Source organism: Sorghum bicolor, chromosome 4, assembly GCF_000003195.3.
Source record: "Sorghum bicolor cultivar BTx623 chromosome 4, Sorghum_bicolor_NCBIv3, whole genome shotgun sequence".
Lineage (NCBI taxonomy): Eukaryota > Viridiplantae > Streptophyta > Magnoliopsida > Poales > Poaceae > Sorghum > Sorghum bicolor.
In genome coordinates this window covers 6,607,868-6,748,700 of record NC_012873.2, presented here as the reverse complement: position 1 = coordinate 6,748,700, position 140,833 = coordinate 6,607,868, and the positions used below count along the sequence as shown (strand labels likewise).

Below are 140,833 nucleotides of genomic sequence, written 5' to 3'. Positions count from 1 at the left end.
AAAAATGCTTGGTAAAAATACTTTCTTACGGATGTTTAAAAACAATGAAATATCTAAAATACCCTTTCATTTCTTCTGCCTTATTTCTCTTTAGCCCTCCTCTCTTCACCTTATCATTTGCACATACAACTAGGCAACTTCGCACGAGCCTCGCTCCGTCCCATAGTGCCACGCGCAGTTATTGCCTGACCTCAACCTCTCCTCGCATTGCCACGCCAGCCTTGCCCACACCACACCATCGTCTCTTCACCTCGCGTCGTTGTCACCCAGCCTCAACTCCTTCCTGCGTCACGCCGCAGTGCCACCGAGGCAAATCAGACCATGGCCCATGTCGAGACCACGGGAGCAAGAGGGAGCCGAGGAAGCCTTTTTAGCTCCTACTCTACCTCTATTCTCTACGCTCCTCTCTTCATGTTTTCTAGAGCATCATCCACAAAGCGATTTGATAGAGCATTTGGTCAATGGAGTCGCGGAGGCGGAGGTGTACCAAACATGGTCTAAGAATGACATTACTATAATAGGAATTGAAGAGGTCTCATACTGGGCTTGCCTCAACCATTATTGAATGAACTTCTTCCCAGCTAAAGCTAATTCATTTGCTACTTGATTACACTCTCCTTTAAGCGTGATGATCCAATCAGCTGTGGGTCAGACCATTCCCTTCGTCAATGACAAAGCATTAGAATTATTATTAGTTTCTAAAGAGTTTTATACCATCCATTAATTATGTTTTTTGTTTGAACAATATTTTTTAATCTCAAATCATGTGCGGTGCTGACACGATGGCTATGGTGTTCCACATAGGACAAGGGACGAAGTTGAATTGAAAATAAAAATTCAAAGGCTGAAATACATTTTGATAGTTCATAGATGAAATTGAGTCCAAAATATAAAGTTTGAAGATCGAACAGTCACTTTAATTTGATTCTTCTATGATGAAAAGTAAGCTAAAATCTAAACTTTGAGAATTGAAGTCATTTTGAAAGTTTAGGGACGATTGAGCCTCACGATAGAGTTAGAGGATCTGAAAATGACCATTCCAAAAATTATATTAAGACAAACAAATATACCAGTCAAATAAATATGACTTTCAAACATAAAAATAACTTGTTTCATTCCTATTTTGTTTGTTAATACTCACCACAGTTTTAGTTGGTTGGTAAGACAATAGCTTACCAAGCAGATATATTATTAATTTTAATAACTCAAATTAGCCATTAACTTTAGTCATGGAACAACGTTTTTCTTTCACAATAAACCAACATCAGCACCAGCTGGGGCAAAGAAAAAGGTATATACGTAGAAAATAATGGAAGCGGGCTGGTTCTTTCTCACAATCCGGGCTCCTCGTATACTTAGGCCCGCTGCTTCCCCACTGGGCCTACATGGGCTGGCCGATCACCTGCTAGGAGTCGGTCTAACAGACCTGCCTCTCCGGCTCTCCCGTTCCCCTCCCACTGCCAGTCCACCTCGCTCTCTCGTCTCGTGGCTTCCTGGCGGCGGCTGGGCGAGCGGCGGCGCCCTCGTTGGGCTCTTCACCGGCGACGAGCATCCATCTGGTAAGCCCTTCGCTTCAAGTCCCTTTCCGCCCCGCTGTGCGAAACCGAATACCCCAAACCCTAAACCGTACGCTGTGTATCCGGATCTGACCCAGCTACATGCATTTGCATATGTTTTTGTGCATTAGTATTTTTCGGGTGCACATATTTCCACCGTTGTCCTGTACTGGATCCGCCCCTGCCCTTGAATCGATGACCTTGAGCAGGCTGCTCTCGCTTGAGCTATTAGCCGAATCTGCCAGCCATTAAATCAGGCAATAATACTTTCTGCTAGCCAAACGAACAAGGCCAGATGGGAAAATTTTCATATGAAAGATAGACATTTCTGGCACAAGTTATTATGCTTTGTATTGGTGTGAATGGAATGCCACCCAGCAGACCAGCAGTACTGGCTTTGTAAACTATCTGTAGTTGATCCCATTTAATATCATGTTTATACATGCTTGTATATATGTGTGCTTCAAGATGTTTGTTTATGGATTCAGAATCCACACTGAAAATTTTTCTTCGAGTCTCATTTAGTATTGGTTCTTGTTTGTTGTGGTGCAGGCGGAGAATATTGCACTCACATAACTGATCTTAGGATGAGTCTCTGTACAATAGCTCGACGACTATGTCTTTCGAAACCATCCTCTGGCAGACGTCTTTCAGTAGTTTGGGGTCATCTATACAGCACCGAGGTTGCTTCTGAGAAAGTTGTGGATCTAGCTGACCGCATCGCTGCTCTCCCTCCTGAGGAGATCAAACAGATTGCTCCAGCCCTTCTCTTCAGACTGAACCGAGAACCGCCACAGGTGATATCTGGCCAGGGTTTCAGTTTTGGTGCTCAGGGTGGTTCTGGGGCTGGTGCTGGGAAGGCTGAGGAGAAGAAAGCTGAGAAGACAGTCTTCGATGTCAAGTTGGAGAAGTTCGATGCTGCTGCAAAGATCAAGATTATCAAGGAGATCAGGACATTTACGGATTTGGGGCTGAAGGAGGCAAAGGAGCTAGTGGAGAAGGCACCTGTCATTCTGAAGCAATCCCTCACAAAGGAGGAAGCAGAAGCAATCATAGGGAAGATAAAGGCAGCTGGTGGTGTTGCTGTGATGGAGTGAACGAAGGGTTCTCATCTAGACACAAAACACCTGTGTTTTTATTTCCTATTTTTGTTGCTATGATCATGCATTTGAGATTGCATATTGCAGCGCCTTTATGTCGATGGAGGAAATAGTTTACAGCTACGGTGGTAACCAGGGTGAGGTGGAAACTAGAGATTTAGTTGCTGTGATGATAGTCATGACTTGTTCTAGAATAAGCAGTTCTTTGGGCTCTACACAATTTTTCTGGTGAAGTGGATGAATGTGGCCATCAGAGCCAATGCCATGAATTTGATGCTCTTGTTGTATCTGCTATGACTTAAAAACACTTTGCAGTTTCGCAGTTGCTTAGATACCCTGATATCTTCTCTATGTCAGTTACATTGCAGTGTAAAAAAAGTTATATTGTTGTATTACATCTGGTGTGCTTGGATTGAATTACCAGCGACAGAAACTTCGATTCACTTGGAGTGTTCCTCGTTACAAATTTGTAGAGCTGGATAAGCTTTCAGTGTCATTCATATCAACAGATCAGTGGCGCAAGGACAAGATGATTGCCTTTCCCTTCAAATTTCACCCCCATCCAATGTGTCACCGCCTGAGCTTCATTCCGTCCTCCATGCCTGATGGAAGAAACAGAAGTCAGTCCCTTCACCCTGAGCCTCATTACCACCACCCACACAATGAAGGCCCCCTTGAGCCCCTCCATTTTTGTAGTAGGAAGACGAAGAGGTAGTCGAAAGAAAATAAAGAAAGAAAAAGGGAGAAGAAGAAAGGAGAGGAAGAAGCAAGCATCCCCTGCTGACCAGTGACCAGGAGCGAAAGGGAGGAGTGAAGCTTCTTTTTTTAGCTTTGCTCTATCTCTACGCTCGTCTCAGCATGTTTTCTAGAGCATCATCCACATAACGGTTTGACGGGGAGCGTTTGGTCAATGGAGTCGCGGAGCTTGCAAGCACGGTCTAAGGCATTGAAGATGTCCCGTACTATGCTTGCCTTAAGCCCCCAACCATTGAATGAACCTTTTCCTAGCTAAAGCTAATTCATCTGCTACTTGATTACACTCTCCTTTAGGCTGGATGACCTTTCCCCTCGGCAGTGGCAAAGATTAGAATTATTAATAGTTTCTAAAGAGTTTTTAGACCAACCATTAATGATGTTTTTTATTTGAATATTTTTTTTTAATCTCTGGTCATGTGCGGTGTTGGAGTTGATCAGACATGATGGTTGTGGTGTTGTACGTAAGACAAGAGATGAAGATGAACCAAAAATAAAAGTTTGAAGACTGAAATATACTTTGATAATTTATGGATGAAATCGAGTCTAAAATATAAAGTTGAAAACCAAAACAGTCACCTTGATAGACTTATGATGAAACTAAGCCAAACAAAATAAACTTTGAGAAATAAAGTCATTTTGAAAGTTAAGGGACGATTGGATAAATCTTCCGAGACACAAATCATCTAGGTAACTTCACAACAAACTATCACAATTTTAATTGTTATATATAAAAAATTAAACATAGGTATAATATTGACTCGAATAATCTGGTATTTATCCATAGCAACACACAGACACATTTCCTAGTTTTATTAATAACTCAAACTAGCCACCAAGATTTACAAGAAAAAGGAGAGTATATAGCAAAAAATAAAAAAATAAAAAAAGGAAGGGGGGCTGGTTCTTTGCCACGAGCTGGGCTCTTCCCCGCTGGGCCTACATGGGCTGGCCGAGCTCCTGCTAGACCTACCTCTCCGGCTCTCCCGTTCGCCTCCCACTGCCCGTCCACCTCGCTCTCTCGTCTCGTGGCTTCCTGGCGGCGGCTGGGCGAGCGGCGGCGCCCTCGTTAGGCCCTTCACCGGCGACGAGCATCCATCTGGTATGCCCTTCGCTTCCCGTCCCTTCCCTCTGTGCGAAACCGAGTACCCCCAAACCCTAAACCGTAAGCTGTGTATCGGGATCTGACCCAGATACATGCATTTGCATATGTTTTATATACACAAACAGAAACTTACTTTTTCTGCAAAAATATCGGGTGCAAATATTTCCACTGATGTCCTGTACGGGATCCGCCCCTGCCCTTGAATCGATGACCTTGAGCAGTTTGGCTGTTGTTGCCTCTCCCTGCATATCGGTGTGCTCCCGTTCAGAGTACAGAAACTGGGAGTTTGGGACAAGAATGGGAAAATTTTCAAATGAAAGATAGACATTTCTGGCACAAGTTATTGTGCTTTGTATTGGTGTAAATGGAATGCCACCCAGCAGGCCAGCAGTACTGGCTTTGTAAACTATCTGTAGTTGATCCCATTTAATATCATGTTTATCTCTGTGTGCTTCAAGATGTTTGTTTATGGATTCAGAGTCCACGCTGAGAATTTTTCTTGAGTCCTATTTAGTATTGATTCTTGTTTGTTGTGGTGCAGGCGGAGAATTTTGCACTCACATAACTGATATTAGGATGAGTCTCTGTACAATAGCTCGACGACTATGTCTTTCGAAACCATCCTCTGGCAGCCGTCTTTCAGTAGTTTGGGGTCATCTATACAGCACCGAGGTTGCTTCAGAGAAAGTTGTGGATCTAGCTGACCGCATCGCTGCTCTCCCTCCTGAGGAGATCAAACAGATTGCTCCAGCCCTTCTCTTCAGACTGAACCGAGAACCGCCACAGGTGATATCTGGCCAGGGTTTCAGTTTTGGTGCTCAGGGTGGTTCTGGGGCTGGTGCTGGGAAGGCTGAGGAGAAGAAAGCTGAGAAGACAGTCTTCGATGTCAAGTTGGAGAAGTTCGATGCTGCTGCAAAGATCAAGATTATCAAGGAGATCAGGACATTTACGGATTTGGGGCTGAAGGAGGCAAAGGAGATAGTGGAGAAGGCACCTGTCATTCTGAAGCAATCCCTCACAAAGGAGGAAGCAGAAGCAATCATCGGGAAGATAAAGGCAGCTGGCGGTGTTGCTGTGATGGAGTGAACGAAGGATGCTCTTCTAGACACAACTCACCTGTTTTTTTTTTTTATTTCCTATTTTTGTTGCCATGGTCATGCATTTGTGATTGCACATTGCAGCGCCTTTATGTCGATGGAGGAAATAGTTTACAGCTACGGTGGTAACCAGGGTGAGATGATAGTCATGACTTGTTCTAGAATAAGCAGTTCTTTGGGCTCTACACAACCTTTCTGGTGAAGTGGATGAATGTGGCCATCAGAGCCAATGCCATGAGCCCATGAATTTGATGCTCTTCTTGTATCTGCTATGACCAAAAAACACTTTGCAGTTGCTTAGATACCCTGATATCTTCTCTATGTCAGTTACATTGCAGTGTAAAAAAAGTTCTATTGAATTTCCAGTGACAGAAACTTCGATTCACTTGAAGTGTTCCTCGTTACAAATTTGTAAAGCTGGATAAGCTTTCAATGTCATCCATATCAACAGATCAGTGACGCAAGGACATGATGATTGCCTTACCCTTCAAATTTCACCCCTATCCTATATGTCACCGCCTCATTCCGTCCTCCATGCCTGAAGGAAGAAACAGAAGTCAGTCCCTTCACCCTGGATGCCATTCCCTCCGCTGTCCTCTTGGATCTCCGGCGGTGCGCCGGGCTTGAAGACGAAGACCGCCTGCGTGCCTGGTCCGGCGAAGAGCCAGTCGTGCACGTCCCAGATGACCTGCACCGGCGCCTGGTCGACGAGCAGCGTCTCGTTGCCCCTGAACTTCCACTGCAGGCTCTTGACGTGCAGCAGCACGAAGCCGTCCACCGTGATCCACATCTCGGGATCCTTGCTGGAGCCCGCGGCGGCGAGCGCGTACTCGATGACGATCTCGTGCTCCTTGCTCCTCCTGGCGTCGAGCCTCGCGCGCGCCGCGAAGCTGCGGCGGCCGAACACGCTCTCCCGGCGGCACACCAGCACGGCGTCCTCCAGCGACGGCCGGGCCTTGGTCCGCTTGTACGCGTCCTTCTTGCAGTCGCCGAGGAGAAGGACGACCTCGTCGTTGCTGACCAGCGCGACGTAGTAGCCGCCGGCGGGCTCCGGGCTGGTCCCCCCCGCCGCGAACTTGGCGGAGCGCAGGTCCCAGAACATGTCGACGCGGTCGCCGCCGCCCACGTCCATCGCCTTGCCGCCCTTCTTGCTCCAGAACGGCCACGGCTTCAGCTCCACCTTGTGGGTGACCGGTCCGTCGCCGTCGCCGCCGCCGCCGCCGCCGCCGCCGGGCCCGGGCCGGTCGATGGAGATGGTGAAGGACTGGTTGATGAGGCTCTTGCTCCAGACGGCGGTGACGAGGCGCGCGACGCCGTTGATCTTGGCGAGGAACACCGACACCGTGGAGCACTGCGCCGCGGCGGCCGCCGAGGACGGCGCCCTGCCGGTGGCGGAGTCGTCGCAGGACGTCGCGGCATTGCTGGTGCACCCGATACGCTCCTCCATCTTGCTGTACGGCTCGCAGGATTTGGATCGCTTGTGCATGATCAAGAAAATCAACCGCCCGAATCGCGACGTATTATTGATAATCGGAATGAGATCAACCGCATTGGCATGCGGCGTTCGACCAACGTTCGTCGTCGTCGCGTTCGTCAAGCATGTTGGGAGATAGGATCAAGAACTAGGCTCCTCCATGCTCGCTCGTCATGGGCTGCATGCGTCGGCACGAACGGCATCAATTGAATGGGCAAATAATAATAATGAGAAAAGGCAAGAAAACAACAAATCAAACGAAGAACATGAAATGAATCTAGTCTAGAATTCAAGTTCAAGAAAAGAAAAATGGCTGGACAATTCGACGTGATGAACATACATTCATGTCCTTTTGCGATCGATCGATGGTGGTGGAGAGTGTCTTAATTTTTTAGAACGAGAAAATTCCTGTTTGGGCGCGAGAAAGAAGGTTGACGGAAATGAAGAAATGACCCAGCCGGAAGACAGAACAAGATGGGCACCTCAAATTAGCTGCAATTTTTTTTCTTGATATATTTCTACATTATACAGGTGGGACGATCATGCCCACTGGACTAGCTCCAAATTACGTGCTGCCTTGTTAGTCGGTTGCTACTATTTATAGCCAGCAGCATGCAGTTTGTAGAGATTTTGAGTTTTGAGGCTCATGGGGCGAATCTAGCAAAACAAGACATCGGGGTTACCACCAAATAAGCTAGTGTGATATGATGTTCTATTGAGAATCATGACTAAACAAGAGCTTAATATATAGAGGATTAGCTAAAATAGTCGGGGTTGGCAGATCCTGATCGATGAACATACATACATGTCATGGTAGCCACGTTAGCATATAATCCCTCCAGTCATAGATTGATAGATAAGCGTGAACGACAATGGCAATCGTGGTGCTCCCGCTCCATGGTCGCTAGGGTGTTATTTGTTGGGTGGATTCAGCTTAATTTGGCTTGTGAGATACTGATTCGAGATGTTTGATTGGTTGAGGAAGGGTTTGGGTCTCGTTTGGGAGATGTAGGACGCGTCTGTTGGCCTGACTCTAGAGAAATGAGGTTGAAATACATTTCTTCGTGGTACAACAGACATGGTGCGGAATGAGAGAGCAGGGACGTGCAGTCAAGTTCTTCCGTATCCATCAAGCACGGATGGTTGATGGTTCTAGCCATGCTGGTTTGGAACACGAAGCCAATCATGCCCTAGATCGTGCTATATGGCATATATGCAGCTTTCTCGGTAGTGATCGAATGGTGTCATGTGGACAGAGGTGGAAATTAAGGGGTTGTTCCATCAACAAACCTAAGAGTAGGGCAGTGAAATGGGTGAGGAAGGTGGTGGTGATGTCATGCAATGTATTAGGGTTCAGGCTACGGGGGAAATGTTAGGAGAGGAGAGACCTAGGCGGTGAGGATTGAAATAGAAGTTTAGGGTTTTGGAATTGTGGAGCGAGGACATATTTATATGGTCAACCATGCTAACATTAGTTATTGCTAACATACTGAAAGGTCCTTGTTTGGTTTTGGTAATTGAGTGATAATTTAGGTGGATTAATAGTGTTTATGTGAGATACACAAGAGATCAGTTCACAGGTGATTATGTGATGATGGAGGAGCTCATTGCATATGAGACATGACATGGAGTCATGTGACCAAGGTGGAGAAGATTAAGATGAGGCTTGGCTTGATGGACCAGTTGCAAGTGTGAAGGGCAAGTCAGAGGCTTTGAAGCGAGGGACCGCGTGTGACGGTGAAGCTTGAGCAAGACTTGACGCCGATGGATCGAGGCGACGGTGAAGAGCAAGTAGTGAGGTCAAGATCAATGAACGAATACGATCTGTGATGATATGAAGTGGATCATATTATATGATGATTGGTTGGTGCATATGTTGCATCAACATTGGAGGGGATGGAACGGAAAGCGCAAGACAAAGGTATAATCTAGGGCATTTTCATTTCACCGGTCATAGGTGTGTAGAGAAGATTATGACTGAATTTAGGATAAATGACCGTACTATCAAGAGGGGAAAACTTGTTTGTATATCGTTCATCTAGTGCCACTTGAGCGATCTAACTTTGCTGATGTCAGTTGAGAGGCTAACTCCTTTGGAAAAATGTTTGTGAAAATGCTACACACTTGCACTTTGGTGGTGAACATTTGGTGGTGTTAGCACATTTGCAAAGGAGATGTAATTTCTAAGGTAGAGAGGGGTTTGAGTTCCTCTCTCCCTCCCGCCAAGCTTGTAAGGCTAGATTCAGGCGTTTTCGTTTCAGAGAAGTTGTGCGAGAGCGAGAAACACTCGTCGAACGCTAATGTCAACAATGTCGGACGCTGAACCTACATCTGACGCATTGTGGCTGCTCTGCTCTGTGCGTTGGACACTTGCACTTTAATTTATTTTTTGATAAATATATTTATACACATATATTGAAGAAATAATGTTATATATTTTGTATATATATTTAGTTAGTTATTAAGTATTTATTAAGAAACATTTTATTTTGGTGAGTTACTCCCTCTTTTAGATGTCGTTTTGGACAATATTTGGGTTAAACATTGGGAATATAAATCATCAGTAACTTTAAAATTGTTGAGTTTGCAAATGTGAAAATTATATGAATAGATTTGTCTTGAAAAATACTTTCATAAAAGTATACATATATCATTTTTTTCTAAATATTTCTATAAAAATTAAGAAGTTAAAGTTATGTTTTAAAGACTGTATCGTTGTTCTAAACGACATCTAAATCCTATACGGAGTGAGTATCTATCTAGATGTGTTATGGCCTTGTTTAGTTCAAAAAAAAATGCAAAAAAAATTTCAGATTTCCTGTCACATTGAATATTACGGCGCATACATCAAGCATTAAATATAGATAAAAAATAATAAGTAATTGCACAGTTTGCCTGTAATTTGCAAGACGAATCTTTTGAGCTTAGTTAGTCTATAATTAGACAATATTTATCAAATACAAACGGAAATGCTATAATGTCTATTTTGCAAAAAAAATTAGAACTAAACAAGGCTCAAATTTAAATGGCCACTTGCACAATTTTGTTCTACGCATTAAAACTATTGATCAAGCAAGTAGGTATCTGAACTTGAATCCGAATTCAAATATCTGTTTTGCGTTCACATCGAATAACATTCGTATTCATATTAAATCTCAAATTAAAACTCTGTAAATAGTGTGCTACAATGAATTCCATACCTAGCCATTCCATCTAAATCCACCCCTACCGTCTGTGTCTTCTGTGTGCGAGGGGGCTGTGGACCGTTGTGCACTTGTCGTGATCGCGAGGCGACTAGCGGCGCACCAACATTCTCTCCTGCTCGTGCCGATATTCTCGACGGATGCCGGCGGCGGCGTGCGGCGCGACAGCAGCGCATGCAGGCTTCATTCCACCTCGGATCAGGTTCAGAGAACTTCAGATGATTGGATTTGGTCAGCTGTTGGACAAGTGTTTTGTCGCCTGCGCTTTAACTCTGCGTGGGCACACACGCACGCACGGCACCATTTTTTTTTTGAACGAAGCACGGCACCAGTTATTATTGCATTATTAGGCCTTGTTTAGATTCAAAAAGATTTTGTATTTTGACATTGTAGTATTTTTGTTTTTATTTGACAAACGTTGTCCAATCATAGAGTAATTAGGCTTAAAAGATTCGTCCCGCGATTTACATACAACTGTACAATTAGTTTTTGTTTTTAACTATATTTAATGTTCCATACATGTGCCGCAAGATTTGATGTGACAGAGAATCTTGAACAGGTTTTAGCACCCCAAAAACTAAAAACTTTTCAAAATTTCCCATCACATCGAATCTTGCGGCATATGCATAGAGCATTAAATATAGATGAGAATAAAAATTAATTACACGGTTTGTCTGTAAATCGTGAGACGAATCTTTTAAACCTAGTTACTCCATGATTGGACAATATTTGTCAAATAAAAACGAAAGTACTACAGTGTTGTTTTTTCAAAAAATTTTGGAACTAAACAAGGCGGAATAAGGGAGGGAGACCCGTCTTGTAGCTACTCCGTACTACTCTCTCCATTCCAAATTGTAAGTCATTCCAATATCTTTGAGAGTCAATTTTTTCTAAGTTTGACCAAATTTATATGATAAAATAATTATTATTATGATACCAACTAAATATCATTAGATTCTTCCTTAATTATATTTTTATAGTATACTCACTTTACGTTACAAATCTTAGTATTTCTTTCTATAATTTTGGTCAAACGTGAAAATGCTTTGACTTTCTAAAATTCTTGGAATGACTTGTAATTTGGAATGGAGAGAATACTATGGAAGAGCGGAGTGAGGGAGACCAGCAGCCTAATGCCGGCGGCCGCACGTACCGCCGCAGTCGTCGCGGTCGAGATAGCTTTTGGCCATTTGGCGTACTACGTGCTTTGAAAGGGACCAAGGAGACGAAGAAGATTACCGCCAAATTGGTCCGGTTACGGACTTTGGATGAGTTCATCTTTTCTCAACTGCTCTCGACATTTTCGGGTCACCACCGGTGTCGCGAATGGAACGGCGCCTCTGATAATTCCCCCTCGCGCCGAACGTTTCTTTGTCTCGCGCGGCCGGTGCAGTTCCTTCCTACGCTGAGAGCGGCGGCGGCATCAATGCTCGCTTGCTTGGTCAGAGACTCAGAGAGTCACTACTCCGTATGATGGATCTACGCGTAAGTCAAAGTGTAGCGGCGGCGGCGGTGCAGATTCACGCGCCAGATCTGACTGACACCGCCGGCCGGCGCCCATGATCTATGCGCTGCTGGCATGGTACCCATGCCGAGAATGGCCCGGAAATGGAGCCGCACCATGCCACCATGCATATCACACTGGTCATCACATCCATTCGTGCGCGCTGGCAGGTTCTCCTAGTCTCATTTTACTAATGTCTTGTTTACTTGCAAAATATTTTGCAAAATGTGAATAGTACCAATTTCGTTTGTATTTGACAAATATTATTCAATTATAGACTAACTACGTTCAAAAGATTCGTCTCGTCAATTCCAACCAAACTGTGTAATTAGTTTTTATTTTCGTCTGTATTTAATACTTCATGTATACGTCTAAAGATTCGATGTAACTAGGAATCTGAAAAATTTTACAAAATTTTTTGGGAACTAAACAAGGCCTAAATAAGTATCGTTTCGATTCGTCAGAAACAACTTTCGCGAAATATATATTTTAAAAAAATAATAATATTTATTAATATAATTAGTATTGTTAGAAAAATCTTTGAATCTAGTTTTTAATAAATTTATTTAGAGACATAAATATTATATGTATTTTTTATAAATAAAGTCAAACTTGTGGCATGCACATCACGACGATAATTATTTAAAGACGGAGAAAGTAGATTAGTGTACGTTAGGCTATTTTTTTTGCAAGTGGTAGGATCTTTTTTTTGAGGCAAGCATCTTAGGGGATGTTTGGTTAGACTTTTGGATGTGGCTTTTACCCCCCAAAAACCCAAAAACTTAGCCAAAGAGCTCAAAAACAATATATGTTTTTGCCTAAAAGCAGTTTTCAGTGCAGTACAAATCTAAAAGCATCTTCACCTTTGCTTTCACTGGCTTTTAGGACAAAAACTTACCCACCTGTCAATGGTTACATACGTATTAGCGCTTGTTTAGTTTGCACCTTGAAAAGATTTTTTTTGGGTGGTACGTAGAATAGTGTAACTATAGCAATTAATGTCTAATCATGGTATAACTAGGTTTAAAAGATTCGTCTCGCAAAATGTATGCAAACTATGCAATTAGTTATTTTTTGACTATATTTGATGTTCCATGCATATGTCCAAATATTCGATGGGATGGGATGAAAAGTTGTTGGGTGGGAACTAAACAAGACCTTAGTTCGTTTTTTATCCTCCAAGCGACCTTTTCTCTTCTTCGCGAGCTCAAGTCGCATCCCAGCGCAAGCACCGGCATGGCCACAGCTCCGGCGGTGGCTCCGGTGTGAGCACTGCTCTGCCTCAACACGGGCACCCCCGACCGCCCCTACCCCGATGTTCGGTGGAGGGCGCGGGCGTGGCCTCGATGGTTGGCGGATGGAGCGAGCACGGCCCTGACGGCCCCCTGCCCCAATGCCTAGCGAAGGGCGCAGGCTCCTGCCCTGATGACGCGGTGGTGAGCGTGTCCTTCTGCCCCGACGCGTGGTGGCGGGCACAATCCCCTGCCTCGTGCCGCCCTGCCCTGCCACGGTCCTCTCCCTCTGGTGGTCCCTCTCCCTGTCTTGGATACTACTCTCTAGTCGCACAAACAAGCTTATCCAGTCACGCGGATGATGCCCCTATCAATGGCGAAGCTAGATTAAATAAGAGGGTGGTGCATTTCTCTTATAAAAACATAAACTCTAGCTATAACCATGGTGAAAAATTGATTTACTCAATTAGTTTAATTTTTTTGGGTGCATGTGCACCCACTATCTTGTATATAGCTTCGCCGCTGGCCCTATGAGCTCCTCCAATGGCGCCTTCCTCCCTCCATTTGTGGTCACGATTCGAGAGGAAGAAGAATAGGATGTGAGGATGACACGTGGGGCACTTGCAAGTGAGTGTGGTAGTAGCTTTTACAAAAAGCCACAGCTGTTCAACCAAAGGGCTTTTGACTTTTCTCACAGCCTGCATCCCACAACAGCTTTTTCAAAAGCCACAGGTCAACAAAATAGGACCTTTGTGGATTTCATGAGAGCTTTATGGGTATTTAAAAAAATGTATGTTCATATGTCATAATATTGATAAAGAGAGATGATCAAAGTTTCGCACAAGTAAAATGAATTTCATACAAAAAAATTAATCTACATTATTTTTAATGCATAGAAGTTTTGAAATCTAGGACATAAAACTTCACTAAGGTTAGCCTTAGGCCATTTATTCGCACTCAATAAGATACCACATAGATATTTTTGCTGATGTTATAATATTTTTAAGAAGAGAGAATAAGTTTGTTTCGTTTAGATGAAACCCTCTCTTGGCATGATTATTAACTCCATATGAGTCATGAAATTAAATATTTATGAAACAATAGAATGGAACTATGCATTGAGGACATATGTTTTATTTTATTTTTAAAATGATGTGATAGTCTTGAAAATATTGTTACGAAACTCTCTCTGCTGAGAATAGCTTTGAAACACTCCCAATGCGGAAAGTAAATAATTTCTATGTTCATTGAATAGGGTAATAGGCAAAACAATGATATGGCATTAGAATAAAAAAAGAGAGATGGGGCAAATAGAGCATCTCCAACCGTTATGCAATTGAAATTTGCCATTTGTTGGAATTTGCCAAGTCCCTAAACGTTTTGCCAAAGGAAAAATAAGTCCATCTCCAAGTGTTTGGCATTTTTGACTTGGCATTTCCCAAAATAGTGGACCCAACTTTTTTTGTCCGGGATCTTTTTTCGTTTGGCGCGCTTCGCGCGTGATTTTTCCTCTGCATGGGAATTTCCGTCACCGCCAGTCCACGAAGTCGCAAGTCACCGCCGTTTCTCTGAATCGCGGACTCCCGGTCCGCTAGTCCACGAAGTCGCAGTTCGCCAGAGTTCCGTCGCGCGCCAGTAGTCCACGAAGTCGCAGGTCGCAGAGTTCACGTCGCGCGCGGCCTCCAGGTCCGTCGCGGCCTTCTCCCCATCATTCCGCACCAAGCCTTCGAGGTCACTGGCCGGTCCACGTTGCTGCTTGCTCCAGGCCGGTAAGATCTGCTCCAACCTGCTGCTCGGACCCCATCTTGGAACCAGGAACCATGTGCGGGGAAAGAAAAGAGGCGGCGTGAAGAAAGGAGGCGGCGGCGCGGGGGAAAGAAGAGTTCGCGGGGGGAGGAGGAGTCCTCGCGAGAAACTACCGCAGCGCGTGGGGAGGTCGCGCACGACAAGGAGTCCAGAAAACTTGGGATATCAAAATTGTCAAGCCATTGTGCCTATGCAAAAATACCAAGTTTGATCCATCAAATGCCAAGTTTGCCAAAATGCATAAGTCAAATGCATAACTGTTGGAGAGCAATTTTTAAGGTTTTTAGCAAATTTTTAGAATGCATAGTCCAATTGCATAACTATTGGAGATGCTCCGAAGAAACTATGAACCAATATAAGTAGATGGCAGAGAGAGAAAACACATATAGTTGAATTTTTTTGAAAGAACTATACAATTAGAAATATGGTTTCTATGTATAGTGTCTAAATTATTGGCATTAGCAAAGATACTATCTCATAGTTTCAAGGAGTCAAAAGGCCAACGGGTCTAGTTATCTTTTTTTTTTCAAAAGATCCGGAAGACCGGTTTTCATTAATAAGCAAGTGGTTTAGAAAACATTTACATATGGCGTAAGAGCAACTCCAAAAGTTCACCAAAAATTACCCTCCCAAAACAATATGTTGGGGCTCTGCAAAATTTTTTTTTCCCAAAATCAACTCCTCCTACAGCAGTTCTCCAATATTTTCCGGTTCTACCACATCACAATTAGTAGGATGGAGATCAGAATAGTTGGATCGGTGGCACCTACATTTCCTTGGTTGACAACAAACTATATCATCAAGTTAGCTAGGTTTGGCCTTTGTTTTTTTTTCATGCAAATATTTAAGCCACACATAGCAAGGCCTTGTTTAGTTCACCTCGAAATCCAAAAAGTTTTCAAAATTCCCGGTCACATCGAATCTTACGGCACATGCATGAAGCATTAAATATAGAGGAAAACAAAAACTAATTACACAATTTGTCTGTAAATCGTGAGACGAATCTTTTGATCCTAGTTAGTTCATGATTGGATAATATTTGTCAAATAAAAACGAAAGTGCTACAGTAGCGAAATCCGAAATTTTTTCAGAACTAAACAAGGCCCAATTAAATTTTGGCAGCGGGTGATGTTTCCTTGTTTTTTTATTTGCATCGTCGTTGCCGGCAGCAATCACTGAGTGTCGCGTATCGCTGCCCTCACGAGAGACCCACACAGAGTAGCCAGTGAATTTGCATGCACGAGAGAGGATTGGGGGAGCTTCAGCGTGTTGCAGATATGAGGGCCGCAGGGGAGAAATTTGGGGGAGCGGTAATTTTAGGAGAAACAAAGGGGAGCTGTTGGAGCAAAATTTACACCTCAGCTTCTAAAATTTCGTTTTGGGGCTGTGGTTGGGCATCTCTTGGAGTTGCTCTAAGATGCGTCCGTCACTGTCCCCTTTTGCTCTGGTCTCAGAAATTGAGCCCCAAGCCCACCCCTAGTAGGAAGATTAAGAGATTACATATTGGAAGCCACTACAACCTCACTAACTACAGCTTGCTGGCCATGGGCGTCAAGGTCAATCGATGAAGAAAGCAACCGCTGTAAACCTTTGTTTCCTGCGTAAACCCAGGTCTTTGCTTCATCCTGAATATCGCTTAGAATTTGTGACATGGACCTGCCTACCTTCAGATTCTGCTGTTCCGCTCGCGCCATATTTCCAATAGTGTTGGTGTCTAAGCCTGGGCAACAAACTACCTGTTACCCAATACCTGAACCCGAACTACCTGAATTTGTACCCGAACCCGACCTAACTAAATACAATTTCGGACAGTGACTGCAGATACCCGAACAATCATATTATTTTGCGCTGGTAATTAGTGTCTACCAGTAAGAAATTCGAATTAACTTTTATTGTCTATTTCAGGATTTATATATTCGTGAATCCATTATGCTACAATGTAACTTTTTTAAGACGAAGGAATGGACACGACCTTAACACGGCTGCATCAACCAAACATGCTCAAAACCGATTGATTTATTAAAATATGACTTCTTTTTTTTTGAGTTTTGCTTTCTGATGCTTTTGGTGCTAGGCTACGAGCCACCTTTCTTCATACACGACTACACAGTGAGTATTCAGATGTGTATATACACAGGGCGTACTCAATACTTTCAAACACCTTGCAATTTAAAATTTTTAAGTCATACTCCATCCGTCCTAAAATAGAGAGCATTTTGCCAGTTGAGAGATGTCCTTAAATATAATACATTTGAGGAACAAGAAGATAATGTTTACTTAAATAAAAATATAGGAGATAAAAGTAATTGAGTGCTTACCATATTTTTTATAAAGAAACTTAGATTGCACCCTTGAACCATACATAATAGGATCAATTTTTAATAAATTAGAAAGTTAAGTGATGTGTACATGCGTCTATTGCCTTCTCTCTTATTTTGTCAGAAAATAGCCACAATGCATTGTATTCTAGGATGGATGGAGTATTACCTTAGTCTCTCTAGATATTTAATTATAAGCTAGACCACGTCATCAATTGTGAAGTGAGTGAGTGTACTCCTATAGCACAGGTGCTACATTTGTGGCTAACTATTCTTTCTTTCCTTTTATGCGATGAGGCTAATACTATCCTTTAATGGTAGGCAATGTCAACAAGAGATTGATGGTAGCATTGTGTGCATGCATATATTTATAAGTGGTGAGTATATGTTTCTTTTTCGTACGTGTCTGTTGGAATATAAGTGAATTATCCACCTCTCTTTATTAACTTAACTTTTTAGGTTTGAACTGGCTGGTGCATTTGTATCAAATTCAGAGGTCTCGAGCTCAAATCCTTGTATGCAAAATTAAATATAAATAAAGTATAATTGTTGCATTCTCCTATTCTGTGTCGGGTTGAATCAATCGTGCACGCAACTCAATAGTGTCCATGTCTATATTATTTTTGGTTGAACTAGTTGGTGCATGTAACTCAATAGTGTCCATATCTACCGTATTTCTGAAAAGAAAAATAAATTGCTTACCTCTCCCATCAATCTAAGCTATACTGTTTTGGGTTGAACTAGTTGGTGCGTGCAAGTCAATATTGTTCATATCTATTGTATTTCTCAAAAGAAAAATAAATTACCTCTCTCCTATCAACTTAAGCTTTTAGTTTGAACTGGTTGGTGCATGTAACTCAAGAGTGTCCATACCTATATTGTATTTTTGAAAAGAAAAATGAATTGCTCATCTCTCCCATCAACTTGAGGTATACTATTTTGGGTTGAACTAATTGGTGCATGCAGATCAATATTGTATGTCTCAAAAGAAAAATAAATTGCTCACCTTTACCTCCATCAACTTAAAAGCTTTTGGATTGAACTGGTTGGTGCGTGCAACTCATAGTGTCCATATCTATATTGTATTTCCTCTCCCCATCAAACTAAGCTATATTATTTTTGGTTGAGCTAGTTGGTGCCTACAACTACAACTCAATACTAGCTATATCTATACTATATTTCTAAAAAGAAAAAGAAACAATTCGCCACGAGACAAGCAAGTGCCTAAGTCGACCCATAATTTAATTAGTTCTGAAACGTACAATGCAAAGGCCAGTCCCGTGCAAGACCAGACTAGTAGACAGTACTGTATAATTGTTGATCCGATCCCTTCTTACCGGTTTTCAGTTGATAACAATATATGAATTGGCATTGCGAGACAAACGGGTGGATTATTGAAATGAGTCTGCGCTGGGACTGGAACTTCGAAAGGGACGGTTGAACCGCATGAGAGACACCGACGCATTCCCTGTAGTCACCGCGCCATCGATTGTTAGCTAATAATTCCATCGGAGGCGAAACAACAGGTCAGAATACTGCTCCGTGGACCTATACGATGATCAAAGATAATACATTGTTTGCTAAAAAAAGATAATACATTGTTGTTTTTTAAAAAAAAATACATTGTCCGCGTGTGTGTCACCTCTCCCATCAACTTAATCTAGATTTTAAATAAATTTATTTAAAGATATAAATGTTACATGTATTTTCTATAAATCGAGTCAGATTTATGATATATACATCAACAACGACAGTTATTTAGAAACAAATGGAGTACTCCTCCTGCCAAGGAAATGTCTAATCAGCCTTGACCATACTTTGGTCTGATCTATATCTAACCATAGTTGGGCGTTCCCAATCAAAGTGTTCCACATACATATGGTTCACTTTGGGCGTTCGGTCAGACCGAACCAAACCGAACCGGTCGGTTCCTCGATCATTTTTAAAGTTCGGTCATCAGAAAATAAGGACCGATCGGTCAATTGGAAAAATGAAGACCGAGAAATTTCAGTCTCGGTTAGTTCGGTTCGGTCTCGGTCATGACCGAACTAACCGGAGGAGCTAGGGTCAGAGGAAGCACTCATACTGCAATGCAGGGTGTGGCCGGTCGGAGCCTCGGAGGAGCCGAGGTCATCGAGGTCGGAGGAGGAGCTGGAGTCGGGGTTACCGTGGACTCGCGGCCGCGCGGAGGTCGAAGGAAGAATTGGGGCAAAGCGGAGGCGACGGAGTCGGCACGGCCGCGAACCAGTGGCAGCCGACGGGACTCGTGGACTGGACGGGGGCCGAGACTCGTGGAGTCGCGGTCGTGGACGGCGGCCGACGCACGGTCGGGGTCTCGGGTCTCGATCTCGGCCTCTCGGGGACGGGGGTCGAGCATCGGGTCTCGCTCGGCGCTCGCCGTCTCGGCCTCTCAGGGCAGCCTCCAGGCACACAGAGGCAGCGACAGCCGGCAGGGACACAGGGTGAGGATTGAGGAATATGTTATAGGGTTTAGGTATATGGGCTACTGATGGGCTTCTTTCTTGGACTTTCACAATTGCTGCTAGCCTGCTACACATAAATTCGGTTACTTCGGTTAGTTCGGTTAACCGACACCTATACCCGAACTAACCGTATAAAATTTGGTTAGTTAGAAGTAGGGACCGAACTCATGACCGAAAAGTTCGGTCTCGGTCAGTTCGGTCTTGGTCTCAGTCAGTTTGGTTCGGTCTTTAGTCTTCGGTTAATTACGCTGAAAGTGACATATGGTCAAACACTGGTTGTCTGTGGCGCCAACACGCCACCATGCATGGTCTGGATCGATGGTACCGTTGTGGCCCCTTGTGCTAGTCCCAAAGGCGTGAGCCCCTGCACCACTACAATACCCCCAAATCACCACCGGTTTCACTCTGGTGGTGACATTGGGCAGTGAGAACTGAGTTCAGTACCAGCAGTTTGCACTGCCGAAAGTCTGTCAGGAGTATCAGTGTGCAAATCCAGTTCGCCTTCCTATTGGGAGACCGGCGAGCGCTCGTTCAGGGTCTGTTGTGCCATTAGGACACTAGGGTGTGTCGTGCCATCGAGAACGGACTAGGTGTCATGAGTTAGAAAGAAAGAGAGCCACGAGAGAGTGGGTGAGGGAGAGAGACGAAGGTCAAGACAAAGAGAAAGTGGAAGGGGGCTAGGGCTAGGGTGACTTTCTTGTATATTCGTGACGATTTTTACTGTTTGTTGTGTCCTAAACCTACGGTAAAAATCGACTGGTTAGCTCGGAAGTAGAGAGAGTACATGTAGTTCTAAGATAGAGTGAGGAGAAAAGTGACCACAACTTTAGTGGTAAGGACTGAGAGGAGATAGGCGGCCAGGTGGATGTGGTGCCCACCACCACCATCCCCCTATGTATGGGGGGCAGGGAAGGAGTGCCGGAGTGAGGAGGGGTGGGTACTGGGTTATGCTCGAATATGCTCATTCAATCCATGACTTGTGCTGGTTTAATCAGACATTTAAACCGTGCTCCAGTAGCGCAGTTGAGTCTGACCTATTTGGTCCTCTAATCAACACCAAGAAATAGTTACCGTGCGTTTCTAGACCGACCATTAATACATGACTCTTGTGACGTGCGACTAAAAGCATATCGTAGCACAAGTTAAAGCTACCACAAACATTTGTGGTGGCTTATGCATACTGACGTGCACGTGTATGTGCCGCATCGTGCATGGTCAACCAAAGGGTGCTCACCAGTACACCACTCACTTCGCTGTGGCTGTGCAGCTGCATGCATGCTTTGATTGATCTATCATTCACCATCGTTCGCCGCCGTTGGTCCAATTCATATTCACAGTCACGCACACATACACACTGTATCCATTAATTCTCCGACTCCTACGTTTCGTGCTTAAAATAAAATTCGTATAAATATAGCATGGTTGTCGTCAGGACAGCTCGTCGTATCCTACGCAAACGGCCGGCCTCATGAATAACCGTATGCAAAATTGGAGTGGATGTGGATGGGATCGATTATTTCTTTCATACGCTGCTATCATATGCGGTGTCGTCATGGATTGAATGAAGATTCTGTGCGACGACTAACATGTTGCTTGGATAAGGCTACTCCTACTACGGAATAAATTGAATGGGCTCCATGCGTCAATGAATGGAAGAAGCATAATTTGACCATTAATCTTCGTTCTAAAGGGTGTGAGAGAGAGACGGAAAACCAACTGTTGTGACACTATATATATCAGTTTTAAAAAAAGACACCATATATATATCTCCCTCCATCTAAAATTAAACCATCAACTTATAGAGTGGTCCTAAGTCAAAGAGCACCACAATATTTATGACACCAAATTAGTATATCACTAGAAATATCATCGTGAAATATATTTTATAATATATTTATTTGGTGCCATGGATGTTATTACCCTTTATATAAAGTTCGACAAACTTAGGATAGTTCGACTTATTGTGATTCTAGGAATTGATTTATTTTGAGATGGATGTAGTATTAATTTGATAAAAAGAAACTGTTCATGACATTAATTTTAAGGGATCAAATCTTTTATCTTAATTTATAAGTTGATGAATGCTCAAATCTTGAGGTTGAAATATTTTAATGAATGTGATATTATCGAAAGCTTCTTCTGGTCAGCTTCTAATATTTATTTATTATTAGTTTTGTAACTATTATCATCTTGATGCCCAATCGGTATTATATTGGAACATTTCCCAGACTCTATTGTTAATCTAAATCATCTTGATGTGAAGTGAATCAACCGCCAATGAACTATTTGAACGATTTGCTATATTTTGTCCAATCATGCAAAAGGTTTACACGTCTTTATATATATTAAGGTAGAGAAAATAGTTTGATACAACACGCCTTAGCAGCGCCTTAGGGAGTCTGTTGGGTATTTTAAACGCAAACAGAAAAATTCGCAAGCGCACGGATACCGATGTAGCTTTCACCCGGGAGTATTCCAGAGTATCGATTTTCCACAGAGAACGTGAGTGTACTAATTAAGATCCAAGATCGCCCAAGGATAACTATATAATTATTTTTGGTGCGAAGAGAGGAAGTTTCCTGAGAGTTCTCTAGTTGATCTAAGAATCAAGAATTACTTCAAGATTATCTATTTCGGGACATCAGAACACTAACCACAGAAAGAGATGAGAAGGGGGCTAGGAAGCTCTGACTACGGTCCTACAAACACCAATCCGAACGAGGTGGAATACGTCGACCGTTAGGGCTGTCACTATCCTAGGGCTACCACAACAATCCACAGGATTGGGTGCAATTCCAGGTAATTGCAAGACTAAACACCACGTCTAATCTATTAATTACTACTCTAATGTTTCAAAGATTAGAGCACTTGATGCAAGCGGGAATCCAATAAATAACTTGAATGTAAATAAAAGTAATTAGAGAACTCAGAAGTTATGAATTGAAGAACCTGGAGAACGATGAAGAACGAACCAGATGCTGCAAAAGTACAATGTTGAGGAAGAACCGACAGATCCGGCTCCTCCTCCGCTCTCCTCTTCTCTCTCCCTATTTTCTAGATTACAACTAGAACTAACTAGAACTAGAACTAGAGGAACTAGAACTAGATGAACTAGAACTAGATCTAGAACTAGAAGAACTAGAGGGATCCTCTCTACTTGGATGAAGAATTCAAACTCTAGCTTTGATTCTGTAGAAGAGGTATGATCTCCAGGGGCCAGGGGGTCTGGTTTTATAGTCCCTTCAAGTGAATTTGGGCCGTCGGATCAAACCGACATTGATCGCACGGTTTTCTTTGATCCTTTAGGTCGGTGGAGCATAATCTGCGAAACTTGTCCTGATTGGGCACTGTAGCTGGGCGGGCGCCCAGGAGAGTTGGGCGGGCGCCCTGCCTCCGAGCCCGATTTCCTTCCCGTTCGTTCCCGTGGCTTCTGGAGTCTTCTAGATGGTAGAAAATTGTGCGGCACGTTAATATCTCTATGTAAACCCGACGTGTGGGCCTTTCTTTCATATTTCTTGATAACCCCCTGCAGAAATAGACAAACACCAAAACTCATGGAATTCTGTCAGATAAAACCCTAAGTCTAGGTGTTGGCTGCATATAAGTCTTTTTCCATGATTAGATGATGGTTAAATGTGAGCATTAAGGACCGTCAACAAGCTCCCCCAAGCTTAACCTTTGCTCGTCCCTGAGCAAAGATGAACTCAAGAGTTTCTGCAGTGGTTTTATGCCTTAAAAATAGACATTCATTCAAACAAGATCTGGGTTAGGGTAAATTGTTAAGATTTAAAACTTACTCATTTTACCTTTCACCATGGGATTTGTAACCGTTACTTCTATCTTGAGTAGTTAAAAGATAGAACGGTCTAGTCAAGCGCCATATCTCTTGTTCTTCGATTAACTATAGCTCTGGAGTTTTTGCAGATTTTCAAATAAAACTTAGAGATTCCTCGTATGACTCTCTCTAGTCTCTCTTTTGTGGTATTTCTGGATCCTTACCAAGGCAGTAATGGTGTATACCTCCTCTCAAAGTATGTGGTATTTTTGGTATGAGGCATAGTGGCATTGCCTTCTCTCTCACCCTACTCTAATAAGGTTTTGATATCTGGAGCTCATAGGTGGGAGACAGCTAATACATACTTACAAGATATTTATTGCATAGTCAAACCATGGATCCAGAAGAACAAGTCAATAAGTCCAATCAAGATGTGCATGTGTGGCGAATGAATGGTGATAATGGTGAAAGTAATGGTGATAACAATAGTGAAAGTCTAATTCTACTTGTGCTCTTTTGAGGGAATACATACCTTTCTTGCTCTTTTCAAACTTTTTGAGGAGAATGAGATACTCTATATTTTCTTTTTTTCTTTTCTCTCAGTGGGTATCTTGTACCCCTAATTCTACTGTTGGACACTTATCCATTTTTACCTCTCGTCTCACTTTTTCTTTTTTCTTTCGAGGTTCCGGGCACTTGCCCCTTTTTATTTCCTCATATTCTTTCTTTTTTTAGAGCACTCATCTCCTGAAATAATATAGCAAGTGGTAGTAACCAAGATAACTTGAGCATTTATTTCAAAAGGGGAAAACAGAAATGTTTTTGGCTATTCTCTCCCGGATTAGGAGTAGAATATTTTTAGGTGATTCTGGAGATGGAAATGGGTGGATATATGTGGATGCGTACTTCTAGAGTAGAAGCAGCATGTATGAGTGAACGTGCAAGTGAATCTTGATTTTAACCACATGACAAGCTCCTAAGGGTCTACACAGCTTGACCACACTCAATGCTCATAAGCAGTAAAAGGTAAATATGTGGCTCAAAGTCTAGCAAGCATGTATATATGGCTGTGGTAGGAATTTAAACTCTCATCATACAGGAACTCATCATGCAACATTTTAAAGATTTTCAGAAATAAAATTCTCCAGAATTCTAGCATCTCTAGGAACAGATAAACAACAGCTCAACCTTCCCATATCATATCCGTTAACGACTTAGACTTTAGATCAAGTACTCTTCCCACAAGTTCAGGTTCAGAGCAAATCTTAATTCATAACAGTCATGCCTAAACTTGAGAGAGATTTCAATTTTAAGAACTAGTCATGGCAGAGCAACTATTCATCATTTCCGTGTGAGAGCTTATCATGAGGGTTCATAGCAAACTTTATTTATTTATTTATTTAGCAAACTAAGCAAAGATATATGTATATAAGCACAAAATCTTTATTTGGGTTTATATGATTATGCATCTTTTTATTATTAGAGTAAAGTATAAACGTGAGTAGAATACTTAGCTGGATAAATGGGGGTGCTCTCCCCCAAGCTGGATTTTGACATAATTCCTTTTGATGTAGCTAGCAGGTGGCGGAGGTGTATTTGAATGTCGGCAGCACTCTGACAGCGATTAGGATGTCCTCCGTCTGCTAGTCTTCTTTGATCCTTGAATTCTGTGGAGCTCAAATAGACAACAAAGCTTTGTGGAACTGGTTAAGTGTTAGCATAAATATCTAGCCTTTATCATGTTGAGCCTCCTCAATAAATGTTACTCTATTTGGTAGGATCATAAATCTATTTTTATAATTTTATTTTTATAGGACAGGAATATATTTATTTTATTTTTATGCCACCACAGTGAATGTACTTATGGGTTTTATGCCATGAGCATACTCACATGGGGCTTACTTAACATTTTTATTTTCTTTTCAAGATGATATGAACCTGATTAACTAAGCAAACTATTTTAAAATAATTGAAAGGAAAAAGATAACTACCAAGTTTACCTCTTGGCAAGGCGTTCGGTGTTTTTAAGTCCTCCGAACGGGACTCTCCATATTCTCAATCATTCTGGGATTCGCTGGATGGCGTAGTCGGTGGTTCCGATGGTGCTTCCTCTTCGTGTATAACCATCTTCTCTTTCCACACCTGACTCGGTGCTACGGTCTCCTCAGGACAGTTCTGTTCAAGTTGTATGTCTTCAGACCTTACAACTTCTCCTTCATAGTCTACCCATCCGTCCTTGATGATTTGCCTCCTCTGGTTGCGGTTGCGTTGTCTTCTTCTTGTCCTGACCTGCTTAGAGTCTTCAACTATATAGTTAGGGTCAGTAAAACAGTGGCGTACCTTCTCTGAGGAGAAGTGCATGTGGACTTCTCCAGTTCCAATGTAGATGATTGCTTTAACAGTGCTGAGGAACGGTCTCTCAAGGATGATGGGTGGATCGTACTCGTCTTCTCCCATGTCAATAACCTTCAATCTTTCGGAATGTCTGATATGCCATCTGGAGCTGAATGTATGTCGGTTTTAGGGGCATGGTTCTGAATAGGAGCTGATAGGTGACTGCGGCCATTATGTTGACGCTTAACCCGGTGTCGCAAAGCGTCTTTTGAAAAGAATATCCGTTGATTGTGCACTCGATGCTTGGAACACCAGGGTCGTCCTTCTTGATCAAGAAAGGCGACTTGAGTTGACGATCTTGACCTTCTTGAGCTGCAGTGACCATCTTAGCTGACTCAGTCCACATTTGCTTGTTTCTGTTCCTCCTGTTGGTCCTCTTCCTTGGTTCATGTCGGGATTGCTCTGAGATTTGTGTAGTCTTGTTCTTGAAGGAAAACATCTCCTTCCTCCCCTTGATGTAGAAACTGATCTTGGCAGCACTAGCGTAGATGATAGCTCCCGAAGTGTTTAGGAATGGCCTCCCTAGAATGATGGGTGCCCTCTCATCTGTACCAGTCTCTATCACCATGAAGTGTGCTGCGGCTTACAAGGTACCAACTCGGACGCAGAGGTTCTTCAATATTCCCTTTGGGAAACTTAGCGTACGATATGCAAGCTACAAACACATGGTTGTTTCTAATAAAGGGCATGTAAAGAATTTTTCATAGAGTACCCTAGGCATAATGTTGACGCTGGAGCCAAAGTCGCAGAGTGCTTCTGGGAAGTTCACCATGCCGATGGAGATCGGGATGACGGGGCGTCCTGGATTGTCTCTCTTGACCGGCAGAAGGTCAGTAATTACTTCCACAACGGGTACTCCAGTAGTTACATCCTCAAGCATCTTAGGGCAGTGTTTGCATGAGTGTCCAGTATCTCCAACGTGTTTGTGCTCATATATCTAGGTTCTTCACTTGGTGGAGTCTGGGAGTTGTAAAACTCCTTCATATTTTGCTCGAAGTGTACCTACTCATAGAGACAAGGCAGAGATCAAGTGCATGGGCCCTGTTGGTGGAAAACACCAACAGAACCAAAAGTGTATTTGTTCTTCTCTAACATCAAGCATAGTGAGCAAGACAAAGTTGATGGATAATAAAATCATGATTGTAGTATTTAACATTTGTCAGATTAGATTGCTCAACCTTATGGAAAGATAATCTATCTATATATATGTTTTGTTTATATCTTCCAAAGATTGAGTGTGCAACATTTTAGCTAATATGATTAGGAGTGTGGAATCACAAAGGTGGAAGGACTAAACATGTTGAATCGATTGGGTTGGTTAATCTAGAATTGTAAATCATACATGTTTGTCTCTTTTATTCATGTGAATGCCAGAACCAAGGAGAAGCTTATAAAAGTGATAGTCAAGTACTTTAAGATGTTACCTTACTTGAAGAGTGATGGTACAGTATCACCTTGTGAAAGCTTTCCTTTCTTATCGGTTGTGCATCGTGTTTGTGGCACACTCCATGGATCATCACTTGTGAGCTATGCCTTCCTTGTGTAAATTGTTAAACTTCATGTGCCTCTCTCTTTGTCTCCAATGTGAGTTTATCTCAGGACTTCCCAGGTCGATATTGAAAGTTTTCCTGCAGGGTTAGTCCAACAAAATATCCAATATCTACTATAGCATACTATCGGCTCAAAAATCAACCTAGACACCATGTCTAATTTGATTTAGGAGGGTATTTTAACCTAAGCACCATGCTTAATCTAAAATCCCTTGGAAGTAAGATCATCATTCCTAGCTAAGTACCATGCTTAATTAAGAGATAAATGAAACTACTCAAAACCTAGACATATACTAAAGCAAATAAAGGTGGCATGAGAGCATTTATAGAGATCTACTCAAGTGGAGATGAAGTAGTGTGATTAGCATTTAACAAATTGAGCATGTCTCAAAGGTAAGGACGACCAACATAGCAACATGGCAAAGGATGTTTTTATGTAAAGTACTCCCCAAGCTTGAATTTTGCAAAATTCAAGTTTGGATGAATTTAATTCAATGTTGTATGATGATTGGTTGTACATACCTTGTGCTTGTCATTCATCCGATCTTCTTGCTCCAATCTTGGAAAGGTTAGTGACAAGAATACCCGAAGGAATATTTTTACAATTATCCTTATATGCTCAACACATAAGGTAATGTTGCAAATAATTAAAAGTTCATGTTATGATCGGATCAGTGCTTGATTTAGGACACTAAGCTTGTCCTTGGGAAACCATCAATTTATGTCGGCGAAGTGGTTTTCCCTCCAACGCTGACCTATATCAAGATCAACTCAACGAGATCTGCAATATTTATTATAGACATATGCATCGACAACCGCCCTTTTAAAGTTTTTATAAATAGAAAGGATGAGGAGGTTGGAGATCTCGAATGTGGTGATGTTGGAAAAACCAATGGATTGGAAAGATGTTGCATATGAGCATGGAGTAAATGAAGTGGCTATGAAATAAATTCCATGCTCATTTATGCTTAGAGTGAAATCCATGTGGTATGGTGAAAATGATAAGGTGAGTGTGGTAAAAAAGGAAAAGAAAAAGGATACACGGACGACTTGGTTCGAAACTAGCACAGCTACCGTTCCCCGGCAACGGCGCCAGAAAGCTTGTTGGGTATTTTAAACGCAAACAGAAAAATCCGCAAGCGCACGGATACCGATGTAGCTTTCACCCGGGAGTATTCCCGAGTATCGATTTTCCACAGAGAACGTGAGTGTACTAATTAAGATCCAAGATCGCCCAAGGATAACTATATAATTATTTTTGGTGCGAAGAGAGGAAGTTTCCTGAGAGTTCTCTAGTTGATCTAAGAATCAAGAATTACTTCAAGATTATCTATTTCGGGACATCAGAACACTAACCACAGAAAGAGATGAGAAGGGGGCTAGAAAGCTCTGACTACGGTCCTACAAACACCAATCCGAACGAGGTGGAATACGTCGACCGTTAGGGCTGTCACTATCCTAGGGCTACCACAACAATCCACAGGATTGGGTGCAATTCCAGGTAATTGCAAGACTAAACACCATGTCTAATCTATTAATTACTACTCTAATGTTTCAAAGATTAGAGCACTTGATGCAAGCGGGAATCCAATAAATAACTTGAATGTAAATAAAAGTAATTAGAGAACTCAGAAGTTATGAATTGAAGAACCTGGAGAACGATGAAGAACGAACCAGATGCTGCAAAAGTACAATGTTGAGGAAGATCCGACAGATCCGGCTCCTCCTCCGCTCTCCTCTTCTCTCTCCCTATTTTCTAGATTACAACTAGAACTAACTAGAACTAGAACTAGAGGAACTAGAACTAGAACTAGATGAACTAGAACTAGATCTAGATGAACTAGAGGTAGAACTAGAAGAACTAGAGGGATCCTCTCTACTTGGATGAAGAATTGAAACTCTAGCTTTGATTCTGTAGAAGAGGTATGATCTCCAGGGGCCAGGGGGTCTGGTTTTATAGTCCCTTCAAGTGAATCTGGGCCGTCGGATCAAACCGACATTGATCGCACGATTTTCTTTGATCCTTTAGGTCGGTGGAGCATAATCCGCGAAACGTGTCCTGATTGGGCACTGTAGCTGGGCGGGCGCCCAAGAGAGTTGGGCGGGCGCCCTGCCTCCGAGCCCGATTTCCTTCCCGTTCGTTCCCGTGGCTTCTGGAGTCTTCTAGATGGTAGAAAATTGTGCGGCACGTTAATATCTCTATGTAAACCCGACGTGTGGGCCTTTCTTTCATATTTCTTGATAACCCCCTGCAGAAATAGACAAACACCAAAACTCGTGGAATTCTGTCAGATAAAACCCTAAGTCTAGGTGTTGGCTGCATATAAGTCTTTTTCCATGATTAGTTGATGGTTAAATGTGAGCATTAAGGACCGTCAACAGAGTCAGAAGAATTTTACATGGACGCTGAGAACCTCCATAGTGCAGTGAAAGTTATATTGTTGCACCAGACACTGAGCAAACTGAATTGTGGTGGCAACTAGGAGCCCTACGCCCGAACTGTCGTTCGGCGGCGGTGCCGCTTGCGCGCATCCACGTTGTCGTCCGCTGTGTGGGAACAACTCACGAAGCGCCTGCATATTGTCGGGGTCACCGCTGAAGATTTCTTGGTATGCCTTCATGGTCGACATGGACAGAGAGGGCATCTCACTGGTTAGACTAGAAGCTTCAAGAGAAGGTGTTCACCTCGTTTGGATGCTAGATATGAGACATGCTCTGCGCTACTATCCGCCCACTCCTCTTGGGGGGTGGGTGCGATGCACGACCACTGTGACCCGCATCATCATCGGGCAGCTCCAGAAATGGCGGTTGCCTCACCTCTGTGACTCGGTCAGTGAAGTGCTCACCTCTGTGACTCGGTCAGTGAAGTGCTTGGGACGTCAGTCGGTACAGTTGTCTGAAGGGATGGAGTGTGGTTGAAGACGTTCATGGAAGCCACAACAGTCATGTGGGAGGCAGCCCCGACCAGCGTTGGGTCAGGGCGCACCCTAGTTATATTTTCTAAAATATATATACTACCCATGAGGTAATCCATTATATTTTTTAGATAAGGAATATCTTTATTGTGCTCTTTCCGTACAGTATATATTCTCTTTGTCTCTGAATAAATAGATCCCAAGAGTACATCAATATACATGTTATCACGTACTCTCTCTGTCCTGTAATATAGTGCATTTTAGAAATTTTAAAACAAATTAAGAGAGAACACAAAAGACACATGTACCCTCATTTTATTTTCTAATCAGACGCTATTGTCAACATGATTAATGATGATTGGTTGATAGAAAGTATTTAATGCAAAATTAGTGTTCTCTAGAAATTATATTTGAGGAATTGAATGTTACAGGACGAGGAGTACGTGCCTGGTTGAATGTTGTCTATACCATGCTATATATTAATAATAGTACCTCCTTTGGCCATAAATACTTGTCATTTTTTTGTAATATCCGATTAAACATATAAAGGTCTAATTGTCAATAACTCTAAAAAATTATAGTTTGCAAAATAACACACACAGATATGGGTTGCTAGGTTGGTCTTAGAATATACTTCTATGATCTCATTAAATTTATTAATACATTCTAGGACAAAACAATGTTCAAATCATGCATTTAATTTTATTAAGAAATGTCAAATATCAGATGCCAGTTGGAGTAGCAATTAACGGTGTAGACGTAGCCTTGTTAGATAAGCAAAACTTTATAAGGGCATCTTCATTAGTTCCTAAAAAATCACTTAGTAAATTAATGAGTTTTTCAAGTAGCTAAAAAAGTTGAGTGCATATTCGTTGGTTGCTCCAACAGTTTCCAAAACCTCACACTTAAAATGTAGATGACAATTTTACATCTTGAATCTTGAACTATTTTAAATTACACCAACCATTTTTTATGCTTAATTTCTCTCCTATACATTTGCATTGGAAACTCAATCTTTCTCCTTATTTGTCATTTCCATCCGCAGACTGATCGACCCATACGAGCGTATATTTCTACGTGGTTGGGTCCATTTCCCAAGTGCAGAAAGATTGGGATACACGAGTTCACATAGACAGTTGTTGGGGAGTAATTTTTTTTAATCTTGCAAAAAAGAGTGAGTTTTAGAAATTCTTGGAGATCCTCGAAGCTACACCCTCCATCCCAAATTGTAAGTCATTCCAAAAATTTTGGAGAGTCAAACTTTTTAAAGTTTGACCAAATTTATATGATAAAATAATAATTATTATGGTACCAACTAAATATCATTAGATTCTTCCTTAATTATATTTTCATAGTATACTCACTTTACGTTACAAATCTTAGTATTTCACTCTATAATTTTGGTAAAACTTAAATGCTTTGACTCTGCAAGATTCTGGAATGACTTACAATTTGGGATGGAGGGAGTACAACAAACCAAAAGAACCTACGAATACATATATAAGTTAGATTCATCGTGAAATATATACTACATAATTGGTATCACAAATATTGACCTTCTTTAGGACAAAACTATTCTTCTTCTCTGACAACCTTGTAGCTAGATATACCCCTCACACGAATCAAGAAAACAAAATACTATCCTTCAATGCGTATCTATACCCCCCTATACTATCGTGAAGATTACACGCGTCTAGCTGGAAAATATAGCACCACGTCATCTCTCTGTAATCTTGAACACTGCCACGATCATGCCCCGTATACAATTGCACAGTAAAAGTGGCCATGAATCAGGCCTTTGCAGCCAGACATGGAAGCAAGCCAAGGCATATCCACCCGCACGCGCGGTATGTAACGAACTTCCACAAGATCGGCGGACGGATCAAATCAAACCAAACCGCTTTTGCGCCATTCGCGTCGGCGTCGGCGGCGGCGACGGCCCAGAATCCACCACCCAGCGCGCCGAGTCGTCGCCCGCCAGAACAGCCTCCACCCCCGGCCTCCCCGCGCGCGTATATAAAGATCCTACTCCTCGTCCACTGCACAACCCATCCGACCCCCGTGGACATGGCCGCCGCCGCCGCCACCGCCACCGCAAGAACCATGGCGATGGCGATGGCGCCCGTCGTCGTCCTTGCTGCCCTCCTCTGCTCGCTCTCACTCGCCGCTGGTGGCGGTGGCGACGAGGTGTCGTCGTACGTGGTGTACCTCGGCCAGCACGCGCACGGCGCGGCGCTGGGCACGCACGGCGCCGAGGAGCTCCTGGCGCTGGAGCGCGGCGCCGCCGAGAAGCACTACGACCTCCTCGCCGGCGTCGCCTTCGGCGGAGAGTACGGACCGCGCCGGCGCCGCGATCGCAACAATTTTCTTTTTCATTTTCAGTTATATATATGTACTGTAAGATTGGTTGATCGATGAGATGCGCAATGCAATGCAGCAAGGAGAAGGCGCGGGAGGCGATCTTCTACTCGTACACCAAGCACATCAACGGCTTCGCCGCCAACCTCGACGCCGCCGCCGCCGCCGAGATCGCCAGTGAGCCCGCTTCCGCTTCTTCGCGGCGTCCATCCTCCGGCGACCGCTTTGTGGTAACACTGACTAATATAATTATTTTCCCTGCGAATTAATCTCTTTGTTATCCTTTGACCAGGGCAACCCGGCGTGATCTCCGTGTTCCCCAACCGTGGCCGCAAGCTGCACACGACCCGGTCATGGCAGTTCCTCGGCCTCGCCGGTCCCGGCGGCGTCCCCCGCGGCACGGTGTGGCGGAAGGCCAAGTTCGGCGCCGACACCATCATCGGCAACTTCGACACAGGTGCGCGCGCCGATCGCCATTGCCGCAGTTTGCCCCCGTCGCTTCGGTGCTCCCTCCCTCCCTCCTCGCTCTGCCGCAGCCATCGTTTTCGAAGCAGCAGTTGGCGATAAGATGCTGTACCAGCCGATTCGCCAAACAAAAACGGCTTTCTTTATTAACTTAATTAACTACTAATTTTTCCGTCAAACAGGAAGACCATCTCTCTCCTTAATCCTTCAAAAAGAAAACACACACCTTTTTTACGCCTTTCTGCTGTCAATTCTTTCCTGTTTGATTTGATCATGATATATACAGTTGAGAGTTGACTTGATTTTGACTCAAACTCAATCATCAGGAGTATGTAGTGGTAGAAAACTGGAGTGCTGCCAAAAAGAGGTTTTAATCTTTTTGTTTGCTACTAGGGGTAAACAGTTGTTTTTCTTGGGCTGGCTATTACGTACGTATTTGTGTTTTTTTGGAAACTGAACTTTACAAAATTTGAGAGCAGCATAGTCATAGGGTGGTTGAACAGCATTATATTTTGAAGGTTGCATATTAATAGAAAAAAAGTGGTTGAGAAATTGACCAAAAAATCGGAGTTAATTGTCGTCGACTGGTACGTTGAGCATACAGTTCAGCAAAGAAATAAAATTCCACCTGTCCAGTATTTCTACCAACACGTCTAGGTCAGTCTCAGTGGGTATCTAGAATATCGGCTCTTATCAGCTGTCAGAACAATGACATTGCTAGCATCTCTATCCATATGATTTAGCGCCTAAACTTTTGTGTTGATCATCTTATCATACTGAGATGCACATGTCCATTCTGAATAATTAAGAACCATGGAGCAACTCATCCACAGTGTTTTTGCTGCTGAGTTCGCCCATCAATCAAGTAGCAAATCGACAGGCCCAGTTCGTCAGTAAAAAAAGGCACAGGACCATCCGGCCGGCAGGGTGATGTGTGCATTCCTCCTAACTTTCTCTGCATGCTGTTTGCTCTGGGGTCCTTTAGGCGCTGCTTGTTAGATTCAGATGCAGCCAAGGCCTTGGTGGACATCTAATAAAGAGTGTTCTGCTGCATGCCTGTGTTCAAAATACCTGAATTCTCTCCTCACTTTGACCTGAATTACATATATATATAATGTCGTTTTTGTACCATGTGATATATCATATATCTATGTGGAATTTAGCATGCTTTTGATGTCTCACTGTGTGTGTGTGCTTTTGTGATGCAAAGGTGTGTGGCCGGAATCTGAGAGCTTTAGGGATGATGGTCTGGGGCCAGTCCCATCCCATTGGAAAGGAGCCTGCGACAAAGGCCAAGATGATAAGTTCCATTGCAACAGGTAATTATTAAGACATAGTTAGTGGTATGTATTTACTATAATTCCGCATGTTCGTGGGAAAAGGTTTACTGCTTTGACTGCGAAATAAGTACCTTTTGGATTGTTGTTTGACAAACCTTTAAAACTCTGACCATAAATGTCTTCAAAAACATATAGCAGATTGAAAGATTGATTCACTATGAAAAATATTCTACTAATTACACTTTTCATCAAAGTCTTCTACATTTATAGATATATTGTTATTCATGAAAACATTACATTGGAGACATGCAAGTCCAACTTTTTATTATCTTTCAAGAAGTCTTGAGTGTTGTGTAGAAACTCTGCTCCGATCCATACTTGGAGCACATCCCGCGTATGTGATTCCAAAAGGTTGAGTTGCTTGGTTTGGTATGGTGTAGCACTACGAGTAGTATTGATGGGGTTGATTGAGTTGAGTGTGTGTGAGACCACCACCAGTGGATGCCTTAGATCAAGCGGCACTGATCATCATGGGCATCCATCCATGCATCATGATTGAGCTTGATCCCACTCAACAGTGCTACGACGTCGATTGATGGCGTGTCTCAACTGTAGATTAAAGAGACTTTTCAAAGATTCTCAGCTTGAAAAATAAAAAGGAAACCAGTATTGTCCTGAAATAAAATGCAGTAGGCTCAATCAAAAAAAATCCAAATGTGGAAGATATCTTCATGAGCATTCTAGAAACTGAAATAAAAATAGTGAATATGTGAAAGGTAATCTAATTGCTCTGCATATACTGAGCAGGCAAAACATACATTCTTGTTGCTCAAATTTTCCCTAGATATCCCGTAGTACTTTAAAGAGAAACCTATAAGGAGGCAATGCCAGCATCGTCATCAACCACTGTACGACATACAGGGACATCATTGTGAACTTTAGAGAAGATGGGGTTGGATTTTATTCTCAGCCTTTTCTTTGCTTTTTTTCTGAACGTAGGCAGATCTGAACGTAGTAGTCAAATTTCTAGTGTCACTTTAAATGAATAGTGCGTTCTCACTTCCAGAGTGGACAGGGCATTTCAGCAAGCGTCATGTCCTGATTATTAAGTAGTTGTCTGCCATTCCCGATGCATCTTCCGCTAAACAGTCAGCCTATGAGCAGTAGCAAGACAAGATCTAACTGAAGCAAAAACGATGCCACTAGTTAAAACTTTTGTCAACCTGCAATGTTCTGCATTAATTTTACTGTAATGTAACCCCAAAAGTTTATGATTTCAAGTGTTTCATACCGCCCATAATGCTGAATTTGGATAGAAAGCTATTTTTTTTTTGCGGTAAATATGTAATGAAATCTTGTTTAGGTAGATCGAGTTCTTCATGTTCTGATCGCCGCCTTTTTTGATTCCGGCCGGCGTGCGTGTGTGTGCGTGCAGGAAGCTGATCGGCGCGCGCTACTTCAACAAGGGGTACGCGGCGGCGTCGGGCGTGCTGAACGCGTCGACGAACACTCCGCGCGACCCGGGCGGGCACGGCACGCACACGCTGTCGACGGCGGGCGGGTCGCCGGTGCCCGGCGCGTCGGTGTTCGGGTTCGGCAACGACACGGCGTCGGGCGGGTCCCCGCGCGCGCGCGTGGCGGCGTACCGCGTGTGCTACCCGCCCGTGAACGGCAGCGAGTGCTTCGACGCCGACATCCTGGCGGCGTTCGACGCGGCCATCCACGACGGCGTGCACGTGCTGTCGCTCTCCCTGGGCGGCGACCCCTCGGACTACTTCGACGACGGCATCGCCATCGGGGCCTTCCACGCCGTCCGCCGCGGCATCTCCGTCGTCTGCTCCGCGGGCAACTCCGGCCCGGCCCTCGGCACCGCCTCCAACCTCGCGCCATGGCTCTTCACCTCGGGCGCCAGCACCATGGACCGCGAGTTCCCGTCCTACATCGTCTACGACCGCACCAAAAAGGCCAAGGCATGTTCCTCTTCCTCCTCGTCAGAATCTCCTCTCAAAGATCAAGGCATGCACGCACGCACGCCGCCTCACGCTAGCTCACCAGAATCATTTCTTGCAAGTTTATAGATAGATTTCGTTGGTAGTTTTGCTTATGATATATGGAATCGATCGGCGTCCATGCAGGGGCAGAGCCTGTCGATCACGACGCTGCCGGAGAAGACGTCGTACCCGTTGATCGATTCGGTGAAGGCTGCAGCTGCCAATGCAAGCACTAAGGACGCGTACGTGACTGACAGTCTCCAAATATGATCACACCAGTGATGATGATGATAGTATTGCTGATGTTTTTTTTTATTGATGTAGTACTAATTGTGATGATTAATGGTGTGCAGGCAGCTGTGCATGATCGGGGCGCTGGACCCGGCGAAGGTGAAGGGCAAGATCGTGGTGTGCCTGCGCGGGATCAACCCACGGGTGGCCAAGGGCGAGGCGGTGAAGCAGGCCGGCGGCGTCGGGATGGTGCTCGCCAACGACGTGACCACCGGCAACGAGATCATCGCCGACGCGCACGTGCTCCCGGCCACGCAAATCAAGTACAGCGACGGCCTGCACCTCTACTCCTACCTCAACTCCACCAAGTAAGCAGCCGTCGTTTCATCCTCAAAATCAAGTTTCTTTTTTTTTTGTGAGGGAGGAGGGCATTGACACTGTTGCTGCTGTCATGTCAACCTGCCAGGAATCCGGCCGGCTTCATCACTAAGCCAGCGACTGTCCTTGGAACGAAGCCGGCGCCGTTCATGGCCGCCTTCTCGTCGCAGGGGCCCAACACCATCACTCCAGAGATCCTCAAGGTTCTTGACTGACCGAGATCCATCCTTGAACGAAGCTCGATCTCCTGCGGCGGCGGCGGCCGGCATGACCGATGTTTTTTTTCTCATGTGTTGTTGCTGCAGCCCGACATCACGGCGCCCGGAGTGAGCGTGATCGCCGCGTGGACGCGCGCCAACTCGCCCACGGACCTCGCCTTCGACCCGCGGCGCGTGGCCTTCAACTCGCAGTCCGGCACGTCCATGTCGTGCCCGCACGTCTCCGGCGTCGTCGGCCTCCTCCGCACGGTCCACCCGCAATGGAGCCCCGCCGCCATCAAGTCGGCCATCATGACCACAGGTAATTAAGCCGCCGCCACACCGCGCCGGCGCCGACCGCCGACCGCCATTTCGCCATGGACGCTGACCGCCGCGCGCCGTTTCGCATGATCACGCAGCGATTGAGATGGACAACAAGGGAGAGCTCATCCTGAACTCGTCGTCCCGGTCGTCGAGCCCCTTCGGCTACGGCGCCGGCCACATCTACCCCACCCGCGCCCTGAACCCGGGCCTCGTCTACGACCTCGGCGACAAGGACTACCTCGACTTCCTCTGCGCGCTCAAGTACAACGCCACGGTGATGGCCATGTTCAACGGCGCTCCCTACACCTGCCCGACCGGCGAGGCGCCGCACCGCATCTCGGACCTCAACTACCCGTCCATCACCGTCGTCAACGTCACCTCGGCGGGCGCCACGGCGCGGCGCAGGGTCAAGAACGTCGCCAAGCCCAGCACGTACAGGGCGTTCGTCGTCGAGCCCGCCGGCGTCTCCGTGGTGGTGAACCCGTCGGTGCTCAAGTTCAGCGCCAAGGGGGAGGAGAAGGGGTTCGAGGTGCAGTTCAAGGTGAAGGACGCCGCGCTCGCCAAGGGCTACTCGTTCGGAGCGCTCGCCTGGACCAACGGGGTTCATTTCGTGAGGAGCCCTCTTGTGGTCAAGGCGGCTTGATGAGCGCCATGGTGTAGGGTTTTAATTAGGAAGGGAAGCAGGTGTAGAGAGGATGCATTAGTTTGGTGATTTGTGAAAACTGAGGCTGGGACGAACTTGGCCTCTGATTCGATAAATTATTATATAATATATATTGAACTCTCGCTGGTTAACAAACTAGTAAAAAGCCCTTCTGGGCTCAGAAAGGGTAAACATTCAACTTAATTTGATTTTTTTTATAAGTTTCTCAGAACTTTAAACAGACAAATCAAACTTTTGACTTTAAGCTTTCCACTTTGTAAACCAACTTTTGGACTCAGAAATGGTACACATTCAACTTAATTTAATTTTTTTTATATAAGTTTCTCAGAATTTCAAACACTAAGTTGGACCCAGATCAGAAAAGGTACACACTCAACTTAACTTATTTTTTTATAAGTTCCTTGGAATTTCAAACACTAAGGGTTTGTTTAGTTTCTGGCAAAACAAAATTAGGTTTTGGCCTACCATCTGTGGAATGAAACTAAACATCATCTAGTTTTTTTGGCAAAATGGTTTCTATTTTGTATTTTAGATTTTGGCCTTGGGAGCCAAAAAAACCTAAAAAAGCAACTTTATGTATTTTGGACCCTGAAAATTTTGGCATTTTTTATAGAATAAACGCAGCCATGAAAATTTTGGTATTTTATATTTTATCATTTCAAAGTACTTAGTATTTTGTATTTTGCATTCCATGGAAAACTAAATAAACGAATCATACTTTTGACTCTGAATTTTAAGCTTTCCACTTTGTAAGCGAACTTTATTTAACTAGTTAAACTTCTCACTATCGTACACTCTCCATTCATCATTCAAAACTGATGGTCACAGTAGATGTGGTTTAAATTTGATCGGCGCAGTAGATGTGGTTTGTCTTTTTTTTCTTTTCTACTAGTTCTTTCTCACTTAAAGCCCCAAAACTGCCAGTTTAATAAGAGGAGAAATCTTCACAGCTTTGTCTTCATTCAGGTGTCTATTAGTCTATGTATCAGGTACAGAGCCAGTTTAATAAGAGGAGAAATCGTTACAGTTTTGTCTGCATTCACGTGTCTACAAAGTCTATATATCAGGTACAGAAAAGTGTTTGTTCTCAGAAACAAGAGAATATGAAGGATCTCTAAAAGTAAGCCCTTTAACTGGCCAAACAATGTCCTAGTTCTTTAATCACTTAAATATCAAATATTCAACCCTGGAAAGGGTTGAGCAAACAGAAAGCCAGAAACGGCTGCTCTCACGAGTCTAACCACCAAACAAGAATGCAGCAGCTTGCTCCTCATTCCCGTTGAACAGCTTGAGCGCTTGTATTACAGATGCCCTGTCAAAACCAAGCTCCACAAGCTTCGTGACTTTCGCTTCAAAATCCCCTCCCTGCTAAGAGTATCAGAGACAATTAGGATAAAACGTAATTCATTAGGACACAAATATGACCATCGTAAATATGATATAGAAAGGTGTTTTTTAACTTCACCTGTGGAGGGTTTGCAACTGGAGCTCCTGCGAGTAAAATGAATGATAGTGGTTTTGAAGTTAGTTCACGGTTACTGGTTTTAAATTAGCTCGCAGTTATCAGAAAATTACAAGTGCATGAGAAGCAATAATAATATAGTGAAAAAAAAGCAGTAACCTGAAGGAGGGGTTTGTTGTGGCGGATTGGGAGTACCCTCACGTGCCCTTGATGACTCCTTAATTATTCAAAGCAAATAAGGATTGGCAAATGGTAAATACCATAGTTGAAGAAAAAATAAAGTTGCATCATGCAATGGTCAAGTTTGCTTACTCCAGTTGCTTGGCCAAGAGAGGATAACTTAGACAATTTCTCTTCATCATGTATGTGTGCAGGGATGTCTTTCTCTGAAGATACAATGGTAGATTGATTGGTGAATTCATTACAAATTCAAAATGTGAATAGCCAGATCAATGTACGAAACTTAAAGAATATATATATATATCTAACATTCTAGCCTTCTCAAGAACTAACAGGTGGCCAATAATAATCCGCTGACCTTGTAAGAAGGGCACTGAAACCTCACCACCTCCCACTCTGAGAACATTGTCCTTTAGGTCAATCATGCACTGCATAGGACCATGAAAAGCATGAGGCCAAATCATGTCAGATGCATGACCTGGTCCAAAAATTACCCATGCAACTACCTGATGTTTCCGCAGCATATCAAGCCCGAATAGGAATTCCATATTCGGGGCATCCAATACAGTGAAAGAGCAATGATAGAATTGATGCCCAATCTGCCAAATCTGAGCTGTTAGTCAATGCATATATTGAACTAAATTGTATGATAATGTATCAAGAATTCATAAACATCAAGTTAAAGAATGTTTATTCCAAGGAGTTTTCACATGGCTTCTACAAAATATGGGAGTTTGTCTTTCTTCAACCATCTCAAGTAAAAAATAATAATTTATTTTTTCTTCTCGTCAGATGGATTTGGTAACAACACTCTTCAAATTGCATATATACTGCAGCCCTCAAATGAAATTTTGTAAAACCAGTGATACCTTTATTGGGGCCACATGTATTCTTCCCAGTATCTCTGATTGACCAACTCCAACAGCAACCCCTCGGAACCGCTGATCAAGAAGCCTCAGCAACCTGCACAATGCATTACAGTATTTGATGTATCTTACATACTCCAAGCTGAATATTTCAGTTTACTGTAAAGTTTGCCCACTCCTTCCACCCCAAATAAAAAAAACTTGTAGAGTTGTCCTAAGTCGAACTATTTATAGTTTGACTAAATTTATAGAAAAGTGCACCGATATTTATGACACCAAATTAGGATCACTAGATACATCATGAAATATATTTCCACAATGTACTTATTTGGTGTCACATACCCTTTCCTATGAAGTTGGTAAAACATAAGATAGTTTGGCTAAGGGCGATTCTAGGAATTGATTTACTTTGGGACAGAGGGAGTATACTTGATAAACTAAGATTGCTACCTAATATTACTGTTCTCCATGCTGAAAAAACACAAAAATCATGGTGCTGCAAATATAAAACCTAAACAGCTCAAACCAACTAAATTCTAATCATACCCGCAACGTTCAGCGCAACTTTTTGATATGATAGTTGATTGTGCCCCGCTGTCAACAAAAGCCTGCAGATGAAAGAAGAGTTAAGAAAACCTAACCAAAACAATCAGCAGGAAGCAATCAAATATTGTGTAAAGTGCGATTATTGATATATCCTAGTAATACAGGTTCGTAAAGAGAAGACCTAACAAGCAAAAGTTAATATCATGATTAACGTTTTATATAGTTGATTGACACATAATCCTATCAGTTATATGAACACCAAATTCAATAGAAGTAACCAGCAAAGTATATACTAGTTTTCTTACATTTAAAATCTCATACAAAAACAATGTTCTAAGAACAGTGGGACTCAACTGATTACAGGCAAATATATGAATGAAACAGTTTAATACCTTCAAAGGTACACCATTGACCTCCATATCCACATATAGCATTACCTGGCACAACAACAAAAAATTTCAATGATTAATAAATACTACAGATACTAAAACATTTGAGTAGGAGAATACTCTTTCAGGAGAATTAACACAATAAGAGGAAGATCCTGAGAGTAGAACACACCACTCGGGCAAATGATTCAGGATTATGCTCTAATGCAGCCTCCCAATTTTCATCTATGCCTTTCTGAAATATTGAAAGATTAGCAACAATATCAAATATTTGATCGAAAAAATTTGAACAGGTGGATGAGGAAGATAAAATAAATTAAAGGCAAGATTTGAGACAGAATAAAGCTTTTTGCATGCTCAAAACAGTATATATAAAACAAAATCTTGTGATACCAATTCATGAATCTATCTTGTGATACAAATTCATGAATCTAGCACAAGTAAGATGCATAATGAAAGCTGCTTTTCCTGTAAGAACCTTCCAGCGCTACATCCCATTAGCATGAGGATTTGTTGTTGTTTTTTTTTGGGTGCATGTTCAAGCCTCCTTAACACAGTAGATGTTCATGTAGTGATGTCCATCATGTCATTTTACCAGTGATATATGAAAGAAAAGAAATGTTGCCATAAGTAACATTTGCTATTCTGAGAAAAGTAATGCCTACCTGCCGGATTGCAGCTTCAATTTTCTTCTGAGCTTCTACATCAAAAGGATCAGCATACAATAAAGCCTGCAAAAAAAAGGCAAATGTATTAGCTATGTGACCACACTGTCATTTAACAGGTTGGCAATGCAACAGAGTGGACATGAAAAAAACAAGCCGCAAAACATTGATATGTTTCTCATAGAACTTGCAAAGATGTTTTTTTAATGAAGTAATATAGGAAGCAGCAAGGTGATACTTTTAAAAAAGAAAATGCATGTAGTGATTCAACGATTTTCATGTGAACCAATGAAGATTAAAATCAGAAGTGATCTATACTACTCTGTAAGCAGTCAATGCATGACAAATCAGCAATCCCATATTTATTTGACATGATCTCTTGCTGAGCAAATAAAATTGAACAGAGAGATTCTCACAAGCTCTTCTTCTTGTTTACGTTTCAGTTCCGTTTTCTGTTGGTGGCGGGACCGCAGGATATTCTGTAGCTCATTGGTGTCATCTCCAAGAATAGCTTGTGCTAGTTGAGGATCATTCTGCAAATCAAGGAAACATTGTTCTAGAAGAGCATGTAGTTGGCAACTAACACAACTTGGTGAATAAATGAGGCCACAAGAAAAGTTTACCTGAAGGAGCTGTGCCATAAGATGTGAATCACCTCGAATATGTTGTTGAAAAGCTTGAGGGTTCACAGCAGTTCCATCAGCAGGATTTATCCTTAAAGTATCCTGAGATGACCTGAGAGTTTCAGCCAAAACAATTAATTAGGAGGAAATTGGTGCTTTGGTGGTACCTTAATTCTCAAGATTAGTAGTTAAACTAAGAAAAGGTCCTTGTACGTCTTTCGATATGGTGCTAATTCAAAGTTTTCCAAGAAATCAAAGTAAAGTATTGGTACTTTTGCAGCATTTGATTCTTAAGGATTAGTTAAGAGGAATAATATAAAAGCAAATGCATCTTTTTTATACAAGACAGACTCTAGGTTTTGATCAAGATGTCCTAAAGGCAAACTAACAGCTAAAGAAAGACAAACCATCTAGACACCAAAAAGGAAAAAAGAAATAATTTAGTTGTAACAATCTAAACCCTTATATTGTGCAAGAAACCAATAGACAACTTTACGTAATGTAACACCTGGTACAGCCACCAAGCACTACATCGTTCATGAGCAACATGACAGGAACTGAGTTCAATTTGTCAAGAACATCTCATATAAGAGGCACATGTCAATTTATCTCCTTTATATACACTAGAAAGGACAGCAAGAGCACCTTTCACTGGTGGGAAGCATCATGACAAGGTCGCCATCCCGGACCCCAATGGCGCTGAGCTTCTCCACATTCTGTATTTCCTTCCCATTGAAGTGAAGCAGCTGCTGCTGCAACGGTACTCGAGTCTGGCCACACACACACACACACACACACACACACACAAAACAAGCAATGTGAGATCAAAGCAGTAGCAGCAAAGCTTCAGAGAGGAAGCTCAATTGAGAGTTTGACATCCTAGGCCCTGCTCACCTCCACCTCGAGAAGCGCCTTGAGATTTTCCACCTGCAAGCACGCAAGACGCACGATTTAGCAAAAAGAGAAAAAAAAAAATTGCAGCTTTTGCATCCCAGCTCATTGTAGCTCCACGACGCGGAATTCAGCGCTACGAAGGGGATCGGACGGACGGATAACTTGGTACCCAGACCACCCCCACCAGAATTAGCAAGGAAAAGATCCCCGCCAAGCACGAGAAATCACGCTGTATAATGACCCAATTGCGAATCAGATAGGTTAAAGCACGCCTTACTCCCTCCCAATTCCAGATTCCCAGCTCTCGTCGCCGATTCATCACCCCAATCAGCGAAACAGAGCAGCCTTAACTAGCATAGATTGAGATTGAGATTGGGGTGGAGATGGTGGAGGGGCGGCGGGCTTACGGATTCGTCGGGGTCGACGTCGAGGGTGAGGATCTGCTCGTCGACGGTCATCACCGTGATCTTCATCTCGCCGCCACCGGTTGGAATCGAGCTCGGCGGTTGGAACCCAACTCGCGGTGTGAGGGGGAGAGACGCAGTGGGGGAGGGAGGCGGCTTTGAGTCCACGGTGTCAATCAGTTTTGGGCTTTTTGGCTGCTTGACCGCTCCAGCCTCCAGTGGGGTTTGTTTGCTTGGAGAGTTGGCAAGAATCCGTCCGGAACATCAATTTATCCTAGTGACTCGTTAATCCCAAAAGAGGTTTAAGACCCACCAGCAGGCTAACTCGCGTACGAGTCGGAATTGGAGAAAGAATCCTTACTCCCAAGTTCTATATAGTCCAGCACTCCAGCCCCCTCACAAGTCCCAATCCCAACACGGGCACCATACCCAGTCGGTCGATCAAATCAAATCAACGAAAGGGCCAAAAGCGTCTTGTTGGTGTTCGTTGGGTTTTTTCTTGCGATAAAAGACCAAACTCGTATCGTGATATATATATATATAGATTATATTAAAAAAGATAAAAGAAAAAGAAAAACACTGCCCATTCTAAACCTGCCTGATCAGGCCCGTGACCCATCGGCCCATTTCTATTTTGTAGCACTAGCACCATATCTTCCGTGGCCCATCCATCCAATTCCCTTCCCACCCGTGTGCCTACAGAGAGGGACGACAGGAATACCTGCCGCCGCCGCCGCCGCCGATAGATCATAGACGTATGGGGAAGCGAGCTGCTGAAGCCTGCCAGCACCCCCAGGTCTCGCAGCGGCCGCGGAGGAGAAGAAAGAAGACGCCCGACGATGCGGCATCGGCGTCAGGTCTTCGCTCCTCCGGCACCACCACCAGCCGGACCCGGCTCCGGCAGACGCCCGACGATGCGGCGGCAGGCCTTAGCTCCTGCAGCGCCAAATCCCAAGCCGAGCAAGAACCTGATGCCGCCGCCCCGCACCGAGCAAGCAACCAAGCCCAGCGACGGCCGAGGCGGGGGAAGAAGCCAAACACCGCGCGTGGGCTTCGTCTTCGTCGTGCCGTCTCCGCATCCTGGGCCGCCAAGCGGTCGCGTACGGTTAGGTTCGGTTCCGGTGCGGCCCTCGGCAGCTCCAGGTGGAGGGACTGGGCGGGGCTCGACGAGGGTCCAGCCGGCCTGATCGCCGACCGCGTCCTCGCCAACGACGACGTGGCGGACTACGTCCGCTTCCGAGCCGTGTGCGTCCCGTGGCGGCGATGCTGCGCGGATCCGCGCGCGCGCGGCGTGCTCGATGACCCGCGCCTCTACCCGCGGCAGTGGATCATGCTCCGCGACGACTACGAGCAGGAGCAGCTCGCGACCGCCGCCGCTCGACACGGAATCCGTCGCCGGTTCCTGAACACCCGCACCGGCCAGTGCGTCCAGGTGGACGTTCCGGAGCTCCGCGACCACGGTGTGCTCCGAGCCACCGCCGACGGTCTCCTCTTCCTGCATTGCAAGACCAGCAAGGCTGTCCGCCTGCTGAACCCGCTGACGCGGCAGACGGCCGAGCTCCCGCCGTCCACGGCCGCGGCGGGCTTCGTGGAGTGCCCGCCGTGCTGCGCGGGCCTCGTGGATCACCGCACCGTCTACCTCTACTACTACAGGAGAATGGCCATTGCTCGGCCCGGAGACGACCGCTGGGTGCTGCTCGACACGGGGCCACAGCTGATGATCAGGTCTACGGTATTCTTCGCTGGCCAATTATACGGCGTCACCGCCGGTGGTGTCCTCGTGACGGTGGACATGGCCGGAGGCGGAGGTCCCCGTCTGGTGGTGGCAGCCGAGGGGCCCAAGCCGTTTACGTTTAGCTCGATGATGATGGACACCGTGCACCTGGTGGATAATGGTGATGGGGATCTCCGGCTCGTGCACCGTATGCTACGCCAGGTCCGAGGTTGCGACGATCACTACACTTATAGGAGGATGTATAGGGTGTACAGGGTTAACTTGAGCACAGGGAAGACGACGCTCCGTGACCGTCGCAACCTGGGAGGTCGTGCCATCTTCATTGACCGTTACGGTTGGCCGGGTGGGCTCTCGGTGTCCCCTCGGGTGTTTCCATTCCTCAGCGCAGATACAATCTACCTGGGTAAAGTTGATTTTGCTCTTAAGGGCATATGTCCTCACTCTTCCACCTATTGAATTCGCTTTGAAAAGTGTGCAAACACACATCTCAATGCGAAACTGCTTTGAGATGTGTGTTTGCACACTTCTCAATGCGAATTCGAAGAGTGAGGGCATGTGCCCTTAAGGCATGCATTGTGACGAGAGACATGACTGCCACCGTGCCACGAGCAGATTGGTGCTTATCATGTCAGAGATGGAAGCATTGAACCATCTTGTCAGTGGTTCAGATTATTAGCACATTCCTTGAGCATTGCCGATAGCCTAATTGCTTATGTAAGCGGCTAAGCTAGTTAGAAGCCTGCCTTTTTGTCTTATCTTGTACTTATAATTAAGTAAAATAAAATAATGAGCGTCTGAGTGTGTTATCAGTTTAGCTTCACCTCATGTATGGATGAGAGGGAAATGAGAGAGCGTTGTGAAAAGCTATTTTTTAGCTTCATCTCTTTCCAATCCTCTGTGAAAGCATATAAAAGAAGAGCATCACCCCATGAGCTGTTTTGAAACATGGTGTTTGGCAAAAAGAAAAGACTCACAATAACTCATGAAACTGTTCTAAACATGCACTAAAAGAATAGAGATATAAAATAGAGGAAAAGAATAGGAAAGGAATATATGTTTAAAATATTGGAAAACACAATTGCTTGTATAGGAACAAGTGTTTGGAATATAGGAATTTTACCTCTACAATCACAAGATTCACCCCAGCAGGGGAGAAGGGCCACGTCATCTCAAAATTGCTTAGCCACTCATTCTCCTTCCAAATTTTTCCCTTCATATACGACCACAATGTGCTGCATTTAAAAACATGTCGTCTTCTTCTCTTCTCGATGCTTCTTCTTGCCTCCTCCGCCTCTCCCTAGTCTGACCTTGGCCCATCACCCCTCCCCTCTCCCTCTCCCTTTGTCTAAATCTACCATCGTACCGTGGCGCGCGGCGCAGGGAGGCATGGCCTTGCAGGCTAGTCGTCCTCATCTTTCTCCCCCCCCTCTCTCTCCAGCTGTCCTCATCTTTCCACATTTAGTTTATCTGATTACTATTGTTTTTGTAATGTTTGCTCTTCCGTCTTTTGAGATATCTAGAACATGTAATAGTGTATCTTAGCTTAGTGAATTGCTTGCAAGGTCTTTGGTCTAGCTTGCCTAATTTCTAGGTAGTCTTTTGTTGGTCAGGTCCTGGTCTTGTTTATTAGAACCACCCCCACCCTTTCCTTCTCAGTTAGGGTGGGTGGATATGGTGGTGTTTCATTCGGTGAGTTGGGTTCCTTTCTAAATCCATCTCGTCTTGTATTCCTCTACCTTAATGAAATGATACATAGCTTAATTTGTGTTGGGAATTTAACTTCATCATAAAAAGCAACCCCAAACTTTTGAGTCAGAACTTCAAAATTCATTTTCTAACTTTCATAACAAAGTTTGCTTGTAGGAATGTTAACATGACGAAGATGAAAAGATTGGCTTCGCCTTAATTCGACTTCGCTAAAATATTTCTTCTTCGCCTCCAGCAAATCAGCAAACAAAACAAGACAAAGATGAAGACAAGAAGTTGGCTTCACACACTGATTGAGAGCAAAAGTCAACTAAGTCAAGAGTTATTTGGAAACTTGATGAGCAAAACTGAAGAATTGAAGACTTAGATGTAGCAAAAAACCACTTCACCCTTACCTGTAAAAAAGTTGTAATCATTTATGTCAAGGGCAAAACAGTTATTTAGTGTAAAATGTGAAGGTCAGGGCCCTATAAATACCCCACCGACATGTATAGTAAACTCAACTTTTGGTGTTTGTGTGATTATTTAAGTTACTTGAAACTTCCACTTTGAGAACTTTAGCACTTCTAGTCAAGCACATTTTGTAGGTTCAAGTTCTATTTTGAATTGAGTTCTTTTTCATCCCTCAACTGTTAGGGTGGCATAAGTTTAGTCCCTCATCTCTAAATCCAGAGAGGCAGTAATCATTCATCACTCACCTATTCAAACCATTGAAAATTCATCCCACAACCCATTTCACAGTGTTTTTGCACACTGACTGTAAATCCATGTCACCTCACTGTGTTGTCACACTTCTTCCTCCTGTTGCTTCTCTTGCAATCTTGCATATACACGTTTGCAACACATGCCCGCTCTATGACCTATTGTTGCTTTGTTCATCTGTGTACCATGATCCCCTCTTGTCTTCATCTCTCCATCTGTGCATGTCTTCATTTTTTTTGCATCACAAGAGATGCCAAGAATTGAACAAGTGTTAATCCAATTTTAAGTAGCAGTTTAGCATTATAATGGTTTTTTACATTTATCTTAGCATGTTTTTCTACACTAGGGCACTAGAGATTGTGCACTATCCTACACTGTACATTGTAGAGGCAGAGGTCCTACAATCTAGTGTTTTTTGTATGTCTAGATTTCACTGTATAGCATGGCTGGTCATGACTAGAGTAAACCAAATTAGAGCGGACATGATTAGTACAAACGTAAACTCCCACAGGGAGATCAAACCGGACTTTCCCACCTTGGTTGTGGATGCAAAAGAGGTAGTGAATGAGAGATGCTGCAACTAGATAGTGAGAGATGCAATAAGAGGAAGAAGAAGGCTCAACCTTGCTGCTTGATGTGAATAAAGAAGTTCTAGAAACGTGTTTGAATTTAGGCTATAATGATTCTACTACATGCCGTGAACTGATTAATGAGTGTGATGGTTGGTTAGAAGGTGATACTCATATTTATGATTGAGTAAAATGTAAATCAGGTTTGAGAGTGCATTTTTATCCAAAAACTTAATGAGTGGTGCATAAAGCGTCCATACTTCTTTGTTTTATGTTCATATTTATTAAAAACCCTATATTTTTTCTTTTACAAGTTTACCCTTCACGTGCAAAAGGCTCGGATCGGGTGAGGGTCGACGTAGCGCCTGGGGGCAAGCGTGGCGCGGTGGTATGTGGGTGAGCCACTATTGCAAACAGGATACATACGGACAAGGACGACGGTGTAGTGTGGGACGTGGGTGGGTGACGAGCGTGGCGAGTGGCGCATGATGCCTGTGGCGCTGAGTGCGCGCGAGCATAGCCAAGCGGAAGCATAGGTCCTGGCCGGGTGAGTGCGGTGCATGGCATGGGTCAGCCATAGCGAGCGCCACCGAGCACGAGCGGCAGCGAGCGTGACACGCATATGTGCCTGTTTCTAGAGCTCAACGTCAGGCTTCTTGAGCATGACAACGTGGTCCAACAGTGTGGTGGGGTCCAAGATGCGCCACCCTCTAGCCACATGAAGCTGTGCATCTTCCCTGGTCGTGCCACCACACCCTGATGTACTCCCTCTAGCTCTTCCACAGCGACGACGACGCGTCGATGTCGAACACAAGCTAGCTTCTTGTCACCCTTGAGGGAGAGGGACACGTCGATAAAGTCAGCATGTCGTCTAGGGCGGCGGTGGCAGTGCTCGTCGATGACACCACAGACGGAGGTCTGGATGCGTGGCACGAGAACAGCGCAGCAGCGGATGATGTTGCTAGGGTCGTACAGGTGGGCGAGCCAGGTGGTCCGACCAATTGAAGGCGCCGAGAGCTCGAACCCCTCACGCACCACGCTCTTGAGCTGCTCGGCCTCGGCGGCGCCGACGCCGGATGTGACGTCGTATCACGTGCCAAAGACGCTGCCCATGGTATTGTTGAAAGTGGTGGCCGGGGACCAAGGGGAGCCGCGGTGGTGTGGGCGCCGCAACGGGCCGGTGTTCGTGGGCGGCTGCAACGCGGTTTGTCTGGCTGATAAAACAATGTACAACTATAGAAGCAGCAAATTCGAACAAATCAAAGCTTGCGCTCACATCGGGGGGCAAAAAAAGGAACTGCCGATCCAGATGCTGGGCTGTATACCCTGAGGAAATTGTACGTGCAACAATGTTTTTAAGTTGCTGTAGTACAGTATTGTGTATCTCTTTTTCTTGCACGTAACATCTCAAAAATCGGGTTCTTAAAAGTGAAAACGAAGTTTTGCGCACTAGCTAGTGCACTCGATCACTGCCTTTGTGCTGTGTGAAAGAACACAGCATTGACCTTGACGCCCGAGGTCATCCAAAACCAAAAGCCGTAGCGTTTACAGCACGACGGCTGAAGCCTGTGTGTCTCTTTCGTGGAAGTCATCCATTGGTTCCTCCTCCAGAGATGTGTCTATCCTTGCGCTGCACTGTGGGAACCGTCCGCCTAGGCCTAGTCCGTCTCCAATGAAAGACTGATCTAGTTGACCGCAAGAGTGCACCTTTACCGGCCTTGTTTAGATTCCATTTTTTTTTTGAATTTTGACATTGTAGCATTTTCGGCTTTATTTAACAAATATTGTCCAAACATGTAATAACTAAGCTTAAAAGATTCGTCTCGCGAGTTACAGACAAACTGTACAATTAGTTTTTATTTTCATCTATATTTAATGCTTTATACATGTGTCGCAAGATTCGATGTGATGGGAAATTTTGAAAAGTTTTTAGTTTTTGGGGTGAACTAACACTACACCACAACACCAAGATTAGCGATGGATGATCTGACGGCAAAAGCGGTTACAGGAGCAGATGATCTGATGCTAAAAACCTATACCGATAGACTTCTACTGCCGGTAAAAATCTTTAGCGACAGACAACACCTTTAGCGACAGATCATCTGACGCTCTGAAAATATATAGCGACAGAAAATCTGTTACCAAGTTTCAGCGACAGATGGCCCATTACCAGTCATAATCCATGTATTTATAGCATCAGATCGTTCAACAGGATAATATAAATATTAAAAAATACAATGAGAAAACATGCAGGCCAGATTCAAGTTTATGGTCCATCACATACATCACATGGAGGTCAATACAAATAAACATACAATCTTGTCTTGCATAATACATCATCTAACATGGTCAGCTACCAAAAGATCATATGAATGCATACACAAGTAATACTACTAGCTTGTGTTTGACATACTAAGGTTTGTGCACACAATCATTTCTAGGAACTCAAAAACCAAAAGCAATGGACTAAAGCCTCCACCAGATTATGTGCAGAACCATTTTTCAGAAACTCAAGCCAAAGACCGCCCAATACTTTCTGAAAAGGATAACAACCATGTAATTAGTCAAGTGGAGGAAATATGTGTAGGTGTTGTGCATAATCAGCAAGTGTAGACATCCATTTTCTAGAAACTCAAGCCAAATTACAAGAGTTTTCTCCAAATACAGTTAAATAGCCATCTACTACAAATAACAGTAAGTTGTAAACTTTAATTACATATTTCAGTATAGTTTATAGTGGGTGAAGTTCTATCTTGCGTCTGAGTTATGTAGGATTATCTTTTGGGAGAACAGAATTAGAAGTACTTGTTTAAATAAATCAGCACACATAAATAAGTGATAGTGGCTCAGTTGGTTAAGTCTTCTGTCACTTTGTGACTTTTGTCAGACCATGAGCAGTACTACTAACTAGTGAATCATTTGGAAAGCAAGGGCGAGCATTTGTTGTTGTTGTGATGTTCAAAGCTAACCAGGCTACAGCATGCCTATTGGGGAGCAAATTCTCATCTTCCTCATCATACTGGCCATAGTAATCATTCTCTAAATAATTATCATATTCTTCACGTCGAGGAGAATTATGTGCCTCATTAGTGGGTCCTTTAGGTGTCGGAGTCTACACAAGAATCGAAGCAAGAAAATTCATTGGCTACTACCAGAGAATTGTATGCATATGAAGACATGAAAAGAGATAATTTAGTTTGAGTTCTTTACCGCGTACTGTCGTGAATTAGAGCCATGCTAGGACAAGACTTCAGCATTTGTCATCCTTTCCTCTTCCAATTCGGTGATGTGTTGCTCATAAGCTCTGTTCTTACTTTCAGCTTGCTGTCGAGCCCGAATTTCCATATGCATCCTTGTTGACATGAGCGCTTTGAGCCCTGGGGTACCAACCTCTTGGGGAATTGGTCCTAGACCCAAAATCCAAAATACGAACACATCCTCTTGGCTCCTTTGCCCCACACACAGCAGCATACACATTCCCTTCTTGAATTGTTCTATCCTTTAATTCTGGTTGAGCTTCAACAATGGCTTTGAGCTCACCCTACAGAATATAAATAAGTAAAGTGTAGACAATAGAACCATGTTTCTTTTTGTGGGAAACTTACAATCGTTCCTGCTGCCTCCCTTAAAGGTACTCCATTTTTTTTGTATGTGTGTTGATGTATACTTCATCTCTTCGAGGGGAGCGTCCAAGTGCTTTACCCTACAAATTGTGTAACTATTTACCAATGAAAATGCCCCAAAATAAAGTAGAAGTCATAGATAAATTATAGAACTGAGTCAATGCATTACTTGTCAATGCATTACTATAGCTACTAAAAATACACGACAAGAGAACTCACTGAACTATGGAGCAAAAGCACATATTATATATAAAAGTAGACTACAAGATAGGATTTTGTACCAGATTATAACTACGACAAGCGTGGCTAATACTTCCAGATGTATGATGAACCTTCAACTTCGCAAGATTTGCTTTACCTCTTTCAGTGCGAGCCTATGGTAGAAATCACTGAGATTTGGCATTCATAGACAAGTAATGGAAAAGAGAGATTCATATGAATTGATCCTTACTTGGCATTTAGGAGACCTCCAAAACTCAATAAGACCATTGATGTTATCATCATTTAATTTATTTTTAAGTCTTTCCTTCATTTGCTCATCTATTAATGTTTCATCAAAAAAACTTATCTTTTAAGTCCGCTTTGTGGTCCTTCCACTTCTTTGCAGCTGTATCCATAAACCATTTCTTGACAGTCTCATCCACACCATAGAACACCTAATTTGCCATTGAAAAAGAGCCACCAGATCATGTGCATTTCCTAGAATTAAAATATATATTTTTTCTGTTTTACCCCTATTTTCAAAACCTGATTTAGTGAGTAGGATTAAAATATTTTTTTTGTTTTACCTCTATTTTTAAAACCCGATTTAGTGAGTAGGCAAGCACATTGGTTAGTGAATAACAACAGTACAAATAGCAAGCAGCACAGGAATCCTTTCAAACGCAAGCTGCTATTAGGAGACCTCTCGATCTACACTCTCACCCCACCCTCATCACAACATTTGGCAAATCTGAATCAGCACAAACACGACACACATAGTGCAGAGGCAGTTCGGCTTGGGAGTCTTACCAGCACCCATGAATTCTATGACCTAGGAAGAAGGGAGTGGAGGGGAAAAATTATCTCACCTTACTGCATCAGCTTTAGGAGCATCAGCAGTGCTCGTGGCCTCTTCCACACCTACCACAGCCAGCAGCGAGGGACCAAAGTGCCGAGCGTCTGAGGCCACGCCCACAACCCTCTGAATCTCAGATCCGCCGTCAGCAAGGAAATGAAGCAGTAATGCTCGCCTCTAAATCTCCAGGGGGTGGCGTGCCGCACGGACATGTCCTTCAGGGGCGTGGCTTCCTCCAAGGGACCGCAGGGTGGCTGACCGGAAGCTTTAGGGTTGGGGCGAGACGAGCGGGGACGGGCGAGCGGGAAGTAGAGGGCGACAGCGAGGAGGAGATCGACTGTGAGCGTGCAGTTTGGGGGCGGGGTGGGCTGAGATCTGGGAGCACGACCTGAAGGTGGCAGATTTGGTGCTGGCTGAGAGAGCGATTTGGGAGATGGAAGAGCGGCGGCACGCGGGCAAGGTTGGCACTTCTGGATTTGGGATTTGGGCTAAGGTTTCTCTACTCATGGGCCAGGCCAATATTTGCGCGGGAGATAAATTAAGCCGGCGTGTGAGCAGAATATGCATGTGAGGGTGGGGCCATTTATTTTTGGCGACAGACAGAATTACAGTATACCAGATTTTAGCGTCAGATGGTTCAACGATAAATGTGAGTACCTATGACGATGGACCGTGAATCGGTAAATGCAGATTTAGCGTCGGATAGTCTGTGAGTTACCTTTAGGGACAGATCATCTATCGCCAAATATAATTTTAGCGTCAGATGTCTGACGGGTGTTATGGTGTAGTGTAAACAAGGCCCAAGAAAAAAAGGACTAGCACTATACAACTAACTTTGAAAAATTGCTGAGGAAGAGAGAGGCTTGAAGCCATATTCGGCCAACAGAGGTCCTGAAAGCTAATGTCGGCACTATCCTAGCTTCGTTGTTCGACCATGCTGATGTCGGCTCGCGGGACCTAAAGATGAAAGGCAAAATTGCTCACAGCACAAATCGAAATCCACAACCTCGAATCGAGATCCCCAAACCAAAATTGAAATCCTAGGCCTGGGTGTCTCTTTTGATTTACAATTAAACTGTATAATTAGTTTTTGTTTTTATCTATATTTAATGCTCCATATATGTGCCGTGCCAATGCCATGTGGAGGCACAAGTGAACCAAGGTCTCGTTTAGTTCAAAATTTTTTTTAGATTTGACTATTGTAGCATTTTGTTTTATTTATCAACTAATGTTCAATTATAGACTAATTAGATTTTTAAAAAATTCATCTTACGATTTACAGATAAATTATACATTTATATTTAATATTTATATATCTACTAGGTAGCATGCCCGTGCGTTGCTACGGGATAATTAAATTTTGTACGAAAAACACATAGATCGCATGATAAGATAATAATATTATGAAACTAAATATCAATGTTAAAGTAACATTTAATCAAAAAGCAAAATTCATGAAATTAACACATTCATGGATAGTGCAGCGTCATAGGCTCATAAACTCTACTGTATATACATTTTTCTGATGCGACTAAGATAATCTTTTATATCAGCGAGAAGAAATCTCCAAGATATTTAATTTCGTAGTACATGATAGTATGGAAATGCTATGACTATGTTAATTTTATAAACTTTGTTTTTTATACTAAATGTCACTTTAACATCGGCAAAATTTTACAATATTATTATCTTATCATGTGATTCATGTGTTTTTATTATAAAGTTAATACTCGTGCGTTGCAAAGGGAAAAAATAAAGTCAAGACTATTGAAGGTTGACAAAAAAAATGACATTTTTGAATTTGAGATAGCAATACTGTTGGACCATATTTTCTCCCCTAAAAAAGAATTCAAACCAGACATCACGACTCTTAAGTTGCTCAAAGCCTACTCAATAACACATATGCCTTCTATCCTGATCTGCTCAAGTGAAGCCTATTGGAAAAAATATACAAATATGAAAAACTCCAAAACTCAACAACCATAAGTCTGAATTCCTATAGTGTTGTTCATGGCAGTGGCTAGGGAGTGGCGGAAGCAATTCCACAACGAGCATGGGTGTGAGATTACCGGTATCTTGACCTCGCGGTGCTTGTCCGACGACCAGCAGTATTGTGCAGCCTCGGCCTATGTCGCAATGTTCTATGGTTCATCAAATCCGCCTGAAGCCAAGCAAATCTGGAAAAGATGTCCTCCCATGAGTCAAAAAATTCTTTTGGCTGGTGATGCATGGACGTTGTTGTACTACTGCTAGGAGACATTGTCATGGGTTGCAGAGCACTAAAGACTGCATCATCTATGACCAGGCGCCGGAAGCTATGGATCACCTTCTGCTGTGTAGTGTTTACAGTAGAGAAATTTGGGCAACAATCATAAGGAAGTAAACATTGTATCTTCCCCTTCCCTGGTAAGCAGAAAAACAAACATGAAACAAAAATTTTACAGATACATACTAAAAGGCAGACAAATTCATATCAACTGTAGACAAAGCAAGTATACTGACCATCATTTATATAATGTGTACTGTGGTGGTTGTGCAGCCATGAGCCCATGATAGCAACAGATAGGGGGTAATTTAAGCTAAATATATGTTGTAGTGTGCATGTCAGCTGAACCTTGAATGTTACGACAACTTAACTGAGAATTGTCAGCACGCTTAAGCTAAACTGTGGAATGACAAAGAATCCAATCTAAAATGTACCCCTAGCGCTCACCAATAAATAATCCACCAAGAAGCAAATTTACTATCTAGAATGACAACGTTCAAAAATTAAAAACATGCCCTAAAACTGCAGTACTAAAATAAAGAAAAATTAAACAAATTGCAGAAATACACATATTATTAGAATTGAAGAGAAAAATAGTATTGCTGCCACATAGTCCTTGTTCATTACAACCAATGGCTGACCCCTAATGCCCGGATAAATCTGGCTTTCCCATAAAGAAGCAGACGAGTTGCTCTCTCTTGAGAGAAAGGAGATCCTCAGGAATTGCTTGTGCAGCTGCCCAAACGGCCATAAGGCAAATTAAACAATTGGTATCTAGTATCTTCTAACTATGCAAGTAGCAGAAGAATTTGCTTTCTTCCCAAAATCAACACAGGGAAAATGGCATGCCAAACAGAGTTGTACATGAAATCGACACAAGTCTACGTGTTCATGAAATATTGAATGTGACTAAACTTATGTTTCCCTGTACAAATACACCAGTCTTGGAAATGAGAATAGGAGATAGCTTTTTAAAACTATCATAATTCATAAGTCCCAATTGACAAGAATTAACTGGATGATTGATACTTGCTTTAACTGAGATGCTGCATTGCAGAAATGAAGCTGCCCAATAAAACTAAGAGCATGGAGCTAGCTAAACAGTCATAAGTAATAACTATATTTCACGGGGGCCGGAAGAGACACATTCTTGTCTCACCTATTAAAGCCAAAATGCAGCAGCTGCATACAGCTGCATGAGAGAATCTGCAAGCACCAGTTGCATGTCTTCTGATATCTCAACTTGCACTCCAATAAAAATATATTCCTGATTTTTCATGTCCTAGACTAAAATTATGGTAACAAAAATTACCAAGTTCTAAATTCTTGTGTAATCTAAATGCTACTGCATTTGCCCATCTAATACTGAAATCTATTAGATGGGCAAGTAAGAACTTTGACTCTACTTGTATATGTCTGAATGAAGTTTAGAAATGGCAAGTAAGAGTGTTTCTATTAGACATACAAACCCAAATTACTTGTTTACACATCTAGCAGAGGGCAAAAGTCACATTACATGGCCTGTTTAACTCATATTGTTTCTTTTCTAAGAAAACACCCATTACAATAATCAAGAATGTCGCTTGCTATCATGTAAAATATGTTGATACTATCATTTTACTATCTATTAAGTGCATCAATACAACTCAGAGAATGGCAAAACACTAAAAGCAATTTCACTTATTAAGCATTGCCTTCTTGTTTGTGTTTGCAGCCATAGGGGTAGAATTACAGAAGAAAATCCAAAGCCAAGGGGTCGTTTCAGAAGCCGCAGTCCAAGACCAAGGTAAGAAATAGCCTGCATATTTGAATCTTGACAATGACATAGTTGGTACTCCCTCTGTTCCCTTTGTGTATGATGTTTCAAAATTGCATGCACTGAAGGAAAAGCTAGTTATGACCTCATGCCCTTATTGACTTTGTGAATCTTGCTGCGTACTAAATTTGTTTGTCTCCCAAACTGCTCATGTTTAGGCTTATTAACCAATAAACAAAGAAAAGTGTTGCTTGCACTAAATGGAATAGGCACACTTCACTACTTTAGTAGAGATGTACTCCTAGTTGTCTCGTTTAACTGCTACAATGCCAAATAAAGAGGATTAAAGGAATACTATTCCACTATAAAATATGAAATGAAAATGAATGTATGCTGCACATATTACCTTTGTGATAGGCTATAGCATACAAGGGCCCCTGCAAAATGGTGTTGTGTTTCATGGTTATTGCTCAAGTGCCCAAATGGTACCACGAAGGCACCAAATTAGACCTATACAATATAACTTAAGAAATTTTCAGCTGGGATGATAGCTCTGTTACTCATAGTACTAAAATTGGTATAGTATTTCAAATGAATTATCTTTATTTTTAATATGAGTGCTAGCCATTTGTGAAGGTATCGAGAGGATTATCAGGACAGAGACTATAGAAGGCGAAACCAGAGCAGAAGTAGGGAGCGATATGAACAAGACAGGTACAGAGATGGTGATCATCGCCGCCATCGGACTCGCAGTATTAGTCCTGATTACCGTACACCATCCTGTTGCCGTTTGGTTGAAGTCATGCATCTGTAACCAAAACAAACAGCAGTTTACACTAAGCAGCAGCATTATAAAAAAATGGTAACTGAACTTCACAACTGTTTTTATAAAAAAAAAAAGAACCAAGAGAAGTATGAACAATAACAACTGAGAGACATGGACAGAGCATCTTATACCGATCCCAACTTGCTGGATGCTGAAATGCGGGAGAAATTGGAGATCCCCCGTCGGCTGCATCCCACCAAACAGGAGAAGCACTGGTGAAGCTTCTGCCATAGATCGGGGACGAATCAGCTGTTGCCGTGCCAAATCCAACCATGGTGGAAGCCGCCGCCGCCGCCGCACCAAATCCGGTCTGGGAGGAAGCCGCCGTCGCCGCCACACCAAATCTGGCCTAGGAGGAAGCCGCTGCCGCCGCCGCTGCGCGAAATCCGGCCTGGGAGCCCGCGCTTGCGCGTGCGGAGGCCGAGGCGGAGGCGAGACGACGTTCCGGTGCGTTGCTACGGGTTACGGAGCTGGACGGCGTGCGTCGGGGAGCTGCGCGGCGGCGGTTGGACTGGCGTGCGTCCGGCGGATGATATCGTGGTGGAGCTGGACGTGCGGAGGCCTGCGTTGCGGAGGCAGAGCTGCGCGGCGGCGGTTGGCGTGGTGGAGCTGGACGTGCGCCCGCGCGAGATCCCGCGCTTGCGCGTGCGGAGGCCTGCGTTGCGGAGGCAGAGCTGCGCGGCGGCGGTTGGCGTGGTGGAGCTGGACGTGCGGACCGGGAGAGGAAGGGCGTTGCGGGAAGGGATACGGGGAGGCAGTCCGATGAAACGCGGAGACGATAACATGTGGCTCTTTTTAGTTGTAGAGAAATATTCGATATAATAGTTGAAAAATTTTCGAAGTGGGAAAACAAGGCCCAAAGACCATCCGTTCGGCTGCCCTGCCAATCTGCCAGCAACCAGCAGTAGCGTATGGTTGCAGTTGCCGCCGTCCTCGTCAAAAAAGACGGTGGCGCTCAGATCTTGTTAAAAATTTTCAAGATTTCTCATCACATGAATCTTATAGCACGTTCTCCTACATGAAGCATTAAATATAAATAAAAAAGATAACTAATTGCGCAGCTGTAATTTATGAGACGAATCTTTTGAGCCTAGTTAGTCTTTGTTTAGTTCCGAAAACTTTTTGGTTTTCACACTTTTATTTTTATTTAGCAATTATTATCCAATCATCGACTAACTAAACTCAAAATATTCATCTTGCGATTTACAGGTAAACTGTGTAATTAATTTTTATTTTCGTCTATATTTAGTGCTTTATATATGTGGCGCAAGATTTGATATGACGAAAAATTTTGAAAAGTTTTTAATTTTTGTGTGAACTAAACAATAACTTAGTCTATGATTGAATAATAATTATCAAATAAAAACAAAATATTAAAATCTGAAAATTTTCGCGAACTCAACAAGTCCTAGTGACCTGATCTGGAGCCGCGCGCACGGCAACGTCGTGGGCGCCCGCCGGCCAACCCATCCGTGCGAGCAGCCCACCAAGACTTGTTGCTCCGTCCGCTCGCCTGCCCGCGCGGTGGAGGCGTGGCTCGGGAGTCTGGACCGGCCGGGCGCGCGGAACACGTCAAAACGAGGACGCTGGACGCCCCGCCACGCCAAGTTTTACGTGGTCCGGCACTAGCTTGACCCTGACGGAGAGTCCAGCAGCCTCAGCTCAATTCTGTGTGCTGGACTTGACTGTTGCCTGTGTTGGTGGTAAAGACTTGCGCGCGGAATTGACAACGCGCACTTATGTAGCAGTAATGTAATTGTCATGATAGTAAAATTAAACAAAGGTAGTTAAAGCTTAATCCATCTTTATCATCCACCTACTAAACGGGATCTGACACCCCATTATATGATCGGGCGGGCCCACTGCACACAGAATATACAACATTATAGTATAACTCATTTATATATTAGTATAGTACGTTACTAATATAAAAATGCATATACTTATAGTTATACCACGTCATAACAAATCTTTATTAAAAAAAAAGGAATGAAATCATAGCCATTGCCGCAGTGCGCGAGGGAGCACCTGGTTTTTATCCGACACGGGCAGGCCGGCACGCGTGGAAGCTTCCGCCTGCGTCCTACCGTCGCCGCCGACGGCCGCGCGCATTAATCAGCGCGGCAGGCAATCAATTCGCCTTTATAAGCCGCGCGCACCTCTCGCCTCCATCCGCCTCGCGTTTGCCTTGTGCGCACCACCGCACCCCCACCGCACCCAGCAGGCAGCAGCAGCAGCAGCAATTCTCCCCGGAGAGGCGCGACGCGAGCGAGCGAGCGGTATGGCCGGCGGCGAAGGCATGGTGTTCGAGCCCCACGCGGGCGCGGTGGCGGGCGGCGACGTCGTGTTCTGCGCGGCCATCGTGTGCCTGTCGCTCCTGTCCATGGTCATCTTCGCGGCGACCGCCGGCTCCTCCTCCTCCTCAGGCGCCGCCGAGGACGATCAAGGGATGAAGCCGTGGCGGCGCGGGCGGCGCGCCAACGGGCCGGTGTTCGTGGGCGGCAGGGGCTGCGGCTGCGGCGGCTGCAGCGCGGGCGCCGGCGTCTGCGGCACCTACCTCTCCTGATCGCCCCACGGCCCCCGGCCCCGGGGCAGAGCACCCGCCGCGTCGACGCCACCGCCGATCGACCCGGCGGTCGGCGGCGTGCACGCGCTGTACATACTCACTCGCATACGCGGCACCGGCACGGGCACGGCAGAGCATGTCGTAATAAGAAGCTCAAACCTTTGCTTCACTTCACTGAGTAGTTGTTCATGGGCATGGCTTTTGCTGCGCTTAATTTCCCTTTAATTTTCTTTTCATTTCAGTGTTACTCCTACTACATCATGCTGTAATTATTATACTAATTGTTATCTTATCATTATATAAAGAAGAGACGGGTCGCTTTTAATTTTCTTGAAGAATTGTTCTTATCTTCTTCTATTCTAATCTATCTCCATGTGCTCACTGCTCTGCCGATAATTCGTGATTTGGATTCGGTTTGAGTTGGACGGAACAAATAAACTCGATTAGATGGATCATGGATGCAAACAAACAAGATGTTGAAGATTAGTTGCATGCAAGCATGGAGCACAATGACAAGGACATCCAAGCTAATCGTACTACCACTACAAGGCAGACCAAATGCTAATTATTGAGGCTCACAAGTCATAATTATTCCTTCAAGAATCGCGATCAAGTCACCAACTACTCGGTAATAAGTGGGCAGCGGGACTTATTGAGAGTAGACCTCCGGTTTATTTTATACCAACTACTCAGTCATGAGTAGAACACTTTCTGTAGTCAATCCTTGTATGTGGTGACGCTAACCAACGATGCTCTTGGAATAATTTATGTGCTGTGACAATTGACAATAACGGAGTGTATGGTAAGGAAGTAGTGGTTATGGTAGGATTGATGAGGACTGATTCATTGATCATAATCTCTCTTCAATATAGCTTATCTTAATCTACGATTTGGATCTTTTATTTTGGGGAACTAGAATATACTTTATAGACTAAGGGCCTGTTTAGATGCAGCCAAACAGCCAAAACTTTTGGATAAATGAGTATTTTTTGAAAGAATGGATCTAAACAGGGGCTTGTAAAAACTTGGCTGTAAAGATTTGGAATTTGGGACCTTGGAGCCCCAAAACTGTGTAAACTTGCTTAGGGACCCGTGTCATGTGTCTTGTTGACCAAAAAATTTGAGAAGCATCTAAACACCTATTTGAATGTAAAGTTTACGGCCAAAAGTTTTAGGATGTAAAGATTTGAGATCTAAGGGCACTCACAATGCAAGACTCTATCCCAGAGTCCAAGACACTTAATTACATATTACTTATAGTATTTTGCTGATGTGGCAGCATATTTATTGAAGAAAGAGGTAGAAAAAATAAGACTTCAAGTCTTATTTAGACTCTAAGTCCACATTGTTCGAGGTAATAAATAACTTTAGACTCTACTCCCTCCGTCCACGAAAGAGTCAATTTTTAGAGTTGTCTTAAGTCAAACTTTTTAAACTTTGACCAAATTTCTAGAAAAAATGCTAAGATTTATGGTATCAAATTAGTATCATTAGATTCATCATAGAATATATTTTCATATAATGTGCATTTTATATTATAGATGTTGTTATTCTTTTCTATAAAGTTAGTCAAACTTTAAAAAGTTTGACTGGCACGGATCCTAGGAATTGATTCTTTCGTGGACGGAGGAAGTATGATAGAGTCTGCATTGTGAGTGCCCTAAACAGGCCCTAAGTTATTTGGCTTGGAATGTGACATCTCACTTCCCAAAGTTTAGATTTATAAACATGTCTTAAATTTATGGGGAGTGAAAGATAGACATTGATTCTGTAACCCTGCAACTTATACAGTTATACCACGCTATTTAGCTCATTTCCCTGCAACAGAAATTGATTCTGTAGATTCTCATACTATATTTCGTATACTCGTATACTACAGTATTCATTAAGTTACGAGTATATTTGGCATGTAATGATAGTAACTTAATTGATTTGTATTTAAATTGTGATTATTAGGAATGAATTTCAATCCCAAGGGTCAACAGTGGCATCTAAAGTAGTCACATACTCACATGTCTTTTATATAATATAAACTGCAAACAGGCTCATAATAGCACTTGAGATCATCTACAATTCACGTTATGATGTCATATTACGCTCCCAAAGGAACCCTTGTTTTAATTGAGCAACCACTTTCAAAGTCTCGCTAAGTGAACCTATCATCAATTAGAACTGTGGGATGTCAACCCTAATCAGAACTTGATCTCACAATATCTCAAATGTTGAGTACAATATTACTCATGCTAAACAAACTATAATAAATTTGCTTGACTTTGATCCATTTTTAATGGGCAAATGTCATTTTGTCTCCCTAAAGTATCGTTATAGTCTAAATTTTCTTCTCGAACTCTAAAATCAGAAAACTGCCTCCCTTGAGTTTCAAAACCATTTAAACTACCTCCTTACACTGCTATAAGTGGTTTTCAAGGTGGTCTTGACACTTTTAACAAAAAAATATGGTAAACACTTAAATAAAGGGTTTTAGACCTTAAATTCATCTCTAAGATTGTAAAAAGTTTTAGAAATATAAATGGAGATATATTGAGACATGAAAAACCCAAATAAACTACTTAAAACCATGAAAAGTGTCTCTAAGTTGGTGAAAAATTCTAGATTATGACATGAGAAACTCAAATAAAATATATAGAAACCATGACAATATGTCTACAAGATTTGATAAATTAGATTCAGCTCTAGAAAAATGGGTAAAGTATCAAAAAAAATCTAGGAAAGCCCCCCAAAACATTCTATCAATGTCTAAGTGCATTAATCTAGGAAATTCGCAAAACATTCTAATCAATATCTAAAAGCATTTTAAAAACATTTCACAACAAAAATATGAGATGCTAAAAGTATGGATGCAATATACATTAATGTTGAATGCATTCATGCTAGTTTCATCTTGGGTCTCATCGTGGAAAGTTTTTAAAGCACGCTTCGTTTGCTATATTGTTTTTTAGAATTTTCTAAATATTTTTCCTAATCTCCTAGAGCTAATCTAATTTATGGAAGCATTTAAATATATTTTTATGAATTTAAGTAGTTTCTTTGGGTTTCTTGTGCCCCAATCTATCTATAGGATTTTTTTTGAAATTTTATAAAACCTTATTAGTTTTTTTAAAAAGTAATTAAAAATAACAAAACCTTCTTGAAACCCATTTAACTGGTGTAAAGAGGTAAATTAAACGATTTCATTAGTAATTATTTGATTAAAGTTTGAGAAGAAAAAGATAAACTATGATGATAATTTATTTAGAGTTTTTTAGCAGATATAGTTTATTTAGAGGTAAAAGAGACTGTTTAACTAACACTGAAAGTGGCGTCAAAAAAAAACTAACACTGAAAGTGGGCCCTGGAGTCCAGCCTGGCCCAGGCCAGGCTTCGCTTTCCAGCTCAGCAGCGTGCAGCGTAGATCCCTTCAAACCCGCGCCCGAGGAACTAGCCGTTGCCACCCCCCACTTCCCCCACTACCTCCCAACTCCTGGTAGTGGTCTGCTCCTCCTACTACTACCCCCTCCCGGCTCCCGACTCCTGTCCTCTACGGCTCTACCCCTCTCCAATCCCCAAATCGCCCAACCAGCTGCCTGAATTCGCCGATCCCCAATCGCGAAACCCACCCCCAAGTCCCAACAATCCTCTACCAGAACCCCGCTCCCCTGCATCGCCGCAGGTGAGCAGACCGCCGGCGAAGATGATGTTCACAGAGGGCCTCGACGAGTCGGCGATCAGCTGGATCAAGCAGGGCACGGACTCCCCAGCCCCCGCCCGCGCCCCAGCACACGCACCGCCTCGGTCGCCGCTGGCGGAGCGCCCGCCGCTGGGGCAGGTGGGGGCGCCGCCGAGGAGCCCCGCGGTGCACGCCAGGCCGTGCGGGGCCGGCGCAGGCGTCGGTTTCTTCTCCCCCAAGGGCCTCCCGCCCGTACGGGTGAACGGGACGCGCCACTCGGGCCTGCTCGGCCGCCACTCCGTGCTCCTCTCGGCCGCCGACTCCGACGAGTGGGAGGACGAGAGCGTCGCGTCGTGGGGGATGCCCGAGGACTGCTACGGCGGCGGAAACTTCTCAGAGACCGCCGATGAGGCGTGCTCCAGCGACTCCAGCCTCATGCGGAGGGCCATGGACCGATGCGGCGGTGGGTGGGACGAAGAGGTCACGTCGCAGCTGAGCAGGAAGGGCGGCGGCGGCGGTGGCGGGATCGTGCGGGGGCAGTCCAAGGAGTTCCTGCGGGTGGAGGTGCGAGCGGCGGGCGCGTTCGCTGCCGGGAAGTGCTCCGGTTCCGGGGCAGAACATCCAGTGGACTCCATGTCGCAGGTACGCTTCTCTTCTGTAGCCAGACGCCAGTGATAATATTGTCCTGTTTCCGCTACGAACATTACGATTATTCAGTTCTGTTAATCCACTTTTGTTTAGATAAAATGTCCCCCTCGCCTTATTTATAGGAACTATAAAACAAACAGTTCTCACGCTCTTACATATAAGCATATTCGAGGGCGCCCGCCAAAACCAAAATTGCCCAAAATCAACCTCAAAGTCACAGGTACTTAGTACTTACTACTAGGGATAGTGTCCTGAACTCAAGTCTCGCCACAAGATCAGCATCCTAGTTGCTTCCAAGGATATTACTCTCTTCAGCCTCCTAATTGCTTTGGGCAACACCACATTAACATCTGTCAGACTCAGACACCTGGGCCTTGTTTAGATGCGAAAAGATTTTGGATTTCGCTACTGTAGCACTTTCGTTTGTTTGTGACAAATATTATCCAATTATGGACTAACTAGGATCAAAAGATTCATCTCGCGATTTATAGTTAAACTGTGTAATTAGTTTTTATTTTCATCTATATATCTAATGCTTCATGCATGTGTCGAAAGATTCGATGTGATAGGGAATCTTGAAAACTTTTTGGTTTTTGGGGTGAACTAAACAAGGCCCTGTTCCTGAAAACACATAGAATTCCTAGTTTCCTATAGTCCATAGAACATTAGAAATCAGGAGTCAGAGTTTCATAAACGTGCGAGTTCTCCTTTTATGTACAGGGACACTACTTTGAGGGTCAGGTATTGGGGACTCCTAGTGCCCCTCCAATTGCAGGGGGCGAAGAGGAGGTTATGTTTGATGCAGTTGGTGAGAACATCAGACTTTGCTATAGTAATTCATTTGATTTAACTTGTCCTGGAAGTGTTGATTTCATTGGCATTCATATGGTACTGGAAACAGAAACGGCTGAAATGGATGGAGGACTTGAGGGGACTGGGGTATCATCAGTAGCAGATATACTGGCCCAAGATGCTCATGAGCTTCCTACGAGGTAAATCGAAATTGTAGACTGCTGACAGTTATAGTTTTTATTACAGCTTGGGGCAAATCTGGCTAACATTTGTTCTTTGCCTGTTGAAATTATGCAAATCAGCTCAATTGTTCATGAAGATGGCATTCAGAATAACTTATTAGCTCAGATACCGAGCTTCACCATTAAGTGAGTTTTGATTTATCTTTGACCTTACACATTTGAATATGTTATTGTCTGCTTCCAATTCTTACTGCTTGCTTGCTCTTGTCAGTGTCCAAAATGCATGGCAATCTTTTGTTGCATATGATGCATGCTTCAGGCTATGTCTGAATGCATGGGCAAGAAACTGCATGGAAGCTCCAGACTTCCTTCGGGATGAGTGCATGGTGCTGCGAAGTGCCTTTGGGTATGCAACAGCTTATGCATGAGTACCTGTTCTGAGTGATCTAGTACTACATTTTTGCCTTTAAGCACACAGCTTATGTGCTCTTTTTTTATGAACAGAATACAGAATTTCTTGCTTCATCCAAAACACAATAGTCAAGTTGACGGTAAACAAGTCTATGATAAGGATGCAAGTTGTACTATAAAGGGAAGGAAACTTGTTAAACAGATTGAGATTGAAGGTACGTATAAGCAATAATTTTAGTCATCAGCAAGAAACATTACTCACCTTGAAACATTACATTGGAAAATTCTTCAGAAAAGGCTAGCATATTACAATAAGGAATGTCAGAACTGTAAACTTGTAGCCTACTCACGCATTGTTTCAAAAACAAAGCAAGCTTACACTAACATATTTTTATTAACAGTAAAAAAGATACGTGTTGTACCTCAAAGACCAAAGCTTCGGGCAACATCATCCTTTAGAAATCTCTACATGCAAGCTGGCAGTGAGTATGTCAGACAGATTTCTAAGATTCTGAAGAGCCAGGTTACGATGTTGACATCCACATCATCTACATCTTTGCCGGAAGGTTAATATGAAAGTTTTAGTTTTCTTATAGCAAGCCCTAGTCACTGTTTATTTATACCAACAGTAACACAGTGCCATACTTTCAGAAATGTTCACATGCACTCTAGAATTGCAAAGTTCATGCAAAGGTCATCAGAGAGATTCAATTTCTCCACAATATTTGAAGCCAGGAACTGGTGAATCTCAACTCTTGTAAGTTCTATCCTTAGCTGTTGTTCTGTGATATTCTTGCATATTCATTCTATCACTGGAGCTATGAAACTTATACAGATAATGTTCTTGAACCATCTATTATCACTTATGTTTCAGTTATCTAGAGAGCCAGGGGGATGTTATTCTTGTTGAAGTACAAGACAACAATAGGGTTGTCATAGGCCGTGCAAAAATTCAAGTTTCTTCATTGACTGATACTCAAGTATGTGTACACAAATTCATGAGTTTAGTGCAAATGTTTCATGATAATTCTGCAATCACTGAAAGAGTTTGTATTTGCACAAATTTGAAAAGCAGCAGGATGAAATCATCAGGTGGTGGCCTCTATATCTTGATGATCAAGATTGTGTGGGAAAAATTCAGCTTTGTATGAATTTATCCATGTCTTCCAACAATTATGGGTCCGAAAAGGTTAGTTATTCTCATCTTTTCTTTCTCCAAAACCATCAAACACTGTCTTAACTTTTGTGTCATCTATATTCTTATAAGAACGCAATTTGCAATATTGTTACAACAGATGCTGCAAGGTGGTCCTGCAGTAGATACTATCATATATGACATGGTTCTGGAAGCGGCAATGAGGGCTCAAAATTTCAACAGCAGAATGCTTCATATCAGTGGTCCATGGATTTGGCTGTTAGATGAGTTTTCTGATTACTATGGAATATCTGATGCATATAGAAAATTGAGGTGAACAATTGTTTTGCTTGTGCATAGTCAATGATGATTGGTGAATATAATTGTACATGATAGCATCGCATCATCTATTCGTTTTTACAGGTACTTATCTTACATCATGAACGTGGCAATACCAACCAAGGATTGTTTGGAACTTATATACGAACTTCTTGTTCCAGTCACAAAAGCACGGGAAGATAGAACTTTAACAAGACAAGAGGTATCATCAAAGCTCCGTGTATATACTGTGTGTTAGCTTGAATGTATAGGTCAAGAACTCAGAGATAACATTGCAAATATTAAAAATGCTCAGTAAAATATTTACCAAATTATGTCCATGTTCATTTTATTGGTAAAAAATACACTGGGCAAAATGAGAACCTTTACAATTCCAGGTTTCACTAGTACACATCAGTTATGGTGTTTTGTTCTTTTTTACAGAGAAGTATTTTGATAGACTGCGAAGATCGGATTAAGAGTCTCCTTGCAGCTCTGTTTGAAAATTACAAGTCACTGGATGAACATTCTCCAACTGGCTTGTCAGATTTATTTGGCCCCATAACAGATTCTGCTGCACCAGCTTTGGCACCTGCTGTTCAGATATTCAGTGTATTGCACGACATTCTCTCCAAAGAAGCACAAGACATACTTAGGAACTACTTGCAGGTCAGACATCACAGACACTTGTTTTGAGCATTTTTCATTTCAATGCCATCTTCCACAATGATCAGTAACATGTGATAGATCATGATGAAATGAAACTACATTATGTGAGTGTTTAAGCATAATGCATGGTGCAGAATTGGAACAAACAATCTAAAACAACTTCCATCTATGATCAGTAACATGTGAGATCAATATCAGTAACATGTGATAGACATTATGAAAAACATAATGCAGTAATTTCCCATAATGAGGAGAGGGGGGGGGGGGTTGCAATGTAGCATAGCATTTATGATTTTACACATGGTCGTTTGAAATGATCCTATCCATCCTTGTCAGAATAGATATATTTAGTCCAATTAGCAGGCTACACTGATGTATTATTTACCTGTTATGGTACAAAATTACAGTCAACAGAAAAAATCTATAGCATAATTGCATTCAAATTAGCAAAAGTGATGAATAGTCCTTGTTTCCCGTTGATTCTTTTTCAAAGCCAATAACATAAAGTTACTCTTTTACAGACTGCTGCTGCAAAAAGGTGCAGGAGGCATATGATCGAGACAGATGAATTCTTATCAAGCAATAACGACAGCCTTCTTACAGACTCTATGACTATATCTGCTGCATATCTTAAAATGAAGATACTGTGCATTAACATAAGTCACGAAATTCAAGCAGACATTAAGATTCACAATCAGAATATACTTCCAAGGTAGCTTAGCTTCCATGTTCCAAGTAATAGGATTTTCTTCTGTTTATCCACAGGTTGAACTTCTCTCACAAATTTGTGTTTTCTTTTAGTTCCATAGATCTGCCAAACATAGCAGCATCCCTATATAGTACCGAACTCTGCAAGCGGCTGAAAGGTTTTCTTTCTTCAAGTCCCCCATCAAGACCAGTACAACATGTTGCTGAACTGATAATCGCAACTTATGAGTTTGAGAGAGATCTTGAATCTTGGCAAGTGAGGTAAGATATCCCTTTTTTGGAACATGAGTTATGCAATACCAGCCATGTTTAGCTGATACATTTTTGTTCTGTTCACACAATTGTTGTAGACCTGTTCATGGCGGCGTAATTTCGAGACAGCTATTTCATGACTACATCATGGTGTGGATTGAAGACACTCGATTGCAGTTACTTGATAACTGCAAAGCTGAGAAGGTAACTATAAACACATACTTCCTCCCTTCCAAAATTTAGGTTGTTTTAGTTTTGTCAAATCAAACTTCTCTAAATTTGATCTAGTTTATAGAAATTCACCAACATCTACAACATCAAATTAGTTTCGTTAAATCTACCATAGATGTTAACATATTTTGCTGTAAACTTGGTCAAAAGCTAGAGAAGTTTGACTTGTGAAACGGAGGTAGTACAAGGCAACAAATATAGATTATATGGTTGACCTTTAGCAGTTGAACTTAATTGATTTCACTCACCTCTCTTTGCAGATATCATGTCCTGCAGTGTCAACAATCTCACCATTTGTTGAGCAAATGTATGAGCAAATAAAAGAGAGCATAAATGAGTATGGAGTGGTTATCAATAGATGGCCCCAATATCTGATGAGTTTAGAGAGTGTATGTACACACCTGCGTTCTTTGAACCAGACCTCATATTTCTACTCCAGTGGAGTTAATTTATATTTATTTTCTTATCAGGCTGTTGCTGATGTTGAGAGAGAAATTATGAAGGCACTGGAGAAGCAATATATGGAGATTCTGATGCCTCTAAGAGATGGCATACCGGAAAAAATTGAGAAGCAAGTCCAGAGATTAACAAGAAGACAATCTATAGCTCCCTATGTTGTGCCAAATCAGGTAGATATGCGGGCAAGATACTATGGAACTTGTGTGGTGGTTAGTTCATGACTGATCAGTTTGCTGTTCTTAATACAGTTAGGAGCATTCATGAACACAGTAAAAAGGATGCTAGATGTGTTACACTGCCGAGTTGAAGACATTCTCAAGTCATGGGGAGCATACCTTACTATATCAAATGGGAACACTGTTTTTGGAGAGCAAATGAACTCCATCACAGTCATGCTGAAGAAGAAGTACAAGAAATACCTGCAAGCGATAGTGGACAAGCTTGTCAGCAATGTAAGAATGATTTTGGCACCCTTTATAACAAGTTCCACTCTTGGTCCAGATTCCACGGCTAACTAAGGCAATTTGCATGTAGCCAGAGGTCACAGTTTTTCTTTGATACCTTTTCAGGCACAAGCTAACCGGAATACGAGGCTCAAGCGAATTCTTGAAGAAACAAGAGAGGCTGATGGTGAAAGTGACATACGAGATAGGATGCAGGCTGTCCGCCTCCAGCTCTCGGATTCCATTCACAATCTGCATGAGGTCTTCTCCAGCAGAATATTTGTTGCTATTTGCCGAGGTTTCTGGGATCGGTTAGGCCAGGTAAAAAAACGTGGCAACAACAAATGTACTCTGAATATTTCCTTTTGCTGTGATTCCTTATATGTCAAACTCATTTTTGAGCAGATCGTGTTGAGATTTCTCGAGAGCAGAAAGGAGAACAGGATTTGGTACCGTGGATCTGATTATGCTCTAGGGGTAAGACTCGACTTATGTTAGGACTAGCAGCAATGCCAATAAATGAAAATTTGTTGAGTTGGGGCTCTATATAGCATGAAAAATGGAATTGAGCTAACCCTGATAATTCTACATGCAGATCCTTGACGATGTCTTTGCATCAGAGATGCAAAAGCTGCTGGGCAACGCCCTGCAGGACAAGGACCTGGATCCACCGCAGTCAGTGATCGACGCCCGCTCCATCCTCTGCTAGGGCGTGGCCGGCGTTGGTTCTAGTTTTTGGTTTTATATATATTCTTTGGTGTGCAGAATATGTACAGGTGGACACGACCGATTATTCCTGTTCATAGTGTTTTTGTTGAATTGTTCCAAAAGCGGTTAAAAAAAGGCTGTAGCTGGTAAACAGTTAAACAGGTTTTGCTTTTCAAGTGAACACAATCTGCACTTGATTGTGTAGTGTGTTACTATGGGACTGAAAGTCTTATCTTGAACTGTATAAGCATTCTTATCTTGAACTATACAAGAATATACTACTAGTAAGCATGTAATCATTGCTTATATTGCATTCTTATTACAGAGTTCTATATACTTCTATATAGAAGCATAATTACTGACAGTCCCTGTTGGCCTGCTTCATGTGTTTTCAACTTTTGGTACCAGTACCACGATCCATGGCAATGAGCACTGGACCTGCAGGAGCCACGGTTGACTTGATCGATGAGGCGAGCCCGAATCGGCCTCCGCCTCCGCCTCCGCCCCCACCCCAATCTCTCTTTCTTCTGCTGCTCCTTCGAGTCCTAAACTAATGCGGGTAGATGAGAAAAAGGGATTCGATAGGGGGCCGGAAAATATCCGCCTTTATATATATAAATAACAACAGTCAACAACCCAAAACCCCTGAGGGGACGTCCCCGGCGACGACGACGGTCCGGACTTAGTCGAATTGATTCGATGCAGGGCGGCGACGGCGGCGGCGAAATCGATCGCCGGCGACCGGACTCCACCATGGATGACGAGGAGATGGAGACAGACGTTCCTCCATCCGTCCGCAAGAGGAAGATGGAGGATCAGCCGATGGAGGATGAACCGGAAGAGGAAGAGGAGGAGGAGGAGGAAGAAGAGGTAATCCGGGCGTGCGTGATTGAGGGCAGCAAGCATGCTGACGGATCCATCTACAGGCGGGACACGCACTTCTGCCACAGAGACTACTGGCTCAAGGACACCCGCGAGAGTAAGCGTCTCTCTGTTTACTACTATTTTTTTTTTGCTAGTTGTTTCAAACAATTCATACTCCATCCATTTATTCTAATTCTTAACGTTTTAGTTTTTCAAGATTTTTTTTCCTACTATGCACTTATAGATGGAAAAAAGTAACAATTTGGAAAAGAGAGAGTAGTAATTTGAAAGCACATCTAGCAATCCAATTTAACGCATCGATGCTTGATCTAATCGATTTTAATTTTTTTTTCTTCTCACTCTGCGTCTACATATACATACTAATTTTCTTAGTTAGCTCAACAAACTAATGATTCTAGTCAACATTTAGCAACCCAATTTATGCTACCTTATTGCATGATGATGCAATGGAATATTAATATCCTTGTCACCCTGTTTTATATCTTTTGAGTTGTCTAGTTGTTTGCGTTTACTTGAGTAGTTTCCATTGCACAGCTGTAAGGTCAATTTTCCCTTAATTAAAAACTAAGGTAATCTTTTTCTATTGAAAAAAACAGCAAAGTTCTTATAGTTCGCTCAGCCAATTATTCATTTTAAAGAACAGTTAGCGATCCCATTTACCACCTGTATGCTACTCCCTCTGTTCCGAATTATAAGTCGCTTTGACTTTTTTAGTATACCAATTTTGCAAAATCTATGCACCAAAAAAGTGACTTATAAATTGAAACGAAAAGGAGTACCTTATAGTATTCTTTTCATCCTGCTACAAACATGCATACTAATTGCCACTCTGTTGGATCCATGCATGAACCAATCACAGCTCCCATGAAGCCCAGAATCTTTGTGGATCCAGTCACCAAGAAAATCATAACGGAGAGCATATCACTCCACGGATGCGCCCTGATGCAGATCTTCTCGCTGAAGCTAACAAACCACTCCGCCATTGCCCCTAACGCCGCCGGTCCGATCATGCTGTACGGCTTCGTGGCTGCCCGGGACCTCCTGCTGCCTCTGCGCAACTACGTCTTCAACCGCACCCGCGACGATCCTCTCGTGCTCCACCGCGACCCAGACGACCCGTCCTCGCCGCTGCCGATAAAGATGGCCAGCCCTAAGAGGGCCATCTGTCTGCAAGTTCGTGCCATGATCGAGTATGACTTGCGGATCAAGCGCGCGGCGACGGAGGAGGACGACGACGAGGACAAGGACCTGCATCTCATCGACGGCGCCGCCACCTTCAGCGAGCGGACCCCGTTCCACGGGACCTACACGAGCCGGATCTGCGGCGACCATGGCGCGGCGGTGGACGTCACCCTGGCGCTCCTCCGCCACGCGGTGGAAGCCAGGATACAGGTCAGCGTAACCAAAGTGCCGGCGGCTGGCCTGAGCTTCTCGCTGTCCTGCTATAGCAGCAGGATCGCGCACGAGATCGAGCTCTTCGACGGCGTCGTTGATCGGCCAGGGAACATCAAGCAGGGATCAGGCGACGTCGTCAGGAGCAGCTTCGTGGTTGCTGTGGTGCACAAGTCTCCTCTGATCCTGTGCTTTTCGTGGTTGCTGTGGTGCACAAGTCTCCTCTGATCCTGTGCTTCAAGGTTGCGAAAGCCGGCGGCGGTGGTGATGACGCGCAGAACGGCGGCGGCGGCGCTGCGATTCAGAGTCAGACTCACATGCGTGGCTACCCAGCTCGAGGGCGTGGGAGCAGCTGGGACTGCATCCCACTTGATTTCGGCCTCGGCTCTATACAGTTGCAAATTTCTTGGTCGAATTTGGATTAGGCCTTTCTTAAGGACTAGGTAGTGTGCCCGTGCGTTGCTACGGGACAAGTAAACTTTTATACTAAGAACATACGAATCGCATGATCTAACAATACCATAAAATTTTAAATACCGACATTAAAATAACATTTGATCTAAAAAAGTAAAGTTCATGAAATTAACAGTCACGAAGAGTATGGCGTCGCAGACTCACCAACTCTAATGTATAGACCTTTCAGTTCATTGCAACGGGAATAAATAATGCTATAATAATTTAACCATAAATATGTTGTATAGTTAAAAAACAATAATGATTACAAATTGAATTTTGTGGATGGCTAAAGTTCTCATTAGTGGTTTAAAATCATCTGCATTTATAGTACTATACATTTGTGAATACACGTGGATAGACGTGAGACCTGACCACAAAAACCTCTTAACTGACCAAACCAAGGTAGGCCAACCAAGCCCACCACTGTGACCCAGTCCACCAGCGTGCGCAGACCATGTGCTCCCACCAGGCATCATATGTAGAGAATCCGAACAAACCTGTGAAATAGGTAGAAAATTGGCATCAATAAGCAACTTGGAAGCACATGGATGATCGACCAAAGATTAACATGCTATTTCCAAAGGTCTAGAATTATTAGATCAACCATTTTTAGGATCACAAACACGAGAAAAAAGGAGTATGGTAATTCTAGTTTGTTGCAATGGCCATTACGTTTTTGGCAATATTCACTTCTTGAGGTGCGTATTTTCATTTATATAGCGCAAACCATTAGTGGTAGCATGAAGGTTCACAGCTGCAGTAACGGTGCAACAACCATATATGTAAAAGTAATATATTCAGATTCTAAGCTACGCTGCATGGAAATTTAAAGTAAAGACACCGAATCAATAACTGAATTAGCTTAGATGCCTGTGAATTTGCAAACAGTGAAATGCAGTCTTGATTGGTATTGCGAACTGCAGCTTGTGGACCTAAAGGAGTTATTTAAGAAAATGTATGAGTCTCAGACACTAAACACCCCTATAGCAATATGCATGGAGATATATTGTGCATCCAACCAAATAGAGATAGCTACAAGCAGGAATGTACCCAAAAATGTTACTGTGTCCTTCAATTATCTTGTGTCCTTCAATTATCTGGTGAAAATTTGATATTTTTGACCTAGTATGGCCTGCAACCATTAGTTGGTAATCTACTAAACATTATGCAACACAAGTCTTTGTCCTTGCTTACACCCACTTTATCCGATGCTGACATGCAACAATCCTTTGTACTAACAATTTGTGTGCTGCTATTCTATTCATAAGTGCTGGCGTTTGAGAAACAGCAAGAGAAGAGAGACAATGGGAAGATGGCTGGCACCAACAATACATCCTACTTTCAAAACAAAGACAGCTCACAACCAAATAGATCGTCACATCAAATAATTTTATAGCAGCACCTTAATGGGAAGGGCATGTTTGAAGGGACACGTACCATTTTTTTAGAACTTGAGGCAGAACCGCGGAAGACGTCGCTGTAGTACCAGACACCAGAGGCCAGAATCACAATGTTGAGGCCATCAGTGGACCAACCAAAACCAAATTAAATTGCAGAAATCACTACAACTGAATCCCTATTGTTAGTTATGATGGTAAGAACATGGCACTGCAGTCCAAAATATTTTTTGCTCTAAGTAATTTTCCGTGAATTCATTAGAGTACATCTCTCTAGCTTTTGAAGTTCTACAGTAAGTGTAAAAGTCATGTTGACTTCATATTTGCACTTGCACATCTCAGTGTACCAAGCACGGCAGCAGCACGCTAATCGGATTGAAGGAGGCATCCATCCCACCCAATAGGCCTAGCAAACAATCCTAACATATTATATACAAAGAAGTTGCCTAACCTAACTGGATAAGATATGGTTACATGATACTGTTAGTTTTCTAGCATATGGCAATTAGGAAAACCAAACATTATTGCTCAGTATATATATGGTGGGAAAAAACATAAGAATATTGTCTGAAACAAAACACATGGTTTTAGAACAGATGATAGATATAAACAGCCTAAGAAGCATATGCTATTGCCATTTAATTTTTGTTATTCAGAACCACATTATTCATCAGAACTATTCAAACATTTGTCCTATGCATTCTTTATTATTAGGGTACCAAGTGAGGATTTCATAAAGCAAGAACTTATCAAAATGCCCATGCTGTTGAACAGAACCCAATTACCAGCAAGAAGTGACCTTGCTGATCAAATGGGCCAAACGTGAGGTACAGCTAAATCAGTGTATCTCATATGAGCTAGAGCTGCCAGCAATTTGAGAAGTAAATTTAGGTATCTCAATGTGATTTTAAAAGCAGAACGTCTAACAACACACAAAAGTATTAGAAAGAAGTTACTTACCTCATTAGTGGTTATGCTTTAACAGAATACTTGAGGTCGAGATCTGACAGAATATCAAAGGTATGGACACCAAAGCCAACTTACCATATTGGGACACCTTCAGTAGACAAGATTTTTGCTTATAAGAATTTAAAGAGCAATAGATCACACAGAACAAAGTATGGACACCAAAGCCAACTTACCATATTGCTGAAGGATCCTCACTGCCAATGCACTTAATCCACACCTAGCAGCCTCGGGATAACCCTTCACATATATCACGAGGGTGCTCTTTGTCCTTGATATCCTACTAAGGTGTCTATGGGACCATAAGCATCTGATGAGCAGGGAAGCTAGTATTACCTCATGATTGCAGTTAAAAGATTAACATTGGCCAAGCGGTTAACAGCTACGGAATTCTGGTTAAATATTTGTCATTGAAAACTCTGAAACTTATTGAAATTAAAAAAATGTTTAAAATTAGTCAAGAGGTTTCACTTTGCCTTAACTATAAAAATTGTATCCTTTCTATTTGAGTCAAAAATGTTAAGCAAAATAACATATTTATGAACCACGAGGGCATTGGTGAACATAGGATTCTTGAAATAAAAAAAATGGAACAGCTATGCATTAGCAGGAATCTGATCTATGAAGAACCATGTATTCTATCAGCTTTGTTATCCTGAAGAATGATATAAATGTATATAAAGAACAAAAGCAGCACACATTCGAGATCGAGAAGGATGGGGCCAGGAACCTCAAGAACAGCGTCAAGGTACTCAAGGACGATGGCAAGATAGACTTGCAAGAGATCAGATCGAGATCGAGAAGGATTAGGGGCCAAGAACCTCAAGGACTGCGCCAAAGTCTATCAAAGAAGCATCTATGGATGTCCCTGTATCAGATCATCGGATTTCACAACGTTCCAGGAGTAGCTCTAGGAATTCAATCAGTTTGAAAATCTCTGGTTCCACATCTGTCTATCAGTTGAAACTCATGATATGGGAATCTTTAGGGGTATGCTATGGATGCTGAATGTACAAGCCAGCTCAGATATTTGTTTCATTCTCCATTTTTTTTTAAAAAAGGATCTACTGGCATTTTTTGCTTATCCATCTTGCTATGGAAGATATTATCCTACCTAGTCACAATTAATAAACTACAAAGTTCTTTCTATAGCAATACATGAAAAATAAACTGAAATTTATTCACTCCATGGCAATCAAAAACCTGTAAATGTATTCACTCCATGCCATTACAAGCTCATCACCAACCAAAATGCCTGTAAATGTAGAGAAAGTTGTTTTCCAATCAGTCATGTTTTATATCTAGAACTCTATGGCAATCAAAAACTTTGGTTCCCATGTTATATAGGAGCTTTTGAAGTACTGCAAGAAAATTGCCTAAAAACACAACACTGTACATTCAATCCTTCACTACTTAGTGATAAATGAATACACACTTGACATGGCATGAATTTAGATCATGTGTATATCTAGTTCGAGCACAAGGATTCAATTGGATATTTCATAGAATAGCAAAAAAAATGGTGGATCATTTATATCCAGACTAATTTGGTAATTAGGCAAAAGGGGAAATTATAGTACCTGCACGAGAAGAGGATGATGGCTCTAGTAAGAGAATTTGAATGGGAACTCATCAGAATCTATGAAATTAATGAAAATTCAAGAAATCCAAGATTTAGTAAAACATAACCAGTCATACCACCATGGTTAAAGGGTTGAAACATTTTGTTGGTATTCTAAATTACTGAGAATCGCAATGGTTTTGCTGATCTATATGTTAATTTATTTCAGGCATGACTTCAGTGTGCTATTATGAATGTAGGCCTTTTTCTATCTAGTAGCATCAAACATGTGAATAAAGACCTAATTCATATAGGTTTCCTTGTTACTATAGCAGCACAGTGCATAACATAGGTGAGCTTTACTTGAGCTAGCTGGAGTGGTTACCACAGGTTAGTAGTCTTGTGAGAACTATCTTCACTGCTTAATGCTTAATAACAAGCTATGCATCTAATATGGATGCAAAACAAGGAAAGTATCATGCTTCTTGATGGTGTTGTGATCGTTATACCTTACTGCATCTAGTCAACTGAAAGATTAATAATAAAATCTACCATGAAGACCACAAATTAAAGAAGAGCTGCAATGTGTGGTGTTTGTTGTCAGTTCTTTCCATAGGCGAGTTGAGAGGAATATGGGCCAATGCCAATGCCTTACCTTCATTGATGGATGGATGCCTTGCCAAGCATTCGAGAGCTATCCCCTCATCAGGGATTTTCATCAAACACCTTACATGCATATGCTGACAAGAGGCAGTCGCAAACACAGAGGGACATCCGCTCCTTGTACGTGGCCAAGCGATCAGCACATCCTCCTCCATGTCGACCGCTAGGGGCATCGGTGTGTGACTACCTTCATGCACATCCCAAGCCTCTCCCTAGGTAAAACTAATGCCACCATCGCGTCTCCACCCTACACTCCAGCCTGCGAGGTAGAGTGAGAGAAGAGGAAGATGGAGAGCTAGGGCCTCATCACCTCGATGATCTGTGCCCCACCCCATGTGGATCTGAGCCGCCGCCACGTCGGGAGGCCACCCATGATGGGATTGTCGCGCTGGGGGCCACCGCCAGAGAGAGGAGTGGCTGCCGCGAAGGGAGGAGCCGCCGCTGGAGAGAGGGTGCTCGTCACAGAGAGAAGCCGCCGCCAGAGAGGAGGAGCGGCTGCCGGAGAGCGCGGTCGTCACATGGAGGAACGGTCGACGGATCTGGTGGCGCTCGTCGCGGGCTGGATGTGGCGACGAAGCAGGCGCGCACGACGAGGATTATGGTGTGGCCGCATGGGGGAGCGAGCAGGATCCCACGAAGGGGAACGCACGCGCGGCGCGGGGGAGGGAGAGCGAGCGGGATCTCACGATGAGAAGCGGAGGAAGCAGAGCAACGAGGCGGCGCTTGCGTGCAGTAGGTCCCACATGTCGGCACCTTTCATCAGAGTAGCAGGAGGGGATCGCACGGGGAGGCAGACAGACGAAAACGAAAGTTGCACCAAAAAAATGTACACGTTTTGTTCTTTTTAGATGTAGGAGAAGCTTAGCTTTGTGGCTGATTGTTCATTATTATAAGCTGATCGATGAAAGAAAAATATATACCAAGATGTCGCGGACTTATCCTGTTTTCAGGTGAATGTGAACTGTAGAATATGACCCTATTTCTAGCAAAGGCATATGTAACGTTTTGGTGCCAAGTTGTTATTTATATTAGTATATGGTGGATCATGGATGTAACCTTGTTAGCAGTGGTGTAAGTTTAACTTAATTTGTGTGAATCGAGGCTTCTTAATCATGTCATGTGGCTATGTGAGTATATATAGTATATACAGAATCAGAATGTTTGGATGTGTGTGATGTTTGGTTGGTTTCTTCGTCTTCGTTGGTCAGTTCTAATCGCACTGCAGCAGCCAGGTAAGGGATGGATTCCACATTGGTGTTTCTCTGAATTCGTCTGTATATATACGAGAAGGGCCTGAATTAGTTACTTGTTGATCCAGAGAAAACCCTTTCAGTATTCGATACCAGTTCTTGCAGTTTGGGCTGTTTGGATGTTGCAGTGCTAGTATAGATGCATTATTATACCTGAGCAACTAGTCTTTATACGCATTTTTTTGGATCCTTTGGTTTGAGTGTCTGAATCAACGTGTGCTCTCAAACATTCATGGATTCAAATAGTTTTGGGCTAGCTAGTCACTAAAAAAGAAAATAGTTTTGGGCCCCATTTCGGCTGGCCCGGCCCATTCCAACTGAAAGGTCATTTGGAATCCAACAAGCGGGCGGGCCCGTCCAACCATTCCGATTGCGCTCTGTCGAGGAAACCCTAGGCCCCGCCGCCTCCTACTCCGCACCTTCTCTCCCTATATAACCTGACCTCCCGATGCTGAACAGAGCAATACCCCCCTCAGCCTAAACCCTAGCCGCCGCCTCGCCGCCGCCGCCTCGCCGCCGCCGCCGATCGCACGAGCTCGCTTCTTTGCGCAGGATTTGCTTGGTTTTCCTTCGCGCGCTGATCTCTTCTCCTTCTCTTCGCTCGCTGATCTCTTCTCCTTCTGTTCGCTCGTTTTGTGCTTCTGAGTCTTTTTTGTTGTTTTTGCCACCTTTATTTATCGCTGCTGCGAGAGATGAATTCGTTGATTGGGCTCATGATGATTTGGATCCGAAAGGATCTTAGCGGATTTCGGTGAGGCGGATCCGTCCGCCGTTGATCGCTCTATGTTGTTACACACACTGAAGCCCTTTAGACACATCTTGCAGATTGCTTTTGTTTTTCTGACTCTCTTGTCAATTCTTATCGGATCTTAACTACGCGGTGCAATGGCAATGCGATGATGATTCAAATGGTTTTGGCAGTGGTTATCCATTTGGACACCGTGAGCCTTCAAACCAAAAAACGACTTCTCTTTCCACTGAGCATTGTGATTTTTTATCCTCATGATCTCTTCTATTTCTGCTTATTTATTTATTGCTAAAACGATTTTAATTTTTTTTTTCGTGTTTTGGCCTACCGTTGTGTTTGCTATCAGTTGCAATGACGTGATAAGCAAACGACGGCTATGTGGAGGACGAGATAATTGCTATTATAGAGGACGCAGCAGAACCTATTGGATATCATTAAGGAATACTGCCACAGCTACTTCAAAGTATTATATCTATCAAAAATTAAGACAGAACATGTTGCAGGGTAAAGATATAATCGGGCTCAATTCGTAACACAATGGCGTGAAATAAAACCTACACTCTGAATTCTGACTCGTTGAAAATTATGAGATCATGTAACTGACAATGCACATCTTTTTCTGATGCCAGCACAAGTGAAACGGACTTTTTCTGATGCCAGCACATGTGAAATAGAGTTATCAACAAATCCAGAGGACAGTAGAATTTATCCAGAGGGCAGTAGAATTTATAAAAACGATTTCGGGTCGTGCGAATGCACAATCCAGCTCTCAGTACCCTATATTGTCAGTTCGATGTGATGAGGAATATGAAAAGTGTTGTAATACCTTTTGGGAACTAAACAAGTTAATTCATGGTTGGGTAATAATTGTTAAATACAAACAAATGTGCTAAAATATTCAAAACCTTTTTACTAGGTAAGCCAGGTATTTATTTGATGAATTTGTAGAGCTCGCCACTTTACAAAGAACGGCATATTCTTGCTGCAACAAAAGCAGAACGAATCCATTGTACAACACCTTTAGCGAACACTGCATATTCTTGCGGCAACAAAAGCAATACAAATCCATTGTACAACACCCATTACCTGGCAATAGGCAGATAATTTTGATTTCAAATTTCGGAGTAAAAGTTGCATCTTGACAGCAGATTTCTACACGAGCGGCATCCACTCCATCTCCAACTCCAGCTCACCGGACTCAGTGTGCTGCAGCTTCAGCGCCACCCCCTGCTTCACCTTGCCGCCAGAGACCACCACGGCACTGTCTCTGACGAGAGCGTTGTCCTCGGACTTGAGCCACCGGCCGATCTGAATGTCGCCCAGCAGCTCTGGGTCGCCGAATGCTGCAGCAGCGTTGATCATCGTCTGGAGGTCGATCTCGGCCTGTCCCATGAGGTCGTCCTTGGACACCATGTCATGATCGAACACTTGCTGCTTGCATTGTTGCGTGAGTGAAAGAAATAATCAAAGGGTTTGTTTAAGTTGGCATTTGCAGATTCAGTAAGCATTGTAACCCTCAAAATTTAGATGGCGTCATCTGATTCAGTTTGAAAGCTCAAAGATACTGTGATGTATAGTAATCGTGTAGTTCATTACCAGCTTCAGAGGTCCATAGTGCTGAGGAACAGAGCTTCAGTTCTTCATTCCAGACAGGATTTAAGTTGCCATTGATTACTGAAGTTTGTGCTTTCTGCAATCCACAAGGACATGCCAAAATTTGATAACAAAGATTCTTTACTCTGTTGTCATTGTGATTATAACGAAAATGACCAAAATTACCTGCTGCCCAAGCGTCAGGACGACATAAGGGTCACTACTCGACATATCTCTGATGGCTAGGTTGGTGCCTCCAATCACCTTTACATTCAATATTCCGATGAACTCGATCATGCCGACCTGCAAAAGCGAAAAATCACTGCATCTGAATACTGGGCAACAAACTAATAATCATATTGTAAATGTTCAGCTTGGGGGACAGCCTTACTTGACTCTTGGAACCATCAGAATGAGAAGCATTGCCTCCATGTTTTCCAGAGTCACTAGGATGATGAGAAACAATCCGCAAGCTTGGCTTCAGAAATTCCTGCAGCTCATATTTTGACCTGAAACAATGTGAATGCATGCCTCAGTGGTTAACTACCTATGATAGTGAGAGTAATGAGCCCATTAGTACACATGCTTGAATAAAAGCGAACAATAACAAAAATCTCCAAAGAGTTCGATGAAATTTCTTGTGTCCATTGAAAAAGAATAACCTTTCTAAATAATCACAAACCTGATGAATTTTTCTCGCACTTCCTGGGTAGAATCTGGATGTGGCTTCTGGTAGCCCTCTGGCAGAAAAGCCTCGTATATTGCATTTGCCTGAGAATTCCCACCAACTTCTATCATGGAGTCAACTTCACTGTCACTCCACTTGTCCAGTGTCACTGACAGAACCTGTGCCGCATAAACATTAGGTTCATGGCGATGATTATGTCTTATGGACGATATTTCCATGGAGTAATACCGTAGACTACCCAACAGTTATATTTTGCATGTTTTATTGTTGCCTGCAAATAATGGCATCATTGCTAGCAGACAGTAAGCTATAGAAACAAACAATAAAAAAAAGGAAAGGGAAATAGAAAGAAACACGTAAGACTTTTTCTGGTGTGAGTATGACTTTAGAAACCTTTGAAATATGTGTACCGAGACTTCTGTGGACGCCAGAACATTTCACGCAAATGAATACCCCAATATTAGCTGATCTGCAGGGATAAAACTCAGTTAGTATGGCTCCAGTGTCACAAAAGTTAGAACCAATGGACTGGGCATATAATAGACCTAAAGTTGAGCATGCAGCCCGCGGGCCAAAGGCACGGCCCAAAGCACGGTCATTTGGCCCGGCCCGAGCACGGCACGGCCCGATCCTAACTGGGCCCGGGCCGGCCCGAAGCACGTTGCGGGCCGTGCTTGGGCCGACCCCTCGGCCCGCTGCACGGCACGGCACGGCACGCTTTTAACAGCAGGCACGGTGTCGGCACGGTATAATGAAATTTGTGAAACTTGAAGTATCAGGTTCTATGACTTGTGAAACTTGTCACTTTTGGCAAGTAAAATATGATCTGAGAGTATATTGTGTTATGTGAATTGTGAAGTATTAATGTATGTGACTTGAATGTAATGTATTTATGCTTTGTTAAATTCTGTATTAAATTTGGTGTTTTTCATATATTGGGCCATGGGCCGGCCCGAAGCACTATTGGGCCTCGTGCCTTTCGGGCCGGCCCGGCACGAAAATCGGCCCACGGGCCGTGCCTGGGCCGTCAGGCAGGCACGATGGGCTGTGCAGGCACGGCCCGGTGGCACGCGGGCCATACGGGCCCGTGCCCTTTCGGGCCGTGCCTAGCACGGGCCCGTGCCGGGCCGGCCCGTTGCTCATCTCTAAATAGACCTGGTTATGTTCAAAAGAAAAGCATGTGCAGACAAAGGATTCTCCTGATTTATATTGCAAGGTTATGCGTCAAATTTTTTTTGAGGAAGCTATGCATGATTTATTACTGCTGTATTATGCTAATATATGTCTTCTACAAATGCCTTGCCAATGGCCAGAACTGATATCCAAAGGGGAGAAAAGACAGAAAGTTCAAGCAAACTGAAATTGAGCACATGGTAACCTATTCATGCTCACGCAAATACTTACGCCCATTTGGGATCAGGCGCGCCGCAGTCAGCGCAGCTGTGGTTTTCACTCCTTTGCAACAACTCCTTTAGCTTCGCCATGTTAGCTGGAATGCAAAGGTGAATGTAAGTTCATAAAGCAACACCTGAGAGCCGAGAGAGATTGCTGCAACCTCAGTTTGATAATATAAGTACTTTAGAGATAGAGGGCAATCTAGTGGCTGTGCCATACATGTAGCAAAATGAAAAAAAAAAGAGAAAGCTTTCAGGATTTTTTTTTTGTGTGTGTATTTTTGGCTGATCGTGTCTGCATTATTCCCGAACATATATGTTGTTTGCTCAAGGACTTGATTTTGCTACAGGATTTTCCAGTATGAGCACCAGAATTTTGCTACAGAAAGCCATTTGCACATACCTGATCCACTCATCTTGGGTGAAATGAAAGCTCGGCCGCAAATGCGTCAAACTGTACTCGATCCTGGCAAATGGATTGTTGAATACGAAAACAAAGATGCTCTAAAAGAAGCATCTATCTAAATTCCAAACTTCCAAGAATATACCGTTTGAATTACTGAAAGCGGAGAGCACTTACTTTCAAATTCCTAGCCAATGTGGCCGCGCGATGCGTAGATTTTACTTTGAATTGGGACCAAGGCGCAGATCGCAGCCCAATTACTCGGAGAAGATCGAATCGCGGATCGCAAGTCTACGTACACAGCACCACCAACTGCTCCATGCGATTCAGCATCGGAGAAATCAGGAGCCCAAGCGATCGAACGCGATTGTTGGGGACGAATGAGCCAGAGATCAGGATCGGAGGAAGTACCCAAAAGAGGAAAGAAGTGCGGGATTGCTTACCGGGAGAGAGCGACTGCCGGATCAGCTCCGACTCCTTGCCCACCTCCTGTACGCGATCGCGATGGGTTCGGCCGTTCGGGCTGCAGCGCTGAGAACAGCTCCGATCGCTCCTGAGAGCGCGAGATCTTCCTCCTCCGCTCCCTCCCCCTCCTCCTCCCCTCCCCTCCCCTCCGATCGCTAGAACAGCTGGTCCACGTGGCCTGGTCGGCTGTCCACACGTGCCACAAGAGGCTGACGGTCTGGCCCCATCTGCAGGGTTTTTTTAATATATTTTCAGGGCAACTTGCAAATTTGCAATGCGCTTTCCTGTCCTGTGATGCGTATGGCAAATTTTCAGCAGCGGCGCTAAAAATTTCTGGAAGAAATTGAGGATTTGCCATGTGATGTGTCACCGACATTACCACTTTACCAGTGAGTTTATTGCTACTGACTGTACGTGTTTGGTGTGCGATGACGTGGTTATCAGGTAACGTGGAGTTTAGTAGATTAAAAGGTCCCTCTGGATGCAACATGCATGCTAATAGTTAGCTGTCAAAAAAATTAGGTGAGGTAGATTCAAAAGGATCCAACTAAGAGGAGGGATGTTAGTTGAATACTTAGCTAATAACTATTTCACTAGCTAGCTATCACAATCCAGCTAATAGAAAAGTTGAAAAGGAGGGATGTTATTTACATACAAAACACCAAGGCACCTACCCTTTTAGCTAATGGATTCAAACATTACATAGTAATTAGCTAATAGTTTGCCAGCTAATGTTGGTCGTGAACTAGCAAGCTAGCTATTAAGTGCTAGTGGATCCAAACATGGTATAAGAAAGTTTATGTCACCTTAGAATGGAGGGTTTAAGCTCTTTGAGTGCTCAAGTTTGGAAAGTGACACACACCAAGCTCGATAAGTTACTGATTAGCAAAGATTAATACACTCCTTGGGTGCAATTGCAAATGAGTTCGCCTCTATACACTAGTGTACATATAAGCCATAAAAAAAGAAAAAAAATACTTGTTCGTGAGCCAGAGTGCTGAAAAAATGATTAAATGCGTGGGGGAAGGAGGACTTTGAGATATTAGGATAGGCTATAGTGGGTTAGACTTAGTTGCAAATAATATTGTTTCTTTTGACATGGGATTTTTTTTTTCTATATTGAAGCTAAAACTCATTCGAGTGATTCGAAGCCTCCCATCCTCTCACTTAAATTTTTCATCCAATCGATGGACATTGTGACGTCATCTTCCTCAATAAGATCAAGGTTAGGGTTAGCCTCCGAGTTTAGAGAGACTTTTGGGGAATCATCGACTTGGTGATGGTGACGAACAGGAAAGACGGAGCCACAACAAGATGGAGCTGTGTGCCGGGGGCACCGCCTGTAGCAATAGTGGAGGACTGTGGCTGGGCAATGGGGGCGTCAAGCTTCAACTACTTCACGCTACTGACAACAGAGGGTGGCGGAGGAGGTGGTGTTAAGAAACCAAAGCCGGTGAAAGTGAGGGAGCTCGACTAGCGTGCCTTGATGTACAAGGTGCCAAAGGAGGAGGAGATTCGCTAGGAATGGGTAGCGCGGGGCGGTAGGCATGCTGCCAGAGTTGAGAGTGAAGGTGGGGTTTACAGCAGTGAACTTCGCATCACCTAAGCGTGTTGAGAGCAACAACATGCGAAAGGATGAGGAAGGAGTAGAAAAAGGATATATGTAGGTGTGGTGCTGGTGGTAGGGAGACATTGTATCCACATCATCCATTTTTATCCTACCATTAAAAAAAATCAACAAGGGAGTAAACAAATCATACGATTAATGATAAAGATATCCCCTTTTAATGCAAAAGACTTTTACATCACTAGTTGTGCGGAACACGAGTAGCATGAAGAGGTAAAGGACATGAAAAAAGCAAGGAATAAAATGAAAAGACTCACTTTAACGGTGCTAGAGATAAAGAACCTAATTTGCAATAGGGTTTAGGACCTCAGATCTTCTATGGCTACAAGATATAAAAGGAGATTGTTTGGAGATCACAAGTTTGACACTGGTGGTGGATGCAACATCGATTAGGTGGGGGTGGTGAGAATGTGCCATCCGCTAGGTCGATGGGAGAGTTCGGTTGGATGATGATGGCTAAAGAGGAAAAGGTAGGTGCAAGAGAGAAAAAGGAAGATGCATGAGAGATGTAAAGGAAGTGCATATCACTGGCAGGGTGATAGGAAGAGGAAGCCGTAAGATATGTAAAAGAAGTGCATATCACCGGTGGGGCGGCACGAAGAGGAAGATGCAAGAGATGTAAAGGAACTGTGCATGCAGATAACATGTGCGAGTTGCAAGATGTATAATGATATCGACGACAAAAGTGAGAGAATGAGAAAGATATGAGGAATATAAAGAAAGTCGCGTGTAGATAACATGTGCACTGGCGGTAGGCATAATAGTGATATCGGTGGCAGGATCAAAGCGGGAGGAGGAAGATGCGAGAGATATAAAGAAAGTACACGTGTAGATAACATGTGCCAGTGGCAAGTATAATAGTGATATCGGCGGCAGAAGCAAGGCGAGGAGAAAGATGCGTTGTATATAAAGAAAGTATACATGTAGATAATGTGTGGTAGTGAAAGACGTAATATACGGTTAGACGCACCGTTAGTCTTGTCTTTTTTTTTAAAAAAAAAAGATAGAATCGACGAGGAACAAGTGGTTTATTTCTTCTTGTGGACAAAAAAAAGGGTAGCCGTGACAAATGAAGGATGCTACAGGACCAGTGTAGCGAGAACAAGTTCGAGCACGATACTGACGGGAGAACCGAGACAGACGTTCAGGTATGCCATGACCACGTGAAGATGAAACCACCACAGATGTCACCCTCAAAATTTTCACCGGAAAGAATGGAGGGGAAACCGCTCATCTCAGGGCCCGGCAAAAGTTTCCATGGTGCCCTGACAGCACGCTGCTCGTGCTCGGCGGCGAGGCCCGCGGCGAGAACTTGACACGGACACCACCCTGGAGGGGAGGACGAAGACAACAGGAACAGTCACCTACGCCATGCTGATCGAGCTACAAGCTTCCTCCCACTCGCCGGCCGGCCCGCCGGTGGATCCCGGCGATCGGCCGGCCGGCCCAGCGCCGAAACCTCCACCGGCCGGAAATTAAAGCTCAATGCGCGCACGATGCATCCAGGCACAAATCGATGGACTTAGAAACAAGAATCAAATAAAGGTGTGCGAGAGACGAACACGAGGGCAAATCGTTTCTTGTTATTCATGGACACCACACCGCTGACCTGCTACAACCGAAAGCCGACCACCACACACAGACATGCTCAAGGCAGCAAGTGAAGCTCTGATCAGCAAACCCTCCGCCTAGCCTAGGGAGTATGGAGTACAGGGGCAGCGGCGAGCCAATCTCATCTCGGCCTTGAACTCTAGCGGCGCCAGAAGCAGCGGAGCTTGAGGTGGCGCGCGACGACATTGACGATGGCGACGGCGGCGGCCGCGGCCGCGGCAGTGTCGGCGACGGGGTCGAGCGGGCCTCCACTGACGAAGCGGCCGACGATGAGGCAGGCGACGAGGAGCAGGGGCAGGCACCAGAGCACGAAGTCGAGCGCCGAGTCGAGGTCCACGTCCCACTGCCACACCCTCAGCATGGCCATCGATCGTCGGGACTCGCGCTGGAGCCGGCCGGAGGAGGCGAGGCAAGCACGGACGGACGGAGCTGGAGCCGGACGGACGAGCGAGCGAGCGAGGACGCCGCCGACGAGAAGGGGAGAAAAAAAGAAGAAAAGGAAAGGTGGAACCAGCGAGCAGCTAGCGTGGTTGCAGCTGGATCAAGGTGTGGACTTGCCTCGCCGCGACTGGACTGCGGTGGATGGATCGTCTCAGCGCACAGCGCAGGCCGGCGGAGAAAAAAGAGGGGGTTTTTTGACGAGCAGCAGCGGCGGCGGCGAGACGAGAAATCGATCGATCGATCGTGGGCTCGTGGCCGGCCGATCGATCGATCCCCGCAGGCAGGGCAGCCCCCCGGCTGGTGGCCCTCCCCGTCCCCGTCCGTCCGCGGCGCGGAGCTAGCACGGATCCGCCCCGACATGGACTGCAGCAGGGGTGAGCTGAAACCGGCATGGTCGGCCGAGTGCGCTGTCCGCTTCCGGTTGCCGAGACGAGCGACGGGGGGCGAGTGGGGGGAGGAGGAGATGGGATGGATAGGTTCGCCCCCGAAGAGGAAAAAGGGAAAAGGGGCCGGCCGGGGCGGGAAAGGGGAAACCTTTCCTCCATTCCCGCGCGGGCTACTACTACCTCGCTCGTCGTCACTACCAACCACCCGTTGCTGCTGGCCGCTGCTCGCCTGCTCATCGCTACGCTAGTCACTAGCCTAGCCACGTAGCTACGAGGACGACTGGACGTGACACCACTTGCAACAGCTAGCTACAGTGATTCGGTTACCTCGGCGGCTCTAATCATCGTTGGTTTTTGGATCATATCCCTGCCTCTGCCGCATGTGCATTACTTTCCTTAAAAGTCATATAGGATGATGAGAAGAGTAGCCGTGTGAAACTGTGACGAACACCATTCAGAGCTTTGAATGTAATTAAGTCATGGTATCTTTTTTTTGTTGGGTCTCCGGGGCACTGATAGGGATCGAACGTGATTTATGGTCTATTTAGATTGCTGGAATTTCGTAACGGTTGTACCGAAATTTTATAACAATCAGTTCATTTTTATAGAAAATCAAAGAGAACAAAAAAAAAAAAAACTTCTGTAAATTCGAAATAGAGCCTTTTTATTCTTACCATACAGACATTGTGGCTGCCGACCAAGGTCAAATCGGTATTATTGCTAATTTGCTACCTTAGTTTGGTTCATACCATACTGACGTTGTTGTTATCTGTGAACTCAATTAGGATCCTTGTGGATCTCCCCTAACATTTCTTGGGCTGATCCCTATCGCCATTCTCCGACAAAGTGGCCATGGTAATTGTCCAAAGCGGTTTTCGTCTCCAAGGGCAAAAATATCCTATCTCTCCTCGTAGGCTAGAAAAAAATTTCTTTAACAGAGATAGGTGTTGTGGATTAAACCACATTTTCTTGATGTGTTTGAGAAGGAACGGATAGGGTGGCGTGGTCTCCACCAAATTACATTTTGTCGATGTCGTAGAGACAAAAGACCTTAAATCATGTACTTTTTGTTAAATCCTGACAAATAGGACAAGTATATAGTATCGGTATTGCATTCTTATGTATTTTCTTTCTTTCTATTTTCTTGGTCGATCTTGTGCATTTTTTGAACATAGCTAATATTTGAGGCCAGCTTATAAGAACTAGGCAACATTTTCATGTACTTTCATAACTATATAATCAGAACCGGGCCCAGATTCACAATAATAACTAATTTAAAACACAGATTTCTTCTTCTTTCTATCATCCAAGAGAACAAGAAAACAGAAAATATATGACCTCAGCATTTACCTTTTACAGCTCTCATATATACACAAGAACTATGGGTGTGTTTGGTTCATTTCTCCACTAAGCCTGGCTAGCAAAAATAGCCCAGGCTAGCTGTAGCCAGCATTAGTTATGCAACCAACACTTGTTTGGTTGTTGTGTCTAAGTAAGCCTGGTCTAGCTAGATCTTGTTTGGTTGCCAGACTTGTTCTAGTGCAGTCACCTCTTCTTTGCCATGGTGAGCTTACCTTCATCATTCCCCGTGGTGGCCTCCTCGGCGGCCGTGGGGTCCCCGGGCGGCGGCGAGGGTGGGTGGACGTGGGGCTCCTGCGGCTGGAAGGCGGAGGGGAGGAGCGGGTCGGCGGAGGGGAGCGAGTTGTGGCCGAAGCGGAGGAAGTTGAGGAAGGTCTTGCGGTCTGGGAGGGGACGGGCGGGATGCGGCGGAGGCGTGCGGCCTAGATGAAGTCGGTGTGCTTGAGGTCGTGGTGTTACGCCAGGAAGACGGCGGTGGAGAGCGAGTAGGGGCGGCCGAACTGCTTGGAGGCGAAGGCGGTGGGGCCGTGGGGGTGGAAGCCGGGAAGGTGTAGTCGGAGCCGAAGTGGGTCTCGTCGCCGGAGAAAATGATCTTGTCCAACTCGTTGTGGGCGGCGTTGTCGCGGAGCACGGAGAGGGGATCTACCTCGGTTGAGCTTGGAATGGAATGGATCTGCCTCGGTTGAGCTTGGAATGGAATGGATCCCGCCGGTCTCCCTCCCCGAGTGCGGGCCGTGTTTCTTCCCCCTCACTGCCGACGCGGCCGCCGGTGCGGTTGGGGGAGCTAGAAGGCAGCGACAGGATGCAGAGTGCGAGGAGGAGAAGTGGGAGCAAGGCGACGGGATGCTGGTGGGGGCGTTGAGCTTGAGCGGTGGGATGCGGCGGAGGTGTGGTGGCCGGTGGGGTATGGAGAAGGTGAGTGAACTCATCCTCGTCGCAAGAACAAGCCACGCTTCGAGAGAATGGCCGAATCGGCCGTTTCTAGGAAGCCACCCAAACCCCCCCCAATCTGGCTTGCGGTAGCCTGGCTAACAGGGCAAGCAGGCATCCAAACAAGCCCAACTTGTATTACATAAGTCTGGCTAGGCCCTAGTATAGGGAACCAAACACACTCTATAACTCTGGTTCATGTCTGTTCACTGCATCCGCACATGCATACATTACCTCCTGTTAGCCATAGGAGTGCTCGTGCAAAATATGAGAAACAGGGATAGGAAATTTGATCAAAATGAACATAAAGTACAATGCTGCTACTTTAAGTTTTGAAGACCTGATTATGGTCATCTACCGAGCTGCGCAAATTATTCGTTTCCACAAAAGTCTTTCAAATCAAAGAGAAGGGAAATGTTGCAGCAATCATGACTTATTGCCTTATATATATATTTTGTGGAACTTGAGTTCTACAAGACCAGCTTTATATATAGGCATGATTTGTACATTTTGTGAGCAAGAGCTATTGCCTGAAATCGGCATGGTCTACTAGTCGGTCTAGTACTCTTGCTAGTCTTCTTAGCGCTCAGCCCTCAGCTAGACTTGAAATAAACACGGGAAAACTTTGTTCACGGATTGTGAAACACCACCAGTACGTCATGTACCAAAATAGTGTTAATGAGCTGACACCACTCATACTAGGTTTTTATCGACCTTTAGGATGGGGTGGTGTACCATCACGAGTTTATTTATCCATAAATTTTGTTGGAATCGCAACAATTCTCATATATGCATGCTTATATTGATTATTAGTATGAGCAACTTGAGCCATGGTGGTGAAGTGGCTTGGATGTGTTGCAAAACTCAACTAGTTGTGATGAAGGATGGAGAAGATCAAGAGACATGACTTGGTTATGATGGACTGTGTTGCAAGAGTGAAGGGCAAGTCAGAGGCTTTGGAGCGACAAACCACACGTGGAGGAGAAGCTTGAGCAAGGACTTGCGTCGATGTACCAAGGGAATAGTGATGAAGAGCAAGAGAAGTTGTGATCGATGAACCAATAAGGCCACATGTTGATATAAAGTGGATCATATAAAAATGGAAGATCAAGCCACGTATTGATTTGGTTTGACAATCAAGTGGCTTGATGAAGAATGATCGAGGAACTTCATAATATGGGCAATGATCAAAGGTAGCGTGGTTAGCTACACCTATGGATGATCATTGTTCACGATTTGATGAAGATGGAGGTTGGATTCTTATGTAGCATCACCCACATGGAGATAAAATGGAACGCGTGAGGCAAATGTATATTTGTAAGCCATTTCATTTCATTTCATTGGTATGGTCTAAGGTTGTGCAGAGAAGTGCATGGCCAATTTTATGACCGATGGTCATACTAGTAAGAGGAGCAAACTTGTTTCATATCAGTCATCTAGTGTCACTTGAGTGATCTAACTTTGCATGCATTGCTAGGATCAAGTGGTGGTTGAAAAATGGGTTTGAAAACCTTTTACAAAATGATTTGTGAAAATGCTAACATGGACCTAAGGGGGTGGTTGTCTTGTAGGGCAACACTTGAGGTTCGCATGGTTTCAAATGTTTGTAAAATTTCTTAAGATCAATCGAAACCAGTGGAGAAGATAATGGCAAAAAACAGGGTTGCCTGTGGTTCCTGGGTGGTGGGACCATCAGCGCATCAGATGTGTCCTATGTGTCGTGCCCGGTGTAGCTAGCCGTGGCACATGGGTCGCTGGCTATGGCCTAGCCTAGCCGGTTGGGAGGCTGAACTACAAATAAGGGAAGTTAGACCGCCAACTGGACCGTTGCACGGGAGTAGACTGTTTGAGTTCTTGGGCCACACCGTCACATCCGGTGTGCACCAGACGAGGCCCACTAGACAGAAGGTCTAGAGATAGTTTTTTGGCAAGTGTTCAGTCTAGTGTTTGGGCTAGATGTCGGTTATTAGAGGCACTAAGCCACCTTGCGGTCCTACCACCAGATGACTGACCAATGGGCCCTCGGGGTTGATAGCTATTAGCACACGTGGGAGACAATGTTGCTCCTTATGGTGGGACTACTGGTTGTTGGTATAGATTAACTGCACTCCATTAAATAAGTTTTAAGTAGGATTATCCACAAGCGCATAGATATCATACCAGTGTCACATTTTACCCGGAGGTTATAAATATCTTATTCACAGGGAACAATTGTGATGATGACAAAGTATATAGACTTAGCCCTACAATTAGGCTAGATCATATCAAAGAAAAAGGAAATAGCTAATGCACTCTGGTTCTGACTCCGGTAAACTTTGTATAATATCGTCTTATCGGGCAAGTAACCCAAATAGGAGAAGAAACAGAGTAATCTCCTATCAGACACCTATAAGCCTATTAGTCCTATCAACGGGATGTGGACTACACAGGATTCAACACAGCTATAAAGTCACCTACGCGAGCTACCACAGTCTGGCTAATCAGGGGACATTCACAAGTAAACCTAGCCTAGGCACCACGCCTACACTACGAAATACTACTTGAACCAAGTAATGACCAAGATCAAAGCACTCAATATGAGATGTGAACCAAATAACGAATAAGAACAAGTTGCTTACTTAAATTGGAATAGTAAGTACAAAAGTACCTCAGAACACAGCTCCGAGCGAAGGAACTAAATCCAGACGAATACAGCCACGAAGAAACGCTGACAGGCCAGAACTCCTCTAGAATCTCTACTCCTCTACTCAATCTCTCTAATCTATAAACAAGACTAGATCTAGAAGAACTAGTCTCTCCTAATTGCTACATCTAGATGAACTAGAACTAGATCAACTAGAGGGACCTAACCCTAATTATGTAGAGAATATGAAGCACCGGGGTGTAGAATGCCTCTTGGAGGGGCCTTGGGGCGTCATTATATAGGTCGAGGTGGAGTAGAGGGCAAGGAACCACCACGTCATCGATCCGTGTCTTCATCTTGTGTGCACCATCGGATCAAACCGACTTAAAATCAATGTAGGGATATTTTGCTTTGCTTCCAAGGAGGCGTAGGAGGAAGACTCCAGAAGGTGGTGGCCAACGGATGACCTAGGGTGGCGACCGGCCCCAGGGTGGGGCCGGTCGGCCCCACCTTCTCTCCTCTGTGGGTCCCGCTGCTTCGGGTGTCTTCTAGACCCTTCCTGAGCCTGATGACGATGTTTTCCGTTGCGGATAAGTTTCGTTATAATGATGCACTATAATCCCCTCTTTTATGCTTTTCTGGAATAATCCCTGGAAAATATAGAATATGCAAAACTCGTGGAAATTGTCAGTTAAAACCCTAGACTAGTGTGTATTCATGTGTTCCCTTGTGTCTAAAGTTTTAATAAATATTGACGTTAACCACCGTCAACACTAGTCATGGTAGTGGGTCCAATTGGCATGCAGGAAGCATGAGCTCGTGTGAAAAGGTGAAACATCTAGTTTTTTTTCCTCCCTCTATGTATAGAGGGATGGCCAGCCCTTAGGGTGAGTTGAGCACCTAGGGGATGTGTTTCCCAAGAGTTTGTGCTTAACTTTAGGCCTCTACTCTCATATGTTTTAATTGAGATCATATCCAATTGATTGAGAGAGCAATTTTGAATGCGTTGCAAGTGATTGCATCAAGTGACACTAGGTGATCGAGTTGCAATGTGATGATCACCTTCAACATGAAGTGGACACCTTGAAGAATAAAATTAAAGAAATTGAAGAATCAATGGTCAAGACCCAAGAAATTGTGCTTAAGGCCCAACAAGAGATGGAGGAATTCAAGAACAAGCGTTGTATGTATGGTCATGTGTTGTCCTATGCTAAGTTGTTTTTGTAGCATTGTATGGTCTTGTGTGGTGAACTAAGGTGTAGTGTGGTATTGCTGGTAAGTCTTAATAAGTTCATGAACCTATGCTTATGTTAATTGGTCTGAACTAATGTCATGCGTGTGAACTGAACTTGTGGTCATTGATTCGGTTCGTGTGTGTGAGAGAACATTAGATGTATGAATTATTATTTGTGCTTAGTGGATTGTAATCTTGTTGCATTTCTAAAATGAGCCGAGAAAAGGCTGGGAGCATAAAATGGGCTGACTAGAATGCAACGAACCCGTACAATTTGAAATTCATCAAATTTCTATGACCATTAGTAAAATGCCTCATAAACAAGTGCAGGTTGCCACATCATCGCATATCAAACTGGCATTCGGTTTAAACCACAATTTTGGTTCAGTTTCATAGAAATAACAAGCAATCATTCTTGCTAAAAATGAAATCTGACAAATTTAGATTTGCTTTTCTACTTTGTTATTTTAGTTTAAACCGAACCAACCGAATTACTATATAGCAGCCATCAGAAGCCAACAGAAGCTCACAGCTCACAGACATCCAATCGTTGTTGGGACCTCCCTGCTCGCACCACTCACCGCCCATGGCTCCCTGCTCGTCGTAGTGCTACACCACTATGTAGTGTATGTGTGGTGCCACACCGTCGTGACCTGGTCGAGTCTCGAGTGGTCTTGCCACGACCCGCCACACCATTCGCGTTGCCGCTCACCATGCCCACGTGGTCGTGTCACACCGTGCGACCGCTACCGTCACTACTAGAGAAGATAGGTAATAGGTTAGGCTTAGGGTGTGATGTGACACTGTGAGTCACCATGTGGATGTAGGATGTGTGAGTAGTAAGTCAGCGACCATGCATGCATGTGCATGGAATTGAGGTATCACTGAAGTATGGGGGGATGAGGCTGGTGGCCTGCTGGGCCGGCAGGTCTGGTTGCCTAGAGTGGTAGAGCCTTGTCACTTGGTGCACTGGCGCTCGTTTCCTCTATTTTGTACACATCGGTGTCTAGTTCGATTCCATGGTTTCTAGGTTTGGTTTTGAGTAGAAAACCGCAACCAAAGCCGAGGGCCCAATTTCTCCAACTCAGGAATTGAACTCGCAACCAAAAATCAAACAAACTGACTTTTCAGTTTAGTTTGGTTTGGTTTAGAGTTTGTAGTGGAGAAGTAGCTTGAATCGCATGTGTCCACCATGCCATCACACACGTGTCGACCATGTTACCACGGACGTGTTTGGCACGCCATCATAAATGTGTCAGCCATATAGATGCCAAATGTCGACCACATCAACATACATGTGTTAACCATGTGGATGCCATACTGGTTAGGTGGGCCTGAACGGGTTCTTTGATAACATCTGAATCATCATGTATCAAATGTTTATCTATGATGAATTATGCTAAATTGATATCCATGATATGTCACACGACAAACATGATGACAATGATTTTTTCATTACTTCCATCACAAATGATTTACACCGATGGTATTGGCATTTATTTTGACCAAAATGGTTTTGCATACATTTGGATTTTTTAGTAGTGATATATTACGCAACCAGGATCCTTTGTCTAGTGCTAGTGGAGTGTGCGCATGATATCTCCAGGGTTACTAGAGTTGAGTTACTTAAGCTAAGTTGGTCAAGAGGGTGATACTTAGTTTAGGTAGATTAACTTGGTGGTCCTAGCTGTTATATAATTAATTTATTTGATAGGACATTTGTTAAATGGCAATTAATTATTACAAACTTCACCAAACAAGTTAGGTTGGTGTTTAGTGAAACTAAGTAGGACACACTACTATTGGAATGACAACTAACCATTTAGTAATTATTAGATTAGTCAAATCATCTTTGTCATTCAAGCAATATGCAATGCTAACTAATTTATTTTCCCATAACATTTCTATACAATAGTACTGAATTCCTATTTTTCCCTAACAATGGGGTGGTCAAAGATTGCAGCAAAAAATGTCATTAATATTTTGAATGTGCTAAAATCACCTAGATAAGCTCCTTACAAGTCATTTGGTTTTCTTAATCAGTGGTAGTAGATGGCGAGGAAGGAGGAGATAGCCATGGAGGGGCTTCTTTTCAAGCTAAAGGAAGGCAAACAAAGTGGTGACATGTCTATAAAATTGGATGCTCCGAACGATGGTGAAGGTGCTTTTTGCAGCTCTGTGGTGCAACCTGTTGCATGGTTTGTAAGATGGAACCCTAGCAATATTATTTAAGCTTTCAATAAAAGCTAGATCAGGTTTCTGTCCTAAAATTAGTAGTGGTATCCTAGTTTGATATGTCTTACAAGTAGTTGAAAAGGGAAGTCCTTATATAACTTTTAAGAACTTTTATCTTGATTTAGTATATACTTTGATTAATTAAATTCTAAACATTTCTAAAGCAAACCTACTCTGTCAAACAAAAATGCAACATGTTGAAAGGCAAACTCATGTACTTGGCAACATCATCAAGTTTCCACTGACTAACTTCTATAGATTTGTGAAATATTGATAGAATTTCCTTCTTAAACATGACTGGCAATATGGATATATAGAATGTAGGTCTTCCCCTTCTAAAACAACACAACATGTATTGTAATGAAGAAATGCCATACATGAAATTTACTTTAGGAACAATCAAATCAATGACAATTTGCTCTAATCAATCCCAACTCTATTAGGAAACTATGTTCTATTCTTTTGGACGTAGGCATTTTTAATTTGCAATCTAAACTAGTATAGATGGATGAAAATAAAGAAGAAAAGGAAGGCGTTGGAAAAAAATTAGATAAAGATAGAAAGACAAATTAATAAAAACACACGCTAATTAATAGATAAATAATTCATTGAATGAAAGATGGTCCATCAAAAGCACACAGAGTTATCACATAGTATGTGTTTTGTTTGCATTAATGTCCACTATAGCTTTCTCATCCATGAGTGATGAAGTAGGCAACTAGACTTATGATCTAGTAGCATCAAGCAAAGCACTAGTCGATGTCATCACTAGTGCACCATTGGGGAAAGCTAGTTCTTCTTTTGACACATCAGGTAAGACTCTGGTGTCATACCATCTAGGGGTGCTCCAGGAACTAGCTTCTGCAAATAAAGAAACCAATATTCCATTTTCATTAATAATTATTACAAGTGCTTTAGCATGATGTCCAAATTTTTTGCCAATAGTAAACATACATGTAGTCTCCTTTTCCCCATTTTCCCCTACCTCCCGGCAATGCAAGCACCACCATAGTCCCCCTAGCCTTAGCTCAGGCTAAGCTCCCACACCATGTGATGCCATGATGGTTATCCTCTAGAATCTGTTAGGAATTTAGAGCCTGATAGATGCGTAGAGCAATAGGTGCTCGTTTCTCTCCACTACTACTGGAATATGGTCACGCCTAAGGCGTGATGTCCCATGACAAGGATAGTTGTCCGGCTATGTAGAAGAAGATACTAGGTCCGCATGGTAGCCTCCATCCATGAGGGGTGGACGCTTGGTGTATCAAGGAAGCCACAAAAAGGCACACCTAGGGAAGGCATGGCGATAACAAACAACACTCGAAGGTCAACACCAGTTAATGGCAGGAGCCATCAGTGTGCAGTTAGGACATTGCTAGTCCCTAGCTATGAGACAAAATAGGACTCATGACATTGTGAAGGGTAAGATCAAAGACTAAGGCAAGAAACCCTAGGAAAACCCTAAGCAACCACACAACTTCTATTCCCATCGCCCTCTGAGATGATAAGGCAAGGCATGGGCTCCTATAGAGGGGATGAAAGGGAGATCCATCGGATCTCAGTAGATCAAACACTAAAGTAGCATATCGCTCCCCTATATCTCTCTCTTCTCCATTGTAAGAACTTAACTAAGCATTCCTAACATGAAGAACACCACTACTGAGCGTATGGATGAGACACTCAAACTAGGATAAACCCCATGTGTTTTGAGTGCTTAAGCTGCCATAGGCTCACACGTCAACCCACATGAACAACCATATTACTGCCATGAAAATGAACCCATGATAGTTGGCGCGCTAGGTAGGAGGCAGTGTCATGTGTGATCGTCGCCCTTTAGTGGACTAGGACACCATCCTTCTCGTATGGGCTAGAGGTGTCACCCTCGAAGGTGATGTGCACTTCTCTAATGAGAGCATCTCTGTTGGCAGGGTCTTCAGCCTTGGCTAGGCTCACAACTTTAGGAGTCAGGACTATGTCATTGATCACAATAGTGAGCTCCATCTTTTTAGAGGAGCCTCATAAGAGGAAAGTAAGTTTGTGATGTCATTCCCTCCAGGCTCCTTCGTGCTGACCTAGAGGTGTTGTCTCTAAGCCCACTATGGCATAGCACCATTAGATATTTTACACTTTAGCCATGTCGATCATTAGACTACCACCAATGAGGTGCTACAATCACCCCCTGCTTCGGGTGCGCCCTTCTACATCTCTCATATGGGGTCTAGAACTCCACAACAATGTTTAGCTTGAACTAGAGTAGTTAATGATCCGAGCTACCCACTACGGTGTTGTCCTCACTAGTGCCACTAGGACTGACATCCACTTGTGTACCTTCCTTGAGATATTCTCGGGGGCTAACTAAGAGTATGACGTTGACAAGGCTGATAGAACTTCCCAAGGCTCGAGTGCTTCTACCTCCATGGGGAACATCATTCCATCAACGAGACCAAGCTCATGCCCTCAGACCTAACTCTGACTCATCAATCCATGGACCTCAAGGAGAAGGCCAAGTGCCTCGAGGCTCAGCAAGCCAATCTTGAGGATGAATGCATCAAGCTCGAGCTAAAGGAAATGGAGCATCAGCAAGCAAGTAGTGCACATAATAGCACGCCCACCATCTAGACGAAGTCAACAATGATGTCGGGGCTCTTGGTGCACCATATTTCCTTTGAGTGGCATACAACATGGCCCTACGAGATATAAGGTAGGGTGTGGCTCCTATAGAGGGGATGGGGAGGGAAATCCATTGGATCCTGGATGATCAAACCCTAGAGTAGCATAGTGCTCCCCCTACATCTCTCTCTTGCTCCATTATAAGAACTTGATTGAGCAATCCTAGCATGAGAACCTCCTACTAAACATAGGGCTTAGATGCTTGAACTAGGATAAACCCTTACTTTTTGAGTGCTTAAGCTACTAGAGGCACACACACACACATTGACTCATGTTGAACAACCTAATTACTGTCGCGAAAACAAACCCACAACACTTTCATTATGCCTAAAACATGGACCACTATTAGTTGTCAATATAGAAATAGTTAAATGCATTAGCCACCCCCAAACTTGTCAAGGGATGCCACTTTAGTCCATAAACTTCAAAAACATATTTTTGGGTCTCTAAACTTGTTAAATGCACATCCCTAATTTTCTAAAATGGTGCACTGTAGGTTTATTTCTAGACCATACCAACCACTATGGTGCACCACTTAACAGGTTTAGGGACCAAGAAATATGTTTTCATAGTTCGTAGACCTAAATGGCATCCCTTGACAAGTTTAGGGACTGCTTGTGCATTTGACTTGAATATTTTGTCATCCTAAACCACCTTTCCTTTCTAGAGATGTTCATATACAGAGCAGAAGTTTTGATCAACAGAATTCTAAATGATTCATATCTAAAGTCAGCTTCAACATAGAAAGGGTAGAGTAGGATTGGGAAGGATAAAGTTCACAATAAGCTAATTGATATCCAATATAGATTGTTGCTAGACTTCTTGTATGAAATGAGAAATTTCTGACTTGTTGAACTAATTTTCAAAAGCACATGCATGAAAATAAGGCGTATTATACTATCATGAGAGATCAATTAGTAGTTGCATGAATGGATACAAACTTGCATTAGAGTTGTACAATCATGGATTTCATTCTATTTGGGGGGGGGACAAAGCGAGTTCCATGGAAATGTCCTCAACTTTTTCTTGTTTGTGTAATTATAGCTATACTAATGCTCTAAATAGTGTGTTGTCCCTTACTTTAAGGTCACCACCACTCTAGGCTGGCTGACGATTGATATGCCTATCAAGCCTATTAGGCTTTTAAAAAAATAGTTGGGCTCTGTTGGCCCGACCTGTTTTTTTCTCATGCCACTAAAACTAGTGCCAGGCCCGTCTAGTTAGCAGCCATGGGCCAACCTTAGCCTGATGGGCTCAAGCTGGGCAAGACCAGATTTGCTCAGGGCTAGTCACATACCTACTAAGATCTCAAATTTATAATCATAATTAATACACCAACTAAACTAATCAATGTACTAGACATAATAAAATAAAACTAATCAATAGAGGGGATGAATGAAATTAGTAAAATTGGGAGGGCAGAGACTCACGTTAAGCATCGTTTGTGTTTGGGCTAGTCTCCGACGAGGGTGTTCGCGTGGGAGCTCACCAGTCATAGCATACAAGTCCTCGGCGATCTCTTCATCTTTGAGCTTCAACGAGAAGCCTAAGTGTCCAGCTTTTCCTCGACGCAGCCGTAGACTTCATCGTGGCAAAGTGCCCCTTGTATTCTCTGAGGTAGGCGCTTCTTTTGGTACATCAGTGAGGGGTTGAGAGCTATTGGGTTTGGGAACTATGGCGCAGAGTGCTTGGACAATGATCTGTGAGTTGGAGGACATGGTTCGCTATGTGAGGAGATATGAGGAAGGTTGTAATGGTGTGGGTGAAAATGAAGGAAGGAGAAGGCCAGCATATATAGCCAAAATTTGTGCGAAAAGCATCCATTTCAGTTATCTTTACAGCTAACCTGACAGTCTTAGCGTGAAGCCAGACAACTTTTCACACGTAGGCAATGTTCTCTGCACCAAACCAAGAAGATTACTAGTCCACTCTCCTTAAATGGCAATTAATAAGTGTATAATAATATGTATCCATATATTTAATAAGTAGACTCTAAATTTTATGCAAAAATATTAATATTTTAATAATTTTCTTTGGTCAATAAAACTAGAATTGTAACATAGATGTGCATCACAACCCAACAGTTGTTCCATGAACTTTTCAAAAACACCCCTTGAAACCAAAACTCTCACCAACCTCTCCATGAACCCTAACCTGAGTACTTGATACACTTCACAATGTATCCAAATCACAAACATGATCAACCATGGCATTGAGCCCTAGCTAGTTCTGGTTTAGCTCTTCTCCAAGCAAGCTTATCATTTTAGTAGAAACCTTGATTTATCTCCTATAGGACAAGGATGCCAAATTCAATTCTCAATACAATTTCCCTAATCTTCTCTAATCAACCAAGTCAAATAGGGTCAACCCTATCAACTTGGTGGTTGAATTAACAAAATTATCCAAGTTTTCACTTGAGAAGTGATATCTAAACCTAGAATAATTTCTACTACCTGTATAAAGTAAATTAAGGACACCAATATCAGTCTCTCCTCTCCACATTCAATATCCCAAAAATTGTGTTCTGTCAGACCATCTGACATCTTGACGGACCATATATCCACCATATCACTTAGATAGTAGAACTAGTTCGGATGAGTTGTCTCTCTCCCCTCTCTTGGTCCCACTTGTTAGCTCTAGATGGAATACTCCTAGCTATGTATTTAGCTCTCCCACCCACTCTCATCTCTCTCTCTCAAGATGGAGAAAGCAAGAACTCGAGAAAGGAAGAGAGAGAAAAGAAGAGAAGAGCAAGACAAGCTCAAGCATCATCATCTCAAGGAGAAGACGAAGATCTTCATCTCCATCTCCATCCTTGGGTGATCTCAAGAAACACCCTTTTGTTTTCTCCCCATGAATCAACCTAAACCCTAATCTTGATTTCATCTTTCATGAGTGGAAGAAGAAGATGGCCAACAACTCCCCATCTCCATCCTTGGGTGAGCTCAAGAAACCCCTTTTTGTTTTCTCCCCATGAATCAACCCAAACCCTAATCTTGATTTCATCTTTCATGTGTGGAAGAAGAAGATGGCCAACAACTCCCTCATCTCAAGTGTAAGCTCTATCTCTCTCACACACAATTATCTCATAAACTCCTCACATTTCTCGCTAACGGAAGTTATGTGATTTTTGCAAGAAATTATTGATTTTTGCTCAAAACCATCCCTATCACTTGGAAGCAAGAGGAGCAAGACTTGAGCATGATCTTGGTGGCCAAAGGGTCACCCAAATTCCAAAACAAAGTTACCATGATTCAAGTTTATGGATCCTTCTTTTTATTTCAAGTTTAGTTCTGCGATAAAGGATGGACATGAGGCTTAAACCAAGGGACCAAGATGGTTAGAAGACTGACCATGGTGGCTAGCACTTGGGGAAATCAACAAGCAAGACAACACGTAGAGGAGTATACATGTTGGCCAAGTCAAGATGATGATTGACCAAGTAAAGCGGGGGCACTAGAAGACTCGATGATCTGGTTGAGGATGATGATGACACATGTTGAGAGAGTGGAGGTGGTATAGTGGATACACATCTCCAGTGAGGTCTGGTGGTTTTAGCCTCACAACCATCAGAGGATGGTTTGCTGGTTTGAGCCTTAAAACTAAGTATGGACAGTTTGGTGGTTCTGGCTTCAAAACTACCAGCGGATGGGTTTTGGGTTTGAGCCTCAAAACCTAGTTGGAGTTCTAGCACAAACTAGAGGTAGCACGTGGCATCATCATGAAGCTTGCGTTGAGGCAAAGCTAGGTCATGAAGAGCGCGTGGCCGCTGGATGCACCAATCAAGACTTGGACCATTTTGTCGGAATGTGTAATAGCTCTAAAAATAAGAAAGAGGCTGTCCCCAACCAGCCATCTATTCAATTTTTATTTCCACTAGCAAGCATGCTCGTGCGTTGCAACAGAAGGAAAAAACTACTAAATAGTCACGCAAAACGATAACATGAATGGTACATATTTATTTTATATTTTTTTGCTTTTTTAGTTTATTTCATGATGACAGACACATTCATAATATAAGTTAATGCCGACAATAAATAACAAATATCCTATTAAACCTTTATTGAATTAAAATACACCTTAATATATTTTTTCCTTTCATTGCAAAACACATAATTATTTAGATATAAATATATCCTAACTTTGCAGTTTTTTATACTACCCATGTGTTTCTATGACTCAATATCGATCTTTGTAGCTTTTTTGAAGCATCATATCAACCTCCATAATAAGTGTTGAAAATAGAGGTTATCCACCGGGGCGTGTCTTAGGTAGAAACCGAACAAGATCCTTGGGAACACCAACAACGAGGACATCCTCCTCGTACTCCTAGCCACCTCCACGTATTTCGGGTCTACCTCTAGCACGTTCTCGATCATCGCTGAACCTATATGCTTACAACATATGCAAGGATGATTTAATACACCTATAGTAAAAACATAACCGAACAAAATTCATAACATCTATGGATCGATTATATCTTTATAAATCTAACAAAATTGGTTTAAATTTTTTCTAATTTTTTATGATTTTTGGTGAATTTTGTAAAATCTCTGTTTTTTATAAAAAAAAAGAGAAAAATGAAAGAAAAATAAAAATGTTTGCATGGGCTTGGTCCAGCCCAACGAAGGCCCAAGTCAAAAAAAGAAGCCCGCTTGAATTTGGATATTTTGCATCAAAAACCCTAATTTATTTTATAAACTATTAAGGTCCTCCGTCTTCTTCTTTCTCTCTTGTATCTTTACATCTAAAACCCTGTATTTCTTTCTATTCTCTTCCCTACTCTTAATCGGTAATTGGCGGATAGAAAAGGTGGACAGAAATCTGGCAAACTGAAATTTTACCTCTTTATAGATAGGTATAGATTATCTCTCTCTAGGTTTTCCTGCCTCTAGTTTGTACTATTGATATCCTCTGTACGGGTGACAGATACACTATTTGAGTTTAATTCTCTATAATCTTTTCCTTTGTAAAGAATCAAACCTGGTTCATCTAGAGAAATAAACAAATCATTCCTTTAAGATCTAAGTCTTGATTCACATATGATCTGGTTTTGTGTTTTCCCTTCCTGATCTCCTTCCCTTTGCTCTCTCGATGGATTTTGTGTTCCAACGAGTTTAGGGATTTTTTTAGGGGTTTCGATATATGCTGAGACCTCTGATGATTATATCTGCCAAGTGATTTGGGTAGATTCATCACAAGCATGAAAATCCACCCGTTGTAGTCTGAAAAAAAACCCAATCTTTTTAATGGTGGCTGTTTGGGTGATTTCTAGTTGTTGATGTCTTGAGGATATCCTCTCAACATCCCTAGGAACCACCCTACAAAGTTTCATATCCATCAGAGTTGATTTGATTGAGTTCTTGGCTTTGAATCCATTTTTGCCGGGCTACTATTTCGTGCAAACCAGACCAGTCTCATAGTCATACCAGACTAATCAAGGTTGAGGGAGTGCCGTTGTGCACCTTCAGGTTTAGGCTGGCCAGGTCCGGTATTTTTTACTTTGGAGTTTTGACCTCATTTTTGGTTGAGTCCCTAAGGTGTTGTGAGTTTGTACCTAAAATTTCATAATTTTTGGACATCATTTAGAAGAATTTTCACTTTTTGTCCCCAAGAAACTTGTGCTGTCGGGTTCATACCGACTAGTCCGGTACACATACAGGACCACCAAATCGGTCCAGCATGAACAATGATTTCGTGCATTTCATTGTTCCTTGCTTGTTTTGCTTCCATGTCTTCTCCAATGATGTCTTGCTACATCTATGGTTTATCTAGTCATAATCTTAAGTTTAATTAATTTTAATATGGCTAATCATATTTATTAATATTTTATTTTATTGTAGAATATTATTGTTATTTATTTCAATTCAGTAATTAATATATATTATCTATATTTTTCTTATATTTTATATATTTAATTATCTAAATAGTGATTAACTTATTTATTAATGATTGTATTATAATATGAAATTATCAATAAGCAAATAGATACATATAATCTCCAAAATCAAAGTAAATATCCCTATATCCGTATTGGTATTCAGATTTGAATTACAATATGCTGAATAATGATATTCGAATCCGTATCCGTATCAGCTTCTGCTTTGCATCCCTTGCAGTATGTTCCTGGGTGTTTGCGCTTTGCATCGCCTGTCGGCTGCCGTCTCCTCGTTCCTGACGCGACCGTCGCCATGGCCAGGGAACGCCAGCAGGCATCTTCTTCGGGTTGGGACACTCCATGTCTGAGATCCTGGCCACGGCTTGCTTGATATCTCCTGCTTCAACCAGTGTCGTCTCACGGTCTCAGGGGCGGCGGCGGCGGCGGCGGCCACCTCGTGCTCATCGAGCGATATCTGCAGCAGCGTGCCCAGGGCGGCTTCCAGGGACGCCCTCCACCCGCTCACGACGGCGCGCGCGAGGCCGCGCACCCTCCCGCACTCGTGCCCCAGCAGGCCGCCGACGGCCCTGGCGACGTCGGTGGTCGTCAGCATGGCCGGCGTCACCGGGACCACCCGCAGCGTCTCGAGCGCCTCGGCCATCGCCACGTCGAGCAGACGGCAGAGCTCCTCCGCTCGGCCGCCGTCCGCGGCGTCGCAGTCGCAGAGCAACTCCACGATTTCGCCTCTCACCTGCCGGTACTTGTCCCGGGAGCAGCACTCAGGAGCGGCGGCCTCGATGGAGGCGTCGATGGCGCCGAACGCAGGGAAGAAGGGCTTCCACCGCCGGAGCGGGCTCTTATCCGCCATCGATCACGTACCGCGGCGGCGGCGGCGCTGTTCTCGCTCGATAGGTAATTTTAATAGCTCAAAGTTGCAATTCAAATGATTTCTATAAATAAATAATACTATACATATACATATACATGGAAAAAGATATAAACATAGTTGAACCGTGTCTATTCATAACACAAACCTTTGTGTTTTGTTTTGGCAAAGCACTTGCAACCGTTGACATGCTTATTTGCCCCTCTTGTGTCTTGCTTCCTCGATCGGGGCAGTTTTATAAGACGTAGTTAAATATGGTATGGTACAAATGAACCGTTTATTTATTCTACATTATAATTTTTATGATTATAAAATAAAATTATGATCATTAGACACTATATTTGATCATAAATCTAATCATGTCAAGTTTGTATTACAATAGTTCAAAATTGTTCACTAAATTATTGGTTGAAGGTTGTGAAGTTTGAATCTTTTTTCCGCGTTTGTCTTATAAGACTACCCGGAGAGAGTATATATCTAAATTAGGGCTCGACTATCTCTTGATTTGTGCTTTGTATTTGGAACTCTCTTTGAATTTAATGAAATCCAGGTGGCGAATCGCTCCCCTCCGTAGCTCCTTTCAAAAAAAAAATTAGAATACCATACCAGTAAAACAATACCATTTTATTCTTTTTTTTATGTGCATCAGTGAAAACTCATAATCAAGTAGAAATTTCCAAAAAGTAGTGGTATGTTTTACTACTCATATGGTGTTTGATGACTTTATTCTTGCAAATTAAGATTTTTTTTTCTAGCCAAAACAAAAGGTTATCCTGTAGCAGATAGATGACGCTCAAGTAGTAATTAGCAAACAATTTTGGTTATGTGATTTTTAGTTTACTTTACCCTTGATTTCAGAAATAAATGTGAGGCTGGTATAGTAAATTGATTTTTTTTTAACTGTAGTATTTGAAAATTTGATGTTTGAACAACAAAAAAAAACTGTGGGCTACTGAAACTATAATTCTTTGAAAAGATGCTCAAGTGGTAACTAATTGATTTTTGCAAACATGATTAGTGATGAAAATCTCCAAACAAAGCAGTAATTAGTCAGGATCATATAGAATCTGAACAAAAAGTATTTGAATTACCCTTCAAAACGCTAAACGGTAAATAGTTGACACCTAACATTTAGCGTTTATCCCGACTACACATACGACCACTTAAAACAAACTACGCGGTCAATTAAATGGGATAAACGGTCGACCAATGGGCGTAGCTAGTCACAAGTAACAAATTCTCAGATTTTCTGCGACCCAACAGCGAGAATCTATTCTCGCCAATGCAACAATGTTTCTTTAATGAATTCCTTGCCACAACCGGAAGCAGAGCAAATGAGGCTTGTGTTCATCCCATATTCCCATCTGAAACAAGAGCGCATATACAGCCATGATCAGAAAGACACCAGAGCATATGTGCTGCTTTATTTCTTTCACTTTTTCTCTAACTCATCGAGGTCACTGGTTTTGACAATTTAAGGCAAGTGAGGAATGCATGGATGATCATGCTCTTTTCAGGCTGCTACGCATGGTTCACGATTGTCCACAAAACAAAAAAAAACGCGAGAAATACATACATTGGAAATTAAAACCAGTCTTGTAACCTACTGAAACTGCAGATACCAGATACTACTGTGGTAGAGTTGGAAACACCAAGAAGAAGAAGAAGAAGAAGAAGAAGAAGACTCATCATGATGATCAGGCGACGCCCAAGGCCGCAGGGACAAGAAGCAGCGACTTGAGCAGACGGACGGTGGCGACGACGGCGTAGATGAGTAGGTCTCCAACGGCAGGGTACATCAGGGTGGCGAGGCCGCCGATGCACATGCCGACGACGAAAGGAAGCACGTACACCCAGAGCACCAACTCCAAGATCGAGTCGAACCTGACCCTCGCCCCGCCGTCGATGACGGTGATGGCCATCTCACTGTCGAGACGCTCGCGGTGGCGGTAAATTCTTGTCACAACTACAAGCAAACTTAGGTTCCTGCATTCAATCGCCTTTGCTAAGCGGCGACTCCAAGCTTGTATTCACAGGGACCAAAGTTCCATTTAAAGGTAGGCATTGTTGTCAGCCGTCCTGCAAAATTAATGGGCATGGGCATGGGCATGTGTTTCCACAAAATGAACAGAAGAAGCAGACAACCAACTTCGAAGTAAAGAGCATTTTACTGCAATTCACAATTTTACATTTTCAAGCACAGTGCAAATACGTACTTTTTAATGACAAGGTAACCTAACTGAACAGCATCTGACCGGGGTAACTTTTTATCAGCAAATTTTCTTTAACACGACTAGTGTTCATTCTATTTATACGAACATAAACATCTATCATCGGCTTGGCAGTTGTCACACAGAACATGAGCTACTACTTCTGATCTGCGGCAGGAGGAAGCTGCTGGAGGCCTCCTGAGGGGCTGACTTGGCCAATTCAGAACGCCTAATAATCTTCAGTTGACACACTCATGCTGCTTCTTCATCGTCCTCGTCGTCGTCTTCATTATCGATCCCCACCCAGCGAGTAAAAGCGAAAAGGAATTCCTTGAAGGTCACTGTTCCATTCTTGTCCCAATCCATTTCCTCTGCGTTCACCAAAGGAGCAAATATCAGGGCAAAGAAACATATGAACAGGTAACAACAGTGACTGGACCGGGCTAAAGTCTTTTCATCAATCAATGCTGAATCCTAAGCTGAAAGGGGAAATTTCCAAATGTAATAATATGCATCTTCAGAGTGGTGACCTTGGGACTAAAACAGAAAAATAAGTTTTCTGAAAGCTTGAAACCTGATCGTAGTTCATTTTTTATCAAAATGCATGCCTGTCTTTGGTTATCATCACAGGTTAAAAGGAAAAGGAAAAAGAAAACATACGAACAGTTTTAACCTACATAACCAACCTACCCTTGGCCTCAAAAAAAAAGAGAGAACGAACTGCTTATCCAGACCAAGGAAAGAAGGTATGGCATCGCTGTTTTCTCAACCAAAAGGCAATGGTGTTCCTAGAAAACGTGACAAAGAAAGCAATGGTGCACCAACATAGGATGATTATGGCAATTAGTTTGGAGTAAGCATTTTCATCAATGGATTCTGAACCCAAAGGTTCCTGAATTAACAGAAAAAAAAAATCTTCCAAATGTAAGCATCAATCTTCAGAGTTGGGAGTTTTCATTGATTCCTAAATAATAAAAGTGTTGAAAACATGGGACTTGAAAATAGATGACCTTCTATCACAGCTGAAAAAAAGGGAAAAGAACATCCTATGAATAGTTGTAGCCTACAAAAGCTACTTACCGTGCTCTGAAAACGAGTAAAGAACTATCCAGCCACACCAAGGAAAGAAGGTATTCACATAATTGATATCTCAAGAACAAGCAATGGTGTCTAAAGAAAAGAGGACTGACAAGTAGTGGCATACCAATATATTAGTGAAAACCAACTGACCTTTTTATTGAGAAGCTAATACAGTAGAAATTAGGGAGTGTGGATGATGGTGCCAGGAGATAACTCACCAAATCTTTTCACGCCTATGCGCCCAGAAGAGCGCTCTCCTCCAATGGTCTCATTTATTGCTTGTATCATCTCACTTTTACTGACATACCCATCTTTGTTCTTGTCCAAGAAGACAAATGACTCGACCAATGTCTCAAATGTTGGTTCAAGGTTACCTAATCCCATTCTTTTTCTCTAAAGCAGCATGTCAAGGACATAAGCAATATCCAAAGGGACAGAATAAACAAAAAAAGAAATATGATCTCAACCTGAGGCATGTCTAATACTCTAATGTATCCTCCTTATATGACGTCATACAAAATATTCAAACCAGAGAGTTCAATAAGTTGTTTTTATCTATTAAAATTCTTTTGAAACCTCACAGAAAAACTTGATGTGATCTACTAATATGCCTTACTGGATGCAACAAAGTAAGTAGTATATCATGGTTAGTTCTAATTCTCAGGTAAACACATACCACAAGTTTAATATCTTAGTTTGCCATAGAGATAGAGAAAGAATCAGACTTTGGATAATTTTTTTTTAAAAAAATGGCCGCATTATGTGGATTTCCTGCACTAAAGAAAGAGACAAAGTGAACTTTGAAGTATTTTTGTACTGTGTCAAGGATACTGCTTCAGACACTGCAGGATCATTTAGAAGATAAACAAGACACAGGAAGACGATAAACTCATTGAACTTCATGCCCATGTGTTCATAAATGTCACATGCCTGAAACAGAGCTTTTATCTCCTCATCGGTTGATTCGATGCCTAACTTTTGGAAACAATGCTTGAGTTCCAGTTGATCTATTTCACCATTGGAATCTTCATCTGCATAAATACAAAACAACATTTGTCAGAACATAAAAAAAAAGGTTTGATGAAACACCTGAATGAAAGACAATTGTGGTCAGTCTTCACATTTCATTAGACAGGGCAAGTCTGGATTCTGGGCCAGTTCAAGCAGATGACAACAAATTCCTCACATCATATTGGTGCCAAAGCATGTCGAGGCTTGAAAGCAAGTAAAATGGGACTCAAATATTTCAATTTTAATTGGTTCAAATTTGCAGGTGCATTTTCCCTAACTATGCCAAAAAGAGCCATAACCAAGAAGAGATGTGTTAAGTTTCATCTGCTGGATTTCTTTCAGAAAAAAAAGGTTTCATCTGGTGGATTTCGCCTGAATTCACTCCTTGGCATAATGCATTGCAATGGACAGGATCCCATGGTAAATTTGGAGAAACGGAACTGCCATGTGCACGCAACATTTATCTGAACTCACTAGACCAAAGGCAGCAGGAGACTTTGTTCCTATAAACCCAGTCCGCCGTGCCCATGCATGGTGTGGTTGCACTAGAATTGGAAGAATATGTTCTACGTGGAGCACTACTCTTTGAAAAAAAAATCTTTTCATTTTCATTTGATTAAAATAGGTGGGACACCATTTCATTCAGATCGACTCAAAACAATTTGTTCATGCTAGTTTTGTCCTGTAGTTATACATTAGATGAAGTAAAAATAACTCTGAGCGTCACTATAATTCAAAAATAATATTGTAGAATAAAGACTACCCAAAGTTAATAACTTATTCAGGGGGCTGCCTCTGATTAAATTTACATATTTGAACTGTACATCCAGTTTTATGTCAAGTTTTGACCTTTAAATAACATGGTACCACAATGCTGGTTTAGATAGAGGGTAAAGCTCACCAAATTGCTGAAAGATAGTCCTGCAGTTTCTCAAATTCTCGTCGATTTTAGGAAATTTCATGATGACACTATTGAATGATTTCATAGAGGTTCCTTTTAATGCTCTCTGCTTCATGGCTTCAACCATCTTCTTCTCTAACTTCGATGCCGGTGAGCTGTGCCTTGGCGAGTCACCACTCATTACACCTCCCATTTCCTCAATTTTGACGATCTTGTATGGTGCCAAAACCTCCTTGCCTGGGCCCTGGAGACGTAAACGCCATGGTGAGAAATTAGCAATATCCACTAACCTAGGTTTGAGACGAACTAAGGATAGGGGGCACTAAGCCAGTGCCACCACAATGAAAGGCACTGACCTCAAAAACTATAAAAGACAGCTTGGCAGACATTCTTTAGATCAAGAAATGAAATAAGAACCATGATACTGTCCTCACAAATGTAACAAGTTATTTTCATAGTAACTTTAACTTATAAAGTATCGTCAAACAAATTCAGTGGAAAGCAGGTAACGATGGAAGCAGCATGCATTGAAATCATAAAAAAAAATTACAAAACATGTACTGTTTGTACTAACATACTGTACCAAAAAAAAAAGAACAGCAGCACTGATAGCGGCAAAAACCATATATGATGTCTGACATTTCACCAGAAATCGCACTCAAACGAAACTGAAGGATTTAACTGAATTTTAACGTGAGGAAACAATTCAGAGCGAAACGATCAATATTCCGCGCGCGCGTGGCACAAAAGGAACGACCTCTTTCAGGTCACAAAAGGGCGCAACAGCACGCAGGGCCGAGGAGAGTTGGATAGCATCCTTACCGAGGAGAAATCCACCTCCGGATGGATCTCCAGCACTCACTCCACCGGCAGGGACGAGGGGCGACGATCGACAGGGGACGCGCGCCTGCGGGCGGGTGGTGGAGGGAGGAAGGGACCGGGAAGGGAGGCGCGGGTTGCGCATGCGGTGGGAGGGGAGGGGGAGGAGAAGGAGAAGGAGAGGCTGCGCTCGCGGGGATCTGGTGGTGGATGGGGATGGAGAGCGAGGAGAAGCAGAGGCGTGCGTGTCCGGCGCCGAGGGCGGTGGGCAGCCCACGAAGAGCAGATGCCCGGTGTAACGCATGCGCGCGGGCGCGCGAAACTCCCGCCGCGCGCCAACTCGCGTTCCTCCTGCTACCTCCTGCTGCCGCTGCTGCTGCTGACGTCAGCAAAGCTCAACGATAACGTGAAATTCCAAAAATTGTCATTTTATATGTTTTTGTTATAACAAGAAAAGCCCGGTCTGTGTTTTTTTATTTTTTGAATGAATCTAGCCCGGTCTGTGTCACGACGTACTGTACGTACGAGAGCCCACTAGCAGGCACATATATGAGGCCCGCGTGTATTTATGTTTTGATTAACAAATAGTACAATCATATGTTAGGATAAAGCTAACAGCTAAGTGAACGTGGTGCACTATAAACCCTATCGGTTGCTATAGACTTATGTATAAGTCACTATAAATATTAGTGTTCCATCATCAGTCGTTATAAACTCTATCGGTCGCTATAAATTTATAGCGACACCACTTACAACGACTTAATACATTGGTCGCTATAACGTTACAGCGACTGATCATTGGTTGCTATAACGGCTTATAGCGACTAATTTGGAGTCGCTATAGTTTGGCTGTGATATAGTGTAAAGTAATATACAAATTTTTGTTTCAAAATTTTGACAGAGTTTTGAGAAAGATAAAATTGTCGACACTTACAAGTTCAAATAAAATGTGCTATCACCAGGAAATTTTTCATTTCAAGAAGAATATCTTACAAATGTTGGTTTATTTCTCAATAAATTTAGTTAGTAAGGGCAAAACTATATAGTGGTCTATAATTTAAAATGAACAGATTATATTTATGTTTTGAACATCTAGAATTAAGAAAATATACTATCATGCTACATGTCGCTCTCAGTTAATGATTTGCTATTTCTTTCAACGCAACACATCTCATTGACTAGGGCAGCTAATAATAAGTAAAAAAAAAGCAAAAAGATGCATTGAAAGGATGTGCAACTCATATCTAATTTGAATCTAGCTTAGTGTGAAGCCTAACAACGGGGACTAGTAGTAGGCAAGGTTATCTAATTTTCACGATCGTAATATATACTTCAAAAGAAACTAAGAAAGTCATAATTTAAAGGGGGCAATACTATTTGATGACTACGACAATGGAAAGTTTCATCAAGGCTGGGTGGTTATATACTAATAGGTTTTGCCCTTAGCATGTTCATTAGTTTCGTTCGATCCCTTAATTTTGTGCTTTTTGAAAGGTTCTCCTACTAGCTGATGAAGACTGAAATGTAACAATGGATGGTTGAGCGTTGAACTCTCGTAAATACGGCTGAAAATCCTCTTTGTAAGAGAAATTGTCAAAATGGTATAATCTAAAATCAAATCAATGGAGATCTTCAAGTAAGATCGTATTATATTAATTAATATGTTATTGATCATATTATATTAATTAATACATTATAAAACTAAAAAAAACTTTGTAAATCGTGGAATCAAGCCTTTTTATCCTTTGAGCACATGCAGTCTGCGGGTCAAAGGCATGGCCCAAAGCACAATGATTTGGCCCGGCACGATTCGATCCCAACCGTGCCCATGCCGGCCCGAAGCACGTAGCAGGCCGTGCTTGGACCGACCCCTCGGCCCGCCGGGCGGCACAGCTCAGCCCGCTTTTAACAGCCGGCACGGTGTCGGCCTGGTAACTTGAAGTATCAAATTCTATGACTTTGTGAAATTAATTTGTGACTTTTGGCATGTGAAATATGATCTGTGAGTATATTGTGTTATGTGAATTGTGAAGTATCAAGGTCTGTGACTTGAATGTTATTTACTTATACTTTGTTGAATTTTGTATTAAATTTGGTGTTTTTTATATAGCGGGCCATGGACCGGCCCGATGGACTATTGGGCCTCGTACTTTTTTGGACCGGTCCAGCTCAAAAATCGATCCACGTGCCGTGCCTGGGCCATCAGGCAAGCACGGTGGCCTATGGAGGCACGGCCCGGTGGCACGCAGGCCCTAGTGCCCTACGGGCCCGTGCCCCTATTAGGCCGTGCCTAGCACGGGCCCATGCCATGCCGGGCTAGGGCGGTACGTTGCTCATCTTTAGTAAAATCATACAAAGAAGTTGGGATTCTTTTGAGAAACAAAAATATAGCAATAATTTTATCAACCGCCAAACGAAGAAGACCATGGATTTTGCCACTCGCATTCTACCTCGCCACCACCTTCACCATGGATGGGTAAGCTTGAGATCGAGACTGGGCTCTTGAGTAGTGCTATGCCTACACCTACTAACTTTGGCCTGTGAAAAGTTTTTGGGTACTGTAACACTTTCGCTTGTATTTGACAATTATTGTTCAATTATAGACTAACTAGGCTCAAAAAATTCGTCTCGTAAGTTATAGACAAACTATGCAATTAGTTATTTTTTATTTATATTTAGTGTTCCATACATGTACCGCAAGATTCGATATGACAGAGAATCTTAAAAAAGTTTGGATTTTGGATATAACTAAACAAAGCCTTTGTTGGAAAATTAAAATTGCTTACAAGTGTACAACAATGACCACGGTCCACCCCGTGAAAACTTTTAGTTGGTACGTATAAGTTAAATCAACGTGCTTGATTTTATCCGTTCAATCAGCAATAGACTTCTAAAATCTGTTTGTAGCTGTAGTATTGCTTGGTCGTGTACCTTAAGGATATTTAGTTTGATATAAGTCACCTCCTCTAGAATGAAAATGGCAAATCAGAAAACAAGTGGCAGCCATGTGAATTTTACCGGAATAAAGCCATTTCTTATTATTAAGCTAATCATGTGCTTATCAGGAATGAGCCGCCGATAAAATTAGAATTTTAGAGAGATAAAACCATTTTTATTACTATAAGCTAATCGTGTGTGAGCTTGTTAATGTGTGAGGGTTGTGCTCTGGGGAGCGCACAACCATGTCTATATATTCTTTCTTGCCTTCTCTGCTCCCATGGTTCCATTTCGTCATCTTTCACGGCCTTGCATGCTCCCATGGTTCCATTTCGTCATCTTCCTCGGCCTTGCATGTCCCACCTCTGCCTTCCACTCTCGTTGCCTCACCTAGCAGCACCCACCATCATGCACCGCCAATCTCAGTCGGAGAATGACACGCAATTAAGAATGGGGATGGTGCTCAAACAACTAACAGTGGTTTTTCTCTAGTTCAACTTAATGAACTAAATTAAAAATTTCTTCTCTCATTTTTTATTTAGTTTATTAAATTACATTAAAGAAAAACCATGGATATCTATTTAAAACTACACCCCTTATCTCTACACGCAATGCTCACTCCTACAGTGAGCTCTTTCCAAGCGGTTGTGTCCCACCGCCTCAATTAAAGGAAGACATGTGACCCTCGTGGCCTCGCCTCCGTCACGAGCTCTTCCGACTGATTGTCTCCCACCAACCGCTCGGTGACTCCCCTGCACCGCCTTACTCGTCATCCTTAGAGCATCTCTAGCAGACGCCGACTAGCACCACCAGGCCCCCTAAAACCTAAAACCACACCAATGAGCTTGTCCCCAGCAGAGGAAGGCAAGCAATGGATGGACTTATGGGCCGTGAGGCACGCCAGGCTCACAAGGCATGGGGGCATGCACTCCGCACGGGCATTCGCTTGGTAATTTTGCAAATCACGTGCTTGTAAGGAATGAGTTAACAAAAATGTGTTCATAATTTCTGAAGCCTACTCAATCAGGGCGTTGTGGGTTCACCTCCTGGAACTTTCATCGATGCAAGATCGTCTGGGTTACTTAGTAAGCGAGATTACAAAGTATATAAAACATCGTCTGGGTTACTTTAGTAAGCGAGATTACAAAGTATATAAAACAAACCATATAAATAAAACCCCACAGTTTAGTTTAATCGATCGTGTCCAACAAATCCTCTAGACGACTAGACCGCATGGAATAACAAGACATCCAAATAGCTGAAGATGAAACCATCAATACCCATACCCATTCCATTTCACCATCAACCCGTTGTCAGCACTGCCAACTACAGGATGCAAGTGAGGGAAGGAAATAACACGCAACAGCAAGCCAGAGATGGCACTTACACTTGTTTCAGGCAATTACAAGAGATGATACAAGGGCGTGCTTTTTCAGCTTCCGAGCATCCTAGCATGCTACATTGCGGTCATGTAACATATATTCACCTAGGGTTATATAGGTTACAGCGTGGTAATGATTAGGTCAGAATAAGGGAGAATCTGTGGTGGCCAATTAGTGGTTCAAGTAGACTTGTCAGGGCTATGAAGTTGTAATCCCTCCAGACGATCTACTCCTCTTGTGCCGCGGAGATTGCCCCAGGCACATCTTCAAACGCGAAGATAGGCTATCCCCCATCTCCACCTTCTCGCGCTTAATCTTCTTCCACAACGCTTGAATCTTCTTCTGCTTAGATTTCTCCATCGGTTTCCGCTGGCTTTGTCTCTGGTTTTGTCTTAGAGGCGTAGCCAAAGCCTTCACTGTCAAATTCTATGATGCACAGACCAATAACCAGATCAGATAATTAATCTTTTTTTCATTGATCATATCAAAGTGGTAAATGCCAAGAGTTAGAAAGAAGCCAACTAGTAAAAACAATAGCTTTGATTAAGATATATCAGCCACTCAACTAAATTGTCAATCAATTGAAGCAATGTACCACCTGCTTATCATTATTATTGGCTGAGAATGATTCATCACTGGCTGCTCCTAAAGATGAACATCTGCCCCAACTTTCTCTGTTAGAGCTTGTGAATGAACATGACTCCTCATTGCGCCTACTTGTTTTATCCTATAAGAAAGGAAGGCTTCTAGTCAGACAATTTGCAAGCAGGAGGTATATGAGCCTCAGTTCTCAACACTTATAATGTGTTCCTTAGGACCCTCACTGATCAGATCATCGGACATCTCTGTATCATGCCTACTACAAAAAACAACTTAACACAACGGACAATCCAGTGGAAGCAGGAGAATGCATTGCATGGAAAAAATTGCTCAACTTGACTAGAAAAATATACAAGGTCCAAATTGCATGTAAGCTTACTTGAAGTTATACAGTGAACTTTACCTGCAAACGTGATCCAACGCTATCCCCATCAATCTCTGACAGGCTGCAGTTTTCATCTAAAAGAAAGTCCTGCAGCTAGTGGAATACAGATAAGGAAACGAGCAAGGAAAAAGGTCTTCACATCAGACATAGACAAAATATCAAGAAACTTACCAAGTCATTCTCATTCTTAATGGACAGTTGATTCATGCTAGACAACAATTCAACTACAGATGTGCTATCTGAAACAAAATAAGGTAAATAATCAGTATAAAACCAGCTGTTATAATATTAAAATTTACAAGGAAGTAGCTCAGGGAGCTGAGACCACACCATGTGGGATGTTAGGTGCATCTCTTGATGAACTGCAGGCTGCAGTGTTTGCTGACCGTAGACCATTGATGATTTCAAAGAAGAAACTCTACAAGAATTAGGGGGAAAAGAAGATGGTTCCTTAGAAGCCAGACCATATAAGATACTTTTCAGGTTCAAATGGAGTTTTGCAATGTGTATTCCGTTAATTTACCTCATTGGTTATGCTACCAACTTTAAATGCGCCCACATGAAGCTTTGATCGTGTTGTAGGCAGCATAGGAGGACGCAAAGTTTTATAGAAGAATATAGAAACTGAATCATAATATGATTGAGGTCTTGGGGAATTATGATCACCATCAAATTTAATTATATTTTTATCCCCCTGCACACAAACATGCAATGAGGCAATGGTTAACGAATGGCTAGCATGATCTGCAGCAGGAATACTCGACCACCAATCTCCATGTTATTTGTTATAAACATGATCTACCATCTATATGCAGTTAACTTCTACGAAGGAAGCTAAGTAAACATTTACCCCATATGCCTGGTGAATACGATCACAATGGTGAGGCTGAATAAACATATCATTCAAACCATGTCCAAATAATGCAGGGATAAACATCTTGGGAGCCAACTGGTTACGAACAAGAGAATACTGAAGTTAGATTGACGTGAAGCATAAGCAGGTTCTTTCAAAGTTACAGGGAATTGTGCAGGAATTACAACATAAAGATATCTCAACAATAAATGACTCGGACTAATAAAGGACCAGAGAGGTGTAAAATTGTCAATCCTGGCAATAAACCAGATGGTCAGTTGGTCAGTATTGGCAACCTAGAAAGTAGAAACTCTCAAACTAAGCAGTCTTTGGGTTAAAAGAAAAGGAACAGCTAATGCAAAACCTCAACACTAAAATTGCTCAGACCTATTTAAGGAGATTCTCAGTAAATACATGCCAAATACAGACAAAGAAAGAAACGAGGTTTTCCGGAATTTTGCTGGAAATTTTGTAATTATAAAATATCCTACATGGAAAATGCTAATCCTAAAGTGGTAACTGCACAAAAGATCTAAAGAAGGAATTTATAATGACACTACATTATTATAAAAGTAATTAAACAAATAGCTTATTGTTATCATTTATTCAATTTTACAGCAGCATGACATGGATAATACAATGCAAAATATAAACATGACTTGTACAAGCCAAAAGGCAGTTTGCGACCATCATGAGTTGAACTCTTCTTTGTTTTGCATTAAGGTTTCAAGGTGTCAAATTATGTTATGGAAAGATAATATTATAGGAAGTATACCTTTAAAACATTAAGATCCATTATGTCAAACTTAGCTCTTTTCTGAATGATTCGCCGCATGTACTGTACAACCATCTTAACCTGAAAAGAACAGATTTCAGAACAACCCAGTAAAACTTTAAAATTACAGCAATGGTCCCTAGGATTGCATAGACTCTTGTGCTAGCAAGGATGTAAGATAGTATGGAACTTTCATTACATCTAATAACTACATTATCCTTTTACACATTCCACAAATTTATTCCAATAACGAGTATGTGATTCATCTATGGACTCAATAACCTAAGGGAAAGCTCAATACAACAGAAAAGAAAGCAAGTCCTATTGGTTTGTGCTTCAAAGTTAACAACTGTAAAAAAAGTTGCCTTAAAAAGTTAGCAATTGTAAATCATATTAAGACATAAGTCCATGTCTGTTATGGCAATGCACCTTTCCACCATTCCCATAATATGCATTTCAACACAAAAGTAATGCATGCAGTGCTTGGTCATACCGTGAATTTAGGAACTCGAATTTTGTAAACGTCAACAAGTTCCATCATCAAGTCATATAGGTTAGTGAAAGCACTATCCATTACCATGCCAGCAATAGAGGGGTCCTCTGCTCCATAGAGTAGGCTGTACATTTGTATACAAAATATTGTAATGAATTACAGGGGATAGGTATCAAATGGTGATGAAGTATTTGAGCCTTGACATGAACTTAAAAGATTGAAAACAATCTTAAGCATATCAACTGAAAAGTGCTATGGAAGATCTTGCAAACTGCGCCTCAAGATAATGAATCACATGAAATGAAACAGAGAGATCTTGCACCAAGTAAAAAGAGCACAAACTTTATCCAAAACTACTTATTACCATGTAACAGCACCCATTGATCGCCCCCAAAGGCCTATAGTGGAAACTTGTTTGTTGTCCCGAAGACATGACACTGCACATTTGAGGTCCTCTTTCTAGAAGTAAATTATTGGGAATTTCAGACAGGTGTGATCACCCAAAATATGAATGTAGAATAAACGAAGAACAATGCTGATTATATACCTCATGCCAACCCAAGCTGACATAATCCCCACCCGATAGACCTGACCCAGAAAAGTCAAGTGTGAAAACAGTGATATTTGAAGGAAGAAGTATTACAGCGGCTTCATTTGCATCTGCTCGACATCCGCTGCATTGGGTCAAAGCAAATCCTATTTAATATTCCAAAACATACCAGTGATTGTTTGAGCTTCTGAAACATATAAATAAAGGAGTGTAAAAAAATTGTAACTAAGTCTTAAAAATGTGAAAAGAAGGAAGCACCCTACGAATCGTCAAACATATGCAAACATGGAGCATAAAAGTTAAGTACCTATTTCCGTGGCAGTAGACCACACATGGGAGGGCAGTGTTCTCTGGGATAAAAGCAGGAACATAGTGGCTGCATTTTAAAATATAGCCTCTTGCATTTGTAAGCTGCCAGGAGCAAGTTACAATAAGGTTATCAACAAAGTTGCTCATTATTGCCATCAAACTTGCCATCAGCAAATAAAAGACAGAAGAAACCTCTATAAATGGTCTCCGTACTTGCCTCCAAGTCTAGTCGTTTGTATTTACGTCCTGCAAGGATAAAATCTTCCTCCCATAGATACTGATCTGGATTATATTCTGACCTGCGGATTAACACTCATTCAGTTCCAATACACTAGATACATGGATGAATCCTTAACTTGTTAATGAATTTCACTTTTTTGTTAGCTCAGTAAATTTCACTTTTTTTTGCTACAATGGGAAACCAAATTTCATTACTTAAAGCAACAAAATTACAACCACAGCGAGTTCAAAGTATCAATGTCACAGAGCCCACCCAACTAGCATCCATACTTCATCGCAGAGGGACCAGAACATATGGAACCACCTCAAATCCCCAAAAACCGAAGTTAGCTGCCTCCCAACAGGTACAAGCAGCAGAAATTTAACAACTTTATACATGGTCCATGATCACAGCACTTGCGAGCAACATGGTTATGTAAAAAGGTACAAAACATAACAATGGGTATCTGAAAGGTGCAAAGCCATTGATCAGTTAATTTTATCATTACGTTAAATCATCTTTGCAACCAAATGTGGGGAACAAATAAGCATTCTATGTTCCAATTAATGCTCCAGAACAAAGCATACACGTCCATCCTCAACAAAGCAACACTTTACGGCTGTGCTCCAAAAAGGCACATAAAGCATGGACATTGCAACCAAAACAAAAAGGTACAACATCAAGTGGTAGCAGCCAACAAATCTCACATGATCCCTCCTCCCGGTGAGGATGTCAAAATGGTAATTCAAGCAGAAAGTGACACTAACAAGACAGTTAAAATTTACCCTTGAATTGTTTTTTTAACAAATAATGCTATATGCATACATTGACATGAAAGTAACCCTTGACAGCTATGAGTGCCTACCACATGCTTATCAAAGTGCAGGTACACATAACATGACAAATTGACAACTCCAATGAATTACAATTTTACCTAACCCTAGCTTTAATCACACATGGTACAGATTTGCAATAACATAACCAAGAGTTTACGCACCATCATACAGACTATCTGAAACCAGTAACTATCTATCCTTAATCTCATAATGATCTCAGCCTCCATTGGAAATTTCAAATTGTCCATTTCCAGGTATCACTTCGTCCTAAATGTCCCTTGACAACGTTAAATAAATACTAGCTAGTATGCCAGCTTTTCAACAACACTAGATATGCAGGGTTTTTTTTCTTTAGCATTGATCCCAGCCCTCCTCTTCTCCAATTCAAAACAATACGGTTGGTCACATCCAATGCAGCATCGTAATTGATGGCCAATAGAACACAAGCAACAAATGCAACTATTCTCATAATATCTGGCGGGACAGCGCGTACCGGGGCGGCCAGATGACGATTAGGCCAGTCTCAGTAGAGGTTTCATCAGGATGTCATGCACATTTATTAGAGCACCATGTCAGCAAAACTGCACTTTTTGCATGAAACGAAGAGGAGAGAGAAGGAAGTAGTTTCACCATGGTGAAACTCCGCTGGTGTTGTTTCCCACGCGGTGAAACAGGATGAAATCCCCACTGAGGACTAAATCATTTCACCATCTTACATGTGATCCAATCATTTTGCAGTAATTAAATGCTTTGCCCAGCCTAGAAAACATCAAGGTGAAACTCATACATTGTGAAGGTTGTTTCATTGTTCGTTTCATCAGCAGATTTGTTTTGGAAACAGTGCATTGAAACAGGCCATTGAGACTGGCCTTAACGAACTGCTCGATCATGGCGCCTCCTAGCGGCGCGCGGTGCTCCTACGCTGCGCGCCTACGCCGTGGTCCAGCAGCGCTCATGCACCACCACCCGGCCTCCGTCGTCCTCTCAGAATTACACCCCCCGCCTGTCAGGTGGAGCCCATCGAAACCGGACGAATCCCCGACGGAAGCGTCTCAGATCAGTGGGAGCCGTGCCTGCCCTCTGCCTCGCCGGATCCGGCTGCCCAAGGGGAGGGGATCCGGGAGGGGAAGGCGGTGGTTGGGGAGGCGGGGGAAAAGGAGCGGGAGGGAGGGAGGGAGAGGGTGGCGATGGCCGTGGATGAGCGAGCGGATTATTAGAATGTTAATGAAGCGGAGGTAATCGTGGGGAATTTTAATTTTGAATTCTTTTTGTCATGTTTAATTCAGGTCGTAGTCATTGATGGTCAGCCGTTGCAGGTGTTGGCCCGGTGCAGCGTACCCCCTCCGTCCAGTAAAAAACATAATCGTAGGACCTAGCACGAGTGCCAATACGGATAGCAAAATTACAAAAATACCCCTAGCAGCCAGTAGCACACAATACATGTGACCCTGTGATTGAGATGTCCAGAAGATACTCCCTCTGTCCAGTAAAAAACGCAATCGTAGGACCTAGCACGAGTACCAATATGGATAGCAAAATTACAAAAATACCCCTAGTAGCCAGTAGCACACAATACATGTGAACCTGTGATTGAGATGTCCAGAAGATAAATGAGTGGATGGGAGGATACGACGTGTCCACGTTCATGCAAAGGATGCAACACCTGCTGGCTTGCTGTTGTAATATGTGGAGGAGAAAACTGATCTTTCTTTTTTTGGTATAACAACTGTCATCCTTTTGCATGGGTCCCATCCTAGGCCCTGGAAGTTACTAGGCTGGTAAGAACTTTAGCATTTTTTGTTGGACAAATTTTGAATGCTTGGATTGCATTATTTTTTGGACAGAGGGAGTACACTCCAGAGGATCTTTGTGCTATCCACGTTGAAGAGTTACTTTTTTGTGAAAAACAAATATTGTCTTTTACAACATTCCATATTCGTTGCTCATTTTTTAATGTTTTAGATTTATTCTAAGTCAAATCATTTCAAATCAAGTAAGTTATAAAGACTAATAATGTTTTAGGTTTGTCTTAAATCAAACTATTTCAAGATTGATTAAATTTATATAAAAAGCTATTGATGTCCATCATATCAACTAAGTACTATTAGGTTTATCACAAAGTATTTTTTTCATATTATACTTTTTTGTGTTATAAATATTGATATTGTTTCGGATAAATGATCAAACTTAAAATAGCTTGATTAATATAAATCTAAAATACAAAAATTAGTTTCTTCTGATTCTGACGTAACAAACAATTTCTATGAAGCATCAAAGACCTATCTAGCATTTCAACCACACTGGACATGCAAGGTTTTTTTCTTTAACATTGATCCCGGCCCTCCTCTTCTCCAATTCAAAACAATACGGTTGGTACATCTAATGTAGCATCGTTTTCGATGCCCAATAGGACACAAGCAACAAATGCAACTATTCTCAGATATCTGGCGGGACAGCGCGTACCGGGGCGGCCGGATGACGAAATTAACGAACTGCTCGATCATGGCGCCTCCCGGCGGCGCGCGGTGCTCCTACGCTGCGCGCCTGCGCCGTGGTCCAGCAGCGCTCATGCACCACCACCTGGCCTCCGTCGTCCTCTCAGAATTACGCCCCCCGCCTGTTAGGTGGAGCCCACCGAAACGGAACGAATCCCCGGTGGAGCCGCCTCGGATCAGCGGGAGCCGCGCCCGCCCTCTGCCTCGCCGGATCCGGCTGCCCGAGGGGAGGGGATCCGGGAGGGGAAGGCGGTGGTTGGGGAGGCGGGGGGAAAGGAGCGGGAGGGAGGGAGGAGGGAGAGGGTGGCGATGGCCGTGGACGAGCGAGCGGATGATTAGAATGTTAATGAAGCGGAGGTAATCATGGGGAATTTTAATTTTGAATTCTTTTTGTCGTGTTTAATTCAGGTCGTAGTCATTGATTGTCAGCCATTGCAGGTGTTGGCCCGGTGCAGCGTACTCCCTCCGTTCAGTAAAAGTCGTAGGACCTAGCACAAGTACGGATAAGGAAATTACAAAAATACCCCTAGCAGCCAGTAGCACGCAGTACATGCGAACCTGTGATTAAGATGTCCAGAAGATAAACGAGTGGATGGGAGGATACCACGTGTCCACGTTCATGCAAAGGATGCAGCACCTGCTGGCTTGCTATCGTAACATGTGGAGGAGAGATCTTTCTTTTTTTGGTAATGACAACTGTCATCCTTTTATGTGGGTTCCATCCTAGGCCCTGGAAGTTACTAAGCTTGTAAGAACTTTAGCATTTTTTGTTGGACAAATTTTGAACGCTTGGATTGCATTGCATTATTTTTTGGACGGAGGGAGTACACTCCAGAGGATCTTTGTGCTATCCACGTTGAAGAGTTACTTTTTTGTGAAAAACAAATATTGTCTTTTACAACATTCCATATTCGTTGCTCATTTTTTAATGTTTTAGATTTATTCTAAGTCAAATCATTTCAAATCAAGTAAGTTATAAAGACTAATAATGTTTTAGGTTTGTCTTAAATCGAACTATTTCAAGATTGATTAAATTTATATAAAAAGCTATTGATGTCCATCATATCAACTAAGTACTACTAGGTTTATCGCAAAGTATTTTTTCATATTATACTTTTTTGTGTTATAAATATTGATGTTGTTTTGGATAAGTGATCAAATTTAAAATAGCTTGATTAACATAAATCTAAAACACAAAAAATAGTTTCTTCTGATTATTCTGACGTAACAAACAATTTCTATGAAGCATCAAAGACCTACCCCTATTTATATGATTTAAGTATACATAAAGCAAAAATTTTTATTTTAATTTAAACTATACGTTTGACCTTAGAATGCTGGATTTTGTATTTTAGTTTTAATTGTATTTTAATAAGTAAAATAAGTTAGTTGATTCATTAAGGCTATGCTTAAAACATGCATCAATGGTCAATTATGAGTAGATGGTTCCACCCAAAAAATTATTATTTATTTCAAGTTCATCTCTTTTTTAATCTTAAAAATGTTAATTCAATAATGGTAAGATGGAAAAAGAAAAAATAGAAAAATAAATATAAAACATAGTTATTGTGTGGCAACCAGCGAGGAGAGTAAGCGCGTATAAGGTTTTGTTAGATTAGCTAGATTAATAAATAAAGCAGTTATATGGATGAAAACAGTTTGAAACAGTGAGGGAAAGCTTCTAACCACTTTTTATGTATTCGAAATTGCTCTACCCATAAACCGCAACAAGTGTAACTAGAGTAAGTATACTATGCTAATCTTTGGTCGGTGTTGAAATTGTTTTTGTCACATCGTGTATGTAATTGAGTAATGTTTTTCTCCCTCGAAAAAAATACTATGCTAATCTATGGTTGTATTTTCTTAGGGAAATTTTTTTTGAGCAATTTTGAGGGAAAAAAGTAAGGGCATGTACAGCTCACAACAGTTTCATGAACTGTTGTGAGCTGTTTTTTTTTTGTCAAATACTTATTTATAAAACAGCTTCATGGGTGAAGTTATTTTTCTTCTTCTCTCACAATGCCATGAGTTAGGATGAAGCTGGAAAAAAAGTAGCTTATTATAGTTCTCTCTCAATTCTTTCTCTCATCTATGTAATTAATAGTTGGTGAAGCTATTTTATAAAACACTTTTGTAGAATAGTTCAACTTTATATAGAAAGCTGTTCATAAAATTATTTTAAAAAAATAGTTTTACTAGTAAAATTGAGCTGCGCCAAAAAAAAAAGACTAAGATGTGATTACGGGTGGCAGGCCTAGGAGGCTAAGGCCTTGTTCCGTTTGCAAAAATTTTTAGCTTCGGGTACTGTAACACTTTCGTTTGTTTGTGGTAAATATTGTCCAATCATAGACTAACTAGAGTCAAAAGATTCTTCTCGCGATTTACAGATAAACTGTGTAATTAGTTTTTATTTTTATCTATATTTAATATTTCATGCATGTGTTGTAAGATTCGATGTGACGGGAAATCTTGAAAATTTTTGGTAGTTTTTGGGAACTAAACAAGGCCTAACATAGGCCCACCTGCTTGCCCCCAAAAGGCCTCTTCACTGTCTGGGCCGTCTTTTTTCTTCACAGGTATACAGTCTGCCCAACTCAACCTTCCTTCCCCTCTCTCTCTCCCGACTTCGATCGCAAATGCGTTCTCTCCTCCTCCCCCGCACGTGCGCCTTCGCTTCGCGGCGCTTCTTCTCCGCGCTCGCCGGCAGCAGGGCCGGGGCCCCGTGCGCCGGCGTGGTGTACGGGTTCGGGGATAACAGCCATGGCGCGGTGGGCCAGCCGCCACCGGCTGCCGACACCTACGTGCCCACGCCCGTGCCCTCCCTCCCGCCGTCCATGAGCGCCGTCGCCGCCGGTCACTACCACTCCCTCGCCGTATCTGCCGCCGGAGAGGTCTGGGCGTGGGGGCGCAACGATGAGGGCCAGCTCGGCCGCGGGCTTCACTCCCCGAGGTGATCTAAAACTCCTCTTGCCCAGCTCGGCTGCGCGTTCAAGAAGATTCGGGATGCTCAAATAACAAGTCCTCTTTTTAGATATCAGAAGTTAGTGTAATACAGCATTGGGTAAATAAGTGATGAACCATGATGTTCCGTGTATAGTAGCACAAGCATGATTCTCGAGGCGAAAGCATTACTACATGGTGGTTACATGATTACACGACATGTGTGGATTTTGAAGCACAAAGCAGTACATTGTGTGCTTATGCAGTTCAGTCAATAATGTATATGCTACACATTAACCAGGATAAAACATCTCTGATATAGGAAGACTAAGAACAAAAAGATAAGAAAGAAAGAGCCCCTGTGATTTTATCATTAAGTGAACCAAGAAAGACTTATGGAACTAGGAACAACATAACTCAGCAGTTATTGAAAGAAACATTTAAGGTCATGAGGGAATGAAAGGTTAGGATCCTTTTTAGGCCCTCTTTGGATCGATGAAGCCAGGAGAAGCCACTTTTTGGTGGCTTCAGCTTCTGGGCAAAATGGCTTCAGCTTCACTGTTTTTGTTTTGTTTTTGGCTTCGAAAGTTGTTCTTGTGTGTGCACATTGGCAGGGATTCTGATTAAGTCAGTGGAGGAGCTCCAACAAAAGTCCTGCCAAAGAGAGCCTTAGCATGGACACTGCTTCTTTTACTGTTTTGAGTTTTGTATTTATATTTTATAATAATTGAATATTTTCTACTATTAAAAATATTAACATTTTGCCCACTCAACCTAATGAAACTTTGTCTATCAGGTTTTTGTTCCTTGGAACTTAACCATTAATGCTTGTTTCCTTGTCCTTATGCCAGTGTTACTTATCAAGGACATGCATAAAATTATTGAACCATTTCACTAAATGACAGGAATACTTGGAGCAACGCAGAACTGGTCAGAGGATTGGAAAATGTTCAAGTTCAAGCTGTATCTGCTTCAGGCGTTGTCTCAGCAGCAATAGGATCTGATGGTTCTTTATGGGTTTGGGGGAGGTCAAAGCGTGGCCAACTTGGACTTGGCAAGGACATTGTAGAGGCAGCAGCGCCATCTAAAGTGGAAGCTCTTGCTAGCTACGACATTGTTAAGGTGCTAAATTTCTCCCAAAATTAAATAAATGGATTGACAATGACGTTAACTGAAGGAATAATGGTAGGTATCATTTGGATGGGGGCATGCCATGGCATTGACAAAGGATGGAAAGCTATTTGGTTGGGGCTACTCGGAAAATGGAAGGTTAGGAGAAATGGGTCAAAGCACTAGAGCTCCTTCTGCAGAAGAATACATAGGAAAAATGGCAGACAAGTATTATAGTTCAATGCTGGAGGCTGTTGAAAAGATGGTTGAAGAGAAAATTCGCAGCGAAGACAATATGCCCATTATCTGGGAACCATTCCTTGTTCATGAAGTGAGTCATCTTGAGGTGTCTGACGTATCTTGTGGGCTTGATCATTCCTTGATTCTTTGCTGTGAGTATTTATTTTCACTACAAACGAAACTCCTTGTGTGCATATTTGTGATGGACAATACTTTTCTCATGCTTCTCTGCTGCTCTCTTGATAACCAGAGTCAACAAGCTATGTTGTAATGCTGCTTCAATAATATTTGATGTGATCAAACATTGGAAATATCTTGTACTGCAGATGCAAATAGTACATGTTTTAGATAACAATTGGTTATTACCTGTCATTATCACATCTTGACAGGTCCTGTTACAGTCCATTGTATGGACAATTTAACATACAATGCAAATAGCTGGACATTTGGGTAATGAGTCTCATGTTCTACTAGGACACTATTGCCAATGTTATAGGATCAACATAGGAAAAGAATATGTCATCTTAGCCTCTTAGGAAACACACTACAGAAAATGAATCACAGTGACCATCCATCATTCTCAAATTAGCCTTTTGGGGTACTCTTATTTTCAAATCTATGCCTACCACCATCTCATATGGTTTCTGTAATCTTCCAGCGGATGGCATTGTACTGAGCGGGGGTGACAACACTTACGGACAGCTGGGTAGGAAGGCAGGGCCGCCCAAATTGCTTCCTGTTGGCATGAGCTACAAGCCATTCTCCATGTCAGCAAGTGTCGGCCACTCTCTCGCACTATGCCACACATCGACTGAAGGCACCGATGGTGTGGAAACTGGACTCCTCTCATGGGGGTGGAACTGCAGCTCCCAGCTCGGACGGCCTGGTCAAGAGGACATCCCTGCACTGGTGGACTGTCTGAGCAGGGAGAGGCTGGTATCGGCCTCGGCTGGCCGAGTCCATTCCGTTTCTCTCACGTCGAAAGGTGAAGTTTGGACCTGGGGATCGGGCAGGAATGGCAGGCTAGGTCTGGGCAGCTCCATTGATGAGGCGGAGCCATGTCTTGTAGATACCCTGGAAGGGGTGGAAGTCTTGCAAGTTGCAGCAGGGATGGACCATAATCTCGTCCTGGTCGCCGAGTAGGTTGGCATGTTGGTTCACTGAAAGATACTATTATTGTTAGTTGTATGGGGGATCATGATCTGTCTGAAGAAATGGAAGTTGACGCCATTTTTTCTTTCTCGAAGGAGTATGGCCAGTAAGGTGGATGTGCTTTTTTTTTTCTCATGAGATGGTGTGGATGCGCATTGCCACTTGCTAGACAGCATGTGATCTAACATACTCCTTTTTGTAGCATTGGTCCTGTTGAAAGATGATGCACCTTGTTGTGAACTTCTAACACGTGATCTGAAGTTCTGAATTATTTGTGCTTTTAGCAAAGACGGCATTGCAAACCATTTTATGTTTTGGGCCTTCCACCTCGTCATTTTGCTACATGAGGTGGAGCGTTGTACGAGCCATTTTGACCACGTAGAACATACTTGTGTAGTTGTGTGTTGTCAAAGTCACCTGAACTTCTAAGGCCTTGTTTAGTTCCGAAAACTTTTTGTTTTTTGGAACTGTAGCATTTTTATTTTTATTTGACAAACATTGTCCAATCATGAAGTAACTAGGCTTAAAAGATTCATCTCACGATTTACAGGTAAACTGTGTAATTAATTTTTATTTTCGCATATATTTAGTGCTTCATGCATGTGCCGCAAGATTCGATGTGACGGAGAATCTTGAAAAGTTTTTGGTTTTTAGGGTGAACTAAACAAGGCCTAAGTAATTTGAGTAGTCAATATAGACTTAAAATAGATAACGAGAGCATTGTACTAGCAAATAAACACCAAAAGGGGATAATATAAGATTATGTTAATTATAAGATAGCTACCATAAAATAGAGCATGGTCTTAGGAAAAGCTTAAAACTGTCTTCATACTTTTATATTTTCTAACCTAAAACAAATCTTCAATGATTTTTTTCTAAGTTTGAATAATATTTTAGGATTTTTCAATTGCATAATAACTTTTCTAGAAAGAAACAGTTAAATGATTTTCAAAAATTATTTATGTAACTTTTTTTTATAAAGTTTGTTTGGTACGGAGTACTAAACTGTAAACGTAGCCTGGTTTACCCTTCTCACGGATGACCATGAGCATAGCTTTGTTAGGGCCAAAGGTGGCCATGACCCCCTTCCAGTAGAAATTATATTAAGGCCTTGTTTAGTTCACCCCAAAAACCAAAAAGTTTTCAAGATTCACTGTCACATCGAATCTTGCGGTACAACATTAAATATAGATGAAAATAAAAACTAATTGCACAGTTTGTCTGTAAATCGCGAGACGAATCTTTTAAGCCTAGTTACTCTATGATTGGACAATGTTTGTCAAATAAAAACGAAAATGTTACAATGTCAAAATCCAAAAAAAAATCGCATATATACAAGACCTAAGTATAGATACTAAACATCATCTCCTACATGCTAGCAAAAACACTAAACAGAGTGAGTTTGAAGCTTAGTTTTAAACTTAGCTTCACCAAGATCCGCCACTGCAAGTGAAGTAGCGCCACATAGGATAAAAAAACACCATTGAAACCATTTAAGGTGTAAACTTGACCTGTTCTTTAAAAAAACAAATGAAGGATGCGAACTGCGCGTGCTCAGCTAGTTAGGTTCCTTACAGTGGAAACTGCCTATCCGGTTCATCCCTAACTTAATACGGGTGTTCGTATTTTTCTAAACTTAGTTGGTCTAATTCAGTGCTTCGGAGATGTTTATAGGGATAGAGTGCATGTGATATTTGTTTTTTCAGGATTTGTTTAGAACACAGGAATTTTACAGAAAATCAGCTCAATTTTCAGAAGGAGAATTGAATTTCTAGCGAAAGTTGGAGGATCTCTCCTTCGATTCTATCCAGGCTGCAGGCTGCAGCGCTCCTCTCTCAACGGCCCAAGCCCATCTCACACGTAGAGCCCATTCATCGGGCGCGCACGCACGCCGCGAGGAACGGTCGGCGACGGAGACGACACGACAGTGCCCAAGTCGAAGCGAGCGGCTTTGCCGGCGGCGGCGACCGGAGGATGGGGTTGGGAGGCCGGGGCGTGGTGGGAGATAGGTGGTCGCAACGCATCCTCTGGATCTGCGCCCTGGGCAGTGCCATGAGTAAGCGCCCGTACCTAAAAACCCTAACCCCCTGCTGCTCTGCTCCTTCCATTCCGTCGCGGTCTTCCCCTAACCTCTTCTCCCCGTTGCGGCGGTCTCGCCCCGCTGGTGCTTCCGTACAGGCCTCTACTTCGTGGCGGTGGAGAGGCAGGCGCAGAACCGCGCGCGGGCGGTGGCGGAGGGCCTCAAGGCCCTCGACGGCGCCGGGGATGACGTGTGACAGAGGTGGACGCTGCCGTGCAGAGGGGCCTCCTTTCGTTAGGTCATGAAACGAGTCACATGTTTTTTTTTTCCTGCTTCACATGTTCACAGAACCTCATAGCGTTGCAATAATGTACTAAACATCTGTGCTCAGTCTTTGTAGAAAGGAATGTTGATCAATGTGATTGTTCTCCTATTTCACATAATTCATCTAAGCCTCTGTTGCTGCACAGAAATGTTGATCTGTGTCACTATGTGAGTGTTTTCTTATTCCACACAATTTGTCTGTTTAACGATCCATATGGTGCATTCCTAAGAGTGGCGTAGCCAGAATTTAACAGCTGGATAATCACTGTGCTTTTTATTTGTCCAATACAATACATATCACAAAAATATATCAATATGAAAGTGAAGAAAATTTACTGTGCTCTTATTGAAATTCCTTTAAGCCTGAACAATGGAGCAATATTTGGGTTTTTATACAGCTATATTAATACTACATGTTATAAAATCATGGGTATTCAGCCCTAGCTATGACCATGTGACTGAGTGAATGAAGTATGCAAGCAAAGCAAAAAGCTCTCTTTTAGGTGATTCTGATTAGTGTCCCAGTGCTATCATTGCAGTGCTTCAATGAAGCTAAAAATTAATGGTAAGATTATACTTTGCATTATCTGTGTTTAAGCAACTGAAACTGAGCACCTAGTGGCAAATAAGCTATGCATACCTCCATCTTGTGTATTCAAGAATTCAGAAAAGGTAGGAGTGCTGCAATGCCACTGCAAGTGCATTTCAGTATCTATTTTCATATGTCTACCCCTGTAAAGTGGATAACCGACTCTTCCTTTCATACCCTTGCCCCTTGGAATATTGGTATTTTTTACATCCCTAATCATTTCTAGGGTTTTATCAACTAGTTCTTCTGAATTGAGCTAGGTTTATTCGAGTTATCCTGTGTCTACAGTGTATACATTCAAATCCTGCTGTGAATTAGGGCTGCCAGGAAGATTGGAATATCACGGGCCTGTTTGGTTCCCCTTGCTAAATTTTACCTAACTAAAACTATTTTAGTTACTCTTGGGTGACTAGTGGGGCTAAACTATCTTAGCTCCTTTTAGTCAATGTGTTTGGAAGTTTAGCTACCAAAGTGACTAAAGTTTAGCAAGGGGAACCAAACAGGCCCCACATGGAAAAAATATAAAATGTTTTCTGGTCGGCTGGTCGATCCTGGTCGACCTGGGACCGAACAGGCGATTAATTGCAATTAATCAGTGACCAGGTCGATTAATCGACCCTGGTCGTCCCCTGGTCGTCCAGGCATATCAGCTGGTCGACCTACCTCTATATATACACTATATTATACACAATAAAGGAAGCATGTAAACCAACATTCCTCTTCATCTTCAACTTGTTCTGGCGCCTCTAGAACAATCCTTGAACTCTTTTTGATGTAAACCAACATCTCTTAACTATTTTTGAAGAACTGGGACAACCAACAGCATCTCCATACCCCCCACATATCTGCCCAGTCAAAAAAGCCCAAAAACAGAGCACACAACCTGGTCGTCCATGTCCTAATCGGACGATTAATCGCGATAATTGGACGACTAATCGGACGACCAGGTTTCTGGTCGACCTGGTCGGGTCGGACCTCCTAATCGAGCACTCCTGACCGACCAGGACGATTAATCGCGATTAATCGGACGACCTAAAAACATATATATGTTCTTCTGCATGGGCACAGAAAACAGCAGGCACTGATGACAAACATAGTAATCGTTTATGCATAAAGTTATGCACAAAGTTGATTCCAGACCCTTGCAGTGAAATAATCAACTACTTGAGAAGGAATACCTTATAAATATCAGTGTGTTAGTGCTTCATGTATCATTGATTTATGTGATGTCCATGGGATGTTAACTCTCTAACCTGTTGATTCTTCACAGGTTGATTCTTCCCCTGTTAATTCTCTGACAAGGTGATAAATTTTTTTCTGACTCACCCGCGTGCCTTGAAATGAGTTTGCTATTTGCATGTGATTTATTTTCTTAAGAACTGAAGTTTACAGTTGTTTCCCCCTGATAAATAGTAGATTTCAACATCTATGATTATCTGAAATGGTTCAGTTTAAATTTTAAAGTACAGTGGTCACTGGTCAGTGTATTTATATCTGAACAGGCGGTTATTATTTGTTCATGGTTCAGACTTATAGGTCCTTGACTAAGCCAGATGATAAACCTATGCTGTTGTTGTTTACTTATTTGTTCATGGCTACTCACAGTTGAGGGAAGAAATAATTTACATATGGAAACATACTATTTGCTTTCTGATTTCAGTTATGACTTCATGCTGCTAAAACCTTGTATATAGGATCCAAATTTTTTATATCTCAGCATATGCCTTATTTTCTCCCGAAGGCCTAATTTTAATAGGTGCTGTCTTTCAAGACATGTAAGCAAATATGGCCGCTAGGCTAGTAGTTTATTGAGAAGTGTAATAGCACAGCAACTCTGAAAGGTACATTGTTTATTTGTTTTGACAACTTTTCATTATCTAACTGTTTTCTGTTGAAGTTGGTCTGTATATTGGGTGAAAGTTGTGAGTTGTGAGTTGTGACTTTACATAGTCATCCAAAGAAAAGGTAGTAGATGGCTGGGAACAGTGCAAAGTAATGGAATTTAGGAATCTTCTATTGTTGTTGAATCTTGTACTTGTATCAAACTAAGTAAAATAAAATACTATGATTCCAGAATGATTATTAACTACATGCTTCCTTTAAGTGTCCCTTAATTGTTCAGTTTGCACCGAAGTTTGATCTGGTCAATCTGTATGCCTGACAATTTCACGTAGGCCTTGCACTTTAATATCCACTGTGATAAGATTTGGAACTCTTGTTTCCTTTTGTCTTTTGCTTTACACCCCACCTTTATTTGATGCCTCTGTGCATACCGTTTGCTTAATGGCAAGTGTTCACTTAAATAATTGCTATATTGTAGGCCTAATGATCAACTAGTTGTCCTCTTATTTTGCTACTAAGTATGAAAGCTTGAAAATGTGAGGAATCTTCCATGCGCAGAGCCCACTAATGAAGGGGGGTTACAGGATTGTGATGCAAGAACCCATCATCCCTCTTGGTCATCCATAATCTTGAAAAAGTACTTTTCCGATCACAAGATGCTGTTTTTTTTCTTTGATGCATCTGTCTCGAGCTTTATTGACCAGTTTTCAAGAATAAGCTTAAATATGTTTGTGCCTGAAAGACTATCAGTTGATCATACAGTCTTTGTTGCCTTCGCATTTCTTTATGATTACCCCTAGTCATATCTAACGCCAAAATGCTACTGATGCAGAAGTGAAGAATTCATGTTAGGAACTTAATTGGTGCCACTTAAGCTACTTGTGTTTCTAAGTCAGAACATGCCTTATAATAAAACCTGTGATGATGGCGGTTACGTGCACTCACCCTTCCGGATGCTGTTAGTGTTTTTCTTTTCCATTTTCCAACCTTCCTCTTTTGCCGCCCTCCTCACCAATGAACCACAGAAGGTTGATGTCGCAATCAGCTTGATGCAGAGCATCTTGGGCATGATCTTCCTTGCTTGGACACTGCCTTGGGTCACCAAATAATACCCATTAAAACTGTTTAGCTTTTTCGGTATATTATCCCTAAGGTGGACGCGTCAATATCAGGCATGAAAACTTAAAAGTGCAAGGATGATTGCTACATTTATGATAAGGACATTAAAGGATAATTAATTGAGAAAAGTAAGGGAGGATAAAGGAATCTATGTAAGCTATCGCATTTCTATTTGGTGAGCATCTTAGGGTTTTTGCTTCGGTTCCAGTAAGATGAAGGGCAATAAATTATGCGATTAGTGAATGGAAAAAAGAACAATTGAATTGATAAAGCTTAGTGCTTATTCAGGAAGTTCAATGAATGTTCAGCCATTTGCCTGTGGGGCTAGACTCTAGAAGGGACGATAGATTCTTAGTGTGAACGTTTTCATAGTTGTAGCTTCATTCTTAGGTCTTGTATTCTCCTTGGACCATCGTAAGCACTGTCTAGGATATTTGATCTTTCCTATATTTATTTGGATATATGGAACCTACAAGTAGGGTGATGTTTAGCAATCTACCCATTCATTTCTTGCATAAATTAGAATATATTGTGTCTTTAGTACTGATGGCTGGCGAGGCGTGAACCATGTAAAATATTTTATTGATTTCTGTAAATGCCCTAGTTAGTAACAGATTGTAATCCAATCTTTACACAAAATTTGTTGGTGTTTGGTGGTCCACCTTTGCCTTAAGATATGATATCTGCCAACCCTGCACAACCAACTGTTGGTACAAATCCTTAGATGTGCATGATGTTTTCTTCATTGTCTTTTTACTTCTATAAACAGGAATCATTGCCTCACGTTCACTATTACTGGAATTATTCTTTCCTTCTGAAAGTAATCTTTGGCTAACTGTTGTCCCATGATCATTGTTCTCTAGATTCATTTTACTCCTTTATCTATATTTTTTATCTAAAATGATATGCTCTTTTTTTAATGATCCAATAACTTTTCTATGTTGCCCGCTTGAATTGTGGGGCATTTCTGTTGGAGAATTACGCACATGGCTTTCCTACAAGAATTGAAAAATGTATAAGCATGCAAGATGTTTATGTCTCAACCAATCCCAAGTCACTAGCAAGTTGAGGAGAAATTTATTTATGGAGTACTTATTTGTTTAGAGAACAAGATCTTGGTTTGATCTATGCCAGTCTTCAAATTGCAAAAGCAGCTTGACTTTTTGTCCTTTTAAAAAATGGGTCAGCATCGGCATCTTTATTGTTTGCTAAATCGCAAGTCTGGTGAAAGTTATCACAAAAGAATAAAATTTTCATTTTTATTTTCCTGATACAATCTTAGTTTAACTCTGATTCTAATGCTATTATGCATGGTACTGCAAACTTAAATTTATTTGTTTTCTATTCTAGTGTTGTGGGGGGGCTCAAACCAAAATAGTTTGCATGATTGCACTAGTTCCTGATTTGCCATAGACATGCTCTGTTTAATAAGTTAAGTTTGCATAAACCACTCGAGGAGAGGTTCATGAATCATGGTTTCATGGACATAGATAGACATGGAAAAGAGTCAATAATTGCAAAAGGGAGGGAGCGGCTGCAATCAATCGGCTGTCATCTCCACCTGGCCACAATTGTACCAAAGTGCATGGCTAGCTAGCTGTAACATGATTTTACAGATTTGACCTGACTTGGACTTTGAGAATTTTAATCTGGCCCTATGGAACGGGAAGCTGTAGACATGTCGTTGCCCTGCAAATTACACAGCTTTTGTCTCAACGTTGTAGCCGATAGGTCAGATCCAACGAATTCTGGGACTGCACCTTGCGTGCCTAACTGCCCGTCACTACCTGTTCTCTTGCTGTGTACCCCCCTATGATATGATGATTTGCTAAAACATGGCTGCCTCCTAAACAAACATGCTGTCATCTGGTTCTATATACTAGTAGTATATACTAGGACCCCATGCTAGGTATGTTATTATATGTATGTTGTTGTATTAAACAGAGTAGCTTGGCCTGGACTCTTTTCTGTACTGACTATAGCACTGTTTTTCACCACCAGTTTAGCTGGTAAAATTCTCACTGGTTTTATGTGTGAGCTGAACATTTTCTCACCCTTCTGTCTATCATTCTGGTTTAGTATGTCAGTGAGAATTCAAGTTCTATTGCTAGCTAACATTGCAAGCCTCTCTTGCTTATTACTCCTAACGTCTGTCTGGCCGTAGTATTAGTAAGCCTAAGATAGCAATGACATGACTAACTTGATTATCACAGGAGACAGGATCAACGAGGACCACAGGCCCCCACTTTTTAGAGAAGTTGCGGTTGACAAGAGGTCCAAGATAATAACAATAACAATACTATAAGGCGTGAGGCAAAAGCTCACTTTTGGAGACACTTGAGAAGGTGGTCCTCCTAGCTCGGGAGAGGGACATAGAAAAATGGAGGATGGACGGCAGGCGGCACACTTAAATCCACAGAACCATGGTAGTAAACTTTAACCCAGAGCTTCTTCCATCCCCAGTTTTCTTTTCATGGAATTATAAATAAATACTCTGATGCAGAATACGAGCATAGTTTTGCCAGCCAAATGTTTTTCAGTTTCTGTTGCTAGTAATATAATAAGTAAAGATTCACACATATAGATTGCTGCTGCTGATTTTTTTTTTGTTTGAAATTGCATAATCTCAAAGAAGATTCCAATCAATTTGTCACCTTGGAGACTCTTGATATGCTAAAGGAATGTCCTCGAAATTGACATGCTTTTGGATGAGAGGAGTAACAGGCAGCAGGCCCTTTTATTTTCGTATATGCCTCCATGGCCTGGTTGGAGCATCATCCTTTAGACCTTTGACCCTTCGAGTGCCTTGGAGAATATGATCAGGAAGATTTGCGTTTGACTTTTGCATGTTTTATGTCGTGTTGTTGGAACTTGGGCAAGAGTAGTTGGGAGAGCAGAAATCTGATGGGACTGAAGAGCTTGGTATAGGTATAGCAAAGGTTCTGAAAAAACAGCATGGGGCTGTTGCACCAATTGTACTGCCCAATTGGATCGTCCATTTTATTGGCTTCTACTATCTAATATATAAAAATAAAGAACCTGGCGTGAGAAGAAGTCAATAAAATAAAATAAATATATCCAAGGCAAAAAGGTCAGCAAGACAGAGCAGCAAGCAAATATGAGTGGAGCAGTATGCCTTTAGTCTGTGGATTGGATTTGGTCTGGCGTATTATTATTGTTAACTAACCCGTGCCTTCTTCTGTCTCATCTTTGTGTTATCTAATGCGGTGGCTTGGTAAATTGGTATTATAGTATCACACGCCTTCTGGCCCCATATGTCCTCCTAGACTAGTACTGTATGTGCTCCTTCAGCACACATCTCCCTTGAACCCCACTCAAGACCATGCATGACCCATGTATATGCACACACACACACACATGAGTACTCCCGGTAGATATATGGGGCACATGAACCAGAGGAAAACAGCTGGTGAATGTTTTTTTTTCACAAAATTATTTTATTCTTGCAGGCCTGAACTGGCAGCAAGGGGTATGCATGCCTTGAGCCCTTGATGCAGTGCAAGAATGCAAATCTCTCGGGGCAAGGGCAATGGGCATTGGCAATGGGATATGATGATGATGTGCAGAAGCAGCAGTGCAGGTAGGGCTGTTGGCCATGGACTTTTGTCATCTGGGAACAGATCAAGATCACACACAGAACAGGATCAGCTGAACTGAACCAATACCATCCATGAGTCCATGATCCATCCAGGCTCCAGTTCTCCACCTGCACTCCTCTCTCTCTCCTGCGATACCGATATTCCATTTGCTTGCTGCTAGCTGCCTAGCTACTCTGTGCGCCTTGTACCGCTATGAAGATGCCTCTCATCCGATGTCGATGTCGATGTGAGAGCTCAGGCCTTGTTTTGTTGGGGTGAAAAAAAAATTGGCACGGTAACACTTTGGTCTGTATTTAGTAGGTTCAAAAAATCTGTTTTTTCAAATTATAAGTAAATTATACAATTAGTTATTGTTTTTATCTATATTTAATGCTCCATGTATATTTCGTAAAATTCGATATAATGAGGAATCTTGAAAAGTTTTTGCTTGCTCTCTCTCTTCTCTCTCGCTCTTCTCATGATTCACATTTTTTTACAGGGAAGCTTCCAATGGCTGGAGCTCAGGGATGGATGGAGAGCGAAGCACGTGAATACTGGCAGGCCAAGCATCTATGGAAGGCGGAAGCCATGGCAATGCCAAATGCCATGCACAACGGGACAGGAGGGATGATTGCCAAGTCGCCCCCTGTCTCGTCTCTGTCGCCCAGAGCTAGCAGAGCCCCTTTGCC

At 42.7% G+C, this 140,833-nt stretch overlaps 14 protein-coding genes, 2 long non-coding RNA genes and 1 pseudogene across 26 annotated transcripts; 9 read left to right on the top strand and 8 right to left on the bottom strand.

The window, feature by feature from the left end:
• On the top strand, positions 1,276–5,941 carry LOC8082909 (50S ribosomal protein L12, chloroplastic). Of its 2 annotated transcripts, XR_002452393.1 has the most exons (3): positions 1,276–1,559; positions 2,109–2,798; positions 5,751–5,941. XR_002452393.1 is itself a non-coding variant. In XM_002453445.2 (2 exons), the coding sequence occupies exons 1-2, from the start codon at positions 1,310–1,312 to the stop codon at positions 2,651–2,653; spliced, it is 795 nt and encodes a 264-aa protein (XP_002453490.2). In that variant the 5' UTR covers positions 1,276–1,309; the 3' UTR covers positions 2,654–3,051. The 2 variants fall into 2 exon arrangements, 1 of the variants encoding a protein (XP_002453490.2); XM_002453445.2 differs by lacking the exon at positions 5,751–5,941 and having other exon boundaries at positions 2,109–3,051.
• Positions 4,358–5,970, top strand: LOC8071643 (50S ribosomal protein L7/L12). The gene is made up of 2 exons (XM_002453444.2): positions 4,358–4,511; positions 5,056–5,970. Exon 2 carries the CDS (start codon positions 5,091–5,093, stop codon positions 5,598–5,600), a length of 510 nt encoding a protein of 169 aa, XP_002453489.2. The 5' UTR covers positions 4,358–4,511; positions 5,056–5,090; the 3' UTR covers positions 5,601–5,970.
• On the bottom strand, positions 5,971–7,649 carry LOC8082908. Its single transcript, XM_002451684.2, has 2 exons — positions 7,426–7,649; positions 5,971–7,263 (listed from the first exon to the last, which is right to left on the bottom strand). The coding sequence occupies exon 2, from the start codon at positions 7,095–7,097 to the stop codon at positions 6,132–6,134; it is 966 nt and encodes a 321-aa protein (XP_002451729.1). The 5' UTR covers positions 7,098–7,263; positions 7,426–7,649; the 3' UTR covers positions 5,971–6,131.
• On the top strand, positions 32,036–38,336 carry LOC8071642 (subtilisin-like protease SBT5.3). The gene is made up of 10 exons (XM_021460602.1): positions 32,036–32,595; positions 32,703–32,800; positions 32,916–33,080; positions 34,299–34,407; positions 35,804–36,338; positions 36,504–36,601; positions 36,713–36,958; positions 37,057–37,171; positions 37,274–37,487; positions 37,585–38,336. The coding sequence occupies exons 1-10, from the start codon at positions 32,051–32,053 to the stop codon at positions 38,130–38,132; spliced, it is 2,673 nt and encodes an 890-aa protein (XP_021316277.1). The 5' UTR covers positions 32,036–32,050; the 3' UTR covers positions 38,133–38,336.
• LOC8082906 (DNA damage-inducible protein 1) lies at positions 39,105–44,577 on the bottom strand. The gene is made up of 16 exons (XM_002451683.2): positions 44,186–44,577; positions 43,779–43,811; positions 43,530–43,654; positions 42,885–42,996; positions 42,678–42,794; positions 42,262–42,327; positions 41,769–41,831; positions 41,600–41,644; positions 41,208–41,269; positions 40,665–40,758; positions 40,302–40,394; positions 40,154–40,223; positions 39,928–40,001; positions 39,775–39,832; positions 39,619–39,644; positions 39,105–39,518 (listed from the first exon to the last, which is right to left on the bottom strand). Exons 1-16 carry the CDS (start codon positions 44,249–44,251, stop codon positions 39,390–39,392), a joined length of 1,233 nt encoding a protein of 410 aa, XP_002451728.1. The 5' UTR covers positions 44,252–44,577; the 3' UTR covers positions 39,105–39,389.
• On the bottom strand, positions 55,350–59,200 carry LOC110434893. 3 transcript variants are annotated; one of them, XR_002452423.1, is made up of 3 exons: positions 58,555–59,199; positions 56,078–58,405; positions 55,350–55,978 (listed from the first exon to the last, which is right to left on the bottom strand). It is a non-coding gene; the product is annotated as an uncharacterized LOC110434893 (long non-coding RNA). The 3 variants fall into 3 exon arrangements; XR_002452422.1 differs by having other exon boundaries at positions 55,350–57,915; positions 58,004–58,405; XR_002452421.1 differs by having other exon boundaries at positions 55,350–58,405; positions 58,555–59,200.
• LOC8082903 lies at positions 60,490–61,324 on the top strand. The gene has a single exon (XM_002453439.2). The coding sequence runs from the start codon at positions 60,705–60,707 to the stop codon at positions 60,987–60,989; it is 285 nt and encodes a 94-aa protein (XP_002453484.2). The 5' UTR covers positions 60,490–60,704; the 3' UTR covers positions 60,990–61,324.
• On the top strand, positions 64,466–71,908 carry LOC8082902. Its single transcript, XM_021459184.1, has 22 exons — positions 64,466–65,298; positions 66,025–66,112; positions 66,206–66,296; positions 66,399–66,464; positions 66,550–66,684; positions 66,783–66,904; positions 67,091–67,255; positions 67,341–67,446; positions 67,564–67,669; positions 67,765–67,878; positions 67,985–68,157; positions 68,248–68,365; positions 68,587–68,811; positions 69,333–69,523; positions 69,613–69,780; positions 69,870–69,975; positions 70,263–70,391; positions 70,473–70,631; positions 70,710–70,913; positions 71,031–71,225; positions 71,310–71,381; positions 71,500–71,908. Exons 1-22 carry the CDS (start codon positions 64,681–64,683, stop codon positions 71,611–71,613), a joined length of 3,465 nt encoding a protein of 1,154 aa, XP_021314859.1. The 5' UTR covers positions 64,466–64,680; the 3' UTR covers positions 71,614–71,908.
• Positions 71,909–74,281, top strand: LOC8071641. The gene is made up of 2 exons (XM_002453437.2): positions 71,909–72,591; positions 73,357–74,281. Exons 1-2 carry the CDS (start codon positions 72,312–72,314, stop codon positions 74,115–74,117), a joined length of 1,041 nt encoding a protein of 346 aa, XP_002453482.1. The 5' UTR covers positions 71,909–72,311; the 3' UTR covers positions 74,118–74,281.
• LOC110434647 lies at positions 74,549–79,753 on the bottom strand. 4 transcript variants are annotated; one of them, XR_002452265.1, is made up of 5 exons: positions 78,925–79,750; positions 78,289–78,347; positions 76,885–77,963; positions 75,783–76,799; positions 74,549–74,842 (listed from the first exon to the last, which is right to left on the bottom strand). It is a non-coding gene; the product is annotated as an uncharacterized LOC110434647 (long non-coding RNA). The 4 variants fall into 4 exon arrangements; XR_002452263.1 differs by having other exon boundaries at positions 76,885–78,347; positions 78,925–79,753; XR_002452264.1 differs by having other exon boundaries at positions 78,289–79,750.
• LOC110435050 lies at positions 81,889–85,632 on the bottom strand (annotated as a pseudogene).
• LOC110434719 (serine/arginine repetitive matrix protein 1-like) lies at positions 88,177–89,914 on the top strand. The gene is made up of 3 exons (XM_021459426.1): positions 88,177–88,248; positions 88,373–88,519; positions 88,855–89,914. Exons 1-3 carry the CDS (start codon positions 88,177–88,179, stop codon positions 89,491–89,493), a joined length of 858 nt encoding a protein of 285 aa, XP_021315101.1. The 3' UTR covers positions 89,494–89,914.
• LOC8071639 lies at positions 106,565–107,368 on the bottom strand. Its single transcript, XM_002451681.2, has one exon. It carries the CDS (start codon positions 107,333–107,335, stop codon positions 106,682–106,684), a length of 654 nt encoding a protein of 217 aa, XP_002451726.1. The 5' UTR covers positions 107,336–107,368; the 3' UTR covers positions 106,565–106,681.
• On the bottom strand, positions 109,500–113,568 carry LOC8071638 (probable calcium-binding protein CML21). The gene is made up of 5 exons (XM_002451680.2): positions 113,378–113,568; positions 112,556–112,799; positions 111,475–111,674; positions 110,862–111,036; positions 109,500–109,934 (listed from the first exon to the last, which is right to left on the bottom strand). The coding sequence occupies exons 2-5, from the start codon at positions 112,746–112,748 to the stop codon at positions 109,816–109,818; spliced, it is 687 nt and encodes a 228-aa protein (XP_002451725.1). The 5' UTR covers positions 112,749–112,799; positions 113,378–113,568; the 3' UTR covers positions 109,500–109,815.
• LOC8082901 lies at positions 117,569–125,503 on the bottom strand. Of its 5 annotated transcripts, none has more exons than XM_021458879.1 (14): positions 125,178–125,482; positions 121,876–121,957; positions 121,657–121,760; positions 121,347–121,473; positions 121,164–121,258; positions 120,800–120,923; positions 120,307–120,387; positions 119,529–119,627; positions 119,202–119,372; positions 119,009–119,096; positions 118,850–118,917; positions 118,697–118,771; positions 118,292–118,420; positions 117,569–118,119 (listed from the first exon to the last, which is right to left on the bottom strand). In XM_021458879.1, the coding sequence occupies exons 1-14, from the start codon at positions 125,216–125,218 to the stop codon at positions 117,892–117,894; spliced, it is 1,512 nt and encodes a 503-aa protein (XP_021314554.1). In that variant the 5' UTR covers positions 125,219–125,482; the 3' UTR covers positions 117,569–117,891. The 5 variants fall into 5 exon arrangements, with proteins under 5 accessions (XP_021314554.1, XP_021314555.1, XP_021314557.1 ...); XM_021458880.1 differs by having other exon boundaries at positions 118,697–118,765; positions 125,178–125,480; XM_021458882.1 differs by lacking the exon at positions 125,178–125,482 and adding an exon at positions 121,519–121,536 and having other exon boundaries at positions 121,347–121,387.
• Positions 127,796–130,939, top strand: LOC8082900 (ultraviolet-B receptor UVR8). Its single transcript, XM_002453436.2, has 4 exons — positions 127,796–128,159; positions 129,055–129,271; positions 129,339–129,651; positions 130,158–130,939. Exons 1-4 carry the CDS (start codon positions 127,846–127,848, stop codon positions 130,640–130,642), a joined length of 1,329 nt encoding a protein of 442 aa, XP_002453481.1. The 5' UTR covers positions 127,796–127,845; the 3' UTR covers positions 130,643–130,939.
• LOC8082899 lies at positions 132,501–133,162 on the top strand. Its single transcript, XM_002453435.2, has 2 exons — positions 132,501–132,707; positions 132,830–133,162. The coding sequence occupies exons 1-2, from the start codon at positions 132,626–132,628 to the stop codon at positions 132,925–132,927; spliced, it is 180 nt and encodes a 59-aa protein (XP_002453480.1). The 5' UTR covers positions 132,501–132,625; the 3' UTR covers positions 132,928–133,162.

Excerpts from the sequence above, each read along its gene's own strand:
- LOC8071639 (XM_002451681.2), bottom strand. The coding sequence starts at position 107,335 with ATGGCGGATAAGAGCCCGCTCCGGCGGTGGAAGCCCTTCTTCCCTGCG.
- LOC8082903 (XM_002453439.2), top strand. The coding sequence starts at position 60,705 with ATGGCCGGCGGCGAAGGCATGGTGTTCGAGCCCCACGCGGGCGCGGTG.
- LOC8071643 (XM_002453444.2), top strand. The coding sequence starts at position 5,091 with ATGAGTCTCTGTACAATAGCTCGACGACTATGTCTTTCGAAACCATCC.
- LOC8082900 (XM_002453436.2), top strand. The coding sequence starts at position 127,846 with ATGCGTTCTCTCCTCCTCCCCCGCACGTGCGCCTTCGCTTCGCGGCGC. Across the intron at positions 128,160-129,054 it reads CGCGGGCTTCACTCCCCGAG|GAATACTTGGAGCAACGCAG; the intron begins GTGATCTAAAAC and ends ACTAAATGACAG. Across the intron at positions 129,272-129,338 it reads CTAGCTACGACATTGTTAAG|GTATCATTTGGATGGGGGCA; the intron begins GTGCTAAATTTC and ends GAATAATGGTAG.
- LOC8082899 (XM_002453435.2), top strand. The coding sequence starts at position 132,626 with ATGGGGTTGGGAGGCCGGGGCGTGGTGGGAGATAGGTGGTCGCAACGC. Across the intron at positions 132,708-132,829 it reads CGCCCTGGGCAGTGCCATGA|GCCTCTACTTCGTGGCGGTG; the intron begins GTAAGCGCCCGT and ends GCTTCCGTACAG.
- LOC110434719 (XM_021459426.1), top strand. The coding sequence starts at position 88,177 with ATGCTACAGGACCAGTGTAGCGAGAACAAGTTCGAGCACGATACTGAC. Across the intron at positions 88,249-88,372 it reads GAACCGAGACAGACGTTCAG|CACGCTGCTCGTGCTCGGCG; the intron begins GTATGCCATGAC and ends GTGCCCTGACAG. Across the intron at positions 88,520-88,854 it reads ACTCGCCGGCCGGCCCGCCG|CGGCGCCAGAAGCAGCGGAG; the intron begins GTGGATCCCGGC and ends CTTGAACTCTAG.
- LOC8082909 (XM_002453445.2), top strand. The coding sequence starts at position 1,310 with ATGGAAGCGGGCTGGTTCTTTCTCACAATCCGGGCTCCTCGTATACTT. Across the intron at positions 1,560-2,108 it reads CGGCGACGAGCATCCATCTG|GCGGAGAATATTGCACTCAC; the intron begins GTAAGCCCTTCG and ends GTTGTGGTGCAG.
- LOC8071642 (XM_021460602.1), top strand. The coding sequence starts at position 32,051 with ATGAATCAGGCCTTTGCAGCCAGACATGGAAGCAAGCCAAGGCATATC. Across the intron at positions 34,408-35,803 it reads GATAAGTTCCATTGCAACAG|GAAGCTGATCGGCGCGCGCT; the intron begins GTAATTATTAAG and ends GTGTGCGTGCAG. Across the intron at positions 37,172-37,273 it reads TCACTCCAGAGATCCTCAAG|CCCGACATCACGGCGCCCGG; the intron begins GTTCTTGACTGA and ends TTGTTGCTGCAG.
- LOC8071641 (XM_002453437.2), top strand. The coding sequence starts at position 72,312 with ATGCAGGGCGGCGACGGCGGCGGCGAAATCGATCGCCGGCGACCGGAC. Across the intron at positions 72,592-73,356 it reads GCTCAAGGACACCCGCGAGA|CTCCCATGAAGCCCAGAATC; the intron begins GTAAGCGTCTCT and ends AACCAATCACAG.
- LOC8082901 (XM_021458879.1), bottom strand. The coding sequence starts at position 125,218 with ATGATCGAGCAGTTCGTTAATTTCGTCATCCGGCCGCCCCG. Across the intron at positions 120,388-120,799 it reads TTCGAGTTCCTAAATTCACG|GTTAAGATGGTTGTACAGTA; the intron begins GTATGACCAAGC and ends TGTTCTTTTCAG. Across the intron at positions 119,628-120,306 it reads TGGATCTTAATGTTTTAAAG|TTGGCTCCCAAGATGTTTAT; the intron begins GTATACTTCCTA and ends GTTCGTAACCAG.
- LOC8071638 (XM_002451680.2), bottom strand. The coding sequence starts at position 112,748 with ATGGGAGGTGTAATGAGTGGTGACTCGCCAAGGCACAGCTCACCGGCA. Across the intron at positions 111,675-112,555 it reads GACTATCTTTCAGCAATTTG|ATGAAGATTCCAATGGTGAA; the intron begins GTGAGCTTTACC and ends GTATTTATGCAG. Across the intron at positions 111,037-111,474 it reads ATCCTGCAGTGTCTGAAGCA|AGAAAAAGAATGGGATTAGG; the intron begins GTATCCTTGACA and ends ATGCTGCTTTAG.
- LOC8082902 (XM_021459184.1), top strand. The coding sequence starts at position 64,681 with ATGATGTTCACAGAGGGCCTCGACGAGTCGGCGATCAGCTGGATCAAG. Across the intron at positions 65,299-66,024 it reads CAGTGGACTCCATGTCGCAG|GGACACTACTTTGAGGGTCA; the intron begins GTACGCTTCTCT and ends TTTTATGTACAG. Across the intron at positions 66,113-66,205 it reads GGTTATGTTTGATGCAGTTG|AAACGGCTGAAATGGATGGA; the intron begins GTGAGAACATCA and ends TACTGGAAACAG.
- LOC8082906 (XM_002451683.2), bottom strand. The coding sequence starts at position 44,251 with ATGAAGATCACGGTGATGACCGTCGACGAGCAGATCCTCACCCTCGAC. Across the intron at positions 41,832-42,261 it reads TTGAAGCTGCAATCCGGCAG|AAAGGCATAGATGAAAATTG; the intron begins GTAGGCATTACT and ends TCAATATTTCAG. Across the intron at positions 40,759-41,207 it reads AGTTGCGCTGAACGTTGCGG|GTTGCTGAGGCTTCTTGATC; the intron begins GTATGATTAGAA and ends TGCATTGTGCAG.
- LOC8082908 (XM_002451684.2), bottom strand. The coding sequence starts at position 7,097 with ATGCACAAGCGATCCAAATCCTGCGAGCCGTACAGCAAGATGGAGGAG.